This window comes from Ochlerotatus camptorhynchus, unplaced genomic scaffold (genome assembly GCF_037179485.1).
Source record: "Ochlerotatus camptorhynchus isolate MF236.1 unplaced genomic scaffold, CSIRO-AGI_Acam_v1.1 ptg000409l, whole genome shotgun sequence".
NCBI lineage: Eukaryota > Metazoa > Arthropoda > Insecta > Diptera > Culicidae > Ochlerotatus > Ochlerotatus camptorhynchus.
This window is the reverse complement of record NW_027040895.1, coordinates 8,402-143,276: the sequence shown is the minus strand read 5'-3', so window position 1 is coordinate 143,276 and position 134,875 is coordinate 8,402. Positions and strand designations below refer to the sequence as shown.

Below are 134,875 nucleotides of genomic sequence, written 5' to 3'. Positions count from 1 at the left end.
TCCGCCCACATTGCGCTTGGGCCTTTACGCTCTCCATAATTTCGCCGAGGGGTGATTCATCTTTGTTCCGTCGAGCGGTGACCAGGCCCTACGTTGTGTTTTAATGTTTTTTCCGGATCCACGCACGTTTCAAAAACCAACCGAATTTTTGATTTCTTCCACTAACAGAAACATTTCATGTTCCATGCAATGCTTTTATTCCATGCAACGTGACGATCAAAACTGCGACTAACTACTCTAAGGCTGTGAACCATTTGCCAAGTTAAATTTAACTCGTGGTTAAAAGTGACATTTCGAAAGTTATTTTCTATGTTCGAAAATCCCCGTGCTGTCGATCGACCGGTTTTCGAGCCATGGTTGTCAAAATTTAACTTCTTGTCTGTCAGAAATAACCATGCTCGGATAGCAGGGTTAATCGATAACTTTTCATCTGTCAAATTTTAACCAAAAGTTAAAATAATCCACCAAATGGTTCAGAGCCTAAAAAGGTTGTGCTATGATCCAACTCGATTTTTCTACTCCTAAACACTTAAATTTTTTCGCCGAGATTCCAACAGCCGAGTAATTCTGCAATTTATTTTGCTGAGATTCAGTCAAACAATTGCCGAGACTATGCTAACAAATAAAATTTTGCTGAGATATCAGCTAACAAACAGATATTTTGCAGAGATATCAGCAAAAGTGAATGCCGAAGTAATGGCTGTTGGAGATTTTACCGATCTAGATTAAGTGTGTATACTATAGTGCGCGCTTGTGTTGGTGCAAGCGCTACTCGCATCTGTCAACTAACAGGGTTCGGCAACCTGATACCAACTTTATTACACCGTAAAGCGTTGGGCACAACAATCTTTGACATTCGACGCTTACCATTTGTATGGCAAAGTTGCAGATGGCTATGATTTATTAAATTGTTTTCAAACGTGACAGGTGAAAAATTAACCATTCAACCACGGCAACCAGGCTAGCTCATTAAAGAGTATGTGTGGAATTGCATCAGACTGCGGAAAAAAAACCGGTAAAATGAGGGAAAAAATGAACAATAGCTCGATACTACAAAACCAGTCGTTGACTTACGTGTATCCGGGTCACCAGCCCAGCCAGAATATGAATATGCCTCCAAATCTTTGTCGCTTTCGTCACCCAGCTTCAGCTTCCAGTCTGTGGATCCCTTAAGATGCATCGATTTCAGTCGGAGCTCTAAATTTTCTCCCCAATTTAGAGGCAGCCGTTGCAATATCGGGCGCGTGCTGTAACTGCTATGTAAATCACTGCACCTGTGAGGTTTGTCCAAATGCCCCCATAGTTAGGTCCGGGCGATTGTCCTGCATTACTTGCCCGGCAAATAGCAGGAGGCTCACGAAGCTTTACACTAAGTACAACTTACCTGATTAGCGGCGTGCAGAAGAGAGAGGACGATGCTGATTGCTCACATCAGCCGAGTGCAGTGTTTGCAAACGCTCTACTTATTTTGGCCGCTTCAACGTCAATTGACAGTTAGCCGAGGGGTATGTTGCAACGCGTATCCCACATCCCACTCCTTCTCTAAAAAAATTGAACTCGCTCACTTCAGATAGTTTTCGGAGACGTCTAAATAAAGTGGGATGATATAGAAGTCTATGTTCGCAATCCTTTATTGACAGTTATCTGTTTAGTTCAAACTAGGTACTGTTGTGATGATTTGGGTCAGTAGATGCGCGCACTGCCGCCTTCTCCTGCTCTACTAGTCTACACGCTATTTTAAAACTACCCAAATTTGGGTAGAATCCACCCAGATCGGTCAAAACTGAACCTACCCAAAAATGGGTAAACTGTATTGGGAGTTACAAGTTGACAAATGAACAACATCGACATGAATCCGATCGACGTTGTTAATTTGTCAACTTGTCACTCCCAACATAGTTTACCCATTTTTGGGTAGGTTCAGTTTTGACAGATCTGGGTGGATTCTACCCAAATTTGGGTAGTTTTAAAATAGCGTGTAACATAATCCTTGAGAAGGGGCTTTTCTCTCCCTCGGTTGGTGGATCTTGGGTTCCACTGAAATTGGCCTTGTTACTGTAGTTGGAGCTCTCCAATCTTGAACTGTCTTGGTTTGAGACACATGCCGCGTCAGGACTTGACCGTCATCATCAGAGAGTAGAAGATTTCCCTTGGACTGTTCCAAAACAGTAAATTTCTTCGGATCAAATCTACTATCACCTTTGTGCGAGATTGTCTCACAATGATAACGTGATCTCCCGGTAAGACTTGACACTTATGGGCACCCCGGCGAGCATCTTCATGCGTCTTGCCATCCAACTTAGCTTCTTGATTCCGTTGGTCGATCAATTCATCATCAACCTTTACCTAGAGAAAAAAACATAGAAAGGCAATAAAAATCAGGCTATTCTCCTTTGCCCTTTTCTTGCACAAAGCTCAATGGATCATGGCTACAGGTGCTATGAAACAAATAAGCAGCGTCCTTGTTTTGTATGACTCCAATGTCTATGGACACATGTGTACAGTATCAAGATCACCACTAATTTACAAAACAAAATGAGTTACTTTCAATACTCCATTAAAATAACTTCAGAATTATCATGACTCTGAATAGAAGGCTCAAGACATGCCTTGTTTGATTAGGTTGAATAATAACATAACAGTTGTGAGTTACTCACCTTTCCCCGTATCAAAAGTGGAAGTCCACGGTGAATTTTTCGACCATTCATCATCTCTTCTGGAGCGACTTTCGTGACTGAGTGAGTTGCAGAACTGTGCGCTTTGACAGCAGCTTTCAGCTCATCCGAGTAATGGGTTCCATTTGATGCCGCAGTTGCCAAAGTCACGAGTTTGGCTCTGTAAATACAGTGAGGAAGATGTATCCCACAGCACCGACAACACTTCGGAACGCGGTCGTATCCTTCAGAGTCTCACTTGTCGTCTTTTCCTTGCGGTAGCCTTGATCCATCGGAGTTTTCGCTATTTTCGCATCCTGGAGTCCGAATTTCTCTATGAGCTTCTCTATACGCCTTCACGCTCATGCTGTAGACAACTTCTCCCTTATGAAGCTCCAAGCCGAGAAAATATTTCGCATCACCCAGCCAACAGATCTCGAACTCTTTGCGCAGCTCGTTGTACACTTGAGCAATCTCCTCCTCAGATGAACACCCGACGAGCAAATCATCGACGTAGATGATCAAGTATGCCCTTTCGGCATTCCTGACTGCAACATAAAGACATGGATCAGTGATACATGACACAAATGCAATCTTCAGCAGAACGTCCAACGGCTTCCGATGCTAGCACCTTGCCGATTGTTTCAGGCCATATATGCTTCACCTAAACGGCAAACTTTTTCCTCTTGTCCGCGAACCTTGTAACCTGGTGGTTGACACTTGTCCACCTCTTCTTAAATACTACCATAAAGATAGGCAGTCTTGACGTAAAGTTGGTTCTGAACTAACTGCTCCTTGCCAGCGACTTCATATCGGTGCGCAAAATCTTGGGCCACTAGCCGTGCTTTGTGTCGAACGACCGCTCCCGTTTCATCATGCTTGATCTGGTAGACCCAACGACTTCCAATCAAATGCTTCCCGACCGGAAGGTCCACTAGTTCCCATGTGCCATTCTGCAAATGCGACTAGATCATCATTCATCGCCTTTTGCCGAGAATCACGATCAACACTCTTCGTTGCTTCAGCGCAAGTAACTGGTTGCTCCACTAACTGTGTCGTATGCTGAGTAACGATGCGGTAACTACCCGTGGTTCCTACGGGATGACCTATCAGTACAAGATCCGTCTCTTAAACCTTCTTCAACGTGCGGCTCATCTTCCGCTGCTAGTGGATCTTTCAAAAACGAGGAATTCATATCAAAAAAATCCTCGTGTTCACTAGGATCACTGGACGAGATGCCAGATGGTTTTCTATGGAATTCCGTAGACTTATTCAAATCTACGGATTTCTACGGATTTTTTTTAGTCGAAGGTGATATTTTTTATTATTATTATTTATCTTTATTAGGGAGGCTTATGTGATATTTTTTTTTTTTTTTTTTTAGTTTTATGGTGATATTTTACGTTAAATGAAAAATCGATTAATGAACTTTTGAAAAATTACTAGGGACAGCCCTCTGGGGTTGTACGCAATGGTGACGTCGGACTACGTGGTCTTATATAATAAATGTTATTTGCTAACTGCAGCAGGACTTGTGTTTTGTGTAGGAATAGGAATTTGAGCGGGGTTCTCTCTGTTTATACTTTTTAGTATGACTATGATTGCCCTGAAAAGAAGCTTTTGATATGAATTTGAGTTAGGACATGTTCAGAAATTTAACTCTTTTCGAAAATCTTTGTGGCCCAGAAAAGGCATACTGTTGTTGCACCTGTAGTTTTTGGCATACTTTCACTGATTGCTTCCCGGGGATAAATGTTCAGCCATAGCAAGATGTGCGCGTGAGGACTTCCACGGTGCTTAAAACTCAATCGTATGAACCAGCTTGTACACACAGCACGTGATTGGATCATCATTGACCAGAGTTGATCTTAGTAGTGCAGTCAATTCCTGGATAGGATCTGTTAAGTCATTGCCATTGCGTCCTTCTGACAATGTAGGAGATTCAACAAATGGGACCACTTCATCTCATTTGCACTAAGTGTGTGGAGCATCGTAGGCTTTCCCAATTGTCGCATCATGGTAAACAAATTTATCTTCCTTTGTTACCAATACTGTACTGAATTCGGTATTGATTTGAGGAAAGATAGATTTCGCTCAATGTACTGCTTGTCCCCGTGCACTTAAAAGTGTATTGCAAGCCTTCGGAAACTCTAAGGCGTAGAACTTTCATTGTCATATACAACAAATGTTGTGGTTTGCCCACACGCCTGTCTTGACGACGAGTTTCACTGGATGCCATCATGAAATATGTCATTCGAATCCCTGTCTTGAATTTCCGTAGATGGTCAAACATATGGCAGGAAAAGCTATCTCTTCGCCGTACTCGTCATATATTAATGACAGATGAACTCTGTTTTGCGTGGGAGCGATCTCCAGGCATTTGTCCTTATTCCAAAGGAGCGTTTCCTGTTGCCCAAGGAGCAATTCTGTCTCATTATCCACGGCAATGGTTTGCAGCTCAATTTGAGGATCCACTGCAGGGGTTTCAAGACCATCTATGGCGATCTGATCAATTGTGATCCCGTAGCGGTGATACAGTGGTGTCGTAATCTAATAAGAAAGCCACGTTTTAACCGTAGTTTCCTTTATAAAGCCGGACAAGTACGACGACTTATGGATTACGTGCTTTTTGATGAACACGTTGAAGGCCTGATCATCATCGAGCTGACGGAGAAGAGAGCGGCGTCTCTCTTACACAACGCAAACAGTAGAACAACTTTCGAGCAAAAAGAAAATTATCAAATAACTATAATATGACACATGTGATTTCGTTCTAATTCCTCAATTTGGTGTCAATTAAACCATTTCTGATCAGAAATGTTATTACTAGGACATCGTTGCTTGCTATTTTCAGAATTCACACAAGCACACATCAGCAGCTCTTATTATGAGAAAAACTCAAATACATACATTCGTTACGGCCTTCGGTGACAGTGTCGTATGACAGAGCCTATCGTATAACATTGGTACCCACTGTTATATGAAAGCTTGTTTTGCAAGTGTCGGAAGCAAAGGCAGTTGATTATCATAGAAAATGTGTCGACTACGGTCGACCGACACGACTTTTATTCGCCTTCACACGGCACCGTCGAAAATTTTTCTCTTCAAGCAAAGATTTACAGTATATTATGGGAACTTTCTCCGGATTGAAGAGTTTCACGCACAGCCTGACGTTTGCTTACGGGATATTTCATAGGAGAGAAGAGCTACAGAGTCGCCGTCAACGCCAATTCTATCAAAAAGCGGATAAGTGAGCAAGAAAACGGTTGTATTTTACTTTATGCTTCTTTCCCTTCAGAATCAGATTATACTCTAGATTGTAAAATTCTATTCTGAAGGCAGACGTATACTGAAGAAAAAATCCGTAGAAACTGTACCGAATTCCGTAGATTTTGCCTACGGATCCGTATTTCCGCAAAAATTTGTAAAATCCGTAGATCTACGGAGATTTCCGTAGATCTGGCATCTCTGTCACTGGTGCTTCAGCAGGCGTCTGCTTGTCCATTGACGGCTCTTCCCATTGGTTCAATTCCGTGTCACTTTCTTCTCGGAGTACAGCAACCTCCTTCTGGCATTGAGCATCGTCCACCTCCAAAACCTTGGCATCCCTGCTAATCGTTACTTTCTCCGTCGCTAGATCAACAAAACGATACACTTTGTGTTGTTCTGAGTATCCTACGAAGGGTAATTTTCGGGCCTTACTATCGAACTTGCCCCGCCGCACATCGGGTATGTGCGCCCACGCCTTGCACCCATACACTCGCAAATGTTCCAGGTTCGGCTTTCTGGTGTAACTTGAACCAAACTGGACCACAATCTATTCTGGAGGTACGCTGCAGACACAACCGCTTCTCCCCAGAACTTCATCTCGAGCTTCGCTTCCAGCAGCATCGTGGATGCCATTCTGCTGCGGAGTGTAAGCGGTCGTGTATTGATACTTAATCCCCTCACCTACATCAGCTTGAATTACATTGATCGATATTACATATTTTTTTTGCTGTGTAAAACCTTCCGCCTTTTCTGCCGGATTCAATTCTGAACAAGCAGACCACATTGGAAGTATCTCTTCCTTTCATGTCATAAACATGTATCCTCGCAATATTCTGTATCTGAGAAATAAGAACGCTTCTGAATAATGATGAACATGAAATTATGCACGAAATTGACTCAACCAAATTTGAAATCAGATTTGTTTTGTTTGCGCTGATAAATTGCAAAACATTTTTTTCAATCATGGCCATCTTGGGCTTTGCCATAGATCAGTGCACGGTCCCTAACCTCACTTTTTGCTCCCTATCATTTTGCTTCTGAGTAAAAGAGATAGCAACGAATGGGAGCCAAAACAAACCACCCAAAACTGTCAAAACTTACAGGTGAGAGAAGAGTGCGGCAAATCTTCGTGAACTGATCAATAATGGTAATCATCATATGTCAGAAAGGGGTGATTCAAATGTTATGGCGCTCGAACGTAAATACACTGTGCCAAAAAATCATCCTCGTTCGAATGAAACCTCAGACCATTCAAATCGAAACATCGAAATCGCTTTTTCGAATGACAACTGCAACCGGATTACGGTTGATTTGCAATCAGATAATGTTCCTCTCGAATTCAGGATGAACATTGATTCGAGAAGTGAGCGGAACTCAGTTGAAATACGTAAAGCTCTCTGGAGAATGATTGTCATCGCAAACTGAAATGCACAGCCTCATAACGCAAATCATCCAAAACGATGACGTTAGTAATTCTATCGAACGTCATTTGCTGATCTGAGCTGATAATCAAGGTGGAAACATAGTCATCGTTATAAGAGGTGGTATGAACATTGGTAAAGTGTGGAAACCGAAGATTGTCTATTTCGTGGTGGAGAAAGTTTCCCCTACCAACAAACGATTTTTGTATCCATGATGGAATGGTTATTCATGGCTATTCAATATGGAAAAGTTGACAATCGAATGATAAATATAATTTAAGGCATTTGCAAGCCATCCTATTCTTAAATTGTTGTCCTCTGAGCGCTGTATGTCCAATCATTTATCTATATCCAATCAAATATCCTTTATTTGGATGGCAGTCATATGGATGCTCATCAGAATTCAACCATAAGATAATCATCCGAAAGTCTATAGCATTTTGTTAAAGTGCTCAAGCAATGCAATAATCATTCGAAGTTGATTCAAATTGTACGAGAATTTCATCAGTTTTAAATGCAGACTCCAGAGGTTCCCAAAGTAATTCCGGACTTTCTCGATGAGGATTTCACAAGGGGTAATCAACCCCGCACACTGTGTCGAAACACAGCATGGCACACTGTTCGGCACGTTAAGGCATACTTTGACATATAGGGCACAAATAATATAAAATAAAACGGCATCACAGTTGAGTGTTGACGTTTTGCCAATCGTTACTAATCGGTTGATTATTCTGTTAACTAAAAATTAAAGGTTGTGAAAAAATTTTGTCATACTGGTGAAACAACGTATTCCACGTATTCTCTGATTGGTGAATCTCTTCAAACCTAGCTTAACTAGTCTTTTCTAAATCGCAGCAAAAAACCCAGTGGCTCGAGTTTTCATCTAAAACAGCTACTATTCGGGCCTCACGTCAATAGAGTTCATCCACGCTATGGCCGGTTGATAGTCAAGTTGGCTGAAACGGGTTAGCTCTAGTGACGATTCGTTTTCAATTGGAAAATGCCCGACGGTTGCCTTTGATGATAAATTAGGAAGGCCACACAAACAATTTCATCAATATCATACAAATGGATCCCAACTATTCGACGGGGATGGTGGAACACCTATTATGCTGTGAATAATACCATGCATCCTGCGAAGATCGGATTTAATTTGGAACGATGAGCATCGAGCATCTATAGCTCGATGAATATTCACATTCAGTATTGAAAAAAAAATCGCTAAAATTCACTATGACACGCGAACTTTTCCAGCGCTGCTTATATTCTCGCCCAAAGTTCGCCTACTGGAGGTTATATTCCAGAATCCGCGTCTTATTTTTGAACTAAACATTAAGTACTGTCGTGGATATCCAATCTCGAATCGTACAATGTAGTATCAGAGCAGGATCTTCTGCGAGAGTTGAGCCACATTAACAATCTTGATATGGAGGTGGCTAGATTCGTATCCTGGTCTTGCCGAGGATCTTCTGGGATGAAAATTTTCACATTTTCCCCTGCGTTTTCCTCGGATATTCTTCCCAGTCATTTTGTATGGACTTTAAAGGGATGTCCACAGGACTTCATGGGGATGACCATAGAATTTTGAAAGAAGTACTGCAGAGGGATGTCCATAAGTATTAATCCCAAATATATCCAGCTTTCCATGCTCGGAAATGGCGGCGTGTTTGTATGAATAAATGTATCCTTCACTGTGCTTTTTGACACTAACTGGAGGGCGTATATTGTTCCATTTTCTTCTGTTCCTGGGAGAGGGAAAGGGAGGGGTCGAAATCCGAACATCCAGATAGTGTCAAAAAACACAGTGAAGGATACATTTATTCATTCAAACAGGCCGCCATTACCGAGCATGGAAAGCTGGATAAGGTCTTGAATCACGAATCGCCCACGTTTGTATGACTGTGTGGAGCAACTGAGTGAATTGGGCGGAAACTTCTTGAGTTCAATATAGACCTACAGGTGCCGGATTAAGCGCTTCCACTAAAGTATGCGTTGGCCGAGAACACCGTATAGGTTTGATGGCTTCCAATTCCTCTTCCACCTCCCGATCCGCAAACGTCTCTCATGAGAATGAAGACGAACGCTTGCCATGATCCATGAGAGAAATTTAGAATGTAAACACAATCACAAAAGTCATAACTTTCAGTGTTGACAAAATCATGAGATATGGACACCTTGATAGACACACTTTGATTGACCTTGATAGGCACTTTCAGCACAGTACTTGGCACAGCTTTCACTCGGCACGAATTAAGGTGTACAGAGTTGAATACCCCTTGGGATTTCAGCAGTGTCCGAACGCTTCTGTTGGGGATGCCAGCAGTTCCCGGAGGAGATACCCAACAATTTCGATGGAGGTTCCAGATATTACCAACGGATATTCCATATGTTTCCAACGACTGTCATAAATTGATTCCAGACCATCCAGACAACGATTCTAGCAGATTTTAGACGTTCTCGGTAGGGGTGTTTTTTGGCTGGGAGTTCACTAATTGAGCACTAAAAGAGTAGATAATCCAAAGAATTGTGCTTGCTTTACATTTCATTGTTGATGTTCGGAAATGATCTAGCAAGCTGTTTATCTTTAAAAAAACTACACTTTGACAACTTTAGAACCGTCCCAACTAAGGAATGGCATTCTGTGATGGTAACTATCGAATTTTGGCTGTATCCGAAACTACTTCAGGAACGTCTAGTGTACCAGTCGGGAACTTCTGGAACGTCTGGAATGTTCATGGGAACTACTGAAATCCATCTCGGGAATTTCCGTAATCATATCGGGAACCTCTAGAGTATCCGGGGGGAACGTCTGGAATCTTCATTATGAACTGTTGTAATCATAGCTGTGAATGTCAGCATTCATGTCGGGACGGAGATTTTAGACGTTCCCAGTAGTGATTTCAAAGAGAATTTCAGCAGATCCCGATGGATATGTTCGATGTTCTTGACGGGTTCTCCAGACGTTCCCGAAGTGATTCTATGATAATTCCAGTGATTCCCGAAGGAGATACCAGACATTCTTGACGGGGATTCCAAAGTTTCATGACGGAGATTCCATACGTTCCCGGCTTGGATTTCAGTCGTTCCTGACGGGTACTTCAGGTGGCTATTCTCGACGAGAATTTCAACAGCTCCCGACATCCATGCTGTGTCCAGTAATCGAACCCTAGAACGAACCATACGGAAATTGTCAAACATACAGTGTTCCACAAGATTAGATTCTAGGCCAGTGCTCCTCTGGGATCTCCGTCGGGAACGTTTGGAATCCAAATCTATCAATATCTTTAATATGTTTTGAATATACTTGTTTTAAAAAGCTTGTGAATAATGTTAAACTGGCTCAAGCCCAGAGGTCTTATAGATCAACTATGGATGGCCATATTCATGACCCATACGGAATACTTCATGGGTCCCATAGGACATCTTTGGTATGATCTCTAGCTGCATGGACAATCTTCAAACTTCTCATGGGTAGTCCCTAAAAGAATGTGAATTTATATTGAGGGCCCCAAATCTTACAGGTAATCTAAAGAGACTTACTTGGTAGTCCCTAAAAGAATGTGAATTTATATTGAGGGCCCCAAATCTTACAGGTAATCTAAAGAGACAGTATAAGTCTTCTCTAGATACCCTATAGAGCTTCTCTTGGACAGTTTCAGTACACTTGGGGAACATGTACTAGCTTTTCGTGGGGCAAGTGCTGAATGTCCAGTGGTAGAGCTATGGAATTTATCAAGTGTCTTATAAGGTAAATCCATTAGGACCTCTGGAGTTAACCGATAAGACATCTTTTAGAGATGAACTAGCCTAAGGCTAAAAATCTCTTAAATAAAGAATTAAAAAAAAAAAAAAAAGATAAGACATCTTAATCGAGTAATAGTTTCCACCATAAGTCACTTCAAACCTTGCTTCTAGCGGTGAGAAAATGTCTACATTTTATTCTTTTTAGTAAGTGATTTTCACCATACATTCACAAGTCGATTTTCCACCAGCCCCCACGATTGAAGGCTGCTCACCCTCTGGTGGTAAGTGCTGTCAGAAGCAGCATGAAACACTTAATTCCTTTGAACAGATTTCCGACTGGCGTCCTCGTCGAAAAGAATCCTTTCCCGCATACTGCTCAACTAGAGAAGAAATGAGACAATGACAACAGAAAAGCAAAAGCCTACTTTGATCGCCGAGGTCAGTATGAGCATTGAAAATATGTACCACCGTGTGAAGAGCGAAAGCGCGAAACGAAGAATTGCTAAACGAAGTTCAGAGTTTCTTTTATTCCAATTCTAATTGTCCATGAAAAATGATTAAACAAAAAGTAAACAATGAAATCCTTAATCTAAACAAAACAAAATGAAGCAATTTTTAATCGGAATCGTTCCCCATTCGAAACCAAAAAAAAAACAAACAAACCAAATTTCCAATTCTATATGTGTGTGTAAAAGTGCGAAGCATAAAAACATTTCGAAATTCTCATCCAGCTATTAAAATGCAAAAAGGAAACTATTAAGAAAAAAACTATATTCATTAGCTAACGTGATACAATGAAAGTGAACAAACACACAACAACAACAACAAAACAAACAAATTTGAAGCAAATGAAGAGTTACATGAATTAAATAAAAGCAACCAATCTGGATTAAAAAAAAATCAACAAAAAAAAAACCGCCGAAACTGTTTTTTCCTCACATTGCCTCCATACAATAACAGCTGCTTAGCGAGCCACCACGCAGTTTCTCATTCTACGCGCTTTTAGAAACTCGACTAGTGCTATTTATTGCTCGTTTTCTACTATTATTGCTTAGTATCTTTATTGCTAGACTTTAAATAAAACAAATTTAAACAAAACAACAAAAAAAAAACACTTTCACGCTAGTGACTTTTTAGAAGAAAAAAAAATACTGTAAAGTAAAAATTCAGTGAGTAACTGCTTTATTGAGGCCTAAATTGAGGACATGAAAAAAATACAATGGGAAAAAAATGGAACAATCCTCTTTTATTTTGCTGTAGATGTTGATGCTTTTTTGGTCGTTCATTTGAGATCTTGTTTTGTTCGTAGTTGCTTTGCTTTGGTATTAGGATTTGTTTGAGCTGATAAATTCACTAAGGTTAAGTCCGAAAGAAAGAAAATGATGACAATTCCCTGATTCCGCTCATTGAAATACCTTCCACCGCCTTCTACCAACAATCTCATTGCGTACTACGTGGTCAAAACATCTAAGCAAGCGGCAGCGTTATTCAATTGTATAAAGAGGCTGATTAAAATTAAATTGGTACACACAAAAAGACGTGATTCAATACGTTTAAAAAGTCCATTAATAGTTCCTTTACAGTACTTTTATTGAAACTTCAAAGTTACAGCATTATATGGTTACATTTCTCCAGTTCGAACAAAATCACGAACCTTCCTGTTGATGGAGCCCATCATCGCCCGCACAATGGAAATGGACATGGAATCCATTTTACCCGCATTTGCTGGATGTCCTTGACTTGCCCAGTATTTTTCGAGCTTGAGCTTGAGCTTGAGCTTGATTGACCGCCCACGGTTGCTACTCTGTTACTGCCAGATCAGCTGTAATTACACAGAGAACCAATAGACGATGCTTGGGACTAGCAATCATCCTCAATGTGTAAAAACTGGTGATCTTAAATTAGGCAATACCAGCGCCGACCGCGCCCGAACACAGGTCAAGAAAGGAATGGAAAGGATTGTGTTGACATGACACTCGCTTTGATGGAAGCCGAGAACACCTCTGCACTTCCACGAGGAATCACTGGGATGTTGGATAAGAGGGTTGGGTTTGCAGCAGGGTTCGTTTTGGTAAACGATAAGCTGAATTGATGTCCTAACGATCATATAACGCGAAGGAGCTTGGGACTAAACCCACGGTCTTCTGCTCAGTAAGCAAAAACGTTTGCCACTAGGCAGACGAGCACCTTTTTAATCACCGAGCTGCTGTTATTACCATGTAGTCATATTAACAAATAAAACGATTGACAAATCTTGAATGTGGATGGGCCTGAGATTAGACTCATGATGTTCTGCTCAGTAAGCAAAAACGGTTGCTCTAAGGCCACCGAGCCCCTCATATCACATAATACCGTTGCTCAAATTTGTGTATCCATTCAAACCCGGAACCAACTACAACAACGAGTTTCGCAAAATACACGACACACAAGCGATTTTACCATAAATCTCTTTGATATGTAAGGACCTGGGACCGCGTTTTTCTGCTCAGTAAGCAGGCCACTGTAACCGACGATCTTTCAAATCCGAAAACTAAAAACTACGAAAAAGTACTTAGGCCTTCATTAAGTTTCACTTTCGCGCGACGTTCAATGACAGGGTCCTATCCAGGATTACATCTGAAAAATCCAAATCTGGCCAACGCCCACCTAAACCTGTTCTAATCCACCTGAAAAGACTGACGAATGGAAGACTTTGACTACCCAGCCATGCAATAGTCTCATTCCGTGCCTTATGGCAACTTGATGATTCTATTGCGCTCATCTTTTGGCACCACCCAGGGGAGACTTGGTCCTGTACCCAATGCTTAACTTATCTCCATTCCACTCAGCTACTCGCAATTTCTTGTGATATAGTGGGCGGAATATTATTATATGAGACAATTCAATGCAGACGTCTTTCCAAATTTGGCAGATCGACAGGTAATCGGTGAGTTACCACGATAGTTGCTATTCAACAACTCGACAACGTCCCATCGTCAACGCCTGCTATGAGAATTTCCCATTGCAGACGTCAACGAAATGACGTCATCGAGCTATCGATCAACTACCCTGGTTATCGCCTGGTACCTTATAGCACGATGCTAGGAGGTGAACCGGAAGAATCGATGAGCTACCTCTCCCCCTTGACTTCCCGCATAGAAAAGAACCATTTCTAGAATAGTTCAAACTTCACTGAAACCTTACTAACTATATTAACTTTATACAAAATAGTTTTGTTATGGTTTATGGAATGTAATAAACAGAAAAGAAACATTAATTTATACTGTTACAGTTTCTGGTATGTTCCAGCTACATTTTGTTACGGTTGATCAACTTTACGAAACTATATTGAACTGTTTCAAAACATTACGAATAAAAGTTGTATACAACTTGTACAATGCTTACGTGTTTCGCTTATGGTTGCTTTATGTTTTTACAACTGGCACAAACAGAGGAAAATGCTTTTCTTTGGAACGGCGGCCATGAGTTCACGGTGTTTTTTATGCTTTATTATTTTATTTTTAAAACTTTACTCCAAATGGAAAACCTGTTTTATTGTAGAGAAAAATGAATAACGTAAGTAATACCAGCTTAAAGTATAAAGTATTTCTAAAAAAGCATGTATTTCCTATAAAAATATCTAGGGCCTTTGACAATCCCAGCCATCATGGATAAGAAACAGCGGTCTACATGGGTTGGAAATTTTGATTCTTCTGGCTCACATTAACCCAAACAGGAAATCGAAGCAGGTTCAAATAGAATGAAGGTTCGTATTTCAGGGTGTATTTCTTTTAGTGCTCTGTTTATATGAAGAACAATAAAAACAATTCCCAAGTGAAGGGAGAGGAATTCACAAAAAGCAATCTTGTAAACCACATTAAAATTAAAGAACAAACAATATCTGCTGAATTCCACATAAACTACGACAGTATTATAACGTCAATAAGTATGGTCGTTTCTACCCGTTCATAGTATATATTGAAGTTAACAACAATGGTTGGTTCTAAAACGTACTACCTTATTCGAACATTAATGGAAATAGGTTTCACATTTCCAACTTGAACCTTTTCTGATGTGGTTAGGCTATAGTTTCTCTGCAAAAAATGTATGGGAAAAAGTGAGATTTCGTATGGTGAACGTTCTTAACCACCCATTATTCGTATGGTTAGGTCTTCGAAAACCTTAATCAATATGGTCAAAACTTTATCTAGGTATGGTTCGATTAAAGTTGACTGAACCATTCTCATTATGGTTTTCACAGGAAGATAAACCATTTTCAATGTGGTAACCTTATGGTTGTGATTTATGCGGGTTGCCCAGTATTTTTCGATTGGTCGAAATTCCGGGTAATTCGAAAGACTCATTAGCTTAGGGACAAAATTGATCTTGTTGGCAGTATACCACTCCAGGAACCACCTTTTTCAGGCATTCTTCGATGTAAACTTGTGATATCATCGTCGGGAATGTGACGAATGGTTCCGTTTCCAGGCAACAACTGCAAATCGCTTGCCAAATCATGGCCTTCTTCGCAAACTTGTCGACTTTTGACCGGGAAGCTGCTTAAAATCGAGTTTGACGTATGTGTCATCTTCGATCAAAGTGCAGTCGTACAAGAGCCTTGCACGCTTTTTGGCCACGGAATTCTGCTTCGTGTGCCGGTTCGGATGTTTACTGGCTTTGTACGCCTTGTATCCTTCCCTGGCAAGAATGTTCCGCACCGTTTCAAAGTTCGCGATGTACCTTCTGGCCACATCTCGGATCGAAATACCGGAGATGGCTTGAACGTACCTCAACACCTTGCTGTGCAGCTGACGATCCCTGGTTCCAGTTTTTTCGTAGGTCCGCTGATTCCTTTCCACACTCAGGGTTTCCTTGTAAGTTTTGAGCACTCCTTTTCGGCATCTCCAGCACTTTAGCCAACTTGGAACCGGACCACTCCGGATTTTCCAGGTGTTTGTGCACAATATTTTTTCTTCTTTCGAGTTCCATTTGACGTTATTTCTGAACGCGATCGACTACTTTGATCAAACTTGCACCAGTTGTTCTCTATGGAAGTGTAAACAAACCACTGTCAAAGATTTTCGATTTTCAACACTAGAAGCGTGCTAGCGGCGCGCGAGGGGCGTACCAATTTACTTTTAATCAACCTTTAGTAACGGAGGAGTGAAAGAAGACAGTGCTTTCCCTTACTTATTTAATTGATTTTCAGGTAATTTCCTTTTCATTTGGAAAAATCATGATCATTATCAAATTTGTTAATAGTCACTGTTGCTGGATTTAACTGTATAATGCGTATACAAGCAGTTGAAGATTTTCAGAATAATACCAAATCCAGCTGAAGTCTTGAACAAATATCCTGAGAACTTTTTGGGATCTTTGTGATGCAGGGTTGCTGGCTTGGCAGTGGAGAAAAAATACGCGTGCGGTTCACAAGGGTGACACGTGAATGATCTTTAATCAGTTTTAGATTCGTAGAAGAGTGGTAGCAAAGTAGTATGCGTATCAGTGTATTGTGTGTTACATTGAGTGTGGATAACAGGGATCAATGAAATAAAATATAAATGTTGCACTCAAAGAAATTTTGTGGTTTAAATTGACAACGGTGCCACACGGTTGTGAAGCCCGTTACTCTTCCTCAACGTTGTCAGTTGGAAGGCTCCAATGGCTCCTTAACGCCGATGGCAGATCGGTGCCTCTCTAGCTTGATTCGGTCCAACGACTTTGTCGTGAGGTTCGCCTTCATGTGCTCGGTTGGCATGTAGCGAAATTCGATGATTTGCTGATGCTACTGGAGGTCCTTGGTGTAGACGCCGTTTAAGACGTTCCGACTCGACGATCTTTATGCACGATTGAAGGTCTTCCCAAACGATGATCGGATTGGGTGGGGCTTGCTTGATGTCGTTGAGCAACGTCCTTTACCATATGAGCTGTTGACAACCATCCGTCAGCGCGACGAATTCTGCCTCCGTCGAGGACAGTGCGACACACGACTGCTTTCGTGTTCCCCAGTCGACGAGACCACCGCCGAACTTCAGGAGGAGTCCGGAATGTGATTTACTTCGTCGCCTGGTCCAGTCAGCGTCTACAAAGCATTTCGTTTCGCCGGATCCGGAACCCAGGTGCAAACGATGATTCTTCGTGGCCTTGAGGTAGCGGAGAACCCTCTTTGCTTCAGTCCAATCTCGGTTGATCGAGTGGGTGACTTTTCTTCCAAGCAGGGAGACAGCCACGCATATATCTGGCCGTGCGTTCACCGTGACGTAGAGCAAACTTCCTACCAAACTGCGGAACTAAGCGTTTGTATTTAGGCAGTTCGGTCTCCGCATTTTGCTTGAGGTACTCGAGGTCAATTTGTACCTTTGATTGCTTCGCGTCGTCGTGTCCGAATCGTCGTACCATCTAGCTAACTTGAAGACAAGAAAACTTGAACTTGTCTTGTAGCTGACGACGAATTTCCTCAAACTCGGTCTCGGAGTTGCTGATGACGGGTAAATCGTAAACGTACACTAGGATGTAGTTCTGGTTACCGTTGCGATTTCGGCTGTACAGACACATGTTGCTATCGGCTGGCTTGAAACCCATGGACTTTAACACTCCGTCGATCTTCCTGTTCCAGGCTCGGGCGGACTGATTGTGCCCATAAATGCAGCGTTTGAGGCTGCATACCATACCATCGTTCCGGTCGAAGCCAGGCGGTTGTTTCAGATAAACCTCCTCTTCCATGTAACGTGCCAGTGTGGTGTTACTCCCAGCACTGATGAGACCCCCGTCTCCAAGCCTCAGGGTCGGCACACGCTCGTGATTATTCCGCGAACCAAGAAAACACTCAAAGTTCACTTAAGACAAACTCCCACTTTATTCGTTTTGACGACACTCACTTCACGGACGGTCTCCCACTTCCTTAGATGTCTACTCCTACATTGTGTTAGCACTACTCTTCTTTTGTCTTCGGGGCCCCTTCACCTGCCACTGCCGTCGTCGTCGTTCCTCTCCTTCCTCTGGTACCGCATCACCTTCTTGGACCAGGGGTGGACGCCTCTACCTGTCCCGTACGTCCCTCGAGTATGGTGACGGACTCGAGGTTTCAACGAACCACAAGGGTAAGTTGACTTGCCTGGATTGGTGGCGCACACTGTAGCTGAGGGATCAGATTCTCGAACTGCGATTCGGTCACACTACCGGCGTGGTAGTGGTCGACTCCGGAAAAATACGTGGAGTTCACAAATGTTACGGTAAAACCGCGAGGTCCTGGCTGTCCAATGGTATGTGGCAACTTCCTCTACAACTTCTTCAAACTTCCAACTTAGCTCACTTTAGCACTTTAGCTTTAGTTTTCACCTTCAAACTATTAATTTTTAGCTTTGACTTTCGCTATGTGACCGTAGTCTATAATGATCACCAGGCTTATGACTGTGCCTCTTGGTGGACGATGACCCCGAACCGTGACCGTTGAACCGTCGTACGTGCCACGAATTCTCCACGCAATGGCCCGATTACGCCACCCCTATGGACGTCCATTCATGACTGCGCACAGCGTGCTCTGGTGGTGGCTAGTGGCATTGTTCTACAGTTTATAGGGAAGTGTCTCCTACTGGCTGCGTTCGTGAGGATTCTGGGACGTTTTACCTTTTACGAACATTTAAACTTTTTCTTGGAATTTAATAACTTAATATACGAAAACTACACGCCAATCACTTAATCTCACCAATCTTGGACGCAACGCTTACACTTGTTACATCCAGATCGGCGTACAGGTAGGCGCTTCGTATGTCCAGGTGCTTGACTAACTTTTGCTGCTGGTTGGCCAGTACGAGGATGGTCCAAAGGGTCGTTTGATGGACGCCAGGGGTGAACACCTCGTCGTAATCTTGGCCGAACTTCTGGGGGTCCAGGGGTAGCGGGACGAGTTCCCAAGTGCCGGTTTCCTGGGAAGCTGGATCTCCTCCTGCATCACGGTCTGCCAGATCGCCGCCTCTGGGCCTTCGACCGTGTTGGAGTAGCTTTGCGGTTCACCGCTAACATGTTTCGTTATGCCGGTAACGTCGCTGAATCATTGAGGGACACCCTTCGTTGGACGCGTGGATTGCCTCGGTTCTCCGAGGTGTGGCAACTCCATGTCACTGAATCCTGACAAAATTATAGGAACTGATATGAGAGAACTTCATCGTCTTTCTTACCTTTGGTGGAAGCGTCCGTTGAAACGTCCGTTGGATCCTTCTTCACGTCGTCTTCAACGAACTTGCCATCCCGGATAATGTAGATTTTTCGCGTGGTTCTGTCCAGGAAGCAATAAGCTTTATGCTCCGAGGAGTAGCCCACGAATGTTAGCTTTTGTGCTGTGGCGTCCAGTTTCTTCCTTTTTACCTTTGGGATGTGAACCCAAGCACTGCAGCCGAAAATCTTGACCTTCGGGTTCGCACCGGTTCAAAGCTCGAATGGTGTGACTTCGTGGGGCTTCAATGAGTACCAGAATAATGGGTAAAAATCAATTAGTTAAGTCACTTTTCTTCAAAATGGATATGTTTTACCCATTAATGGTTACTTTCAAGTTATCGTGAGTAGCGTTGCTCTAATCGTGTATCGAAAAGCATGCATCGTACCATTTCGATGAGCGAGCGGTTTTTCCGCTCCGCGACGCCGTTTTGCTGGGGCTATACCCGGGCTATAGCCGATACTCCCTCTCACTTGTAGAACGCATGTATAGCTATAGCCGCTTACTGCTGTACTCGCCGCCCTGACCAGAGCGGATAGCCTTCGGCTTTTGTTCAAAGATTGTCTTGGCGTAGGCAACGTACTCCTCGATTTTTGTGGCGACCTCGGACTTCTTTTTCAATAGGTACAGGACGCAAAATCATGGTCATAAAGTACCTGTAACCACCGACCGATGGCACCTCAACCGGGCCGCAAACGTCCGTGTGCACCAGGTCCATTGATGCTTTCGATCTGGAATGAGACTCACTCGAAAAAGGAGTGCGTGGCGTCTTACATTGCAAGCAGCATTCACACTTTTCGTCAATGCTGCACCGGTGGAGCGTCAGACCGTCCACTAGTACGTCCTTCGCCAATTAACTTAAGACCAACAATTGAAAAGGCCTCAACTCCATTTTGTAAACAAACCTTGTAAGGCCATTTTCTCGCGAACCGAAGTCAACACAAATTCTCATCTACTTGATTGTTATTTAGGTTTGCGAATGTAGGTTTCGGTTCGCGAGAAAATGGCCTTACAAGGTTTGTTTACAAAATGGAGCTGAGGCCATTTCAATTGTTGGTCTTGAACTAGTCGATTGCTTTCGGATCCCGGTGGCCAAACCGGTCACCGGTTGCTTTATTTGGTAGAGTCTCTGCTTCAAACGCTTCACATCTTTGGTAGCGTCTTTTTTTTTTTTAACTAGTTCGTTTATTTACTAGGCTCAGTCGTGTGTGACACTTTGCGGAGCCAAAATCAGTAATGTTTGATTTACATTTTAAATAGCAGTATTTCTAGGTTAGTATTGGGTACCAATTACTCGTGGCGGGCTCGAGGTTAATGGGTAACAATTTCAATTGGAAGGATCTAGGTAGGAAACTGGTTTCTGAAGCCTCCTTCAGATACTACTCTCGGACGGTTGACCAAATCCTGACTGGGCAGGGGCAAGTAGCACAGGAACAGGAGGATAATAAGACTGGGACACAATGGCGGGAAATTGTTAGGAAAGGAGGGGATAGTCACATCAAACTCTAACATCAGACAAACAAAGGAATTCGTAGATCGCTTGCATGTAGGGAAGATCACGTGTTCCCAATACATCTCTTACTTCACGGAAGGGTTGTCTACCTCGGGCCACTAGGGTATCCAATAGTCGTGCTCTGGAGGCGTCATTACCCGGGCAATACCAAACTGCGTGATCGATGTCATCATAACCGGTTCTGCACCTACATATATTGCTGTCAACGAGGTTTATTCTATAGAGATGTGCGTCTAGCGAGTAGTGGTTGGACATAAGTCTTGACATCACTCGAATGAATCCCCGACTTACATCCAGACCTTTGAACCACGCTCTCGAAGAAATATTTGGAATAATGGAATGTAACCACCGCCCAAGAGAATTATTTGTCCAATCGTTTTGCCAACTTAAAAGAGAACTCTGACGTACTAATGGGAAAAATTCATCATGTGAAATTCTTCTATCATAAATCTCGCCTTGTTGTGCGCCCACCTTTGCGAGAGAGTCTGCCTTCTCATTGCCTGGGATTGAGCAATGTGAGGGGACCCATACAAAGGTAATCATATATGATCTTTCGACCAGCAAACTCATCTGCTCCCTTACCTTTGAAAGGAAATAAGATGAGTGCCTACCTTGTTTCATCGACCGAATAGCCTCAATCGAACTGAGACTATCCGAGAAGATGAAGTAATGGTCTATGGGCATATCGGAAATCATCCCCAATGCGAAGTTAATTGCTGCTAGCTCAGCAACATAAACGGAACAAGGTTCCTGAAGTTTCCGAAAGGCGGTTGAGTATTCATTGAAGACGCCGAAGCCAGTGGATCCATCAATGCGTGATCCATCAGTGAAAAATCTTCTATTGCAATTGACTTGTTGGTACTTTTCAGCAAAAATGTGGGGAATTGAGATAGGTCGAAGTTGATCTGGAACTCCTTGAATAGCCTGTTTCATGGAGAGATCGTAGTCAATGGGGGAACTGTAGTTAGTAAAGCATACACGAGAGGGGGTATAGCAAGGAAGGCTAATATCCGATGACATATAATTAAGATAGATTCGCACGAATCTAGACTGGATGCTCAATTCGAGCATTTCTTCGAAGATTTCAATCACAAGGTTGTTACTGACACTACATTTAATCAATATTCTTAATGAGAGCTCCCAGAATCGGTTTTGCAGGGGTTTTACGCCCGCTAGGACCTCTAGGCTCATATTGTGTATTGAATGCATACAGCCAAGGGCAATACGTAAACAACGATATTGAATACGTTCCAATTTGATTAGGTGGCTTTTTCTTGCCGAGTGGAAGCAAAAAGAGCCATACTCAAGAACTGAAAGAATAGTCGTTTTATATAGTTTAATGAGGTCTTCCGGGTGAGCACCCCACCATGTCCCGGAAATTGATCGTAGAAAGTTGATCCTTTGTTGACACTTTTGTTTCAAATACGTAATGTGGGTACCCCAAGTGCATTTTGAATCAAACCAGACTCCAAGGTATTTGAAGGTTAAAGATTGGGTAATGTCTCTGCCCAAAATGTTTAGACGTAGTTGGGCTGGAAACCGCTTCCTTGTAAACACTACCAATTCAGTTTTTTGCGGTGAAAACTCGATCCCTAAATTTCTTGCCCAGAGAGACAGATTATTTAGGGAATTTTGCAATGGTCTTTGCAAGATTTCTGCACGTGGACCTCTCATGGAAACCACGGCATCATCTGCAAGCTGTCTAAGCGTGCATTGATTATCTAAGCAGTTATCAATATCTTTGACATAGAAATTATAAAGTAAGGGACTTAAACATGAACCTTGGGGTAAGCCCATGTAGCTAATTCTAGAAGTTGTCAGTTGACCTAGATTGAAGGTCATTTGTTTTTCTGACAGCAAATTATACAAAAAATTATTCAAAATACCGGGTAATCCACTACTGTGCAAATTGTCTGACAGTATGTCTATGGAAACCGAATCAAATGCGCCCTTAATATCCAAAAAGACTGAAGCCAATTGCTCCTTGTGCGCAAAGGCCAGTTGAATATCAGATGAAAGCATCGCTAGACAATCGTTTGTTCCTTTACTCTTCCGGAAACCAAATTGCGTATTTGAAAGTAGATTGTTTGATTCAACCCAATGGTCAAGTCTTAATAGGATCATTTTTTCTAATAATTTCCTCAGGCATGATAACATAGAGATCGGACGGTAAGAATTGTGATCAGACGCTGGTTTCCCAGGCTTTTGAATAGCTATTACTTTAACCTGTCTCCATGCTGGTGGAACTATATTGAATTCCATAAATGAATTATATAGGTTAAGTAATCGTCTTTTAGCGATATCGGGAAGGTTTTTTAGAAGGTCAAATTTGATCATATCGCTTCCCGGAGCAGAGTTATTTGATGAAAGAAGTGCCATTGAAAATTCCAGCATTGTAAATGGTTCATCCAGAGAACCGTTACTTCGGGCTGTATCCCGTAAAGTTGGTTGTGCTGGAACAGAATCTGGACAAACCTTTTTAGCGAAGTCGAATATCCATTGGGAGGAGTATTCTTCACTCTCATTGGAAGATGAGCGGTTTCGCATATAGCGAGCCTTTTTCCAAAGCGTTGTCATCGAGGTTTCTCTAGAAAGTCCCTCGATAAAAGTACGCCAGTAATTTCGTTTCTTTGCTTTTAGTAAGTTTTTAAGCTTTTTTTCAAGCTTTAGATACTTTTCAAAAAGCTCAGATCTTTCATGTCTACGATAATCTTTAAAGGCATCGGATTTCTCAAGATACAACTTTGTGCATTCATCATCCCATCCAGGGGTGGCGGGTCTTCTTTTGAAGGATGCACTTGGAACACGTCGTTTCTGAGCTTCTAATGCGCTTTTGTAGATTAGCTCGGTAAAGAAACGATACTCTTCCAGTGGTGGTAGAGGATCGGTAGAATCAATACCAAGAGTTACCGCCGATACAAATTTTTGCCAATCAATGTTCCTCGTGAGGTCAAAAGGAACTTGAATTGACTGATCTGTTTTTAGACGACCACTTTTGATTGAAATAATAATTGGCAAGTGATCACTACCATGGGGATCATTGATAACCTTCCACAGACAATCTAATGATAGTGAGTTAGAGCACAAAGAAATGTCAAGACGGCTCTCTCGAGCAGGAGGGTTTGCTATACGTGTTGCTTCACCAGTGTTCAAGATAGTCAAGTTGAAATCGTCGCACAAATCATAGAAAATACCCGCTCTATTGTCATCGTATGATTCGCCCCAACCAGTACCGTGTAAGTTCATATCGCCCAGTATTAGAACTGGAGATGGAAGGATATTAACTGAACTCCAAAGCTGACGGCGGTTTATGGAAGTCCTTGGAGGGACATATACAGAAGCTATGCAAAGATCTTTGTTCTTCACATTTATTTGGCAAGCGACAATTTCAATGCCTGAAATTATTGGGATTGAGATTTTATAGAAGGGGTAGCACTTTTTGATCCCCAAAAGTACGCCACCATATGAATCATCTCGGTCCAGGCGGATAATGTTAAAATCGTAGAAGTTTAGTTCATCTTCAGAAGAAAGCCAAGTTTCACAGAGTGCAAATATATCACAATCAGAATTGTGAATCAAATACTTGAACGAGTCTAATTTAGGTATTAAACTACGACAGTTCCATTGTAATAAAGTGATCATATCTTGATCCTCACTCGACGAATTATCCATCGAAAGATATGAATTCACCAATGAGGGGCCATGATGCAGTCAATTGCTTGAAGTAGTTTCCGACTATAGGAACAAGCAGGTCAATAAGCCCTCTAAGTGGCGATTCGTCGGGAAAGCCGAGGGCATTCAAAATATTATCCACAATGTCCTTAAATTTAATCTTTCCTCGCTTGGACGGGAGAGTTTTCTTTGAATTGCGAGTAGACGTGGTGTTTATTTTTGGTAACCTCTTACGATTACCTTTATTAGGTAGCGGCGGGGTGGAAAAGCTGCAGCAAGGATCAGATGGAGCAGCAATTACCGATTTGTTCGGGTTTTTCAATGAATCCCCGCTACCTTCAGATTTTTGCATGCTTTTGAGAGTGGTTTTATTTTTTTTCCGGCGCACTCCCGGGGAGCTAGTCGGCTTCCTTTTACCGGGGGCGTGTACCTCCGGAGACTCACTCTCATCTGCTATGTCAGAGTCCAGTTCATCGGAAGACAAAATCTCAAAAGTGTTTTCATTTTGAGCGGCTGATGCCAACGAAGCAGAGGATCCATTTTGCAACTTAACCATTTCTGCAAACGTCAGCTTGGAGCGTTCTTTTATTGAACGCTTCACATTGTTGGTACGCTTCTTGTACGCGGGGCAGTCCTGCAAAGCATGAAGAGGTTCTTTGCCGCAGTAAGCACATTTAGTTGCTTCCTGTTGGCAAGCACCCTCCATGTGGTCTTGGCTACATTTGCCACAACGGGGCTTGTTGTCACAAAAAGCAGCTGTGTGTCCCAACTTTTTGCAGTTGGTACAATTATATACCCTTGGTACAAAAAGTCGCACCGGGAAAAAAACATTTTCAATTTCTAAAAACTTTGGGAGAACCGATCCAGCGAAAGACACCTGTAGTGAGCCTGAAGGGGAATAAGTCTTTTGACCATCTACCGTGGTCGCTGAATACAATATCCTGCAACCCAGAACGTCCACGGTAGATGTTGCAGCATTTTGAAGGCGCCCCATACCTTCCATGACGTCATCACACGTCAGGCTCACTGCAGAGACCACGCCGTCTATCTCCACATCTCGAGATGGGATGTAGACGTAATACTCTTTGTTATAAGCCTCGTCGTCAGCAATATCATTTGCGATATTATATGTAGGTGCAGTTATACGCAGTTTGTTCCGATTGACCTGATGAAATTCGGTCCCCGGGAAACGACGCGTCAATATTCTTTTAATCCCTAAGAAGTTAAGGGCTTTCTCTTTCTGCCGAAAATAGACAACCCAAGGCGAGGCAGAGGACGCCTGATAATGGCGCTTTCTAAGTTTATCATTGGGAGGCTTACTGCTCCCCTTTGAACCATCCATTAGAAATTAAAAATTGTCGTCAAAAAGTAATTATTATTTGACTTTTTTTTTTTTATTAACGAACCACCCTATGTGGAACGATTCTACTGGGGGAGAGACAGACGATCCACAAGCAAACAGTCAGAGGAATGGGAATACAAAAACAGATACGTGCTGCTATTTACCCTTACCGTTTCTACTGCTATACTGTTGCTGCTCTGCCACAATAGATGCCGGTCGTACACACCGTCCGTGCGGCGGCTCACTGCTTTCTGCTGGTTATTGTTTCCAGTCGTACACACCGTCCGTGTGGTTGTCGTTTGCCGATGTGTATTACACGGCTCTTGCTGCTGACTATGGCTCCGATAAAATCAATTTGATATCTTCGAGCGGGTTAAAGATGGACAGTCCGATCGTAGGCTTCGCCAGGATCGGCTGCTTCCTTATGTAGTGCGCGAGTCACCTGAGGCACAAAAACTGCTTTCAGAAAAAAAAAACTTTTCGCGGTGAAAACACTTTTAAAGCTATGCCATGTGACGAGACAACAGGCCTTGATGTTGCTCATTCGCAAGCAGAACGAGGAATGAACTAGTCGATTGCTTTCGGATCCCGGTGGCCAAACCGGTCACCGGTTGCTTTATTTGGTAGAGTCTCTGCTTCAAACGCTTCACATCTTTGGTAGCGTCTTCACGAAGAATGTTTCAGCCGGTCACGTCGAAGACAACTGTAGCATGCTTTTGAACGAAAGCCGGTTGTTTCCCGTCCACCAGGTTGACAAACTTAGGCTGTGTTCCATTTGGAAAATTTTCACTTAAATTTGACACTTCGAAAATAAATTAAGATGTTCGAAGACCCCTCTGTTGATGATTGGCCGATTTTCGTCTGTCATAATTGATTCCTTGTCTGTCAAAATAAGTCTGCTGGAATCAGCGTTGTCAGATATACCGATTTATCGGTATTTATATCGATTTTCAAACTTGATACCGGTATATAGATAAGGTTCCTCAAAATATCGATTTTTGAGTTTTAATACCGATTTATACCGATTTCTCATTAACAATCAAAATGATTACTGCCTGCCCGCACTGAATTGTCAGAGGAAACTATTGTAAGAGACTTTTATCTTGTTGAAAATTAAAATTTTTGAGCCTGCTCTAAAAAAATATCATCTTCAAAAATATCTTATGCTTGATACTCTTTCGACTAATGCTTCCATTTTCTCGCCGTTTTTGGTTACCAAGGAGTCGAGAAATAGCTGATGGTTCATCCCGGTAATTTCTGGAAATCGGGAAATACTTTTATTCAGTTTTTCCATAGGTCCATAAAATCGTTAATTTTTTAACTTCCTGAAATTTCTTTAATCTTCCCTTTGAAGTTTCTTCCAACTTTCCCTAGGAATTTCCGTCCACCTTACCCAGTAAGTTATTTTCCGATTACTTCCGGAAAGCTATTTCGGCTTCCTTTGGAAGCTTCTTCTAGCTTCGCTCGAAAGTTTCTTCCGTCTTCTCCCGTCTTCTCCCGTCTTCTCCCGGTAGTTTCGAGAACTTTAAAAATAAAGTTAAAAAAAATCGAGAATATCAGAGAACTTAAATGCTGCTATTCATTAATTTAAAAAAATAAAGCGCTAAAGAAGATCCAGGGACTTTTAAATAAGAAAAGAAATTTTACGGTAATTTCATAATAATCTGGAAAGTTTCGAGTACTGCGGGGATGATCAGAGAGCCTCAAAACAGTCCCATTAACTTTAGGAAAATTGCAAGAACTTTTAAGGAGTTCCGAGGAATTATGGGATATTCTGAAGTGCAATTCAGGAATGTTCCGAAAAATTTCAGGGACATTGTGGGGTTTTCAGGGATGTTTTATGAATATGAAAATTGCTGGATCAATAGAGCATGTGAGGAACTTCAGGGAATACTGTGCTAACATCCCCCAGAAATATATTTCTTCCATATATTTTCTATCTTATCCTTGAAGTATCTTTCGACTGTTCCGTAAGCCTGACGTTCGACTTTTTCCAGAAGTTTCTTCCAATCTATCTTAGGAAGTTTCTCCCAGTGTATCCTGGAATTTTCTTCCGTCTTCTCCAGGAAGTTCAATTAAAATTCTACCGGATGTACCCTAATAAAAAATAACCATAAACGAACGATAACCCAAATCATTGAACTATTCCATAAATGGTTTGGATGATACCCAGAACACGTCGTTAAGCAAATTAACCATACAATTTTTATTAGGGTATCTATCGAGTTCTCCCAGAAGTTTCTTTCGTCTTCCTCTGGAAGTTTCTCCATAAGTCACTCTTCGTTAGTTTTTTTTTTTTTTTTTAACTTATTGGAAGGTTTATTTGAGCTTCTCCTGGCTTTCGATTTCCAAACTTTTCTGGCTTCTGGATTTTTAAGGAAATTTCTCAAAAAAAAAAATCCAGATGTTTCTCAATATTTGTCTTGTAAGATCCCCATCAGATGTTTTTCCGACATTTCTTAGAACTTCCTTCAATAGATCTTCTTCATTCTTCCTCTGGAAGTTTTGTCGGTACCATTAAGAGACAAATTCAAATATTTCCAGAAATTTCTTCCGACTTACATGAGAAGTACATCATTCGGTTTTAGTTCAAAAGTTCGAAAAAAATATAAAATTAATTAAAATAGTGTATACCGATAAATACCGATAAGCATGAAAATAATCTGGCAACGCTGGCTGGCATACAAGGTTTATTTGAAAATTTTCCATTTGTCAAATTTAAGTAAAAATTCAACAAACGGAACTTCACTTTCACGTAAGTCCCGGAAAAGCTTCCAATACGCTACGGTGTGCCGTGTAGCACCGGAATCGATGACCCACGGCTTGACAGCTTCACCATCCGATGCTCCTCCTGCAGCTAGCGCGAACAAAACTGTCTCCTTCTTGCTGGTGGCTTTTCCTTGTTGAAGTTCCTTTTCCGAATAAAGGGCTGAACACAATGATAGCGGCATAGGAGAGGAGTAGGCTCTGCCTTTGAACAAGTTCGACGTGCATTTTCTTTGCTATGATTTTTTTTTTTCGGTGAAACGATTTCGGCATATTTTTAAAACAGTATAAGAAACCAATCTGATAGTGATTTCTAAAGTTATTCAAGTTTGGGGTTGTCTTTCCGTGACTCTCAACAAAACCCGTGTAATGAAGTTTTTTCAGAGCTTCAGAGGGCAGCAGCTCCGTAAAAAAAACTCTTCCAGTGAACCCCTGACGTTATTTCATTTGCGATGACGTCACGGAGAAGCGAACCACAAGGACTGATCCTGGGAACTATTTTAGTGATATTTCATATTAAAGCTTGACCTGATCTCGATGATCAAAATGTGAAAATTACAAAAAGATAACAGATACAGGACTACAGGAAAGTCTCCCTGAAGAAAAGGAATCACTAGGAATCGGGATGTTATTCAAGGAGAGGCAACATGTTAATTCTGTTGAATAGTACTAGGTGGAAATCATCCTGATTCAAGCAAGAATGGTGGATCATGAAAGTACCAGTAGCGCCATGCAATTTCATTCTGTTGACATTGCTCATGGATTGATTTCGTGAGTTCGTTCCTACTTATTAACACTTGTGATTATGATGGTCAACAGTGTTCACAAACAACTGCAGAATCTGGTGAGAGCTTACCATTTATTTAATTTAAATATTTGTACAGTAGTCGTTTGATTTAGACACGGTTCGATTTTAGCAACAAAATCACAAAACCGTTCGCTTCAAGGGGTTGGTCACTCTACACAGTGTGCCAAAATCAAACTGGGGCACACCCGGGTGCAGTCATTGACGTTGTTTGGCACCAATGGTTACAATTTTTATGATCTTCAAAGTTACTGGCAACACTGAACTTTTTCTGCGCCTGCGCAGTGTGCATGTGTCAAAATGTGTTATTGATGTTGCCACTCCTAGTCAAATTATTTTCAAAACAACCGTGAATCTCCACCAAGTCACGCCATGGATTCTCAAAATCGTTACACCCGTGACGGCAGTCGCATCCACATTTCCTCCAATACGAAGAACAGCTGACAGTGGTATCTTGACCTGACCGAGGTTTCCGGCCATGGCTACATGGAATCAGCCGCAGCCGTGGGAGCTACATCGCTAATTTGTGTAGCCGTGGTCGACGCTGGAAATCTTGGGCCGGTCACTACAAGCGGTGCTTGAGTTTTAACCGGAAAGTCAACAACCAAACAAAAACTATACCATCCGACCATTCGAACTGCTCGAATATCATGGCGGTGGCTGCTACACCAACCATTCAATCGTCCAACATAATGTTGAAGGACCGTCTTGGCAAAATCTCAAATAGTTCAACAAATTATTTTTACTCTCGCACTTCCAACTAACACAATAAGAAATTATAATTACGAATCATAACATTAACTACACAGAAAAAGGAAAATCCTTTCCTTTTTCAGAAAAAAGCTTCCGCTCTTTCAAAGCTAACGTGTTTTCGGTGTTCTCGTTGCTCCACGCACCGTTCATCTTCTTGGAGGAGGAGAAGCATAGCTTCATAATGAACGGGAGTTTTGTGCATTTTTGATCATCGCGCTGTGGTTGCACTTCATGATGACGTTCATCGCCAGGGCTACGCTCGGGAACTGTATTCCGGCAGGTGTTGGTCTCGGTGTTGATTTCCAGTTTTCCGACGGATGATACTCGGGCGGTGAAAAATTCGGTGCAAATCCATTTCCTCCGCAGCTCCCAGAAGGGTTGGTTGACTAATGATTGACGTTCGTTGTGCGGGGTCGGCCTTCCGCCGAAGATGGAAGGATCGTGTAGAAACGGAGCTCGTCCGTTGCAGGCATCCTTGGAGACGGATGCATCGAGTGTGTAGTCCCAACTGGAGTCCGTGTCGTTTTTGAAAACTTTGAAAAACAAAACAAAACCAAGACCTGTTAAAATACCGGGTTGCCAAACAAGGCATTATTCACATGCAATCAAAAGTCAGTTCAATGACTTCTTGACACTGCCGGTACAGCTGCGGCGGCTGCGGCACACTGAGGTACACTGAGAAAAAAGTTGGCGCAAAACAAGTGTGTAGAGTGACCACCCCTTGGTTCGCTTTTAAAAAGACAATTTACACCGTCTTCAACCAGAGGTTGCACAGACTGAACACTTAACACTAGACAACACACAACACACAACACCAAGTAGACCAGTAGGGAAATTTCTGCGTTGCGAAAAGTTCCACCGGCTGGAGCGGGAATCGAACCCTCACATCGTGGCACTCACAATACGCCTAAACGACGGGTGACGCCGCTAACCGCACGACCACGAAGCCCACACAAGTGATTCCTCATGGAAGTGCAGAGGATGGCGTTGGTATTGCCTAGTTTGAGATCACCAGTTTTTACACATTGAGGATGATTGCTAGTCCCAAGCATCAGGATTTTCCAGTAATCAAAGGATCTCATTTTAGTCCTTGTTACTTTTTATGACTTGATAATAGTGACAAGACTCGGGTAGTGACCACCGCGCTGTTCTACATTTCTATATTGTATATTTCAAATCAAAGATATTGTTTATGTTCATAGATTTCACATAATCCTTTTCCCTTTGTATGCAATCAAAATAATCCCGTTTACGTGGTTTGTTTACGTACAGCATGCAGCGCAAGAGGAATGAATGTGGGTATGAATGCGGCAACGCGGCAGCGGTACAGCGGTTAGCACGATTTTAGTACATTGCGCGTTTGTCGCTGTGCCGGTATGTCGCTATGTCGCTATGTCGCTGGCATTGTGTTCAGCCCTTAACGGGCAAACTTACACCGAAAAAAGTTTTTTTTGTAGCTTCCATTGGAAACGCACATGATTTTCATCCATAATCAAAATTAATGGAATTCATCTGAATTACACATAAAATTTATGCGGTCACATTAATTGTATGTGATTTTTCATATGAATTTCATCGGGCTCATAATATTCATGTGATTTTGTGGTGAGATTTGCTGCTATGTGATCACAGGAAAGCTATGTGAAATTCACATGGATTTCATCCATTAGATATGTGATAAATTTTTTGGGTGTACGGCACTCCTTCTGTTCATGCCCCAGTTTTCGACAATAGTGGCATTCAGTTGACTTCTTCTTCTCCTTATTGCTGTCATGGGCAACCCGCAGCGCCGAGCTCGATCCAGCACCCTGTCGCTTTGGTGCCTCGTCCAGGAGCTTCCTTTTGACTAGCTCCAGCGTGAGGTTGTCGTCCGACCGGCTTTCGAAGGCGGTTGTGAGGGTGTCGTACGAGGAGGGAAGGTTTCTCAAAATCATCGTTACAGTGAGATTCTCCGCGAGTTCCTGTCCGGCGTCTATCAAACGTGAAAACAACTTCTCCACCTCGAATAAATGTTCCACCATGTCGTCGCCGTCGGTAAAGCACTTGTCGCAAAGGCGTTTTAGCAGCGACACCTTTGACGTCAGGCTCGTATTTTGGTGGTGGTTTTGCTGCGCCGTTCAGGCGTCTTTGGCCGTTCATGACGCGCGGGTCAGCCCGTGCTGGTTATCTTCAATTAGTAGGCCGATCGTGGCCTTCGCCTTGGCGACTTCTGCGTTCCACGTCACGTTAGCTTTCCCTTCATGCTTCCCTCCCGGATCCGCGTAGCGCCAGAGCTTTTCTCGAACGAGCAGCAGCTTGACTTTAAAGCGCCACGACGGGTAATTGGTATTCCCCAGCTTTTGCATGGAGAATCGAAAAATATTAAATTAAATAAAGATGAAGAGACAGGTAGGCTAATCCATTTAAACCAATGTACAATCAGAATCAACAGTAACAAACGTAATTTTACTACTAAAATAATCGGGTTCCTCACTTACTGCGGAAAGTCTCTTTTGGCACTTGGACACCGATGGCGACGCTTGGTGACTCACACTGCACCCAATATCGATGCACGCTTGCAAGCGCTTGATGTGAGAAACCATGCGTTACCTTCGTACCCTTCGTACCGCATCGCTTGCTTCGTTTGTTGGTGAAAACGTCACTCAGATTTTCAGTGTTTTGGTTTTCTATCTGCTGCCCACTTTACTGCCGCTCATCGCAAGTTGGTTCCATTTGTGTTTTTGACAAAACTGAGTGTTTCAATGTTCTAAAAAAGTTTGGGGAACCAGCAAACATAAGAAGCAGTGGTACGAAGTAAACATAAAACGCGTTTATCTCGGCTTGCTCATGTGTGCTATGGGACGGGACAGACTTGCCATGAGCGGCAGTTTAGGTAAGCGGTGAATTTGCGAAACCATCTGGATAGAAGTTGTTTCTTCTTCTCAACTATCGATATTGTGCCTAAGGTGTGATTGTGATAAACTGCTACCTGCTTACGTACATTGTGCGTGGGTTGGCAGAAGATTGCGGAACGTGACTTCACATAATTGCTTCTTCTGTTGAGGTGGAAGTTGCTAGGTATTTTGTTGGATAATCTCTTCGCAACGTTTCACCAATGTGTTAAACATTTTATTTTTTTTTTTTTTCGTTTATAGTCTGAGGCGCTTGAGATTTCCAAGTTGATTATACACCCTAGACCCGTGGCAGTGCGAATGCTTAGAAAAATCTTCAGTGGAAGTACTCAAAAACAATCATACGTACCGGACTTCTTTTTACGCAAGATGCCCCAAAGACGTTAGAACCTGCCTGATTTTCAATTTGACAACGTCGGACCTTCCTGAATGGAAATCGCTTCAACAACGGAAAATGTAATCCTCAGAAAACCTACACCACCCATCGGCAGATCTGAGTCAATCAAAAATGTCCACAATGCTCGGTTCTCGCAGTTGCATTTTAGTAAAAATCGCATTCGTTGAGCCAGGTAGATAAGCACCACTCCACATAGGCAGCCTCTTCAGATTGAGAACAAAAAAAAAAGCCCGGTGTGTTCACAAGGGATGGATGCTCTGGTGGTGCAATTGAGCAAAGTGCCTTCGTCGCCACCGACGGCGAACGACGGCGGGGCCCGGCGAAATTGATTGAAAAATATTTATTGTGCGCGTTATACTTCCGTCTTTTCTCAATTTAAAAGCGCGCTTGAGAAGAAAAGCAGAAAAACAAACCTCACCCCTATCTCACTCTTCCATGCGGCTGAACAGAAGCGGAATGGCGGTAGGTACGAACTGCCATCGTTTGGGAATCGATAAATGAATAGAATTCCATTGAAGTAGTAATACCTCTAGCCCGGTTCCGTGGCGAGGCGAGATGAGGCGTTGGCCACCCAGGGGCAGAAAGAGAAATAAATTACGAAACTTAATACAAATCTTCCTTGCGGGAAGAAATCTGCTGGTACGGTACCTATACCGACAAAGACGACGGTAGATAAACCGTCTTATAATCTGTGTCCTCCGATTGAGTCAGTCAGGCAGTAGGGCAAAACGAAGTGTGTTTGCTCATTGCGGACGGAAATGAAAGAGTTCAATTGGGAAAGGGAATCCATTCCAATTCCAATTCCGTTCTTACCGCTCTGCTCTCCCGCCAACACATCGCCCAATCGGATTGCGATCTTTGCTGTGAATTGAGTGTCGCTCCAGCCAGGGGAATATAATGGTCTGATGCATTTGGCGCCACCTTCTTCCTCCCTTGATGGACGGATAAGAGAAGCAGAGTGTGTCAACAGGGCTGTTATGGTGGTTCTCTCCATTCGTCAGTGGGTCTTCGTCGCCATCCACAATGAAAGATTCATTTTCTCGTTATCGACTTGCTGTGAGTGGAATTTTTAATGCAGTAACAGCGAGTGCCACCTACCAGGCGAAAGGAATTAAAGCTTCAAGGAAAAGTAATAAAATTGCTGACCCTTTTCAATGTTGAACTGGTTGGGTGCGAAAATTGGCCGCATGACGCACGGATGGGTCATAAAATTTGCATTTGTAATTACCTAAATAATGTGATGGTGAGCTACTGAAGGACCGAGATTCTTATATCGTCATAAAAAGGAGATTTTTATGGGCAGGGTTGCTTCATGCTTAATTGACATTACATTTGTTAGAGATTTACTGGCTTTCTTTTTAAACATTTAGGGTAAACAGAGGTAAAATCTGCTTTTCAGCTACAGTCAAGAATCCTTATTGCCGGGGTAACGGGGGCGTGAATAAGGAACCGCGAATAAGGATACCCACAGCTTATGGGATTTTCACTAATAGGGGCTGTGGTGGATTATCTCATTTGTTTCAATATATAGAGCTATACTGTCTTGGACAAATATGTTGTACTGGGATAGACCAACAAGCTTGGATCATTGGATTCAGGTTTAATTGGGAACTACGCCGCTAGAGGCGCTTCACTTTTATGTTACTTATGACAGGCGTTATAATATATGGATCTTAGGTCCAACATAGAATATTTCGTGATCTTGGCCATATAGAAAGTTACTGTCTTGAGCAAAGTTGTTCAAGTGACCAAGTCCTTTTGGATGGTGGCCATATTAGTTCAGAACTCTCTCACTACGCAGCGCTAGTGTGCACATGAGCTTGCTATATAAGCTGTATCTCAAAATCCTGGCCATATAGAAGGTTACTGTCTTGAGCAAAGTTGTTCAAGTGATAATGTCCTTTTGTATGTTGTTCATATAAGTTCAGAACTCTCTCACTACGCAGCGCTAGTGTGCATGTAAACTTCCTATATAAACTGTATCTCGAGAACCTGACCATATAGAACGTTGCTGTCTTGAGCAAAGTTGTTCAGGTGACCAAGTCCTTTCGGATGGTGGTCATATTATTTAAGAACTCTCTCACTACGCGGCGCTAGTGTGCACATGAACTTCCTTAATAAATTATGTCTGGAAAGCTTGTCCATATAAGATGTTGCTGAGGACACGAAACGTAATAGGGTTGACGTGTAGAGAGACTGTAAATCGATTTCGGACGCCATTTTAATATCCAAGATGGCGGTCATCGATTCAAGAAAAACTGTCAAATACCCTACTATATGGGTATTTTCGGAAAAGGAACGACGTGTAGAGGCTGGAAATCGATGCCAGACGCCATTTTGAAATCCAAGATGGCGGCCATCGATTAAAGAAAAACATTCAAATACGCTAAAATATGGGTATTTTCGGAAAGGAGATGACGTGTAGAGGCTGGAAATTGATGCCAGGCGCAATTTTGGAATCCAAGATGGCGGCCATCGGTTCAAGAAAATCTGTCAAATACCCTACTATATGGGTATTTTCGGAAAGGGGATGACGTGTAGAGGCCGGAAATCGATGCCAGACACAATTTAAAAAAATCCAAGATGGCGGCCATCGGTTCAAGAAAAAACTGTCACGGTTTTTTTCTAAACCACTCATAAACGTCTTATCAAAATGTATTCAGAGTTGTGACCGGAATATGGACCCTGGAGACTACATGATGGTTCAATAGAAGATCCGGAACATCCGTAAAAGTGGCCAATTCATGAAACTGATCCTAGAGCTCCACGGGTTTTTAGAAATCACTCATAGACACCTAATCAGATGAATTCGGAGTTGTGTTCAGAATATGGACTCTGGAGACTACGGGATGGTCCACCGGAAGGTCGGTAACATCCTCAAAAGTGCTCATTTCATGAAACTGATCTTAGGGCTCCACGATTTTTTAGAAACCACTCATAGACGTCTTATGACAATAAAATCGGAGTTTTGACCAGACATTTTACACTGGGGACCACGGGATAGTCCACTAAAATATCCAGAACATCCGTAAAAGTGGTCAATTCATTAAACTGATCCTAGAGCTCCGTGTTTTTTAGAAACCACTCAGCGACATCTTATCAGAACTTTCGGAGACGAACCAACCCAGGACTGAAAGTCTCCTAACTAAAGATATATAAAAAAATCTTATCAGAATGAATTCGGAGTTGAGTTCAGAGTATGGACTCTGGAGACTACGGGTAGGCCCATCGGAAGATCCGGAACAACGCTAAAAGTGCTCAATTCATGAAATTGATCCTTGAGCTCCACGATTTTTTAGAAAGCACTCATATACAACTTATCACAATCAAATCGAAGTTTTGACCAGACAGTTTATACTGGGGACCACGGGATGGTCTATTAAAAGATCCGGAAGATCATTGAAAGTGATTAATTCATGAAACTGATCCTAGAACTACAAGATTATTTTTTTTTTCAAAACTACTCATAAATTAATATTAATAATATTTCAATAAGATGATGTTTTCAAATGGCTTATTGATTAAATTTTGATGTGATGAATTAAAACTCGTTAATGTATCAGTTCCATGAATTGAGTTCTTTTACGGATGTTTCCGATCTTTCGGAGGACCATCCACTGCACAATGGTCCCAAAGCCGTATTTAGGAAGACAAACATGTTTTCGCCCAAACCGTCAGTTTTAGGTATATAGTGTCTTGGGGAATGTTTCTTAATATTGTTTGGCCGATCTTTTTATGTTGCTGAAATTAGGGTGGTCCACAAAATTGGAGATTTGAAATACAAACTTTTTTTATTATTTTAGATAGACCAATGCAATGTTCTCAAAGCTGTAGAACAATCAATTCGAAGCAATTTTGCTCAAGACACCAAATTTCTATCTCTTATGGTGCATGAGTTATGATTTTATAAGCAAGTAGGTTAGGATGGCCGCCAAAAAACAGATTTCTTCGAATATCTTTTCATAAGTTCATTTCTCGTAAAAACCTTGTTTTGGTTACATTTAGAACTTATGATGACGCATATTTTTGCTGAAGCAACCAGGCTGCTATATTTTTTTTATTATTAGAAAATTAATGGAGATTTTCTTCGAAAAAATGGTTATATTATAATGACAATGTCTCTAAATGGTGTAAACCAATTTTCAAACTTTTGATTTCATTTAAAAGATCGTGTTTTTTCATTATTGGTGGAAAAACGGTGAGGGCGTTTTTTGTTTAAAATATTTTATTTTATTTTTAAAAATCTTTTTTTTTTATCAAAAACTAGCCATAACTTTAAAATAAAGGAGATATCAAATTAGTGACTTCTGCAAAAATATGCGTCATAAAAAGTTCTAAAAGTATTTAGAACAATGTGTTTAAGGAGAGGTTAGGGTGGCCCCTCGGAAATCGGCTTTCTTTAAATATTGTTTATACGTTGATCACCAATAAAAATATTTAAAGAAAGATTTTGGTGATCATGGAGCTCTAGGATCAGTCTCATGAATTGACAACTTTTGCGGATGTTCCAGATCTTTTTGTGGACCATCCTGTAGTCCCCAGAGTCCAAATTCTAGTCAAAACTCCGAATTAATTGTAATAAGACGTCTATGAAAGGTTTAGAAAAAAAAAACATGGAGCTCTAGAGTCAGTTTCATGAATTGACCACTTTTACGGATGTTCCGGATCTTCTATTGAACCATCCTGTGGTCCCCAGGGTCAATATTCAGGTCATAACTCTGAATTCATTCTGATAAGACATATATGAGTGTTTTCGGAAAATTCACGGAGCTCTAGGATCAGTCTCAGGAATTGACCACTTTTACCGATGTTCCGGATCTTCCGGTGGACCATCTTGTAGTCCCCAGAGTCCATATTCCAGTCAAAACTCCGAATTAATTGTGATAAGACGTCTATAAGCGGTTACGAAAAAAACACGGAGCTCTAGGATCAGTTTCATGAATTGAGCACTTTTCAGGATGTTTCGGATCTTCCGGTGAACCATCCCATGGTCTCCAGAGTAAATTTTCCGAACACAACTCCGAATTTATTGTGATAAGACGTTTATGAGTGATTTCAAAAAATCTGCAGAGCTACAGGATCAGTTTTATGAATTGACCACTTTTACGGATGTTCCGGATCTTCCGGTGAACCATCCCGTAGTCCCCAGGGTCCATATTCCGAACACAACTCCGAATACATTCTGATAAGACGTTTATGAGTGGTTTCGAAAAATCCGTGGAGCTCTATGATCAGTTTCATGAATTTACTACTTTTACGGATGTTCCAGATCTTACGATGAACCATCCCGTGGTCCCCAGGGCCCATATTCCAGTCACAACTCCGAATTCATTCTGATAAGATGTCTACACACTTAGATTGTTTTGCCGAGATGGGCACCACCGAGCAGCTCGGCATTTTATTTTGCTGGAAATTCAGCAAAAAATATGTTTGTTAGCTGAGATCTCGGCAAAATTCCCGTTTGTTAGCTGAATCTCGGCAAGTTTTTCACTGAGATCCAGCAAAATAAAATGCCGAGCTGCTCGGTGGTGCCCATTTCGGCGAAAAAATCTAAGTGTGTATGAGTGGTTTCAAAAAAACCGCGGAGCTCTAGGATCAGTTTCATGAATTGACCACTTTTCAGGATGTTCCGGATCTTCCGGTGAACCATCCCGTGGTCCCAAGAGTCCATATTCCGAACACAATTCCGATTATATTGTGATAAGACGTCTATGAGTGGTTTCAAAAAATCTGCGGAGCTACAGGATCAGTTTCATGAATTGAACACTTTTACGGATGTTCCGGATATTCCGGTTAACCATCCCGTAATCCCCAGGGCCCATATTCCGGTCACAACTGCGAATTCTTTCTGATAAGACGTTTATGAGTGGCTTCGAAAAATCAACGGAGCTCCAGGATCAGTTTCATGAATTGGCCACTTTACCGGATATTCCGGATCTTCCACAGGATCAGACTTATGTCCTACCGGAAACTGAATCGTCCCAAAAGGTGGCAAACTTTCTGCTTAACAACTTCTCAAAAGACATCAGGAAGTTATCTCTTCAAATTGCCGTACAATCAGTGTTTGGTCCCAATTACCTCTAATCCCATATGCTACGAGTATTCGTTAATGCCGGATCGACCGTACTACAGGAATCCAGTGGCATCAGTACTATAGGAATCCGGCAAGAACGAATCCGCACTATAGAAATCTTGACTGTATATTCAAGGCAATATGCTGATGAAACAAGAGAAATTGGTTCTCCCTTGGCGTAGTCATCCGGGCATGTCGACAATGAAGAACTTTTTGCGGCAGGGATTATGGTGGCCTGCTATGGACCGTGAAGTAGAAGAATTCGTCAAAAGTTGTCCGGAATGTCAGCTAGTTACTCCGAGCAGCTATCCGCTTCCCATTACAATGACGGAGCTTCCTAACAACCCGTGGGATTTTGTTTCCATGGATTTTTCTTCACCATCCGACGTTCTCAACTGGAAAGCGCTGGTACTCACGGACAATTACTCTAGATTTTTGGTCGCTATCCCGATGGAAAAGACGGATCCTTGCGGTGAAAAAGGCCCTCCGAAGGATTTTCAATACGTACTATGTATCTAAGACACTGAAGGCTGATAACGGGCCCCCGTTCAATAGCTCAGACCTTCAAACTTGGTTGAAGGATACTTGGGGTATCAAGCTGATACATAGTACACCACTTAATCCAACCGAAAATGGTCTCGTTGAACGCAGCAGGCAAGGAATCAATAAAATCACGGATATAGCAAAGCTAGGTAAGCAAAGCTGGAAGGATGCCCGGGTTGATTATGTAGCGTCATACAACTCGTGGCCACATCACGTGACGAATATTTCACCGGCCAAGCTGATGTTCGGAAGAGCTGTTAGGAGCTTGCTACCTAACATGAGAGTGGATTCAAGGCAGATTCTAAATTTCTGCGTAATACCAGGCAGAATATTAAGCGTAGAGCGAAGGATACTGGAATTAATGTGGGAGATACAATGTTGGTTATGCAACAAAAACGGGACAAAGCGGACACGGTATAAAAAAATGCATTTCATAAGGTGGTGCAGATGACAGGAGCCGGGAGGGCAACGGTTATGGATACGACAAATAACAAAGTATATCAAGGACAACATGTGAAAAGGGCATAGAAGCTTTTTGTAAACAAACCTTCTTATGCCCTTTTTTCGCCACCCATATGACACCAACGCAAACCTTTAACATCACCGAGTAGGGGAAACTTTCCCCTTCCCGATGAAATTGCTGGTTTGCGTGGGCGACCCTCGGTTGGCGAGAAAAAAGCCTACAAAGGTTTGTTTATTTATTTATTTATTTCGTCAACCAACGTAGACTAGTACATATTAGAATACAGTTTTGTTTTCTTAAATTTATTTATTTATTTCGTCAACTTTGGACAAAAGGTTAAAAGTATAATTTTTTCTTTAATAAAAATTAAGCAGTGTCAGCTTTTCTATTTTTTATGAGTTATAATGCCTTATGGAGTAAAAATATTGTTTTAGTTTATGCCGAGACATTGTAAAGTCAATGGTTTCGCAGTATTGATTGTAAGAGGCCATCATGCGGTTTAATGGCCCATATTTTGCATAATTTGTACGATGATGTTTTATGGCAAATAAATTTCGATTTCGGAGGGGCCGAGTAGGTGCATGGAAATTTAATTTTGATAAAAGTTCTGTGGAGTCAATGCGTTGCGAAACGATATCGTTTACAAATGAAACCATTGCATATTCACGACGCTCTTTTAATGTTTGTATGTTTATAAGCATGCAGCGTGCTTCATATGATGGAATAGGAAATGATGTCCAACCTAATTTACGAAGAGCGTATAATAGAAATTGTTTTTTGTACGGATTCTAATCTTTCTTCGTGCGTGATTGAAAATGGAGACCATACAATGCTGCAATATTCCAGTATTGACCTCACATAGGCGATATATAGTGTTTTAATTGTGTATGGGTCCTGAAAGTTATAGCAAAAGCGCTTGATAAAGCCTAGCATGTTATTTGCCCTGTGAATAGTTGTGTTGTAATGGTCTATGAAAGTTAGTTTAGAGTCTAAGATAATTCATAAATCCCTAACTCTTTCACATTTTTCTACATTTTGATTTCCTAGTGCAATTGAAATATTTGAAGTTGTTCTTTTCCTGCTAAATGATATTAAGTTACATTTTTTTTTACATTCAATTCTAGTAGACTTTTTTTGCACCATATGAAGAATATGTGTATTTCATTCCGGAATATATTGATGTCTTCTTCATTTCTCATTTCTAAAAAGAGCTTCATGTCGTCGGCATAAATAAGCAATTTAAGTTTTTTGATAATGAAAGAAATGTCGTTTACGTATAGAATAAAAAGAAGAGGTCCCAAATGAGAGCCTTGGGGGACGCCTGAAGGGACTTGAATTGGACTCGATTTCTTTCCGTTGAATTTAATTATTTGTTGACGGTTAGTTAAATATGATTCAAGCCATTTTAGGAGCCCTGACTCAATTCCAATTTTTTGCAATTTAAAAAGTAGCATTGGTATGTCTATGCGGTCAAATGCCTTGCTAAAGTCTGTATAGAGAGCTTCTACGTGGTTTCCATTATCCATTGCATTCAATGAATAGTCTATAAATTCAAGTAAATTTGTCGAGGTCGAGCGACCCTTGAAAAAGCCGTGTTGCATGTCAGTAATTCTATTTTTGATTTGGAGAAATAATTTTTCGTTGACAATTGCCTCGAAAAGTTTAGGAATGCAAGAGATAATGGCTATACCACGATAATTACGTACGTCAGAAAAAAAAGTTTACAAAAAGTTTGTATGCTCTTTTCACATGTGGCGCTTGATATGAGAGAAACGTTAAGTTTTTAAAAAAAATACGTTGAACAAGATGGAAGTGATGAGGATAACTCAATACAACACGAAGACGAAGCTTCGGTAGAGCTGCTTCGGGATGATCAACAGGATATGTCGCAGGTATCGTCGAATGTTCAAGACGCGAATCCTGCACAACCGGTGGAACGACCCGATAGCGAAGAGACGCAATGTCAGGCTGATACAGCGTCCGCAACGTTATCTCAATCATTGTGCTAAGTATACTTAAAGTTTTTAATGGACCACATATTGTTTACATTTTTGCAAGGGGTGGATGTGGTAATCTAGACTAGAGTGTGTGAGTGCAGAGGTACCTCAGTACTTAGAGGACAAGGAATAAAGACAGTTGGGTACACGGAGTACCAGTGAGTGAATAAAAAATATTGAAATATCACACCTAAATTATTTCTTATATCACAGTTACTAGTGTTTTCAAAAAAACCGCGGAGCTCTACAATCATTATCATGGATGAATCCCTTTTACGGATGTTTCGGATCTCTCGGAGAATGATCCCATGACCATCCGGCTCCATTTTTTATGTCACGACCCAATTTTTTTCTTATATCACAGTTCCATGCGTTTTCGAAAAAAAAACGCGGAGTTCTAGGATCAGTTTCATGGATTGACCACTTTTACAAATGTTTCGAATATTCCTTAGTACGCTATCCGGGTCCGTGTTTATGTCATGAAACCAAATTATTTCTTATAGCACAGTTCCTAATATTTTCGAAAAAAACGCGGAGCTCTAGGATTAGTTTCGTGGATTGACCAAATTTTACGGATGTTCCGAATCTTCCGGAGGACCGTTTCGTTGTCTCCAGGATCCATATATAGGAACCATGACTGTATTCTGGATAGATATGAACATTTGTGCCCATTAATCTAATTTATGGATCTTAGGCCACCCATAAACACTCCGTTAAAAAAAAACGTGAAACGACTATTTTCGCTTTTAAATAAAGTATACGACCCTATTTTTAACCTTTTTGCAATCAAAATAATCTATAGACCCTAGGAATTCTAGAAGTACCACAATTTTTTAAATTCATCAAGAAATGGCTAAGTTATGCCAACCGGTGGAAACTAACGATTTTAAGTTGGCTCACACTGGACTAGCCTATCGGTCCCAAGTACATCGATTAACGTACTCCAGTCGAAATTCTAGTACTACATTAGTTTGTTTTGATTCGCTATGAAAGTTTGACAGATAAAAAGAGGGGTTCCTGGATTTTCCTATGTTTCGAGGGGTGCATCGATTAGCTTGGGACCGAAGATAATACCAGAACTGAGCCAAAAAGTTGAGCTCGTTTCTTCGGGACGTTCTGGTCTTAGAGTTACCTCTATGGTTATGCTATTGCAAACTTGCCGTTACACGTTTTTCGGAGGCATCGTATTCGGAGTGTTAACTTTAGATTTTAACTTTAGATTTAAGACATTAATAATGTATAACACAAATAGTAATTTGGCTCTGTAAAGTTTATTCGTTTGAGCCTGTGCAAATAAATTAATTTACCAAAAAAAGTAAAAGGGTCTATGCCTACGGGCACGAATGGAAGAATGGACGTAGGAGCGCTAGTGGATGGAACAAATGTGAAGAGCATTTAGTTCTTTTAATTGATCGACCATCTATTATCTTAACTCTTTCCGATTTTGAATTGTAGGCGTACCAAATTTGTAGTAATTTTTTTCAAAGAGAAAGTTGGTGAAGAGAATCGATCAAAATCACTGGGGTGCTTCTAAGTTTAGTTACAAGATTACAACTCTAGAGAGCATTTTGTGTGGTCGTTGGGGGCGTGTGGTTCTGAATATGGACAAACAGGCACTGATAAATTCTATTCCAACTCTTTACTGTAATAAGCTTGTTGGCCCTGAAAAGGGCCGTTTTGTTACCAGTTGGTGATGATTTGACCAGAACACCACGTAGATCAGATCGGAGATACGTTCGACACCGTCACGGCGAGCCAGACGACGGATGGCGGTTGTCACGAAGAACCTTCCGATGACGCCTTGGCGCCTCCTTTACCAAGACCTTTTCCTCCTTTGTCATGACTAAAGAGCCTGAATTTACAAAGAGGCGACATGTCAAAATTAGAACAATCGATTGTCTGTCAAAGTCATAGGAAAAGTTATTCTAATCGAGCAGAAGACCTGTCAAATGGATAAGATGTTGTCTCTTTATAAATTCAGGCTCTTTAGTCATGACCAGTCATTGTTGCTTGTTGGGTAGAAGAGTGGACTACCTAACCTGCCCCAAGCTTCCTAATGCTGCTATTGCTGCTTCTGCTACCTGCTCACCACGCCGTCCGAAGCGAAAATGAGTTGAGGCTAGCCATTTGCCATTTAAATGATCTTTATTTCTTGTGATTGTGTGGTTTACATGTATGAATTTTTTAAGTGCGTCTTTTCAACTTTAGTACATTTGAGATTTTAATTATTATTTACAGTTCCTAGTCCTATCAGGCCTATTTTAAAGTATGACCACCTTGGTGGGATTGTTTTGATTTGAATTGGAAAAAGGGAGACTACTTATAACTACTATTTACAACTACAACTAACCTACAACTACTATGTACACCTAACCTACTATATACAAATTGCTTATCAAAGCATGTTCTGATAAATTACATTTTTGTGTAAATTTAGTCTTAATTTCGTTAATTTTGGAATCTATTTTGGCAATGCCTGCTTCTTCATGTAAATTTGTTATTCTAGTGTCGAAAGGACGATCAAGAACCATCCTCAGCACTCTATTCTGAGCGACTTGAATTTTGTTCCTGTGAGTCTGTGCACATGATTCCAACACCGGAGCTGCGTAGAGGATCGCAGGTGCTACGATTTGTTTGTAGACGGCCAGTTTGTTCACCCTTGAGAGGCGAGATCTGCGGCAAATCAGCGGATACAGACACCTAACCTAACCAAGGCGGAACACTTGACTACGGTTTTCTCCACATGCGAGCGGAATAGGAGCTTTTCGTCAAACAACATCCCGAGATAGGTTACTTCGGCGGACCACTCAACCCTTGTTCCATCCATGATTATAGTACAAGAGTTTTTAGTTTGGGTGATTGTCGATGGAGGAACATGATTGTTTGTGTTTTGGAAGCATTGATTTTGATTTTCCACGTGGTGGCATTATCAGCAAAGGCGTTAAGGCATCGTTGAAGTTTGTTCGTTATTTCGCGAGGCATCCTTCCTTTGACGGCTATTGCGGTATCATCTGCGAACAGGAAAAACACGCAACCGTCTCCAAGGGGAGGAATGTCGGAAGTGTAAATGCTGTAAAGCAAGGGGCCCAGCAGACTACCTTGCGGGACTCCTGCTGGGATCGGAAACGTGTCTGAGAGACAACCATTCAACGATACCTTAAACGACCTTTGCTGGAGGTAGTTACGGGTGATTTTAACCAGATGTAATGGGAAGTTGAAGTTAGAAAGCTTGTATACAAGCCCATTGTGCCAGACATTATCAAACGCTTTCTCAACGTCTAACAAGGCCATGACTGTGGACTTGGATACAGCTTTGTTACTTCGGATGTTATTCATCACCCGCACTAGCTGGTGATTGGTGGAGTGCCCCTTTCTGAACCCGAACTGTTCCGGTAGGAGAATGTTTTGCTCCTCGACAAACTTGAGCAAACGATTGAGAATAAGTTTCTCGAACAATTTGCTCAGCGCTGAAAGGAGGCTTATTGGTCTGTAACTTGAAGGTAATGTTGGATCCTTACCGGGTTTGCGGATTGGTATGATTTTTGCTACTTTCCAGATGCTTGGAAAGTAGTGCAGTTCCAAACATCTGTTGAAGATAGCGGTTAGAAGAGACTGCACTTTCATGCTGAGTCTCTTCAAGATCAAGTTGAATATACCGTCAAACCTGGGAGCCTTCATGTTCTTGGTGCATTTCAGCGCTGAGCAAATCTGTTGTACTGTAATCATATCCGCCGGAGGCACGACACAAGGGGAGGCATCTAGGTTTTGAACGCATTGCGCAACCTGATCTTCGAGCGGACTTTGGATATTCGAGCCAAGCAAATGCGATGAAGCGACATGCTCGCCGATCGCATTTGCTTTCTCCTGTGGGGTGATTAAAAGCCGATCGTCATCATTTTCGACTCTGAGAGGTGGAATGGGTTTGGGATGAGTTTTCAGGACCTTGGCTACCTTCCAGAATGGTCTGGAGCGGTCGTCCAGATTCTGGACAACACGCCCGAAACTTTCATTTCGGAGTGAGTCCATTCTGGAAGCAATCTGTCTGTTCAGATCAGCCATTTCACGTTTTTTGCCCAGATCTCCAGTCCTCTGGAACTGGCGTCTACGAACATTTCTCAGGCGGATCAAAAGTTGGGTGTGGGAATCAATGACAATAAACTTACCCCTCACAGGAACTCGTCGGACGCATGCCTCGTCAGCCACGGTTATGGCTTGGTGGAGTCCCTCCAACGCTCGGTCGATGTCCTCCACGGTGTCAAGCGGCGGGTTGTCGATGATGTGCCTGTCTACCACGCGTCCAAACTGGGCCCAGTTAACGCGATGGTAGTCCTTGCGCAGGCTTGAAGCAGGAGCCACGTTGCAGCCCAGTTCAGCCACCACCGGTTGGTGGTCGGAGCTGCGTTCGTTCAAGGCTACCGGCTTGGACAAGCCGATATTTGTCAGGAACAGGTCTAGCGTCGATGGGTTGCCCGCCGGTGAGATGAATGTTGGTTCATCCGAAAACCAAACGGAATACAGCCCATGCTGTGAGTGGTCGAACAGGAGACGACCGTTCTGGTTCTGCTGGTAGTTCCGCCAGGCCTCATGACGAGCATTCAGATCTCCTCGAACTACGAAGCGGGAACCGGTACGGGTGATGGTGGACAGGTCCTTCTTAAATTTAACCGCTAGTCCACTGCTGGCGGCACACTGTCGAGGGCAGTAGACGCCGATGAACTGCACGTATCCAGTCGACGACTCCAACTCCACACAAAGGGCCTCGATGATAGAGGTGCGGATATGGGACAGAGTGTGGTATTTTATTCCTTTCTTGACGACGACCGCAACACCACCCCCCCTGGAGCTGGTGCGATCAAGCCGGATAATGTTGTGGTCAGGCAACCAGAAGCTGTCGCCGGACTTTAGATGGGTCTCGGTTAGAAGGCCCACGTCGATGCTGTGCTTGCGGAGGAAGTCGGCAAGCTCAATCTTTTTTGCTCTTACAGAGCAAGCATTCCAGGTGACGATAGTTAGCGGTTTAGACGCCATACTGGATGATGAACTTACCGAGCACTTGGATCTGTTCGGGCTTATTCCGGCACTTACGAAGAGCACCGGACATGTTCACGAAAATTTCCATCAGTTCATCCGCTGAGAACAGATCGGGGTTGTTGTTTTGCGCTGTTGGTTGTCTCCAGAATCCAGGGGGGGATGGAGAGCTTTGGCCAGCAGAATCACCGGAAGTTGCTTGAGCGGGATGCACCCGCAAATTCGCTTGCCTTTGCTGAGGAGCACGAAGAGGCGGGAAATCCTCCGTCCGAAATGCCGGGACTTTGTCCTTCTTGCGTCCTGGTTGGTTGTTAGTTGCCACTTGTTTTCGGATGCGTTTGAAGTCCTCGCGTTTGGAGCGCTGTCTGTCGGAACCTTGATGTGCACCACCACAGTTGGCGCATTTTAACGCCACGGCTCCATCCGCAGGGCAGTTGGAAGTGGCGTGTTCTTGAGCGCAGTTGCTGCAGCGAGGCTTGATGTTGCAGTTTATTTATTTATTTGTCGTCAATCAGTGTAGACCGTTTTACAATTGTTGTCTTAAGTGCTATTTTTACAATTTTTGCGGGTACCGTGTCCAAAATTGAGGCACCGCTGGCACTGCGTTACGTCACGATGGCCGCCACGGTATGGCTCCCATCGTACGATGATGGAGTAGATCGATCGGATGGCTTGCAACGCATTGAGCGTCACCGTCCCTTTCTGGAAGTGCACCAGGAAAAGACAATCCGGGTACGTCTTCACGTTTTCGTCTCTCCTCGTCATCCGAAAGACAGCGATTGGGGCCAGCTTGTACCGGTCCTTGAGTTCTTCTTCGATCGCCTTGGGATCAACATCCGGTAGACCCCTGATGACTACCTTGAAGGGCTTTTCACCGGGGATGTCGTGCGTGAAGTATTCCGCTTTGGAATCCTTCAGGAATTTGACGGCGATTTCATATTCCGTTTTCGTCCGGAGCATCACCTTAGTGCCGATCCTGCTGATGCGAAATCGCCAATCAGCATCTTGAGTGGCACTACCTTCACCACCAGTGGAGGAAGCTTGACTTTCGCCACACTCGGGCAGGCAGAATTCTCGGTTTCGACGGCGTCGCCGAAATCACCGATGTCGCTGGCGTTCGTCGCGGTAACATCGTCGCGTCTGCTCGTACCATAGGACTGTCCTTGGTTCTTCTTCCTCTTTTTTATCCGCTTCACCGGGACTGGGTTGGTATTCCCAACATCGGTGGGAAGAGTAGCGTACCTATTTGACGTAGGTACCGAGCTACCCTCACCACTGTTCTTCTTCTCCGCTTGGTCACGAAGTCTGCTCCGGGAGCGCTGTCTTCCCATCACGCGATGCGACCGACACTACTGACGACGCGACGTGCAGTATATCTGCGAACGTTTGTAACAAACTATAGGTTTATCGAACAACTCGACAGAGCGAGCAAAGACCGAACTGTACTGCTTGACGTTCAAGCAGAGAATATATCTGTTGAGTTGATGAGTTGAGGCTAGACAGCAGCGCTCTTTTTTATCTTTTCAGGTTAAAGCAGAATCATGTGCAACCAAGTGGTACTCGATTATGACGACTGGGTTTGGGAAGAACGTTTTTTTCATGATAAAATTATCACTTCTTATTTGTACATTGGACAATGGATGACATTACCATTTTTTTCAGTAGTTTCTTGTTGAAAATCATCAGTCGGAATTGATATTGAAGCGTAGAAATATTTCTGATCGATTGGTGATAAAATTATTAACAATGATCCAGGGGCAGCTGAGTTATTAACGCTCTAAATCTTTCATAATTTTGTTACATGTTCCATTTTCGGTTTTCACTAAGTGTACCCCCATATAGAAATCACAGACGTAGTCCTCGCAGTCTCGAGACTCACAATTTTACATCACATGTTTGTTTACGTCTCATGTTTTATGTCAAAGATAGATTCCGTCACGTGTAAGATTAGGTATTTCTAAGCGTGTAGATAATTCTTCTCATCTAATTACTAGTAATGTCACAACCTAAAGGATTACATCTTCGGATCAAAACTTTTTTATTTATTGATTTCACTTACCGTTCTCCTTGTCCATGCTTCATTTGGTTTTGCAAAAAGGGTTAACATTACCATTCATGTAATCATCCATCCCAGCTGCATCCCATTTTCTCGGACAGTTACAAATCATCTCCGCTTTTCTGCTTTCTGGTGACCACTGCCTACACATACCTACATCTATGTTTGAAACACAGCATCCCATTCTCCCCGGAAGTTATCCATTCCAATTTCACCATTTGAACCCAATGTCATCGCAGACAGGAAAAACGTGACATCATTACCATTTTTTCCTTCTGTTCTACCAGGCAAAGTTTACCTGCTTTTACCGCTGTGGGCCTACTAGGTTATGCGTCATGAGCAAGGGAAAGTGGTATGAAAAGAGCATAAAAACATACCTTGTGGACGAAAATGAGGTTGAAACCGAGTCTCCTTCCACCGCCCACGTTTTCCCAGCCCGGGAAGATTGCGAATCTGTCTCGGTGTTGAAAAATGCATGTTTGTGGCGATGAAACTTTATAACTTATTCACCTGCTCATCATCGTGTCTTCTCGGTGCCCATCCATCATCTAATTGGTGACAGGTAAGCCGGTAGGAGTGAGGAGCCGCGAGGGGGGGGGGGGAGCATGTTCGTCGCCAACGCCAGGAAACCCAGGTGCGGTGACGGAATGAGATCAGAGTGATGGACGGTCGTCGTTGTCGTTGTTCCTCTCGACGGTGTCATCGTTGAGCGAAAAATTGACGACAATGATGACAAGAATGAAGCCATTTTCGCGGGGGTACGATAAATATGAGGTAAATATTAAATAAGGTTCTTAGTCAAAGTTACGATGATAAGGGTGTGAGGTTTTTCATTCCGACTTATTTAAGGATAAGAGGCCATCAATCTTGTCCTTAACTTATCAAGATTCTTTCTACAATGACGTTAATATTGGCCATTTTTGACGTTAGTTGTCAATGTTAACTTAATCTCCACATCTGTCAGAGTCGGACTTGAGTTCCGTTTCACTGACCACCACTGTACCGCGTCTGCTGCCAACGAACGGAACCACCACAGCTTCTGAGGCGCAACACCGACCAGCATCCGTGCCGGTGTCGATGTCAGCTTTACGATTTTGTGCAAATATGGCCTCTTTTTTTAAGGGCAGGGAAAGTTATGTTTCCCACGTGGATTACCCACCGTAGAGCAAGTGTCGTAATAAAGTTGCTCCCAACCCAAAAAAAAAGGCAAACATCCAACAAAAATAACGTACTAATGTGAAATTCATTCGTTTTAACTGCCGCTTTAAAAAAGAAAGGAAATGTCACCATTGGGGGAGGGAGGCTTTCTTTCACTACAGCATCGAATCGCCCGGCGCACCACCATCATACAATACTTGAAGGCATTATTAATTTATTTGACCCATCTCCTCCGTTCTTTTTTGTTTTGTTTTTTTTTGCTGCTAAATGGTTGCATTTTTTGTTTGGTTTTCAATTTTCTGTCTGCTATAAATTCCATTTATTCGAGAGAGCGCAACTTGAGGGAGAAATGTTTTTTTTTTTTTGCACCGACTGACTACTATTTATACGACAGTTTATTTGTTAATTTACTTCCTATGTTTTTCATGTATCAAAAGAGGTTTCTAATTTTCCTGGTACAACGCGTTTAACTTCGTTTTTACTTTTTTTCTGTTTGTTTGCATCATTTTGTTTTGTCTTCGTCAATTTACAGAGCGAGTGAGTGTTTGTATAAATTTGCTTTCAATGTTCTTTTCTTTTCTTTTTTGTTTTATTTTCTCATTTGTTCATTTCTATAAGTTACATAACTACAATTTTACATTAAAAATGTCTGTGTAGGTGTGTGTGTGTGTTTTTTTTTTTGTTTGTGTGTTTACTACACTTGTTTACTAGCAAAGTTCTAGTGTCAATATTCTCCTGTTTTGCTTTCAGCTTCTTGCCTATATTTGCGATTCGATTATTCTCAAAATTCAAAATAAACGAACACTCAATGTTAGTATGATTCTCTCTTGTTTTGTTACAATTCTTGCTTCAGTTTGCTTTTTTTTTTCAGCTTGTGTTTAGTAATAGTCGGTAATTATGTGTTTACATTATTCCTTAATTTGGGTCGTTTGTCAGCTTCTTGTTTTTTTTTCTTTGTTGACTTGTTATGCCTTTGCTTAATTGTCCAATGTTGTGTAACATGTAAGATTTAGCAGGGTGAGTAATTCGGTATAGAACGCTCTTCTAATTTCCATTTATGTGTGTGTGTATGTTCATAATAGGTTGCTTACATAGATCTGATTTACTTTGCTTTGTTTAAGTATTCTGCTTCTCGCTATATTCAGGTTCAGTTTTGTCAGTTTTGACAAATTTGCTGGTTTGGTTTATCATGTTGTCCCAATCGGAGTTTTGTAACAAAAGCATTATTGATTAGCCGGAAAAGCTCCGTCTTGTGAATACATATGTAATATAGGAGGGAAATGAGAAAATAAATTAACTCAATGAAACAACCATAATGGATTTTGACGCAGTTGGTTTGGCCTTAGTCGAATATCACGTCCCGTCCCATTGTTTAAAGGCGTACCACTTCCCGGATGGAGCTGCACACCCAGTTCTGGCAAAGATGATTCCGTACGTTAAGATATTCAAACGGTGATAAATTTCGGATCTTATCCTCAATGATAATGCCATTCTGTGACAAATAAATTTAAAGCTAAATTTCGATACCAACATACTTAAAATCCGAAGCAAATTAGCGATATTTAAATTTCTAAAGAAATTTTCAATTTCTCATGAAAATCGTCTTCGAGAGACTTTTGAAGCTCTCAGGGTTATTCTGCGTGGTGAGGTGACTCGAGTCACTTGTGTCACCCGATTCCAGCTGGCGAGTGAGGTGAGAAAAGTCACTTGGGATGAACCCGATGAACTTTCACCTTATTCTCACAGTCGTTTTTCGGTGACAAAAGTCGTACTGAAGTGACGATTTTAAGTGACAAGAGTCGTAACCTTCGCTGCAGTCGACTGGATGGAAACCGTTGGAGTTATATAAGCGATGGTTGCGGTTTTCGGTAATTTATTGCTTCTAAATTTGTTTCAATCTACTTTTTTTTTTTTTTTCCAGCCAATAATCAATATGGGTATTTTTGGAATCGGGATGACGTGTAGGGACCGGAAATACCGTATGCGTGATAATGTTTGCACCATCGTACACATAAGGTTCCCATTTCACCTGTGCATACAATGCCTTGGTTTTCTTTGCATGAACGTAACCTATAGCTCATACCGTAGTAGGCTGTGTATAAAAGAAAATGATTTACTTAGTTTGACAGTTGCACCATGACGAAGTGGCAGCGTATTCGTGATTTGTCCCACGCGCAAATGTCGCAAAAAGACATTTCAATCGCCGTGGGAGTGTCCCGGTGGACCGTCAAAAGAGTTTTAGACCGAGAAAAGAAAGGACAACTATCCGCGAAGGTGGCCACAGGTCGTCCGAGGTCAGCTCGGGTTCCGAGGGTTATCGCTGCTATCAAAAGGAAGATTCGGGTGAATCCAGTGCGTTCAATAAGGAAAATGGCAAAGGAACACGGGATCAGTGACTTTACGGCACGGAAGATCGTAAAGGAAGATTGCGGGGCGAAGTCGAGGGCACGGAAAAAACTCACATGATTACCAACCGCATCCGGGAGCTACGAGTCGAACGATGCAAGAAAATCTTGAACTTCCTTAAGCGAAAAAATCCGGTAATCCTGTTCACCGACGAGAGCATGTTTACCGTCGATCCCGTATCAAATTCCAGAACCGCCCGGTATATTCGTCCTCTTCCGGTAAAATACGTGGCCGACGAGCACAAGAACGTGTATCTGACCAAGCATCCTGCTAGCGTTATGGTGTTTGGATTTGTGGCTTCCGATGGCAAAAAAATGGACCCGGTGTTCATTCCAGAAGGCGACAAGGTCAACACGGAGGTCTACATCGGGATTTTAAGTAAGTATGTTCTTCCGTGGATCAAAGAACAGTACGGTCCGAAGCCAAATGTTGTGTTTCAATGTGCCACACCTCGAACCGCACTCAGAAATGGTTACAGGAACATCTTCCGTGCTGGGCGAAGGATATGTGGCCGCCATCCAGCCCCGATCTTAATCCGCTGGATTACTAAATATGGCGCGTCATGAAGGCCAAGGCCTGTTCTAAACGCCACCCGAGTACAGCAAGCCTCAGACAAACATTGGCCCGTACCTGGAGAGAAATGGATCCAGACTACATTATTAGAACCTGCCGTGCATGCCGGAAGCGTGTGGAAGACTCTGAGAAACATCCCCCTTTGAATTAATAAAAAAAAACTCGAAAACAAAATTTTTGAGAATTTTTTTAATTTTGACATTGCTGGTGCAAACATTATCACGCATACGGTAGATGTCTGACGCCTGTTTAAAATTCAAGATGCCGGCTTCCGGTTGGAGAAAAACCTGTAAATTCTGTTATATACCCCTCAATATGGGTATTTTTGGAATTGGGGTGACGTGTAGTGACCGGAAAACCATGTCTGATTCTGACATTCAAGATGGCGGCTTCCGGTTGGTGAACAACTTGGAAATTCTGTCAAATACCCCACTATATAGGTATTTTTGAAGTTAGGTAGACGTGTGAGGACCGGAAATCGATGTCTGAGTCCGTTTAGAAATTCAAGATGGCGGCTTAAGGTTGGGAAAACCTGGAAAATTCTGTCAAATATTCCTCAATATGGGTATTTTGGAATCGTGTTGACATGTAGAGACCGGAAATTCATGTCTGACGCTATGTTGAAATCTACGATGGTGGGTTCCGGTAGAAGAAAAACTTGGAAACACTGTCAAATACACCACAATATGGGTTTTTTGGAATCAAGGTGACGTGTAGAGCCCGGAAAGCAATGTCTGACGCCTTTTTGAAATCCAATATGGGGCTTCCGAATACAGAAAAATAAAAAAAATACGGATGGGTTTTCCATCTTTACACGTCACCCCGATTCCGAAAATACCCATATTTACCCCTTAGTTGGACAGAATTCCCAAGTTTTTCTCGAACAAAAAGCCACTATATTGAATTAAAAATTTCTCTACACAGTATTTTTCATTTTTTCTGTAACTGGAAGCCACCATCTTGAATCTTAAAAAAAAAGGCGAGAGACATCGATTTCCGGTCCCAACACGTCACCAAGATTACTAAAATACTCATAAGGCGGTGTATTTGACAGAATATTCCAGTTTTTATTTAACCGGGAGCCGCCATCTTGGATATCAAAATGGCGCCGGGATTGGATTTTCGGTCGTCACCCCGTTTCCATAAAATACCCATAGTAAGGGGTATTTGACAGAATTTCCAAGTTTTTCTCCAACCGGAAGCCGCCATATTGAATTTCAAAATGGCCTCAAACATCGATGTGCGGTCCTCACACGTCACCCCGACTCTACCAATATTGTGAGGTATTTGACAGAATTTCCTAGTTTTTCTCTAGCCGGAAGCCGCCATCTTGAATTTCAAAACGGCCTCGTATATCGATTTCCGGTCCCTACACGTCATCAAGACTCCAAAAATACCCATATTGTGGGTAATTTGGCAGTATTTTCCAGCTTTTCTCTAACCGGAAGCTGGCATATTGAATTCAAAATGGTGTCAGACATGGGTTTCCAGTCCTTACACTTCACCAAGATTCCGAAATTACCCATATTGAGAGGTATTTGACATAATTTTTAAGTTTTTCTCCAACCGGAAGCCACCATCTTGCATTTAAAAATGGCCGCAGACATCGATTTCCGGCCTGTACACGTCACCCCGACTCCAAAAGTACCAATATTGTGGGATATTTGACAAAATTGTCAAGCTTTTCTCCAACCGGAAGCCGCTATATTGAATTTCAAAAAGACGTGAGAAATCTATTTCCGGTCCCTAAAAGTCAACTTGATTCCAAAAATAGCCATATTGTGAGTAATTTGACAGTATTTCCCAGTTTTTCTCCAACTGGAAACTGGCATATTGAATTTCAAAATGGTGTCAGACATGGGTTTCAAGTCCCTACACGTTACCATCATTCCAAAAATACCCACATTGAGATTTTTTTCATAGAATTTTCAAGTTTTTCTTTAATTGGAAACCGCCATCTTGAATTTCAAAAGGGCGTCAGACATGGTTTTCGGTTCCTACACGTCACCAAGATTCCAAAAATACCCAATATTGTGGGTAATTTGGCAGAATTTCCATGTTTTTCTCGAACCGGAAGCCGCCATATTGAATTTCAAAAAGGCGTCAGACATGGTTTTCCGGTCCCTACAGGTCACCAAGATTAAAAAGTACCCAATATTGTGGGTCATTTGGCAGTATTTCCCAGTTTTTCTCTAACCGGAAGCCGCCATCTTAAATTTCAAAACGGCCCCAGACATCGATGTCCAGTCCGTACACGTCACTCCGATTCCAAAAATACCCATATTAAGGGGTATTTGACAGAATTTTGAAGCCGCCATATTGAATTTCAAAACGGCCTAAGACATCGATTTTCGGTCCTCATACGTTACCCCAACTCTAAAAATACCAATATTGTGAGGTATTTGACAGAATTTCTATGTTTTTCTCTAACCAGAAGCCGCTATCTTAAATTTCAAAATGCCGTCAGACATCGATTTCTGGTACAACACGTCACTAAGATTCCAAAAATACCAATATTGTAGGTAATTTAGCAGTGTTTCCCAATTTTTCACTAACCGGAAGCCGCCATATTGAATTTCAGAAAGACGTCAGACATGGTTTTCCGTTTCCTACACGTCACCCGGATTCCAAAAATACCCCTATTGTCTGGTACTTGACAGAATTTCCAAGTTTTTCTTTAACCGGAAGCCGTTATCTTGAATTTCAAAAAGGTGCCAGAATTGGTTTTCCGGTCCCGGTACTTCCCAGTTTTCCTTTAACCGGAAGCCGCCATATTGAATTCAAAATGGCGTCAGACATGGTTTTCCGGTTCCTACACGTCAACAAGGTTCCAAAAATATCCATTTTGAGGGGTATTTGACAGAATTCCCAAGTTTTTCTTCAACCGGAAGCCGCCATACGGAAATCAAAATAACGTCAGACCTTAGTTTCCGGTCCCTGCACGTCGCCCCGATACCAAAAATACCCATATTGTGGGGTATTTGACAATATTTTCAAAAAACTTTTTTTATGAAGTTCCCAAATAATGAGTTTTTTTACGTCTGTTTCGATTTACGAACCGCCGGTTTGGTTCGAAAATGGAGGAACACGATTGGAAAAAAATCTTCGCTCGCAATCGAAAACAACAAACAGCTAAAACTGAAAAGGCTTAGCACAGACCGAACATTTTCAATTTATTTTAACGATTTAATGATGATTTTAATAAACATGTGAACGCGAATTATTTTTAAGAAAAAATTAAAATATTTTGATTAAATAACGCATGTTCATAGTAAAAAATAAAAACCTGCGATTAAACTGACAAATGAACCGACAAAAACTGCGTAGGCCCTTTTCGAAAAACAAAGCAAACTAACATTTCGGCGAATGAACACCGAGTCACTTTGCAACTCACCTAAGACCTAACCTCTCACGTCACCCGAGTTGACTGTCGGAATAGAGTGAGAAGAGTCATGTGACTGCGAGGTGACAATTGTCGTCTCACCTCATTCGCCACGCAGAATAACCATAGAGGTAACTCTAAGACCACTGGGTCCCGAAGAAAATCATTATTATTTTTGGCTCACTCAGTACCAGAACAACGGTCCCAAGCAGTCCCAAGCTATTTCACTCACCCCTGCATGTTCTGCATGAATCCACACACCCCTGAAGTTATCTGTCAAAATTTCATAGCGAATCAAAACAAACATAGTGTAGTAATAGAATTTCAACTAGAATAGGGTACGTTAATCGTTTGCTTGGGACCAATAGGCTATTAAAGTGGTGAGCCAATTTAAAATCGTTAGTTTCGTATTGATTGTTGGAATAACCAACAATCAATACGAAACTAACGATTTTTAATTGGCTCACTACTTGACTAGCCTATTGGTCCCAAGCAAATCGATTAACGTACCCCATTCTAGTATACATTCCAGTACTACACTACACAGTAACCGCAAAATACCCAATAATGACTACAAAGAAAGCATTTTCGAGGGAGACTGGGACAACCCATTAAATAAGTAAAAATATTACTCATTTATGGGTATTTGTAATTCAAAAATGAATACTTACTACTTGTTTTTATAGTTGTATTGTGTTGGAGTGTTCGACTGTGAGGTTTTACAATAAACAGTTTCAGCCAAGCCGAAACTGTTTATTTATAGTTGTAATTACTCATAAATGGGTAAAATTTTACTAATTTAATGCGTAGTCCCAGTTTCCCTCGAAAATGCTTACTTTGTAGCCATTATTGGGTATTTTGCGGTTACCGTGTATGTTTGTTTTGATTCGCTATGAAAGTTTGACAGATAAAATGAGGGGTTCGTGGATTTTTCTTTGTTTCGAGGGGTGCATCGATTAGCTTGGGACCGAAGATAGTACCAGAGCTGAGCCAAAAAGTTGAGATTGTTTCTACGGGACTTTCTGGTCTTAGGGTTACCTCTATGGAATAACCCTGATTAGCATTGGAAAAAGGCATATTTTTATTAGAAAAACGTCTATAACTCTTGATCGGCAAAAGATATCGACAAGCTGTGTGTAGCAAAAATTTGCGCCCTTAAAAGATCTAAAAGTTATTTGAAGACACCTAGAACAAAACTACTTTTTTTATTTAGAGACACCCTAGCTCAATTCAAGGAAATAGCTCTAAATCGGTCAATTATACAAAGTTGCTTGAAATTACCACACCGAAGAATGTATACCTTAATTTATTCAAACAAAACAGTTAGGTTTTTGATTTCAATGATAATAAGAACCACCCTAGAATTCATTGTCATAAAAATGAGGGCCTAACTATAAGGAACAACTTTGTAGAAGAAATGTTTAGTCTAAAGTTTCAATTTCGGGCTCAAAACATATCCTTCCACGTAAATCTGCATTCTGGACCACTGTGCAATGTTACTCAGGACCTGAGGGAGAGTCGCGAAGTCCAGGTTTTCTTTCTCTCCAGTGTTTACGGTCTTGCTCTTCCTTTTCACATGAAAGTTCAATACACGCAACATTTTTCGAGCGACCGCTGACTCTTCTTTTACCTTTGTGAGCGTTCGTTTCTGAGCTGGCTGATCAAACTTCTGCGTGAACTCATCGTTCCGTGTGATAGTTATGTGTGCATTTATGTTTGCCTGTGATATAAATTTAAACTCGTTTTTACCATAGACGGATTTCACGCCAACTCGTCTTCGGAGTTGGCAGCACCCTCTCAGAACCTTATGAAACTTTGTGGGTGTGGAGACTTAGCAATTTTAAGCAACTTTGAGTACTTATTTTTTTCAAAATTTATCTCGCCTAACATTTGATAAGGGTCAAAGTTTTTTGTCGATTTTTTTTCAAATCGATATAGCTTAAAAATGACAAGCCCTACAAAATAGTGATGTATGGCGAACTTTTAGCAAATAATCTGAAATTTTATAAAAAAATTTAAATAAATTAAAAAATTGGTTTCTACGCTCTAAAAAAATATATTTAAAAATTAAAAGTCATTTTCCCAAAAATGGTACCCCTCAGATTTGCTTGATATTTTTTCTCATGAAAGGCAATATAATTACCTAACTTTTCTTCATACATCGCAAAGTGGGTGCTTTTAAGGAAAAAAAGTTGTTCGAACAACAACTTTTTCATGTTAATTTTTTTTAGCGTGTTTCACTCAAAGTCGAATAGTAATACGCGCACAACCTTATTAAAATCCGTTGAAACTTAATGAGCATAAAGATTTTGACCTTTTGATAATCTGGGCGTGCTTAAAACAAAAATCTAGCCTAACATTTGAAAGGGCCTAATACAGAGGATTTTCCTGCATTTCGAATGGTGTTTTAATAAATGAAAACTCTAGTGTTTTTGTTTAGTGCATAATTTATTTTCCTATAATTCTCCATACATAATTTGAGTTTTTCATTGATTATTAGTCTATCGGAAACAGAGTGAAATTTTTCGGAGTTTCCTTTGAATGTGAAAATCGCTTAGTAGAAATTATGTTTTGAGAAATAGGTACAAAACAATGAAATTTTTGTGTACCAGGTATAGTTTTTACATGACTGAACAGCTCCTTGAGTTCATCGGACATCTTTGTGTATTGATCATTTGATATGAAGCATATATGATTCTAGCGATGGATCTGTATCTGTAAAATTAAAGAAAAGAAAAAAAAATATTACCACACATATTATTATTTACCTAGTGTATCATCAAATTCCTGATGTTCTGATTGCTGATGACTTGTTGATGGTTGCGGCTCTTCAAACTTCCGAGCATGGCTTGATTCTTTTCCATCCGATCGCCTCTTTTTCGGGAGAGGTGTCCTATTGTGCACTAAAATTCCACGACACGATTCACAAATACGCATTGTTACATCCAATTGATGATCAAAGCCCCATGAATGTATTTTCTCTATGAGACTTGATGATAAATTACGTAAATTATTGCGGCTGCAATTGGGATTGTTTATGTTGGCACTACATTGCACCCTTTTAATAATCAATTCAGCAGATTTTTCCATTGTTGTATATATAAACACTTTTTCGTTTCAACAACTATGCAGCACTACACTTTCAACAACTATGCACTACAGCAACTATGAGCATTGTTGTGATATCACCAAACTTAAATATTAGATTATGTCGGTAGAAACAGACTGCGGTGCTTTATAAACTTATATCCTTATATCTTATACCTTATATCTCTCATGTGACTACCTGCGTTGTTATATAACTGCTATATAGCAGGTAACTTAACGATTATTTTAGGCATGCCTTAAATAATCGTTAAGTTACCTGCGCTATTATATGTATTCACTTGAGAGATGAGGTATAAACATATATGCATATTGCTTACTAATGGACACACCTAATACATAAAAATAAATGAATGATTATTTTTCTAATTAAATTAATCACAAATACATGAATTGAAATCTTTTCATGAATAAAACATACTAAGTGATTTTTACTTAGTTTATCTGTTGATTTCTAACAATTTGAGGGTGGTTTTATAGAAGTTGGATAGAGTGTATGCATATATTATAATACAATCCATCACAGGAAAGTGCAAACCATGCTGAGATGGCTGTTCCTCATTAGAACGTTTTGTTCTGAACTCTTATTGGACGATTTGCAGGTAACTTCTCTGTACCCTTTTCAAATGTTAGGCTAGATTTCGCCCAGATTATCGAAAAGTATACCCATAAAGTTTAATCGAATTTTAATAAGGTTGTGCGCGTATTACTATTCGACTTTGAGTGAAACACGCTAAAAAAAAATTAACATGAAAAAGTTGTTGTTCGAACAACTTTTTTTCCTTAAAAGCGCCCACTTTGCGATGTATGAAGAAAAGTTAGGTAATTATATTGCCTTTCATGAGAAAAAATATCAAGCAAATCTGAGGGGTACCATTTTTGGGAAAATGACTTTTAATTTTTAAATATATTTTTTTAGAGTGTAGAAACCGATTTTTTATTTTATTTAAATTTTTTATAAAATTTCAGATTATTTGCTAAAAGTTCGCCATACATCACTTTTTTGTAGGGCTTGTCATTTTTAAGCTATATCGATTTGAAAAAAAAATCGACAAAAAACTTTGACCCTTATCAAATGTTAGGCGAGATAAATTTTGAAAAAAATAAGTACGCAAAGTTGCTTAAAATTGCTAAGTCTCCACACCCACAAAGTTCCATAAGGTTCTGAGAGGGTGCTGCCAACCACTGGATGAGTTGGCGTGAAATCCGTCCATAGAGGTAACTCTAAGACTAGAAGGTCCCGAAATAACGTGCTCAACTTTTTGGCTCAGCTCTGGTACTCTCTTCGGTCCCAAGGTAATCGATTCACCAACATAAGAAAAACCAATAACCCCTCATTTTATCTGTCAAACTTTCATAGCGAATCAAAACAAACAGTGCGTAGTACTGGAATTTCGACTAGAATGGGGTACGTTAATCGTTTGCTTGGGACCAATAGGCTAGTCAAGTAGTGAGCCAATTAATCATTTTGTTCGACCATTTTCCACGGAGATGGCGCTGTTCCGCTGGTAGGAAGTTATAAAAATCCCCATATAGAAATTGAGAAAAGTGGGAATAATTCGCTTTCAGTGCATATTCAGGTCAAACAAAGTGAACGACAACCTAAAGAAATTAATCAGGGACTTTGTCGTTCAGTTTTTTCACGGCAATTATTGTTAAACAAGCTACAAATAATTAAAAATTATTTTTCCCATACAATTTTACCTGCTTTACTACCAGTCCCCAGAGAGCCAAAAAAATTCAAATTTGAGAGAGAAATTCTCTCTCACGAGCTCAATCTCTCAACATGCCATGTATTTTGTTGACACTCGATTTGTGATTTCCCTTTCACAGATTACAAAATAGAGTACCTGACACTACAAAACATGTCTGGTACCTCTATATATGCATTGGCTTTAACATTTGAAGTCCCTCCTTTTTTACATATTCTGCACAAAAGATACCTTATGCCCTGCCCCATACATAAAATTCGGTGGGAAATTCTGTGAGGGGTGAGCTATTTTGTGTGCAGAATGTGTAAAAAAGAAGGGACTTCGAATAATAATCTAAATGCATATATAGAGGTACAAGACATGTTTTGCACTGCAGTGTCCTCTGTGAACAATTAATCATTTTGTTCGGCCATTTTCCACAGAGATGGCGCTGTTCCGCTGGCAGGAAGTGATAAAAATCCCCATATAGAAATTGAGAGAAGTGGGAATAATTCGCTTTCGGTGCATATTCAGGTCAAAAAAAGTGAACGACAACCTTAAGAAATTAATCACGGACTTTGTAGTTCAGTTTTTTCCCGAAAATTATTGTTAAACAAGCTACAATTAAATAAAAATGATTTTTCCCCATACAGTTTTACCTGATTTACTACCAGCTCCCAGAGAGCCAAAAAATTCAAATTTGGGAGAGAAAATTTGCTCTCACGACCTCAATCTCTTGACATGCCATGTATTTTGTTGACACTCGATTTGTGATTTCCCTTTCACAGATTACAAAATAGAGTACCTGACACTACAAAACATGTCTGGTACCTCTATATATGCATTTGCTTTAACATTTGAAGTCCCTCCTTTTGTCCCTCCCCGCCCCATACATAAAATTCGGCGGGAAATTCTGTGAGGGGTGAGCTATTTTGTGTGCGAATGTGTAAAAAAGGAGGGACTTTGAATAATAATCTAAATGCATAGATAGCGGTACCAGACATGTTTTGCACTGCAGTGTCCTCTGTGAACAACTAACGGAAAACAGATTGTGTGCAGTTTCCGATACATGTCACTGCAAATAACAGCAGTGACATCTGATGGAACATGAATGCAGAAGCTTGACAAAATTATCAATTTAAAATCGTTAGTTTCGTATTGATCGTTGTTTTTACGGTTCATTGTTACAGTGAAGTTGAAGAAAATGCTGTGCCGGATGAAATTATGTGAGAGAAATAGTTGGTCAAATCCGGAACTGAATTTCTATCGATGCCCAAAAAGAACCTTTTGTGAGAAGAAAATCGATCGAATCTTGCGGAACGGAAGCAGATCGCTCAGATGGCTTGGGCTCAGATAATGACGAAATTCAACCAACCAGAATATGTAGCGTAAGTAATGTTTTGAACGTGGTTTGTTGAATCTCATTGTGATTTTTATAGGCTCATTTCGTCGAAGAAAATTATAAGATTAATCGGATCGGGAAAATTGAGAGAAAAGCAGATGCGATTCCTACTGTCAACAAATACCCAGCGACAATTATTCCAAGCAAACTGAAGGATCTTCCGCTTTGTTCGTCTCCGGCACTGAGGGATTACACTTATGCCAACTTCATCACATACTGTATGTATTCTGGGGAAAGCGACGATGCAATTTCTGAAAGTGATCCTGGAAATGAAGTGCTACTTGAAGTTAGATCGGAACCTAAGACATCGGAACGTCTCATATCGGAACCTAAGACATCGGTGATTAAAACCACGGAAAAAGCTAAATTAAATCAAGATTTAATGCATTTGTTAAATCAGCTATAATAAAAGAATATCTAAAAACTTAAAACTAATATTATTTCAAAAATATTTCTTGCAAAAAAAACAGTAAATTATTTGTATGGAATAACAATACTTCCCATTGACTGGCGAAAAAGAACGATTGGCAGGAACTTCCAAGAAGACAAATTTAGGAATGTTCTGAAAATCCAAAATAATATCCGAATTGAGTTGAAATATACCACCAACCGTGATGCAGAACGTTTATGCAGAGGTTTTAAAGATGAGATTGCCATTCATCCTAGTAATGATTGTAATTACATGCCGAACATCGTTCAGCAATCCGGAGATTTCTTTTTCAAGTTCAGGCAACAAAAATATCAAAAACAAACCAAAAATGGCAAGAGGTAATTTCCGAACTAAAGTACAATATTCTCACAGAAATAGGTTGAACTATAATAGTATAATAAATTAAAAAATATCAGTGAAAAGCCTAAATGAGAGCAGTAAAAACTAAAGTGCTAGAACGAACCGAACGGTTAGTCGCCGATTTGATTTCCATATTTTGATTGTTTGGAGCGCGTCGCCTTCGTCCGAATTTCAATGCCATTGTTCCGTAGTCTAAATCGTACTGTTGTGTACAAGCGTTACACATTTAGCGTTACTTGGTACCTTGAAGAAAGTGTGAGTAATAATTAATAATGTAATGTACTACTGTGATTCGATTCCATCAAAAGCGAACTGCAAGCTGCTGAAACACAACGACCAATCTTGGGTGGGAAAAAAAACGGAACTAAAAAAGAAAACATATTCGTAATAATTATGTTACATACAATATATGCATTAATTGGTTACTCCAGTCCTAGTAGTTGCTTCACTTTTTTTTGTGTTTAATTCATCATTTCCTGCGTTATTTTTTTTTGTTTGTTTCCTATTTCATTCTTCGACCTAGCACTCACTTTCTAAAACTACACTTGATTTCAGCAATTACGACGACACGGGATTTTTTTTCTAGAATACATAGGTATCATTTTTTGTTTGTTTATATCTGTTTGTTTACGACAAGCTTCTTGCTTTACCTTTTGTTCTTTGTTCGTAAATACAATTGCTTTGTTTAGTGTGTTGTTGATTTCAACGAGAGACGTATTCAGCTTTTTGTTTTTTGAACGGTTGAAATTTTTACAAGGAAAGTTCAATTAATGGATTACCGTAAGCTGTCAGTTGTAATCTCACAAATACCAACAACAATATTAAAAAAAAACAAAATGTATGGAGATTTCAACATTTTTGCAAAAATATTGATTAGAAAAACGAAAAAAGAAAAAAATATGTGGTCGGGCGAAAAATTTGGGTTGTTTGATTTCGAAAAAAAACATACCGGTTTTATACATCATCTGAAAGAGCTTCGATTTCTGAGCATTCATCTCGATTTTTAAATCACGCACAAGAACTCGGCCCCTCGCAGGCTTCAACCCATACAAGATCGAATTGACCCAGGAGCTCAAGCTTAACGATCATAGACAGCGCCATGTGTTCGCTGATTGGGCTTTGGGGCAGTTGGTAACAGACCCCGATTTTGTCCGAAAAATTTTCTTCAGCGGCGAGGACCATTTCTAAATGAACGGGTATGTGAACAAGCAGAATTCGTCGAATTTGGGACAAGGCAAGCCAAGTGGCAATGCATCCCCAGAAAGTCACTGTTTGGTGTGCATTTTGGGCCGGAGGCGTCATCGGCCCACACTTCTTCGAAAACGACGTTGGCGACGCCATCACCGTTCTGGCCTAAAGTGGACGATATGGCTGTGAACGATATGTGGTTCCAACAGGACGGTGCAACGTGCCACACATCGCACAAAACAATCGATATACTGCATGAGCGATTTCCGAGCATGGTTATTTCGCGCAAAGGCGATGTCAACTGACAACATTTGTGCTCCAGAGACATGGAAAATTTAACCTCTAGGATGCACTCCACCAAGCGAAGCTGAGGTGGCCATTTGAACGATGTCATATTCCATACATAATGGTATTGATAGGCCTTTCAATCGAAAAATAAATCAATATCTCACACACAGTTTGTTTTATTCAATTTTAAAGACAGGACACGCTTAATAGAAAACCCTTTATGCATGTATGTATGTAAAGTAACCACTCATTGTTGCAAGGCAAAGCCATTAGACAGTGGACTGTCTACCTTGTATGACTTGATCAAGTACGATACCTGATTGCCAAAAACGGAGGATGGACCGTAAGTAGAGACACTTACGCGTTATCCATGGGAGCAAGAAGAATAAAGTTCCAATGATAAAAATGTTCCAACCCGATACAGAACAAGCCAAGCCATCATACGAGGGGACGTGCTAATAAGTGGGGAGAATAGCCCACCTTCAATTCACGAAATGTTAACAACAGGGAGTTTGCAATTCCACTCTCCCCATCCAAATCGCTTCAATCACGCCCCTGATACTACACACTTAGAAAATATTACCGTACTCGGTTTGATTTCAACCGAGTTTTTATCTGCTGAACGCTCGGTAGTCTTATGACTGTAGCCTGTCTTTTACCAAAACGAAATTTAAAAAAAAACATCGACACGCCTAAGCCTCCGTGCATCCTCAGTGGAACACAACACTTGATCTTGCTGGCCGTCACCACCGAAATCCACTCCTTGTCCTCTTAAATTCGACATTCCTTGGTAACTTGGTACATGATATCAATATACACGATCCGTGGTCGTTTTCACTTGATTCGCCGAAGCCAAAAACGAAAAATTACGCAAAAATGATGGCAAACAGAAAGCTGCATCAGTAAACATAAACACCAACGGTGAAACGTCATTGAGTGCACGGTGTACGCTATGTAAGGTAAGATATTCCGGTAAATGACATTTGCATAGTGACGTCATTCCTATCCTTTGAGAGCCTAGGAGAGCCTTTTGCTGAACAAAATGAAGTGATTTGCTGTGTCTGCAATGTATTTACACTGTACAATTTGAGTTATTCCCCTGCAAACTATTGAAACATAGCAATGACGTCATTAGTCGACATTAGTATTCGTTATAGCTACACTGTTAAAATTGTTTACTTTGTAGCTTTCCGTTTGACAGTTAATATCATTAATATTTATATTAAAAACTATAATAATTACTAATTTGAGCAATTTTTACACCAAATATTACTTCAGATCCAGTTGTACTTCCCCTAGGAAATTGTTCATCAATTCCAATAGCAATCAGACCCAGAATGACATATGCTGGGAGAATCGGAAAGTAGTTCGCCATTGGTTGGTTCGCCAATCAGTCTCAAGTAGAGGTGATAAATGTCATAGACATTATATGGGGAAAAAGTTCACGAAATTTTTCCCCTATATGTTTTCATAGTGACACCTGATGACCACCTCTGAAGTTCCGACAGGAACGCGAAAATCAGAAACCATTTTCAGAAAGAATATTCCAACCAGCACTAATTACCAATTCTGAACACAAATTATGTATCACTTATTTCAAAAATAATCAGTCAACAATTGTGTCTGGAATTGGTCATCAATACCAACTGCAAGCCAGTCTCCAATTGACGAGAGATGATGGCTTCTAGGGCATTCAGACAGTATTTTGTAGTTTTGATGGAAAACGATTCGCCTTGACACCAGTCCCGAAGTGACGTTTCTTCACACACATTTTGACAGTTCCTTATGGGGTTTTGCGTTGGAGTGAGAGAATAAGAAAAAGTCCGCCATGTTTCACACATAGACTGACAGTTACATATGAGATTTCTCCATAGGAGTAAAGAGTTACAGAGCTCTCGTCAACGCCAATAACCCAACAAACAAAAAAAAGGGGCAATTTTGCAATTTCATTAACCACCGATTCTGAGAATTTTACAACACTTTCAATAGCAATCAGTCAGCAATTCTATCGGATGCCAACTACCGATACACTGAAAGAAAACATCCACAATACATCGAATGATTATTGCATTGCTCCAGCCCTTTAATAATATGCTTTCGGATTTCGGATCATTTCCTTATGGTTGAATTTGTGAACAGCTGATGAGCATCCATATGACTGTCATCCAAATAAAGGATGATATTTATTTGAAAATTTGCTGTGCAACTTACAGCGCTCAGAGGACAACCATTTCAAAATAGGATGAATTGGCTGATGCTTTAAATTAGATTTATAATGCGATTGTTTCACATGTCCATGTTGAATAGCCATGAACAGCAATCCCATCACCGACAAACCGTTTGTTGGTAGGGGAAACTTTCTCTGCCTCGAAATTAACAATCTTCGGTTTCCACGGTTTACCAATGTTTGTACTAAAGAGGCTGAATTTATATAGAGACGACATGTCAAAATTGGAACAATCGATTGTCTGTCAAAGTCATAGGAAAAGTCATTCCAATCGAGCAGAAGACCTGTCAAATGGATAAGATGTCGCCTCTTTATAAATTCAGGCTCTTTAGTTCGTACCACCTCTGATTGGCGTTGACGGCGACTCTGTAGCTCTTTACTCCTATGAGAAAATCCATAAGCAAACGTCAGATCGTCAGATTGTGCGTGAAACATGGCGGACTTTGTACTATCCTTTCACTCCACCGAAAATTCCCATAAGAAACTGTCTAAATTTGCTGGAAGAGCAAATTTTTCGACGGTGCCGTCAACGCCAATAGCGATGACTATGTTTCCACCTCATTTGTCAGCTCAGATCTGCAAATGACGTTGGATAGAATGATTCACGTTATCGTTTTGAATGATTTGTGTTATAGAGCTGAACCAATATCATATGCATTTCCATTTGGGATGACAATAATTCTACAAAGAGCATTAGGTATTTCAATTGAGGTCCGTTCGCTTCTCATATCAATTTTCATCATGTATTCGAGAGGAGCATCATTTGATTACAAAACAACCGTCGTTCGATTGCAGCTATCATTCGAAAAAACTATGGCAGCTAAGAGTATGAAGGTATTTCGCCACAAATAAGAATCCGATATCATTCCAGACAGAAATTAGTTCACCAATTCAAATGGCTAGAATTTAAGAATCAGCATTAATTACCAATTTTGGAAAGAGTTTACCACTAGGGTAAAGAACTACTTCGGCCTAATCGCCCATTTTGGGCCTATCGAGCAGAAAACTTCGAATAAATCCATGATTTCAGAGTTAACAAGTCAATTATGCATTTGATACTTTTGTAAATAAGCTACGGAACGAAGTCAACGAGAACGCGTGATATAAAGGTTTCCACCCATTATTCCCAAAAACAAATCCAGCCCGATCCAGAGTTTAAAAAATAACAGACCTCCAATTTTTTCATATTATTAAGAATAACATACGCCCTTTCAAATGCCGTAGAAAAACTTTTTTTTTTTTGTTTGCCCCAACCAGATATATTAACATTAGAAACGTGCATATTTTTAGTATAAAAACGTCAATAACTCTTGACCAGCGAAAAATATTGGCAAGTTTGTGCGGCAAAAATTTGCGCCTTCTTAAGATCTAAAAGTAATTTGAAGACACCTTTGCTGAGAAACTCGAAATAAGAAAACTAGAGCAAAACAACTGTTTTTTTTTAGAGCCACCCTAACTCAATTCAAGAAAATAGCTCTAAATCGGCAAATTTAAGAGATACAAAAAAGTTGCTTTGAACAAAGTTGCTTGAAATTAGCTCAGCTATAACTTTTCCCAAGAATGTATACCTTAATTTATTCAAACAAATAAGTTAGATTTTTGATTTCAATGATAAAAGGAACCACCCTAGAATTCATTATCATAAAAATGAGGGCATAACTATTAGGAACAACTTTGTAGAAGAGACTTTTAGTCTAAAGTTTCAATTTCAGGCTCAAAACATATCATTCCACCTAAATCTGCATTCTGGACCACTGTGCAATGGCGTTTAGAATCCGTAGGCTGAGTTTGGCGTCAAGAAGCAGTGTTAGACTTTTGACACTATCTCAACGATTGGTTTCTCTTTATCAAATCTTTTAGTAGGTGCGGAAAAGTAAATAAATTTGGAAGCCATCAGTAATAATAACATTCCGTTTGGTGCTACGCTGCGCTAGATTAAGAAAGACTAAGTGCGGGTTGTGCTATGTTTGTACCGATGCGTTAGTTCACAAGCTACAACACAAAGTCTATTGGAGCGCATTCTGTGAATATTTACACTCTTCTTCTTCTTATGCGCATTTCAAGCTTATTGCTTAGCACATATTAGCTTATTGCGTGCTCTCAACTTAGTGTTCTAAATGCATTTCCACAGTTATTAATTGAGAGCTTTCGATGCCAATTACCAATGCATGAATTTGTATATTGTGTGGCAAGCACAACGATACTCTATGCCCAGGGAAGTCGAGAAAATTTCCAACCCGAAAGATTCCCTCGACCGGACCGGGAATCGAACCCGCCGTCTCCGGCTTGGTAATACCCTGGGTACTGCGAACTCACTCAATGTGCTTGTCACTTGGGAGCCAGTCAGAACTGTCAAACGGGAGCCAAACATTCAGAAGCAACAAACTCAGTTACTGTTCTTACCTCTCGTCAAGCATTGCAATCTCATAAAAATGATTCATACTTTTTCATAACACATTCTTAATTGTAAGCTCAAAAACAAAAACCAACAGGCTCAATGATGAAAGTATAAAAACCAGCATAGTTTTTATGACTCAGCTGAGTTTTCAATTGCAGTAAAACATACTTTGGCGAAACATGTATGTCAACAAACTTTGAGAGAGTCATGGGGGCTCGAGCACTCCTGGCTCAGAGCTTTTGGCGGGAATCAACTGAGAAAGAACAAAACAATTTCAAAACGCTGTCCAGACTGGAGAGTTATAACATGTTATAACGGTTGTCAAATAATTACAACACAGAAACCACCATCAAGATAGCACTAATTTTCAATCAGTTTTCCATTGGCTTGCAAAATGAAATCGATTTACTCCGCAGTACTCAGGTACACAAGTAATTAATGATTCAAGCCACATAGGGGAAATGGCTCTAATGATTGTGCCCATCGCTAACAAACTGCTATTTATCAATTTTATCTAGATGAACGCGTCATTGGGACGGTGCTACCCAAGCAACACACTTTCATCATAATAAGCTGCTGCAACTTGATTGTGACTAAAATAAATTACATACAAGTACTCAGTGACAGTGTGCTGCTAGGGTAATGGATATTTTTGGTCGCTATTGAAAATTTAGTCGATTGCTGAATTTATGTATGGGCCCAAATTAGGGGTATTTAGGCCGACATTACATCCATTTCCCCTATGTCTTATGATTATGCTCAATCAACTGTTCAGCAGGCAACAATGGTGTTTCTGGCGCGTATAGAATAGAGCACAACTCGCGTAACATTTGAAAAGGGCCTATCCTAGTTGATCGATTCTCCTCATCGACTTTCTCTTTGGTTTACCACGGCAACAAAAACGAATTTCTCGCTATGCTCGCAGCACAGTTCGACAGAAGATTGTTTTAACTAAAGAGCCTAAATTAATAAAGAGGCGACATGTCAAAATTGGAACAATCGATTGTCTGTCAAAGTCATAGGAAAAGTCATTCCAATCGAGCAGAAGACCTGTCAAATGGATAAGAAAGAGAATCGATCAGCAATGATAGGCCCTTTTCTCGTGTGACGCAAGAAAGATCATCACGGCGAATGAGAACCGATGTGCGGTATAAGAGGTGAGGAGAAAGGAAACTAGTGGACTCTTTCATTCTGACGGTGTTCTTATGCAACGGCAGACGTGACGTCACGTCTGTTGCTGCATAAGAAGACGCGAGAACGAAAGAGTCCACCAGCTTCCCTTCTCCTCACCTCTTATACCGCACATCGAATGAGAACGACCCAAATTGGTTTTTAGTTCACTCATAATCGCCAAAAGTGCAGGAACTCAGCGATGAGTAAAATTTGTCTCATGGTTTCCTGTGAAAAACCTAAAAAATCTGGCGGAAAATGAAGAAATTGACGAAAATTTTATTCAGTCTCGGAGTAGTACCAATAGACTGAGTGAATCCAATCTTTACTTTTTTCAAATTCGGGAATTTTTCCCTGGAAAATCCTGGGAAAACATGAGGCAAATTTACTCATCGCTGAGTTCCTGCACTTTTGGCGATTATGAGTGAACTAAACTCAAATTTGGGTCGTTCTCATTCGCCGTGATGTCATACTGCAGAATACAGTGTTGCGCACTAGGATTGGGCGATCTTCAGAGAAAGATCGATCTTGACGGATCGATCTTATGTTTGACTCTAGAATCGATCCACAGATTAAATCCACAGATCGATCTTTTGATTTTGATTTTACTACGCTTGTTTACGTTGGTACCCCAAGAAATTCTTTCCTTTATAAATTTAAATTAAATGTTGTCGTGACGGTAAAGAGCAATGAGCGCAGGAGGGAGGTAGCTCAAACCTTCAAATGTTATTGTATTCGTACATATTAGAATCGCAAATAGTGACGCCATTGTAGGGAGCGATGCTGATGTTGACGTTATGTTCGTTAAATTTACTACGCAGTCTGTGGTGAGAGTAAATCTTTTTTTCGATTTAAATACACTTAAAAAATTAAAAACCTATTTTAATTCGAAAAGATTGAAAGAAGAGATCGATTTTTTCTATCTCTTCGTGGGCCAAGAATCGATCCGAAAAGTCGGAAATCGGAATGAAAAAGATCGATCTTCCAAAGATCGATCCAAGATCGCCCAATCCTATTGCGCACAGAACAGCTGCTTGATCATGCCATAAGATTATCAATCTGGTAAACAATTAATAACTATTTAATTTGGCTGAAAAACGATCTTCCGCAAAGCTGTAGCCAGGCATGGAAAATCATTTACATTCATTTACATTCATTTGCCTCTAACTTTTTTCATCAACAGCATTCCGCCAAATAATGTATAGAGCTTTTGTAGGTTTTGTTATTAGCTACAACTTTTGTTCATAACTCAAATCTGTATCTCTTATGAATCATGAACTAGAGCGGGCAGAACTTTTTACTGTTTTTCAGTGAATGTAAAATACATTCACTGAAAAACAGTAGTGGCTTCTGTTCGCTCTGGTTCGTCATGCATCAGAGATAGGGATTTGACTTGTTAACAAAAGTTGCAGCTAATAACAAAAGCTATGTACATCCTTTTGCGGAATGCTGTTGAAGAAAAAAGTTAAAGGCAAATGAATGTAAATGAATGCACGAAATGAATGCAAATGATTTTCCATGCCTAGTTGTAGCTGAGAAATTTTACGATAAGAATAGCTATAGAACCTTTTAACAGTATAATATGGAAAAAGGCTAGAAGACAATGAATAACAGTTTGGATTTATCATAGTGATTTCCATATAAATTTCAAACGGTTTGTGCCAATTTTGAGATGCTAATCAGGACCCGTTTGAACACTGTGGAGCGAAAATTTCAAATTTTAAAAGTCACTCGTCGATATCGTTGAAGATTTTTACAAAATGCACCTGCCATCCCTGGGCTAAATAACTCCCGTTGTCAGAGTAAAATTGAAAAAGGATGGCTTCTGATGCACATAGGCTTCAAAAAGATGTTCTGATTTATTTCGTTGCTAAGAGCATGTGGTTGGACATCTTTCAGTAGTGAGACATCCGTATAAGACTTTGTTGAAAATACTTCAGATATAATCTCCAGAATTGTTTGGACAGGCTATGCAATATAGTTATCAATAATTTGGATCTCATTAATCATAACGTATCTTCGAACAAAATGATTCATAAAGTTGCTAGTTTTGATTGGATTTTCCATAAGGTTTCGGAGTTGCAGATCGTCAATCGGGTTTTAAACTCGCCTTTTATATTTTTTTCTAAATAGTTTACATTACTTGGTACAACATTGCTGGAGAAAGTATGTAGCTATCTATTACCTGTAATTTTATACGTCCAATCAAAGGAGGCGTCCATATATGACCCCGTCGTCCGGAAAGGTTTAAAGAATCCCAAACTTATCAACATTTTAAGTCCTAAGAAAGCAGTCTATGACCCCAGAGACTAAAAACCAAAATTCGGAGCTAATAAAAAAAATCAAGACTCGGGAAATTCGGAGTAGTTCAATGAGCATTCAGGCTAGTATCATTCGTGCTAATGTTGAAGAAGCACTTTCTAGAACCTGCATCTGCCACAAAAGCCATACTGCCTGACCTGCACTGAAACGTCTGTGAAAAATGCCTTGCAGATTTCTGGATTTTCTACCGTCTTCTTCTTCTTCGCATTTCAAGCTTATTGCTTGTCGAAAATTAGCTTATTATGTGCTCTCAACTTAGTGTTCTAAGATGCATTTCCACAGTTATTAATTGAGAGTTTTCGATGCCTGTACCATTTTTGCATTAGTATAATTGTGTGGCAAGTAGAATCATACTCTATGCTAGACATTTTCCAACCCGAAAAATTCCTAGACCGCACCGGGAGTCGAAGGGAGGCCCCTACCGAAGCTCCGTAAATTCACCCATCATATCTTATGCGAAGGCGCGACCAGTACCTACCAGTAATTTGATCTAATTGAATCCCGTGTCCTTAGTTTAGTACATGTCGTATTACTCCATCACTATTGAGAAATGATGAAGTGTTCGGTTTTGATACAGTTGTCATTTTTTCCTTCATCGCAAGGAATCGATTCTAATTGAAAGGGCCCCGCTAATTACACCCTTCGAAGAGTGAGAGCACCCTCCAAAGGCACGCCCATTTGTCAGTCAAAATTGGATTCCTTAGCAACCAAATAAGGCAATGACGCCGATAATGTCTATGCATCAGAACCCTAGTCTTAACCACTTCAAACTAGGGAACAACGAATGGAAGATTAGGAATCTAGCTAATTCATTTTTGTCCTTGTTTCATGATCATCCTCGATCCAGGCAACCCGAGGACTTATCACTATCAACAAGGCATGAAAGCTATCAACAAGGACTAAGATGTGTTCCTTTGATTACTGGAAAATCCCGTTTCCCCTCTGTAATCAGGACTAGGAATCGGTGGTAGATCTTACATCCCGTAACGTACCGCGAAAAGATGATCTACTCACGTTACTGGTTGCTTAAAGGTGCCTTGTATGTAAGACAAGATGGCGCAAGATGGGTCAGCTAGTGCATTTATTAATTTAATTGCTTGACAAAATCGACAGATTCGAAGCAACTGCAATGATGGTTTGCTTTTTCACACCAGCATTGAAGCTACATTGAGCCTTATGATGATGACAATCAATAAAGTAAATAAATCAAGTAGATTATACCTACCCATCTTGCCCCGTGACCCCACACTGAACGAAAACATTCGCAATACTCAAATGATTATTGCATTGCTCGAGCCGTTTAACAATGTGCTTTCGAATTTCGGATGACTGCCTTATGGTTTAATTTGTCGTCAGCTGATGAGCATCCATATGACTATTATCCAAATAAAGGATGATGTTTATTTGGAAATTGACTGTTAAACATACAGCGCTTAGAGCTATAAATATGACTTATAATTCGATTGTTAATTCTATTCAATAAATAGCCGTTAATAGCCATTCCAGCTCTTATAGCGATGGCTATGTTTTCACCTTGTGTGCCAGCTCAGATCAGCAAATGACGTACAATTGAATTATTGGCATCATCGTTTTGAAAGAGTTGCGTTTAGGGGCCATATGTATTTCAATTTGCATCACGTATTTCAACTGAAGGTCCGTTCACTTTCCCCATCCTGTATTCCCATTTTATTTCAAAACAACCGTTATATGATGTATGGATATAAATGGTCGGAGGATTCATACGAACAGAGGATGATGTTTTGGTACAGTGTGCAAGGCGAATGACCTCCAGAATAATCTGGAAAAGTCCCCACTCTAAGGACAACTTGAGACAAACATGGACCAACAGGGACAACTTGAGATAAATATTCACCTGAATCTCCCACAAATCAGAACGACCTTCCAACACAACCGATCCTAACCTGCGCAGAACGAACGAACGAACGAACGAACGCCGCTCAGAGCTACCCCTAACCCTGAAGAACGAGAAGACGACTGCGCTGGCTGCGTACCCTAATTTCCAATGCATTTCGAAAAAAAGAACAAACAACCCCCGGGGGGCCAACACAACATATTTTTTTCAAACCTTCAAAAAACATCCACTGCGCAGTAATGTAGGTAAAGCTTTCCAAATTTTATTCAAACGAAAAAATGAAAAAAAATAATAATGAAGAAACGTAAAAACATAGACCATTCAAAAGAAATACTGCCTTTAAAGTTCAGTAAACGCTCTCGTTATTATTATTATTATTATAGTAATTCAGTGCTCTTTCTTGATTTCATCTCTCTGGGAGAGTTTTTGCCCTCCTCATCTCATATCTCATCTTTCCGAGAAGCCTATATTGAGAAGAGGTTAGGTTTGGTCGCAGCAAAAACCCTGTCTCTAAATTATGCTGATGCAAATCGATTATTTTGCTTGTTTGTTTGTTGTCCGCTTTTCTATTCTCTCGAACCTGATTCGCGCTGCTGCTGCTGCTGCTGCACATCTATTATACAACATAGTAGTTTTAGTTCTTCTAATTTTTGTTTCTCTTTCAGTTTTACACAGCTACTGCTCAATTCTTCTTCTGCTCTAATGTTTTTTTCCTATTCCTCTTGGCTTGAATTTTCCCTTCTCTCTCTCTCTCTCTATCTTGCTCTGTGTAATATTTTCTTATTTTTGAATACACGCAAAAATATTCGTAGCAATTGGGTAGGTAGTAAAGTCTGTTCGATCGCTCGTTCTCTGTTTCATCCTCTCCCTCGAATTCCGAGTCCGAGCGCGTATTTTTTTTGTATTAATTGTGTTTCTTGTGTGTGTATTGTTTTATGCATTTCTCAGATTGGGTAATTTTTAATGATAGTTGAATAGTTTCTGTTATGTGTGTGTGTGTGTCTGTGGGCGGGTGAGTGTGTTTGCAATTGTTTATGTTTCACACTCCCACCAACAGGCGCAAAACCACTGCCGCCATTGATGCCACCTGGTGCTTCTTCTAAGAGGAGCCATTGACCAGCGTTTCCTTACCACCGGCAACGCTGCCACCGTGATGGTGATGGAGCTCAGCAGTGGCAACACTGTTATTGAGAACGGTGGCGCCGCCAGCGGCTGCCTGGTTCTGATTCTGTTGCTGATTTTGCTTATGCTTACCACCACCGCCACCACCGGCACCGCCACCGCGACCTCCTCGGCCCCGGGGATTCTCCCGCTGACCTTTGGGCGGTGGCTGCTGCTGCTGCTGTTGCTGTTGCTGGCTATTGCTACTGTTCGACACGGCAGCACCGGCAACACTGTTACTGTTGACCGTACTGAGAGGCTGATGATTCTGCTGTTTGCTGTTGACAGCCGCTGCGCTTGTGCTTCCGTTGTCATGATGGTCTGCCGTACTGTTGCCACCGGTACTGTTGGCGGTCGCATTGCTGCCCGACTTGACGCTCATCGATTGGACGTTTCCGTTTGCTGCGGGAGGCAATTTGGGGTGGGATTAGAAGTTATAATCTCTATCGTGGCTCTGCTCCATTAGGACTAATGTGGGGGCGTTAAATCTTACTTAAAGGACATAAAATAGATGACAGTTGGTAGAATTGCAGCTAGTTTTGAACAATTCTTGGTGGTTAGGCTTTGGACAGCATATCAAGAAGACTGGGAACTCTCTTGTTTTCTCACACTAGAAGACAGGCACAAGAGAGTCATCTGCCGCTCAAAGGTAAATACTCCAAACGAATATAATCCCCCTTATTCTGCGAGTCACGTGACTCTCTGTCACCGGTGAGGTGCACCATGATGACTCTCCGTGCAAATCAATAGAGTCACCTCACACGAGGTGACATTTATCACCTCACCTGGGAATAGCAAAGATTCCAGCCTCAGAAGAGAGGCGTGTGTATTTGCTCAGTTCTCCGTGCTTTGCTTCTACTCTTAGACCAGAAGGTCCTGAAGAAACGTGCTCAGCTTTTTTAATTCAGCTCTGGTACTATCTTCGGTCCCAGGCTAATCGATGCACCCCTCGAAACATACGAAAATCCACGAACCCCTCATTTTATCTGTCAAACCTTCATAGCGAATCAAAACAAACATAGTGTAGTGCTAGAATGTCGACTAGAATGGGGTACGTTCATCGATGTACTTGGGACCGATAGGCTAGTCCAGTGTGAGTCAATTTAAAATCTTTAGTTTCCACCGGTTGGTGCCACTGTATCTGTCTCTTAGATTCTAACAATGTTGCCAGTCTTCTCGTTATGGTTTCTTAGCTTTGGGGCTACCCAATTCGTTGAAAAAAAAATGACAAATGGAGCAGAGCCGGAATCATTGGCGGTGGGAAAGGGAGGATGGTAACTTACATTTGTTCGAGTGGCCCGGGTTCTTCGATCTTCGGCGACTTCGGTTGTGGATTCCTTCGTTCGATGAGTGACTATCTGCTGTTACAGAGAGAACTGCAATTAGTAGTGCACGTTTCCATGGTTCGAAAAGTGTGTTGGAGGAACGAACAACAATGTGGCGCACGTGGAAGGAAAGTAGAAGAAGAATGTAATAAAGAAGATAACAGGACGACAAGAGTGCGTATGTGTAAATGGAGGTTAGAAAAAAGAGAATTCTAATGCAAGAAAAAGGTGAAAATGAAGTGAGAAAGAAGTGAAATATATACTGAGAATAGCTAAAAGTGACTTCCATTGCTTTAGAATTTTATAGGCGAAATTGATTCGTGAAAATCGATATACCATCAACTAGAACACCAAAGAGCGGGTCCATAACCATTCGCAAATCGATCTATTTATTTTTTTATTTGGCTTAAATTTTGCAGTTTTTTTGTGGACAATGATTTTCGTTTGGTCTAGGTGCAACCAACAGTGATCGTTGACAGGTAGTTAGGACAGTAATTCACACAGCAGAGCGACTTCGAAAAATTTCCAATCGCATGAATTCATTTCAAAATTCCGAATTCAAATTCGAACAAGTGATGATTCGCAAAGCAAAGAAGTGTAAGCAACAGGCTTTATTTGACGAAGAAGATAACAAAATACAACTCCCCTAGCTAATCTCAACAAATGGCAATGCACCGATCATTCAAACCGAATGCCTTCCCTATCCCCGGGGGGGGGAGATCATTTACGGTACCTACCCCTATCAACGCTGTTCAGCTCGCGGTTGTTCTCCCTCTCCACATGCTCCGCCCAGGGATCATCGTGTAGCGTCGATTGCTGCGTCGACGACGACGACGATGGGGCTTGTTGCGATTGTTGTTGCACGCCACCGCCACCGCCCGTCGACGACTGACCCTGGGATTTGTTCCTATCGGATCGCTTGCTGCTGGTGCCTCGTTTTTCACTGTAACCTCGCCGATTACCTCGGCCACCCTCGGAGTAGTTGTTGCGCTGGTCACGGTCACGATCACGATCACCACCGCCTCCCCCTCCTCCTCCTCCACCGCCGCCACCACCACCACCCCTCGGTGCGTACTCATCATCACCGGTATCGCGACGACCTGCGCCGGAAAGAAAGAGCAATCATAAATAAGAACCCATTTTAGCGGCACTTTGCATTGATTTGAACTCACCAGAATATCGAGGATTGTTTCCCCGTCCACCACGACCGCCACGACCACGCATGCCTCGACCGGACCGCCCACCGCCGTCCACGTCGCTACTGTACGCCCGATCCGACCGACGGTTCATGGAAAAGTTCTGCATCGAACCCATCGTTGCGCCCTGAATTGCCCGCAACTGTTGATCGATTTCCAATTTTTCCTGCCTTAGTTGTTCGACTTCCTGCAACGGCAAACCATGAACATGTCATCACTTCAATTTTCTTTTTTTTTTTGAAAAAAAATCTATGTCTTACCTTTAAATGCACTAGATGATATTCGAGCAGCACTTTGGCGTTGGCGATGCTCTCCACCGTACCGACGAACACGAACGGTACCTGGCCTTCCTCGCGCGGGATGCTCGGCTCCGGCTCGTTGTCCCCTTCGATCTGCAATGAGACAGACTTTGCGAAAAGTTCAAAATAACAACGCCTGCCAATGTTCGCTGACAAACCTTGACGCGCACGACGCCGCTCTTGTCCACAATCTCCTGGATGATGCGTCCGTTCTTGCCGATCACCTTGCCGACGAGATTCCGCGGGACCTGCAGCGATTCCTCGCTGTACTCGAGCATGGCGCGGGCCTTCCTAACCGCTTCGTCAGTCTGCAAGGAAAGTTTCAACGAAATTAGCAAATGCACCCGAAGAACGAGAACGATCAATCAGTTACCTCTCCAGAAATTTTGAACGTGCAGGTATTTTCCTCGAGCTCGATGTTCAGCACACCGTCCAGTTTCCGAGCGGTCTGGATGTTGGCCCCATGTGCACCGATCGCCAGTCCCATCAGATCCTCTCGTACTTTGAACTCGTCCGTGAATCTGGAGCAAGAAGCAAGAATGCTTTTATTAAGTACGGGTCGTTTTCCAAAGGGGCCTCCCATGGCGGGAAATGAATGGGCATGCAACGAAGATGAATTGTGAAAGCGGAATATAGAAGGGTTCGAAAGCGCTACTAAACTATTCTAAGGGTATGTGTTAGTGAAACATAAAACTAGGTATTCAAAACTGCTTGCTTGAAAATTAAAATAAAAAGGATTGATTTGGTTTAGTTAATTGAACAAGAGTTTTGTAAACTTTAAGGATAATCGAGCTTCATAAAGCGTAAACTTACTGCTACATATTCAACACTCGAACAAATATGCGCATTCGCATTTCTGTTCTTTTTTTGTACGGTTTCAAGCTGATTTTTAAAATATAGTGTACTATGGGAACAGAAAGATGGAACTTCATGGAGAGGTCCAGTAAACAGGGCTGGTAGCAATCACTGCTGTTAAAAATAGTGATTTTAGTGACCATTTTGATGAAATAAGTGACCAAATAGTGACTTATAGTTGTACAAATAGTGACTAAAAAGTGACCTAAAAGTAAATGTTAATGGAAACTCTAAGGAATTTCTGAGGAATTTCTGAGGAGCTTCAGAGGAAAATTCCAAGGGCATTCTGAGCATAATTTCATAAAGTTTGTGGGAGAAAACGAATCCGGAGCATAAGTCCTTGAAATTGTTTTGAAAATCCTAAAGGAGGATTACAATTAAATCTGAAAATAACTCCAGGACATCTTCAAAGGAATTCGGAAAATGAATTCAGGAGAGTTTGCCAAACAAATTATGAGAAGAAATCTAAGTAATTTGTGAGGAGAAATGCCAATGAATTCCTAGGAGACTTTCAATGTGAGTAGAATTCCAGGACGGAGTGAGATTGAAAATGAAATCTGAAATGAATTCAATGAATATTCGGAGAATCTTTCGAAAGGGTTTCTTATTGTGGAGAATTCCAAGGAAAACTAAAAGAAAATTGAATTCGGAGGATAGCTTCACCAAAATTTTGAGGAATATTTCAATGGAAATCTCCGTAGAATATGGAATGGACTAATCTGATGTTTTCAGAACTGCTTGAAAGTTCCCAATTTTTTCCTGAAGTTAATGAAACTGCCTTGAAATTCTTTTGTAGTTTGAGAAACTAGCGTGAGACTCACAATATTTATCATCAAATTCTTAAGCTTCCCTGAACTTTTTAGGACTTCCTAAAGTTTCCTGAATTTTTCAATGATCATGGATCTCCTTTAAACATTTAACAATTCACTGAAGTTCTCTAAACTTCTTCAAAATTCATGTAATTTCTCTAATGTTAACGGAACTGCTCTGAGGTTCTTCGTTCTTTTCTGAAATTCTCAAAACTTCTCTAAAGTTTTAGCAGTTCTCATCAATCTTGTTGTATTGCGCTGAATTTAATTGAACCGCCCTAAAAATGTTTAAGCTTCAGTGAGCTTCTGAACGTATGCGAAGACCTCAATTAACTTTATAACGTCTCTGAAGTTATCTGAAAATCTGGGAACTGCATTAAACTTCCCACTAATTTTCTGAAACTAAAGGAACTGGCCTCCCCAATGTTCATAAAAATACTGAAGTTCGCGGATCTCTCCTTAAGCTCCATAGATTTCTATAAAGTATTCGAAATGTTTGTGAAGACCACAGTCCTTCGAAGTTTTTCTAAATTTCTGGAACTTTTATGGTACCGCAATTTTCATGGAAATAGAACGAAATAATTAATATAGTTCTTTGATATTCATTGAAGTTCTCAAGATTTTTTTTTAAAGTTCACTTCCCTTAAATTATCGACACTTATTTGAAACTTCTTTAATAGTCTAGACTTTCCTGGTGGTATCTAAACTGCCTAAACGATTATTGAATTTCTTTAAAGTTCTCTAGACTGCCCGGAATTTTCAGTATTTTTTAAGAACCCACAACTTTACTGAAATTCAATTATTTGCCTTAAAGTTTCGACAATTTCCCTTAAGTATTATAACCCCAATTTTCCCTGAACTTATCAGTGGTTACCTGAAGTTCTCTTAATTTGTTTAATAATCCGGCAATTTGTTTGATATATATTCATAATTCCCGGACGCATTCTTTAAGGTTTCTACAATTTCCTTGAAATGGTTTGAACTGCCCTTTGATTCTATCTGTCTTGATGTTCTCAAAGATTCCCTAAAACTTTCAATTCTATTGAAGATCTCGGTTCTTCTGCTCGGAAATAAATGGAATTTCCGTAAAAATCTTTAAATTTCCCTGAAATTCTCTGGATTTCTGCGAAGTTTATGAAATATTTCTGAATTTTTCATAAATTCTCTAAAAGATTCTGTACTTCCCTGAAATTCTCGGAACATCTTAAGGGTTCTCGATTCTTTTTCAGCACATCATGGAACTAACCTGAATTTTTCTAAATTTACGATCATAGATATTTAAACTGCTCCAAAGTCTGGAGTAAAGCTCCGGAAACTGCTCTTAAGGTCTGAAATTCCCCAAAAAATCTCTAGATCTAGCTTTTCTGAGGTACTTGGAGCTTCTTAAAAAATGCACCATCCCCGTCATGTTTTCTATATTTCTCAAGTTCGCTTGACACCTGTGAAGTTCCCTGAAATTCTAGGAACTTCATAAAAGTTCCCGAAAATTTTCGGATGCTAAAAGAACCACTTTGTGGTTCTTAAAGCTTCCAGTAAGTTCCCCATATTTTTAGCGTATTAACTTCCCTTAAGTTCCCGCAGTTTGTTTATGGAGCTTCACCGAAATTCTCATCATTTCTTTTCATTACTCACTACTTCGCCAAAGTTCCTACGAACTTGCAATAAATCATTTATTTATTTTTTCCTTGATTCTTGCACTTTGAAAATTTTCAATATCTTGAACTTGTAAATGGAATACGAAACTTCAAGGTATTGAATAATTTTAGATCTTGGAATTGCTTAAATTGGGTAAGTTCTTTATAACTTTATCAAGTGAGACATTAAGTAAGTGATAAACTTCAACATTCAATGGATTTGATTGTAAAGCTGTTTCTTTAAAACTGATTGACATGTCTTAAAAACGTTTGGGTAAATTGCTGTTGTTTTTGATACCCAAAAAAAAAAGAATATTTAAAAATTTAGCTTTATTATAAACCTGGAATTTATCCGTTAAAATACTGGGAAAACCTGGAAAAGTCAGATAATTTTATTTAGAAAAATGAATAGACACCTTGTAGATAGAGAAAGACGATTTAACGCCTAAAGCAAAGAATGCTCAATCTAGAAATAAATTCACGGTCAAAAAGTTGAAAATAGTGACTGATTACAAGAATCACTATTTCTTTAGTGACTTGGCCTTAAAAAAAGAGACTTTTTAGTGACAGGCTTGAAAAAAGTAACTAAGTAACTAAAAAGTGACTCGCTATCAGCCCTGAGTAAACTCTAGGGTAGGTCCAAGGGTCAATAAGTCAGAGAGTGCATTTTGTGTGCATGTCCGGGACTTACAAAGGAGGTTCAGTAAGCTAGAGGGTCCGGTTCAGGAACTACAGGTTTAACTTCTTGAGCAGTCATTGCAGAATTCAAAACGATCATTTTTTTCCGAAACAAGTCAAGTTTATTCGAATTCCACAATGTGACCCCACAATTCCACGATAAGTCGGACAGGCTTTGCAGTAAGTTCAGGGAACTTTAAGGATCTATCCTGTGACTACAAAGATGAGTTCGAATTTTGAGATTTCTCGCGTAACATTTGAAAAGGGCCTATCCTCGTTGATCGATTCTCTTCATCGACTTTCTCTTTGGTTTACCACGGCAACATAAACGAATTTCTCTCTAAGCTCGCAGCACAGTTCGACAGAAGATGATGTTAGCTTGCGCCTGAAACAACATACTCAATGAGAAATTAATTTGCAGTCCGATTATTCGCGAAAGAGAAAATCGATGAAGAGTCGATCAATAATGATCGATGAAGAGTCGATCAATAATGATAGACCCTTTTCTCGTGTTGCGTGAGATTTATGGACTTGGCTTTGTAGCTGAGCACAGTGATGCAAAATATCATGACACTCACTTGACACTCGTCAACGCATCAACCGACAATCGCTGACAGAACGTTTTGTCATGCAGTGAGAAGTAGAGCCATGGCAAACAACAGTCACTGCTCACAGGCAAATCGTAACACTCGCTGCTAATTATGTAAAGCACAAAGAAAACAGTGAAGACCTCTGCAGAACGATGATGAGAAAAAGCGAACCGACAGAAGAAAATGAAAACAATGCCTACGCATTCCAAGTTCGTCTCGGCACGCGCGACTGTGTGAGTTACAAACAAAGCAGGCAAAATTAAACGGAAGCTGTTGGGCTCACTCACCAACACACTAACATAAGCAAGCAAACTGCTTCAAAACGAGCACATATGAGTGTCGTGATTGTCGGGAATGACCAGATCGGTGATCGATCACCACCGAAGACGACATTCACCAGTTGATTTTTACTTCTTTCGTCAACTTGAGGGATTGTCAAGGAGAGTGCTTCGACAAACACATTGATAGGAATGTACCAAGCGTTACTCCCATCAGCGGTTTGACGATCGTGATTGTGATAGGTCGCAACTCTGGCTGAGCATTTCCACACCGACTGACAAATCGATCAGTCTCGACCTTCTCCAATTTTCATGAAACTTTGCATAATTGATAACTAGGTATCTCTCAAATCTCATTTCGATTAAAATAGACGTTTTCGTGCTACGGTTCATTGAAACAATATCGAATACGTTATTTGTAAATGGCCGAATTCCAGCACAAATCTGAATAATTGCCGATAGTGAACTGAAATTCGTTTTAACTTTTTGTCCTGGATTTTCTCAGCTCTCCTAACTTGATGTATACTAGATTTGTGACGTACACACTTAGTTTTTTCTACCGAGCTCGGCTATGCAAATCTCCGCAAAAAATAAGTTTCACTGAGATCTCAGCAAAAGTGACATTTGATTGCTGAGTCTCGGATAATGCTTAGCTGAATCTCAGCAAACAAATGAAATGGCCAATGGAGCAATGTGGCTACCCGCTTAAAAACCAAATTATTGAACATATTTTACAATCTGTTACAGGCTTAATGCATGAAGCCTACTTAAACTATCCATATCATTTAAGTCTAACAAAATACTTTTCTCTAGAGCAAATATTCGAAAAATGTTAGAATAGTTAAAAAAAACTAGCTTTCCTAGATTTTAATAAACATTAAAGATTTTCTAAACCAAATATTACTTGAGTCCATTCGGGGCAATATGAGCACCACTGATATTTCAACTTAAATTCTTCAATTTTGCATTATTACTTTCATAAATATGACTGTATCATATGAAATCACGTTTTGAAACAGCTGCTTTGGTAAAAAATTAGTCATTAACAAGACTGAAAAAAAAATATAGTCTTAAATAGGCAGTACTTCAAAATGGACATGTTTTAAATCTTCTTGCATAAGATTGAAAAATTTACTTTTAAATTCAATGTGTATTCATGATGTAAATAGGACTTGAAACCAAGGTTGCAAAGACTCATTTCAGCTAAAATAATGTTTTTCGGAATAATAATACCAAAAGATGGTATTATGGCATGTTTTACTTGTATCTTACAAGAAGAGGTTACAAAGTATGCGTTGGAAACATAAAACCTGTAAATTTTGCTTTCTATGAGTCACAATCAGCGATTTTCTGATCGCTGAGTGAGTGAATGAGTTTGTGAAAAATTGCTGATTGTGACTCTCATGAAGTGAAATAAACAGGTTTAATATGTCAAACACATTCTTTGCAACCTCTTCTTGTATCCTACCAATTCAAAATTTGATCATGGTATCTAATTATTTCAAAATTTAGAAAAACATTGTTTTAGCTGAAATGAGTATTTACAACCTTGCTTGAAACTATCCGCTTTGTTAAACATCATTCGAATTTTCCACTGAGTTTTGTATGATTGGTGATGATTTTCTTAAGCTGGGCAAACTGCCTCAATTTCCCTTACTCGCTAAGTCACTTTAACTTTAACAGCTTCAAGTAACATTTTTCAAGTATTATGTCAATCGACTATTATGCCAAACGGCATTAGACCAAACGGGGTATAGACCCCACTGGACTTGTACTGAAGTGCAAGATCTTGGATTTACCCCGTAGGACCATCATCTTGAGGACTTCTCCACTATGCTTTCTGGATATTATCGAGACATCCTACTTTCAAATACGCAATTTGGTTTCCGAAAGAGTAAAGGAACAAACGATTGTCTACCCGAGCAAAGTCGGTTAACAAAATGAAAGCAAATCGATATTAAAGTTTGCAGTTCCTATCATAATGAAAACTCATTTTGATTTCAATTGTCGCGACAGAAGTCTGATATCATATTGTGCTTTCATTATGCAGTCAAGACTTTTTAAATCAAAGCAACTTAACTTGAAGTTCTGCTGTTAATTTCTTGTTTAACATTTGATTTAAGTTCATCTGTCGTTGAACTAACGATTATTGTTTATTTGTTTTGTTTAACACATTTTAGGTCATTCGTGACTAGCCCGAGGTGACATTTGAGCTCAAATCTTTCAGCGTGAGAAGCATGGATGCTAACCATTTACCACAGGCCCGTATTCAGTCAAACATTATGAATGCAAAATCAGTAATGAAATTGATTTCATTGAAAGCAGAATTGGTTTTCCGTTTGATTCAACAGTGTAAAATTTTGCTCTCATTTTTGCTGTGTTAACCGTTAAGTCAACCAAAATGAGATCAGATGGAGTATTCAAAATAAATTACATCATAACAGCAAATTCTGATTTCAATTTGATCTCTAACTTTGCTCGGGTAGCGATGCTTTCATCTGATATTCAACTGGCCTTTGCGCACAAGGAGCAATTGGCTTCAGTCTTTTTGGATATTAACCTTCCTAATGCATTAGGAAAAAGTTACACATTGTGCATTAGGGTCAAAAAAGACCCAAATTGCAACTCACTCCCAAAAATCCATTTTTGAACCGATTCTTGATCTAGTGGCCTCAAAATAAAGCTGAAGGATCCTTATGATTTTTCATCCAGAAGTAAATAGACATCATGTCATTGACCAAAAAGTGAATATGGCCACATCCGGATACCCAGAATCGGTTCCGGCAGGGCCCCAATAAGGACAATTCCAAAACCTCATGTACTGGTACCGTCCGACGGCTCAAAATTTATGATTTTTCATCCAAAAGTAAATAGACATCATACTTTGGACCAACAGGTGAATATGGCCACATCCGGGTACCCAAAATCGGTTCCGATAGGACACAAAAGGACATTTCCAAAAACCTCATGTACTGGTACCGTCCGACGGCTCAAAATTTATGATTTTTCATCCAGAAGTAAATAGACATCATGTCATGGACCAAAAGGTGAATATGGCCACATCCGGATACCCAGAACCGGTTCCGGTAGGGCTCAAAGAGAACTTTTCCTAAATCACATGTACTGGTATCGTCCGACGGCTCAAAATTGATGATTTTTCATCCAGAAGTAAATAGACATCATACTTTGGACCAACAGGTGAATATGGCCACATCCGGATACCCATAACCGGTTCCAGCAGGGCCCCAAAAAGGACAATTCCAAAACCTCATGTACTGGTACCGTCCGACGGCTCAAAATTTATGATTTTTCATCCAGAAGTAAATCGACATCATGTCATGGACCAAAAGGGGAATATGGTCACATCCAGATACCCAGAACCGGTTCCGGTAGAGCTCAAAAAGGACATTTCCTAAATCACATGTACTGGTATCGTCCGACGGCTCAAAATTTATGATTTTTCATCCAGAAGTAAATAGACATCATGTCATGGACCAAAAGGTGAATATGGCCACATCCGGATACCAAAAACCGGTTCCGGCAGGGCCCCAAAAAGGACAATTCCAAAACCTCATGTACTGGTACTGTCCGACGGCTCAAAATTTATGATTTTTCATCCAGAAGTAAATCGACATCATGTCATGGACCAAAAGGGGAATATGGTCACATCCAGATACCCAGAACCGGTTCCGGTAGAGCTCAAAAAGGACATTTCCTAAATCACATGTACTGGTATCGTCCGACGGCTCAAAATTTATGATTTTTCATCCAGAAGTAAATAGACATCATGTCGTGGACCAAAAGGTGAATATGGCCACATCCGGATACCAAAAACCGGTTCCGGCAGGGCCCCAAAAAGGACAATTCCAAAACCTCATGTACTGGTACCGTCCGACGGCTCAAAATTTATGATTTTTCATCCAGAAGTAAATCGACATCATACCCTAGACCAAAAGGTGAATCTGGCAACATTCGGATACCCAGAACCGGTTCCGGTAGGGCTTAAAGAGGACTTTTCCTAAACCTTATGTCGGACGATACCAGTACATGAGGTTTAGGAAAAGTCCTCTTTGAGCCCTACCAGAACCGATTCTGGGTATCCGGATGTGGCCATATTCACCTTTTGTTCCATGACATGATGTCTATTTACTTCTGGATGAAAAATCATAAATTTTGAGCCGTCGGACGGTACCAGTACATGAGGTTTTGGAATTGTCCTTGTTGGGGCCCTGCCGGAACCGGTTCTGGGTATCCGAATGTTGCCAGATTCACCTTTTGGTTCATGGTATGATGTCTAGTTGCTTCTGGATGAAAAATCATAAATTTTGAGCCGTCGGACGGTACCAGTACATGAGGTTTTTGGAAATGTCCTTTTGTGGCCTATCGGAACCGGTGCCAGGTACCCTAAATGGCCAAATTGGAGAAATCCTGGAAAGGATGCCATTCTATAACCCTTTATCTTTCATTCGAGGCCAATAAATCAAGAATCGGTTCAAAAATGGGTTTTTGGGAGTGAATTTCAGTCTGGGTCTTTTTTGACCCTAATGCACAATGTGTCACTTTTTTTGTAGCGTCACTCCTAGAGGTCGCTAAGAGCATCTTTTGACATCAAAATGTTTGTTTCCGAAAATTAGGGAAAGTCAGGAAATTTCAGGTCTCTATCATATTTCGTTACAAAATTACAGCTTTTTTAAAGTGACGCCGGGTCAAAAAAGACCCTAATGCACTTGGAAGGTGAGCGCATTTGATTTGGTTTCCATAGACATACTGTCAGACAATTTGCACAGTAGTGGATTACCCGGTATTTTGAATAATTTCTTGTATAATTTGCTGTCAGAAAAACAAAATGACCTTCAATCTAGGTCAACTGACAACTTCTCGAATTAGCTACATGGGCTTACCCCAAGATTCATGTTTAAGTCCCTTCCTTTATAATTTCTATGTCAAAGATATTGATAACTGCTTAGATAATCTATGCACGCTTAGACAGCTTGCAGACGATGCCATAGTTTCCATGAGAGGTCCACGTGCGGAAATCTTGCAAAGACCATTGCAAAATTCCCTAAATAATCTGTCTTTCTGGGCAAGAAAATTAGGGATCGAGATTTCACAGCAAAAAAATGAATTGGTAGTGTTTACAAGGAAGCGGTTTCCAGCCCAACTGCGTCTAAATCTTTTGGGCAGAGACATTACCCAATCTTTAACCTTCAAATACCTTGGAGTCTGATTTGATTCAAATTGCACTTGGGGTACCCACATTACGTATTTGAAACAAAAGTGTCAACAAAGGATCAACTTTCTACGATCAATTTCCGGGACATGGTGGGGTACTCACCCGGAAGACCTCATTAAACTATATAAAACGACTATTCCTTCAGTTCTTGAGTATGGCTCTTTTTGCTTCCTACCCACCTAATTAAATTGGAACGCATTCAATATCGTTGTTTACGTATTGCCCTTGGCTGTATGCATTCAACACACAATATGAGCCTAGAGGTCCTAGCGGGCGTAAAACCCCTGCAGAACCGTTTCTGGGAGCTCTCATTAAGAATATTGATTAAATGTAGTGTCAGTAACAACCTTGTGATTGAAAACTTCGAAGAAACGCTCGAATTGAGCATCCAGTCTATCTTAATTATATGTCATCGGATATTAGCCTTCCTTGCTATAACCCATCTCGTGTTTGCTTTACTAACTACAGTTCCCAATTGACTATGATCTCTCCATGAAACAAGCTATTCAAGGAGTTCCAGATCAACTTCGACCTACCTCAATTCCCCGCATTTTTGCTGAAAAGTACCAACAAGTCAATTGCAATAGAAGATTATTCACTGATGGATCGCGCATTGATGGATCCACTGGCTTCGACGTCTTCAATGAATACTCAACCGCCTTTCGGAAACTTCAGGAACCTTGTTCCGTTTATGTTGCTGAACTAGCAGCAATCTACTTCGCATTGGGGATGATTTTCGATATGTCCATAGACCATTACTTCATCTTCTCGGATAGTCTCAGTTCGATTGAGGCTATTCGGTCGATGAAGCAAGGTAGGCACTCATCTTATTTTGCTGGTAGAAAGATCATATATGATAACCTTTGTATGGGTCCCCTCACATTGCTCAATCCCAGGCAATGAGAAGGCGGACTCTCGCGCAAAGCTGGGCGCACAACAAGGCGAGATTTATGATAGAAGAATTTCACATGATGATTTTTTCCCATCAGTACGTCAGAGTTCTCTTCCAAGTTGGCAAAATGATTGGACAAGTAATTCTCTTGGGCGGTGGTTACATTCCATTACTCCAAATGTTACATTTCATTACTCCAAGTGTGGTTCAAAGGTCTGGATGTAGGTCGGGGATTCATTCGAGTGATGTCAAGACTTATGTCCAACCACTACTCGCTAGACGCACATCTCTATAGAGTAAACCTCGTTGACAGCAATATATGTAGGTGTAGAACCGGTTATGATGACATCGATCACGCAGTTTGGTGTTGCCCGGGTAATGACGCCTCCAGAGCACGACTATTGGATACCCTAGTGGCCCGCGGTAGACAACCCTTCCGTGAAGTAAGAGATGCATTGGGAACACGTGATCTTCCCTACATGCAAGCGATCTACGAATTCCTTTGTTTGTCTGATGTTATGGCGGTAAGCTCCAACTCGGATTAACTTTTAATACCGTCCCTGTTTGTATGATCTGAAAAATGTTTGCTCAGGATTATGTTGATTAACTCTGATGTCGACATCAAACCAGCCGGACATTCTTGATCGGGATTTAATCCGAGGATAATACCGGTTGGAGCTTACCACCATTAGAGTTTGATGTGACTATCCCCTCCTTTCCAAACAATTTCCAGCCATTGTGTCCTAGTCTTATTATCCTCCTGTTTTTGTGCTACTTGCCCCTGCCCAGCCAGGATTTGGTCAACCGTTCGAGAGTAGTATCTGAAGGAGGCTTCAGAAACCAGTTTCCTACCTAGCTCCTTCCAATCGAAATTGTTACCCATTAACCTCGAGCCCGCCACGAGTAACTGGTACCCAATACTAACCTAGAACTACTGCTATATAAAATGTAAATTCAAACATTACTGATTTTGGCTCCGCAAAGTGTCACACACGAGACATCGTTTGGACTCGCCCTCGAAAGTCAGGAGCAGCTCTGAATTCACTCTTGAGTCATTTGGACTTAAGTGAATTTCCTTGCCCTTCAGAGAAGTATCTGGACTTCGCACCGAGATATCGAGGTTCTCGGACAAACCCACAGGCTTGCACATCTAATGTTCTCTGAATTTTATATAGATTGAATAAATTCTATCGGAAGATCGATGAACTTCGCTCTGAAGTTTATCTCTGAACTTTCTCTAAGGAATGCCAAATTTCTCTCTGAAGATTGCCGTGCTGCTTGCTTAAGTTAGTTGAACTTCTTTCTTCAGTTCCCTAAAATTCTCGTTCGTGGAATTTCACACTAAAGTTCCTTAAATTTATCTTTGAAGTTCGCTCAACTTATCTGGTTTGTTGAACTGCTCTCTGCTCTGTTTCGTTGAACATATCTTCAAAGCATTTCCAGGCCTAATAGCAAAAACAAATTGAATTTCAGCCTCGATCTTCCATGAAACTTTGCATGCTTGTTTGCTATGGTCAATCTTTCACATTTTTGCTAAGATTCGGCCATTTTGAATCTCACATAAAAAAAAACTTCAAATTGGCGTTTTCGGTATTTTTTAACAAATCATAACTTAAGAACTTCACTTCCAATCGAAATGACGTCTAAGACAAAGTTTTAGGAAAAAATAATTCCTTTTCGGGAAAAATATAGCGGAAATGGCTCTAATGTTGGCCTATGGATCTTCGATTGGGCCCATCGCTAAAAATCTGCTATTTATCAATTTTATCTAGATGAACGCGTCATTGGGACGGTACTAATGAATATTTTTGATCGCTATTGAAAATTTTGTCGATTGCTGAATTAATGGATGGGCCCAAATTAGGGGCATTTAGGCCGACATTACATCTATTTCCCCTACATGATAGAAAATTTTAAGTAATTTTTTGGTTAAAAATCCAAAAAAGTGCTTCAAACTTAAATAATTAAAAAAAATACCCTCTCCAATATTTGTTCAATATTCCTCATTAAAAAGCTTATAAAAAATGTTGTGGAAATTTCAAGTTGCAACACTTTAAAAAAAACCAAATATACTAAAACATCACTTTTTGGACAAATTTTTGAATTTTTGTTTGAAATTTTTTTTGAGAAATTTTGCAAAGAAAACAATTTTGGAAGTCTAGAAAATGGTTTACCTTGCAAAATTTCCCACACAAATTGAACTTCTCTCAAAAATCAAGTTGCCTGAGTGCTCTTCAAGATTCCTTGAGCTTCTCTGCGAAATTTCTTTGACATCTCTTCTATGTATGTCGCATGAACTTCTATCAGAAGTTTCATTATTTTTTCTTAAAAGTTCCATGAACTTCTCTCTGAAGTTTACATAATTCAAGCTGAACGTTGAATTAGGTCCTAATTAGGTCTTCATCGACTTTCTCTTTCGTTAATAACTTGGGTATAGAACCGTTTCTTGTCATGTTTGTCGTATTAGAAGATAGATAATAGCTTCTTTCGTCGACCTGTGAGCTGAAAATAGCTGGGAATGTCTTTACATGTCCGTGAGGATACAAAGAGAAAGTCGAAGAAGAGAATAGGTTAATGTTACTTAGGACCGAATGCAACGTTCAGGTTGAAGCTAGTTCTCTCTGAAGTTCTCTACACTTTGATTTACGGTTTAGCAACTTTGCAGTCAATTTAATTGTTTATAAGAAAGTTTGAACATACTGAGAGATAAGCACATATCATCGGTAAGAGACGTGTGTGAGAAAATTTTCGAACAAATCTAAGGGCACCGGTGGGATTCGAACCCACAATTCCCATTCAGTACAAGGGTGCATTGCCAACTATACAACGGTGGATCTATGGTCTACGGATGTATTTGGCTAATGACATTTGAGTTTCGAATCCGTTCCCCACTCTAGTCTTTTTGCGCAAGCGTTCTCTGATACACAACATTCTATTCGTTGTTCCCTAGTTTGAAGTGGTTAAGACTAGGGTTCTGATGCGTGGTCATTATCGGTTTCATTCCTTAATTTTGTTGCTAAGGAATCCAATTTTGACTGACAAAGCGGCGCGCCTTTGGAGGGTATTCCAGCACTCCGAAGGGCGGGACCTTTCAATTAGAGTCGGATCCTTGCGATAAATGCAAGAATGACAACTGTAAAAATATCGAATACTTCATCATTTCTCAATAGTGATGGAGTAATACGACATGCACTAAACTAAGGACACGGGCTATACTACAATAGATCAAATTACTGGTCGCAGTGGTGTTAGGTCCCGAACAGAGGGGAAAAAAAACGGTGTAAGTGACTTTGATCGAGTCTCTTTATCGACTTTCTCTTTCGTTAAAAATTCAGATTCAAACGCATTCCTTGCTTCGTGTGTCATTCTGGATGCTAGATGAGAACCTCCTTTATCAAACTATGTGGCAGAAATAGCGCAAAATCTGTTTATAAAGCTGTGGCTATCAAAAGAGAAAATCGATTAAGAGATTCGATCAAAGTCACATACACCCCTTTCCTTCTAACCCCCTCAATTATTAAAAACTCACCATGAGCATTCTTCAAGCTTTATTTCTAACCTCCATTTCACACAGTACCCATTTTCAGCCTCGTTTTTGTTTTGGAAACAAATCATTTACTAAGTTGAATTTAGATTCAGATCGCAAATTGCTTATTAGAATAAATTTCGGGATGTGAAAGATTGAACATGAAAATGTATTCGAAAATCTTGGACTTAAGAAAACCTGAGGTGCCGAGAAAGGCATTTGAAATTTTTTGACAATTTTAAAACAAGTCATTTTAAAGATCTTGAATATAGATACTTCTGTAACACCTTAGACAAATTTTCATAACATAACCTAAGCAACTGCTCTTAGAAAAATTCTCATTATTCTGGAACGAGGAAAATTATCCCACTTGGAAAGAAATTTTAGAGATATTGGACATTGAACAATTTTTATCGCATAACAAAAATCTTACTTGAAACATAGATTAGAACCTAAAGAAAGCACGATGTAGTATGTAGTAGTCAAAATACGTTATTCTCAATGGAATTGAGAAGAGAAATGCTAGGAAATTTCAATGAGGATCTATAACCAACTTTTACAAGAATCTTTATGGAATTCCAAGAGGATGATTTTAGATTGCGTATCAAAATTTCAGGGGAAGTTCCTGTACAAAAAATCCTGAAAATTCCTAGACATTTATGTTTAGATTTTCAAGATAATTCTGAGATGCACTCCAAAGAAATTCTTAGCAATATTCGATGGATAAATTTCCAAACCGTAACCTTTTAAGAGAATGTAGAAATTATCTAAATAGGTAATTCGGACATTGAAATTTACTCAAGCTCCGGGTATAAAAATTCAAGATCAGGATTGGGTAAATAGCTTTTAAAATTCGGAGACTTCGAACGGTTGTTAAGATTTCATGTTTACTAAATTATTAAGATCCCGGTCTAATTTTCAATGTTTCTTCATAACACAAATTTGTTACCAAATCATGCATTTTTTTAAGGCAAATTCTTTATTCTCAGCATTAGTCGTAAAAAGTGACTTTAGTGCTGAGAATACTAGGGATTGGAATTCTAAAGGAATTCTGAAGAGAAATCCAAGGGATTTCGTCTAGAAGCTCCAGATTACTGTGAGAAGTATTTCAAGAAAATTGTAAGGAGAACTAAAAGTGAGTTTAAGGTAGTTCTGAGGAGTCTATTATGGCGAATGCGAGGACAATTCCAGGGAAAAGTACGGCAAATTTGAAGGTATTTCAGGGAGCATTTTATGGCAATTTGGAGTATAATTCAAAGTGAATTGACCCTGCGATGGCTGCAACCCAGACGTTGTCGTAACTAAGTTATACACAGCCAAGACGGATCCTATTCGACACCTTTGTGGATCATCACTGAGGCCATCAATATCGCTATCCCGAAGACCATCCTGAACCCCGTCCGAAAACCCCCTACACTGGTGGTGTCCCGAAGCGAAATTTGCGATCAAGGCCAGAAGGAAAGCTTTTCGTGCCGCGAAGCGCCTCCCTAAAGACCACTCCAAGCGAAACTACCCAAGAAACTATTCAAGCGGAACAGTAAGAACAGAAGTTGATTAATGTTTGATTTAAGGTGTACAAAGCTGATTAACAGCAGGCTCAATATATAGTTGATTGGTAGTGCATGAAACTAATTGTATCCCCATATTTCAACCTCAATAAGTTAGCTGATCTAAAGATTGAACAAGCCTTATTTTAGCTTAACACTACTCCACAAATCAGCAATGCACTACAGATATTTTGATAGCCTGATTTGTTAAATGTAGTCAGTGTCACTCGTTGCATTTCCGGCATTTTAGTTCTTCTAAATTTACTGCCTACCTTTCTAATCCCAAGCAGCGGCAGCAGTAGAGACAAGGTAGAGGAGCATTTTAGGAATAGCTCCAGGTAGAAGTGGGCTGAGACGACGTCGGAAGTATTAACATTTGTATTTCTGTGTCTTGACTGCTATATTGCACTGTCCCATAAAAATATATAAGATGTGAAGCGGTCTTCCATTATTTTATTTTTTTTCTATATAAAACTAGAAGGCTGAACAAGGGTTTAAAAATACTTTTATTTAATGCCTTGAAACGCTTATAATCTATATAACTGTTAAGCTTTCGACTGATTATAATCACCAGATTTAGATGTTTAAAAGCTGAACAAATGTTAACAATTATTCAAACTAAGGCTGAATTAAAATCGATTAAACAACACTTGTTAAGCTTCAAATTGTTACCTGGGTAGTACTAATCATCAGGGATGCCAAGAAAGTAGCTGGGAGGAATTTTTAAAGCCGGGTCAACGCCCTCAACGGAAAAAGAAAGGCCAGAGGGATGGCCCGCCGCCTCCCAAGCGGCCTCACACGAGACCCGCTCACCATCGCCAACAGATTGGCAGACTACTTCGCCTCACTCTCAGCTATTGACCGCTACGACAGGAACTTCATGCAAAAGAACTACGCGTCCAAACAGAGCCAACATTGCCATTCCAGAGGAGTCTGTACCTACCCCCATCAACGTGCCCTTTTCGATTCGATGAACTAACCCTTGCACTATCCCGCAGCATCCGCCGGTCCGGATGACAGTCCCCATCCCAAAGCAGGGGCAAGTGGCCTCTACCCCGGAAAGCTTCCATCCGATCTCTCTGACGTGCTGCACTAGTCAAGTCATGGAACGGATGGTCAATCGCCGTCCAATTCGCTTCCTCGAGGACAACGACCATCTCGATCACCGACAGCATGCGTTCAGACCCGGTCACGGCACCGGAACGTACTTTATTGACCTGGGTCCATGTACTTCAAGAGGCAATTGGATCTAGCCAAGGCGTATAACCCCACAGGTAATCAAACAGTAGGCTGACTGCTGGGGTCTGGGTGGCCACATTCTACACTTTATAAAAAAATTCCTTTGCAGAACCTTTCGGGTGATGATCGGGAACCACCGCTCCTCAACCCGGGCGGAAGAAACTGGACTACCACAGGGATCCGTCTTAGCGGCCACCATCTTCTTGGTCGCCATGAATGGAGTATGTGGGGTCCTCCCAAAAGGAATATGCATATTTGTGTGTATGTCGCGTATGTATGCAAGTGTGCATGTCGCGTATGCTTTTGGAAGCCCGTGGAATTCCCGCAGGTTCTGAAACTGAGAGCATGCGCATAAAATGTGCTCGATTGAGGCTGGAGTTCTACAACCGACGCAAGTCCTGTGGAACGGCGTTTCACCGAAATTGTGCAAGATCTTGGTGTGACCGGTCCTCAAACGCGACGCTATCTTCTGATCCCACTGGTTCAACTGTTCTGTCCATTCCCTCGTCGTCCCTTTGATCCGTCTGATGAAGAGGGAGCGGTTTTGGGCCCACTCTGCGTCCCAAGCTTCCCGTACTTTGATCACGATCCAGCGCTTGACATCGTGTAACGGTACTTCGATGGTATAGCGAGGGGCAGATGGTCCTGCCCCAGCCAGAAAGTCAGCTTCAGAGTTGCCTGGTATTGCGCAGTGCCCCGGAACCCAGCAGAATACCGTGTTTGATGGCGCGGACTTCATCGTCGCCAGTACCCAGGGATGAGTCGGGGCCTCGGATATCAGGACTTGTATGACGCTGTGCGAATCCGTGAGGACCAGGATCCGTCGGTTGGATAGCGTTGTAGCAGCGATGAAGATGGCAGCAACTTCAGCAGAGAAGACAGAACATTGCGGCGGTAAGCTGCAGCTGGTTGGTGTGATGTTTCCGGCTAGACCGATACCGACCCCGGCCCGAGAGCGAGATCCGTCCGTGTATCGGTGAGTGTGCGTGGGGTATTGTTCCCCTAACATTTCAGCTACAGCCCAATTCATGGCCACGGAATTGTGCCCGGCTTTGAACCTGCCCTTAATCCTGCTTTCGATTTTCGGTAATGGTGTTTGCCAGCATTTGTCTCCATGCCAGTGGACCCTGGCCACTGGGGGGGAGATCTTCGTTGGCAACCGTGCGGAGGAGTCTGTTCTCCTCGTCGAGGAGGAAGATCCCTTGATTTCCGGATGTCTTCGGGATGAAAGCAGCGGCTTTGGTTGCGATAGCTGCGGTTATACGGAAGCGGAAAGGCAGGATGCCTGCGTCGATGCATGCAGCGTCAGCGGGCGTGGATGGCAGCAGGCCAGAGACAATCCAGACGTAGGTATTGTAGACTGGTGCTAACGTAGCTAAAAGATTATCCGTTGCGATGCAGGTCAACTCGTATAGAAGGCGACTGTCGATAATTGCACTCGCTACGTGAAAACGGATGCTGCGGTTGTTCGATCTATTCTGTCGTAAATGGTCCGGATGAGATTCACTCGGCTGCGGCAATTTTTCTTGACTGCACTGAAATGCTGTTCAAAGATGAGTAATCGGTCAACGAGAACTTCCAGAACTCGGACGGTCTTCTTCGGCGGTATAGACTGGTCGTCGATTTTGATCGGTGGTCCGCTAATAAAATTGCTTTTAAAGACTGATAATTCAAAGCCTACTGAGTGGGCCCACCTGGCGACGGCGGAGACTGCCACTTGGGCTCTCATCCTTGTACGTATTGGCGTGGGTCCGGTGGTGACGATGAGGATGTCGTCGGCGTAGATGGACACAAATATGTTCTTCGGTAGTTGACGGAAGACTCCGTTCATCGCCACGAGGAACAGGGCAACGGCGATAACCGATCCTTGTGGGACACCCATTTCCTCGGGAAAAGCCGGGATTTGGTGTTGCCGACTGCGACTCGGAATGAGCGGTTGGACAAGAAGTTCTGGATGAATTGAACGATGGGTCCGTTAAGACCCCAGTCGATTAGTTGCTTAGAGCCTTCGATATGTCGAGCGATACTATCTCGGTGTGCAGACCACTGTCGTAGGAGTTCTTGAGAACTTCCCCTAGGGTTGCGAAATAGGTGGACGTTCCGAAACCTTGTCGGAAAGCGTGCTGTCGATGACCAAAACAATTTCCAGCTTCGAGGTGTTGCTTCAGTCCTCGATTGACCATACGCTCTGGGACTTTGGCCATGCAACATGTTAGCGCTATTGGACGGTGGCAGAGCAGTAACAGAGAGATCCTACTAAAAGTGGCCAGCCACCGTAAACAGTAGATTATTCTACGGGATCGAACAACTGTGCCTTTCCAACGACTCTCTAACCACGCGACTAGCCCCAACGTATAACTAGGCAATCCTTCAACACCCGCTGAATCGTCATGCGTTGAACTCGGTGTACTGCCGTTTCAATACCAAGTCGCCGAAACGCTGAGGTGCAGAACGTCCAGCTACCTAGAAAAGACCACCGGGAACCACGAGGTATTTCTCCTCAGGGAGAGAAACAGAGCTCTCGGAAACTTGGTCCATCAGGAGCTCCGACCCATATCCAGGGTACACTGGAACGGAGCCAGAGGATGTGCAGAGCCAACAATACGCGCTGACCACGCTAGGAACCAAAACAGGAACTATAATGAACTTATGAACTTTTGATTTATTTCCTGAAACGAACCAGCTTAAGACTGAAAATCTCTTGAATGTTAATCGATCAACCGATCAAAGATAATTCTGAACAGAAACTCCAAGGCAAGATCGACAATAATTTCAAAGGAATTTAATTCCGATGATAACTCATTGCTGAAATACAAGCTAGTTTTAACTTCAAACTAGCTTGAAATTCAGCAAAGAGCTATCCTCCAACTTTGACAGAACTTTGAAGACAGTTTCAAGGGAATTCCTCGGAGACTGCTTAATATTTTGGATGGACTAGAGCAATCCAAGGAGGAGCATTCAAAGAGAATTTTGGGCTAATTTCCAATGAATTGTAGAGAAAGTTTCAAGCGAAATCCGAGCGAATTCCAAGGAGGGTTTCCCAAAAATAAAAAATAAAGAATTTCAAGAGATTAGCTCAAGAGTATTTTGAGAAGAGTTTCAAGGGAATTCTGATGTGAATTCCAACGTAATGCTGGGACAATACTTATTTAACGTTATTTAAACTGCGGAACATTGGACATAGAAAAAACTTTTGATATAAAAAATGGCATTCTCACTGGAATCAGACTTTTTTTTCAAGATTTTGGACTTGACAAATTGAAGAAACTGTAGGACATTGCTAATTTGCTTAGATCTCAGATAAAAATAGCGAAACTATCGGATTAAGAATTGTTATCGACAGAATTCGATTAATAAAGATCGGAGATAAACTAGCCCATGGCTAAAAATCTCCTAAATAAAGTTAAAAAAACAGTTTACTAAAGACATAAGAACGCATATTTTAAGTTTCTTAACAAATTCTAGGTTGTTTTCGATTCCCGGGTCATTTCCGGCCCACCCTCTGAAATGATTGATCCCATTATTGAAGAAGAAAAAAAACACATAACGTAAATAGTGAACGAGTGACGAGTCTCAACAATGTTGCAAAACCAAAACTGTTGCCTTCTATCTACTCCTTAATGATTTTTGAATAAATCAAAATCTAATTTTGATAAATTTCCAGAATTTTTCGTGTGGTTACCTCAACTCCTTTGTCCAGCTTCAGACCCTTTCTAGAAAACCGTTCTTGTCCTTACTACAGCAGCAAACAAAACGCAAAACTAACGAAATCAACAAACAGAAAATCTACCTACTCCGGATCCACATAGATAAAAGCTTGCACAAAAGAGATTAACCAACTAAGTACACTTCTACTTATTTGAGCAACAGGGTTTCAGAGTTAGTATATGAGGAGGGGGGGTGGCAAAAAAATGGTGCTTGGTTCGATGTTTGCTTTTCAGTGTGTAGGATTACCTCTCGTTCATTGATTGTCCAATAAAAGCGGAAATTCTCTGATTGTTAGTAAAATTTCTGGAAATGAAACAAGACGAAGAAAGAAGAAAAAAACAGAGAGCTCGATATTTGGGTTCGTTTGCTATTTTTGGTTTGTTTTAGGAAAAGAAAGTATCTAATGGCGTGGTGGATGGTGGTGTTTGAAATGGGATTTGGATTCGATTCATCACAACTGTTTGCCAAACAAAATGCGGGCTTACTAGCACTGCTGGGACGACGACTGATTGTTAGAGCAAGCAGAATGATGGATGATGATTTGATGATTCGATTTTACAACGGTGTTTGGGGAAATGGTTTTTGTCTTAAAACTCCGATTGAGTCCGAAAAAGAGTGAAAATATGGTGCCAATGGACCGAGACTTACCCTCCGGAATTCTGTAGCTTCGTCGATTCTAGTTGTCTGGCAGCTTCTTCGGTTCGTTTCAATAGCATCACCTGCAACAGAACGAAAGTAGTTTTGGTAACTTTTGGAATCTTCCCACCCTTAGAGACACGCACCTTTTGGCTCAAATTCCGGAAACACATCTCCTGGATCATGTTCGCCCTCCGCTGGGTGGTCTCGCTTCGCGATATCACCAACAGCGTGCCCCGTTCCGGGATGTACCTACACTCGGCGGCACCGATCGCCTTCTGAAACTCCCGATGCACGCCGTCGATTTTGGCACTGCTCAACAAAGCACTGAAGACAATTAAGGATGATCGAAATGAGGAAAAGATGGGGGGTGGGGAACAATGCCAATAAGAATACTCACTACTCCCGGATGTCCTCCGGCACTTCGATCTCGAACCGGAAGAAGGTCTTTTCGTTGATCGGCGGGTTGGTATTCTTCGCTCGCAGTCGATCGGCCGAAACGATTTCCGTGTAGCTGTTGTCCCAGCCGAGGTATTCCACCACGAAGAAGTCGCCCTTCATCATCTGCAAAATGGAATGCGTTAAAATCCGGCGGTAACATTGGGGCAACATGGCAAGCGAACCTTGATGACCGCTCGCCACCAGCCGCATGCTTCGTTCTCGTTGGACCGGGAGTACACCTCGACCTCCATGTGCTCGCAGAATGTGGTCGGGGTATCGGTTGGAGGTAGACGGACTTGACTGAACAGGAACTTGGACTCCTCCTGCCAGCTGAGAATGAATGGAATAAGAGTCGAACGATGGATCCAGTCAGTTAATTCGCTTTGCTTCGTTAGGATATGGGGGACTTACTCATTTTCAAATGCAACTAGGACTCCATCTTCGAACACATCCGTGACAACTCCCTGTGGGGAAAAAAACAATGATGAAATTAAAGATAAATTCAATGAATTATGACGAAACGCAAGTTCAGTGCTGGTATAAAAAATCAAATGCGAGGAATATAGGAAGACGGCATAACAACAGCCAAACTCGGTTTCAATACTCGAGCGGTAAGGCAGCGAATGTGTGGGTGGCAATGGTGAGAACACCAGCGGAGGTACCGGATATCGATCTGTTGCTGATGTTGAGGAAACGGGCCATCCGGCCTAGATTCAACGGAACCTTCTCAGAAAACTCAGCGCTAGCTGGCGTTGCTAAATTGCTGATCATCTCACCATTTACGTTGCAACTCTGACAGAATTAGCGTGACCGCCCTGCTTCCAGGTGCCATCTTTTCGACAAATTTCCAGGCCAGGCATCTTCCTTCGAATCGAGGACAGTCGAAGACCACGTGCTCCGATGATTCCTCCACATTTCCACATTCCGGACAGTAAGGTGACCTTGCGTGTTTGAACCTATGTAGGTACTGTCTGAAGCAACCATGACCAGATAGGAATTGCGTCAGGTGGAAGTTTACCTCTCCGTGCTCGAGAGAATCGGTATCAGCCTGTGTGTCCATCTAACGTTCTCCGCCGTGTCCCATTCCTGCTGCCACTTGGCTATCGACTCCGCTCTCACCATTTTCCGTACTCTTTCTCCTTCCGCATGCAGCACTCTCTGTCCGATAGGGATCACCCCCCAGCAATAGCGCATACTCAATACTGCTTCCGACGAGATGGATATGTACGCACTCACGACTCGCATGACCATGAGCTGGAACGAGGTTATGACGTGTTTCTGCCCACTGCACCGCATTGTAGCTACAGACCAATAGTTTTGTGGTGGGCTATCTGCAGCTTCGCTCCTTCCATCCAGTTTCCAATCCCGTCGATCGCCTTCGGTCGCCAACATTTCCACTTCTTCCAGCGTCGCGCGTAACGTCAAGACGACGACGTCCGCAAAGCCAACGATTTCGACTCCTTTGGGCAGCTTCACAATTAGCACGCCGTTGCACATCCCATTCCAGAGCGTTGGACCAAGAATGGAACCTTGTGGAACACCCGCCGTGATCCTAATCGATTTCTATCGCGCGTCTGTCTCGAAGACCAGCTGAATGCGTTCTTAACGTCTATCGTTATCACAACGCAATACCGATTCTCTCTGCGCTTCTGTTTGGACGATTTCTCGGCTCTATCGAACACTGTTCGAATTGCATCCACCGCTGATCTCCCTCTTTCCGGAATCCGAACTGCATCTTCGACAATCCATGCTCCCTCTTCGTACATTTCATCAGTCTGTTAAGGATAATCCTTTCCAAGGCAGAGTGTATCCAGCAGGCTGAATTACCCGGCGGTTTTCCTGGCTTCAGCAGCAACACTAGCTTCTGTATCTGTCTGGGAAGTGAACCTCGTCCAGGCATTTCTGCAGCACCATCCTGAACATGTCCGGTAACGCCTGGATCGCCACTTTCAACGCCACGTTGAGGATTCCATCCAGCCTAGAGCGCTGATTGAACAAGCGAGCGAAGCGGTTGCGTGACGTCTTTTGCTGCTGAAAAACTTTTCGCGTACATTTTGTTCTCAAGTGATTGGAGTTTTTTGGCTGTGTTATTGTGGATGTAAGGTGGGCAAAATATGGTTGTTTATATTTTCGCTCTTCCGCCCATTTCAAATGTTAGTCTAGAAATCATATCTAGTTATTGGAATCGGCTGGAGCAGGGCTGGCAGCGGTTAGTACCCAAGAAAATAGTGACTTAGTGATCAAATGGTGTTAAGAAAGTGACTTATGGTCAACCAGAAAGTGACAGTGTTTTTGGGATTTTAACCGTCATTTATTCCTGGTTAAATTAAATCGATTTCTTCTTTAATGTAGTCATACTCAAAAAATTAATCACATAGGGGAAATGGATGTAATGTTGGCTCAAATGCCCCTAATTTGGGCCCATACATAAATTCAGCAGTCGACTAAATTTTCAATAGAGACCAAACATATCCATTAGTACCGTCTCAATGACGCGTTCATCTAGATAAAATCGATTGGAAGTCGATTTGGATAAAAATTCACTGCCGCTATGGCACCATAGCGCAAAAGAAAAGGGGAAACTCTTGATTCCCCTTCTGATGAAATTAATTTGAGCAATCAATTTGATTTGCTCACGGATGATGAGAATGATCCATCATCCAGGAAAAATTCTAGTAAACTTTCCCGGCTTAATGCCAAGAAGGAAAAGATTCCCCCTATTGTGATAACCACTTCCGATTTCCATGCTCTTCGCATGGAACTTTTGAACTTCGTGAAAGTTAAATTTTCACTACAAATTGGACGTCGGGGTGAATGCCGTGTATTGGCTGAAACCTTGGACGGATTTAAATGTCTTCTCAAGTATCTTACTGAGAAGCAGCACAAATTTTTTACTTACGACACCAAAACTGAACGTGTGTTCAAGGTTGTCATGAAAGGACTGCCCAGTGGTGAATCCCTGGATCAGATAAAAGATGAACTGGCAAAATTACTTGGAGTTGTGCCACTCCAAGTAATCAAAATGAAAATGAAATCCCGTCCAGGCGATTCGCGCAACGGGATTTCTAATGATTTTTATTTAGTTCACTTCAAGTCTAAATTTCCAAAACCTCACCCAGTGCCGTAAGTGCCAGGGATGGGGTCACGGAACTAAAAATTGCTACATGCCAGCTAAATGCATGAATAGTGGTGATTCCTCTCACGCAAAGGACGACTGTCTTGTGAAGAAAAATCCTAAGAAATTTAAATGTTCAAATTGTGGTGAAAACCACAAATCCAATTTTTGGGAATGTAAGACTCACAAAGCGATCCTACAATCTCGTTCTATGTGACAGGTAGGAAACGCTCCACGTTTCCGACCAGGTACAAATTCCTCTGCTGTTAACAACGGTCAGCGAGGAACAAATTCTACATTCGTACCCGTTAGTACGAATATCACCCCTGCTTCAAATTCTTCATCTATACCTACTCCCCTCGCTGCTAACAATGTTCAGCGAGTAAATGGAGATACCTATGCTGCTATTGCAGCGGGTAGACATCAAAATACTAGCTGATATGCTTAAATCTAACTCCATGTTTGATGCTATTCAAACTGGAGTAAAATTTGCGAACAATATCGTCTTGACTTAGGAAATTCAGGAAAATATTTTAAATTGGAATGCTCGATCTCTTAAAGATAATGAAGACGAGCTATTTAACTTTTTGAGAGTTCATAACGTGCATATTTCCGTTATAACTGAAACGTTCCTTAAACCTGACCATAAGGTTAAGAGGGACGCAAATTATTTCATTTATAGTAATGATCGTCTTGATGAACCCTGTGGTGGCGTTGCCATCATTGTTCATAGACGAATCAAACATAAAATTTTTTCTTCATTTGAAACCAAAGTTTTTGAAACTTTGGGAGTTTCTGTTGAAACAAAATTTGGGCAACTTACGTTTATAGCTGCCTATTTGCCATTCCAATGCGTAGGCCAGCAAAAGAATTTTCTCAAGGGTGACCTTCAGAAACTTACCCGTCCTAGGTCTAAATTCTTCATTATTGGTGATTTTAATGCAAAACACCGCTTATGGAATAATGCTCAAAGAAATTCCAAAGGTAATATTCTGTTTGATGATTGTTCTGCAGCTTATTACACTATTCAATATCCAAACAGCCCAACATGCTTTTCTTCTGCAAGAAATCCCTCAACTATTGATTTGGTCTTAACTGATTCATGTCAACTTTGTAGCCAATTGGTTACCCATGCTGACTTCGGTTCTGATCACCTTCCAGTAACTTTTGAAATATCCCAAGAAATAATTTGTAATCCCAACAGCTCTACTTTCAATTACCATAGAGCTGATTGGGAGCAACATCGAACATTTATGGAATATAACTTTGATCCAAACATTCCTTTGCAAACCAAAGATGCTCTTGAATCTCTGATTAGATCTATAGTTGAAGCAAGAGCTGCCTCAGTACCAAAATGCGAGGTTAAATTTGATTCAATGATAATAGACGACGATCTTCAACTCTTGATCCGTCTTAAAAATGTCCGTAGGAGACAATATCAAAGAACACACGATCCTGCCATGAAAGTCATCTGGCAGGATTTGCAAAAACAAATTAAAAAGCGTTTCTCTGCCCTGAGGAACAAAACTTTTGAAAATAATGTTTCTTAATTAGAGCCGAGTTCCAAACCCTTTTGGAAGCTCACACAAATTTTGAAAAAAAAACCTCAAAAGCCTATTCTAGCGCTTAAAGAAGGTGGTAAAATTTCGATCACAAATTTGGAAAAAGCTCAGAAACTTGCTAAGCAATTCGAGAGTTCCCATAATTTCAGTTTGGGTCTTACTAGTCCTATTGAGAATCAGGTTGCTCGGGATTATCTGAATATTTTCTCTCGGGAAAATATTTTCGATCATTCCTGGGGAACTGATTGGAAAAAATAAGATCTATAACTAAAAAGTTTCATAATATGAAAGCTCCAGGTGATGATGGAATTTTCTATATCGTCATCAAAAAACTCCCAGAGAGTACCTTGTTTTTCTTGGTAAAATTAGTTAACTGATGTTTCCATTTGGCATACTTTCCTGATAAAAAAGGAAAAATGCATAAGTTGTTCCAATTTTGAAGCCGGATAAAAATCCAGCTGAAACTTCTAGCTACAGTCCAATAAGTTTGCTTTCTTCAACAAGTAAACTTTTTGAAAAGATAATTAAAACTCATTTTTTGCAGATGAACAGTTTGGATTTCGCCATGGGCATTCAACTACTCATCAACTCTTAAGAGTTACCAATTTAATTCGTTCAAACAAATCGGAAGGCCACTCAACTGGAGTTGCTCTTCTAGACATAGAAAAAGCATTCGACAGTGTTTGGCATGAAGGTTTGATTGCTAAATTGAAAAAGTTTAATTTTCCACTTTATATTATGAAATTAGTTCAAAATTATTTAACTGACAGAACTCTGCAGGTGAATTATCAAAATTCCAAATCTAATCGACTACCTGTTAGAGCAGGAGTTCCTCAGGGTAGCATTCTTGGGCCTATATTGTATAACATTTTCACTTCGGACCTCCCTGATTTGCCTCAGGGCTGCCACAAATCTTTGTTCGCTGATGACACAGGCATTTCCGCTAAAGGAAGAAATCTTCGTGTTATTTGCTGTAGAGAAGTTTAAATAATTTCTCTTCTTATTTACAAAAATGGAAGATTTCTCCGAAAGCTTCCAAAACTTAGGCACGCCAACACAAACCAACATATCCATCGAGTAAGGGTTGTCTTCCCCTACTCGATGGTAATGTCTATATGTCAGAGAGAGTCATGACTTTCGAGTCATGACTTCATCGAGAGAAGTCATTGTTTACAAAAGCTGTTACGCTCTAATTCCAGCTCTATCTAGATATTAGTCGTAAAAAGTGACTTTAGTGATTAAATTTTGAGAAATAGTGACTTTAGTGAGTTTTTACTGAAAAAAGTGACATTTTAGTGACTGACTGGAAAATAGTGACCAAGCCACTAAAAGGTGACCTGCTACCAACCTTGTGCTTTGGATATTCTCCATGGGTAGGGATACCATCCGTCCTGATTAAACAAAAAATGTGCTGATTTTAAGGTCGTTTGTGAGCGTCCTGAATTATTTTTCAAATTTTAAAATTTGTCCTGATTTTCTTGTTTGCCCCACAATAATTTTATATTTTAAATTATTCAACATGTTGCTTTAGAGAATAAATCGATTGATTTAAAGAAAATGAATTTCTCGGGTAAAAACTCATTCATTTTTGACTAAAATTTGATGAGCGTGTACAGTGTGACAGTTCTCTTTGATTGTTTACAATTCTAGATAGAGCTGGAATTAGGGCGTAACAGCTTTTGTAAACAATGACTTCTGATGAGGATTTCTCGAAAGCCATGGCTCTCCCTAGCAACTCGACATCACCATCGAGTAGGGGAAGACTACCCCTACTCGATGGATATGTTGGTTTGTGTAGGCGTGCCTTGAATTCCTAGAAATCCACGAGAGGAGTCATTGTTTACAAAGGCTGTTACGCCCTAATTCCAGCTCTATCTAGAATTAATTATATGATTTGAGTAGTAGCTATACTGAAGATCCGAGAGATGTCGCCCCTCCAGTGGTAGGAAAGTCATTTTTGCAGTATGGAGAATATCAGAAAATCCACGATTTGTGACTAAACATGCTTTCACAGAAGGAAACAAATAAACGAGTGTTTACCTTATCACCATAGTAATGTACTCGTGCAATTTTTGTGCATCTAAAACTGCCCATAAAGTGGATAATGAATAAAAACTGAAAATTTCCATGCATTTTCAAATGGTTTCCTACCATTCCCATATATTCGAAGTGACTGGCCCTCTGGATGTGGATGATGTCAAAAACAACAAAACATGATTAATTTGAGACCGCTTCTGCTAATACACTGAACGAAAACATCCGCAATACTTCGACCGATTATTGCATTGCTCAAGCCTTTTAAGGCTCTGAACCATTTGGTGGATTATTTTAACTTTTGGTTAAAATTTGACAGATGGAAAGTTATCGATTAACCCTGCTATCAGAGCGTGGTTACTTCTGACAGACAAGAAGTTAAATTTTGACAACTGTGGCTGAGTTTTTCTCGAAAACCGGTCGATCGACAGCACAGGGATTTCGAACATAGAAAATAACTTTCGAAATGTCAATTTTAACCATGAGTTAAATGTAACTCGGCAAATGGTTCACAGCGTAACAATATGCTTTCGAATGATTGAATTCGTCATCAGCTGATGAGCATCCATATGACTGTCATTCAAAAACAGGATGATATTTATTTGAAAATTGGTTGTACATCATACAGCGCTCAGAGGACAACAATTTAAGGGGGTATTCCCAATCTTTTGCCTTTATTCGGCCTGTTTTTCAATTAATTTTTTTTCAAGGAAAATGAATAGTAATGCGCCTAACTCTTTGGGATTCTTGTTTATTGAACATTAAAGTTTACAAATAAATTTTTTTCGACATGAAAAAAGACATTATTGACGTCACAAAATGGCGGCAAACAGACCCCTGTTCGCCGCAAACGCCTGGACGGGCGAAGACTTTTCTCTGGAACGGCTTCATCTGAAACAGATTTCGTGATGAAATTAATAATCTGATAAGATTCTCTGGAGCTTCTCCCGTTGGCAGCAAAAAATCTTGCAAATTAACAAAATGGCGGCCATATGAAAAAACAGGCGATTTTTAGCCCGCTTTTTTGCAACTTTAAGGTGCTTCAAACAATGTTAAATGTTAATATTTTTGGCTGAAAGTGGGAGAAGCTCCAAAGAATTTAATAAGGAACATAATGCGCAAAGATTCAAGTCAATATCTCTTATAGTTTCTGAGAAAAATCTTCGCCCGATAAAAAAAATGTGGTTTCGAGAAAAACGCGTTTAAAGTTTTGACTTTAGTTAAAACCATTTGGGGGTTCTTACCATTAGTCAGCTATGCCTGGACACCGAATTCGCTGATCGGAAAACGGCTTGGGGGGATGAAAGTATATAGTCTAAAGTACAAAAAAACGTGAAAAAAAAAATTTGATTTTTTGAAAAAAAAGATCGGGAATACCCCCTTAAGAATAGGATGTCTTGTGAATGCTTTAAATTGGATTTATAATTCGATTGAATAGACAATCTTCGGTTTCCACGCTTTACCTCCGCCATCTCTGCTAGCGATGACTATGTTTGTAGCTCGTCTGTCAGCTCAGATCAGCAAATAACGTTCAGTAGAATTATTTACATTATCATTTTGGATGATTTTCGTTATGGGGCTCAACCAATACCATATGTATTTCAATTTGGGATGACAAGCATTCTACAGAGAGCATTACATATTTCATCTGAGGTCCGCTCGCTTCTCGTATCAATGTTCATCCTGTATTCGGGAGAAGCATAATCTGATTGCAAAACAACTGTCAAAACAGCTATCATTCGAAAAAGCGAATTCTATGTTTCGATTTGAATGTTCTGAGCAGTGCTGATAAAAATCATTTCTTCTACACTCAACTTAACTGAAAATGAAGACAACCTTAACAGGCATGAATTTGAATTTTGACATAACAACATTCTCCAAGTCAAGGCAACCTCTGAGTATCGAAGTCAACATTATTGTTTTTCTTTATTCGTGACTGCACGGTTAGAAAAAAGTACCCAAAAGTAAGTTCTTTTCACTCATCTCGGCACTATAGTGCAGGAACCCAAAAGTAGGTAAAGCGGGTCAAAGTAGTTTTCATTTACTTGTGTGCAATTCGTATGGAATTTTCCACTAGCTTTCAACGCAAAAGTTAGTTGTACCCAAAAGTAGGTAAATATGATTATACTCAACGTTGCGTTCCCACACTTTACTACCCCTGTTGGGTGGTTTTGCTCCTTCGTTTTTGACAACATTAGAAGGAGAAAAGGAGACAAACTAGTCAAAAGTAGGTGAAAGTGAACTGGCCGTTGGGTAATTTTTTCTTACCGTGTGGAAGTTCATTATCGCTTGTGTTTTTGTCAATATTAATATTCGCCTTCATCTAGGTGGGGATGATTTTGAGGATCAAATGAAAAAATTATTATTTTCGATTTGCACAAATATAGTGCTGAGAAACGTGTCGTGTTGGTTTTTACCCACAAATCGATGGCAAATTATTGCCTCCTGCTGAATTGATGATAATATCGAGGATTTAGACTCTGTGGTCGAAAAATATTCAAAATAATCATTATGCCGAAAATGATTTTGACTATTTTTCTTTTGAGGATCCAGTGGCGTTTCCTTAACCTCAATCTACCTGTGCACCAACTTTCAAAACATAAACAATCATCAAAATATTGCTTGCAATGGATAGATATCGAATAAACTAGAAGATTAAGTGTATTTTTTAACCGATTCGAGTATGAATATGTCATTAAATCTGGTTTTGAAAGTTGGTGCACAGGTAAAAAGTGAGGTTACGGGACGCCACTGTGAGGATCACTTCTGATTTTGACAATTTGGGGTTGGATAATCAAGCAGTGGTGAATATCAACAAACGCGTATTCGTTGATGTATAATGAACTCATTATTTTGTTCATTTCGCTCGTAGGTAACAGCGAAGATTGTAAATACAAACGACCGGTCCAACCGGTGGAAACTAACTTTTTTTTAATTGGCTTACTACTTGACTAGCATATTGGTCCCAAGCAAATCGATTAACGTACCCCATTCTAGTCTAAATTCAAGTACTACACTATGTTTGTTTTGATTCGCTATGAAAGTTTGACAGTTAAAATTAGGGGCACGTGGATTTTTCTATGTTTCGAAGGGTGCATCGATTAACTTGGAACCGAAGAGAGTACCAGAGCTGAGCCAAAAAGTTGAGCACGTTTCTTCTGGACCTTCTGGTCTTAGAGTTACGTCTATGGTTATTCTTTGCTTGCGATGGTAAATGATAAAAACAGACACTAGGTCTGAGGTTTCATTCGAACTGAGGATGATGTTTTGGTACAGTGTAACGGTGTAGATTCTGAGATTTAATTCGTTAAGTTCGTGTGCCGGGATAAAAAATGTCCAAACGGAAGTGCCATTTAACCGATGAACTACGCCGGCTAAATGTTGTGTATGATTCGTACGTGTCAGTGGTCAACAGCGGTACATATTTCCATTATATAGGAATAATATACTCAAATAGATCATAAACCTCCTCAGGTAAATCGGATTTGGAAAAGCATATCCAAACACCCAAACATTATCAAACTGATGGCATCGAGTTCGAAGTCCATGCTGAAAAGTCTACTCCAGCGGCACCGAAAATTTGGGCAGCAGAAGAAGCTCTTGCATTTCACTCGGTAATGCATCACAATGCTGCGCTCGTACTAAGGCAGAAACCATCATCGCTGGAGTTCTTTCGCCGCACTCAATCGACGTTACTTTGAAGAAACTCTCCTGAGCTTCTTTCGTTAGTGTAAGTACAGACGGGAGCAACCACAGAAACATAAAACTATTCCCTATCTTCCATTCAAAGTGTTTTTATGTTACTTCATACGCGAAGTTTGCGATTTTCAGAGTTGGTTGGAAATGCTATCTAACATGAAGCTTTAGTGTGATAGTTTATTAGCTAGAGAACGATCTTAGAAGAGGGTAGGTGGATAGTTCCGTTAGAGTACAGCAGTATGAAAATTGAATAGAAGTTGAAAATGAGCGAATGCGACAGAAGAGGAGCAACACAATATTTGGGAAATGCTGTCGGCAACGTGGGGCTTTAGGTAGTGATGAAGCGTCGCTAGAACTATTCCACAGCCGCAGACAGTAATGAGCAAAGGCGGGCGCACACTTTTTGCCTGTAGATTTGAAGACATACACAGGAGTCGCGGTTTTTTTTACACGTTTTTTTTTACGCAGTTTTTTTTCACGCGGATTTCGGAATTTAGGCGGTTTTTTTTTACGCGGATTTTGGTTTTTTTTACGCGGATTTCAGAATTTACGAGGTTTATCGTTATACACTAGAGTCGCTTTTTACGCGTTTTTTTTTACACGTTTTTTTTACGCGACGCGGATTGCGGAATTTACGCGTTTTTTTTTACGCGTATTCCGGAATTTACGCGGTTTTTTTTTTACGCGGGACGTATCACCCGCGTAAAAAGCGACTCCAGTGTACTTCAAATCTCCGCGTACATCGTACGGGTTAGGCAAAAGGTGTGCGTTTGAATTTGTAGATAGCACTTCCAACCAACCCCTATTCCCTATATCGTTGTGCAGTACTTTGATGCAGCGAAAGGTGGCATTCGAGTAAGGATTTTTGATTTCTATAAAGTTTCTAATGAGAAAGCTGCAACGATCACTGACATAATTGATCATGAGTTCAAAAAGCACAATAGCTTTCAGTGGAGACAACACTACCGTGGACCCCCGGTAATTTGACCGTTTTTAATCTGAACACCTTTTAGTTTGATCCCCGCCAGAGCGTAAAATTATTGACTGCTTAGGCTGAGAGTGAAAGCACTGCACTAATCAATTCATTGCCCTGTTCAAACCGTTGGTACCAAACGAAGACGAGGCAATGAAAGAGCCAACAAAAAAACATTCAGTCACTCACGAACAGGCGACTCACACCGGTTACCTTCGCTCACACAGCATGTAATTCTAGATAGAGCTGGAATTAGGGCGTAACAACCTTTGTAAACAATGACTTCTATCTGTGTTTTCTAGGAACTCAAGGCACACCCACGCAAGCCAACATAACCGTCGGGAAGGGGAAGTCTTCCCCTACCCGTAGGTTTTGTCGATTTGTCATCAAAAGAAGTCACAAAGTTGTAAACAAACAAAAGCTGTTACGCCCTAATTCCAGCTCTATCTAGAATTGAGGCATTTTCCATAGACAATGTACGCTCAGTCATTCAAAACAAGGATTGGGTACCATACCATCACGGAAGAATAAACGTGCTGACTTAGTGCTCGGTTGTGAGTGACTCGTTTACTTCTCAATCATTTAGACTCTCACGAGGCAGTGAATGATGAGGCAGATGGCAGTTCATATTCATATGAAAATGTCTCATTGAACCCGACTGTTTTGCGCACTGATCCCCGCTAATCAGCACGCCGTAACAAAGTAAGAAATGCCCACGTCATTCAGTACATCGAATGAAGAAAAGCGTATCATTCAGATTAACGGGGGTCTACGGTAGTACGAATTTTGGTGGCGTTAACCGACGAGGAAAGGAGAACATCTTCCACTTGCTGAAACAGACATTCAATTCCAACCTTATTTATGTAGGATGCCCTGTTCACGTTCTACACAACGCGCTTCACCAATGAGCTTTTGACATGGACTCGATTGTCGTGAAAATGTACTACTTTTCGATCTACACTGTGAGAACAGCTGAGGCGTTGAAATCGTATTTTTTGTCGCAAGACCAGCCACCAAAAATCCGCGACAAATGTTTCACGATTAATTGAGTGAATGCTACTAGCTAATGTTTTTTGGGAGGGAGCAAAACACCGCAGCAGAGGTACTGCGAACATATTGATGAAGTGCGTGATTCTCTTGAGGAGAGATTTGAAGCTAAATTCATATCTCAATCAACTATGTCAAAGCTCAGAAGGGAAGGTGGGGACCGTTTGGAATTCGATGCTGCTACTCAGGAAGTCTACAGAACAACTACACAGTATTTGGAGAAGTGGACGGAATTTCTTTCTGATCTCATTTGATCTGCATTACATATTTCACAATGCTTAATATTCGATTGATTCCAGGTGTTCCAGAGGCTTGATTTCCAAAATCCAACGATCAAGTATGAAGACGTTGAGAAAACTGTTCAATTCCTCAAGGATAAATTTGTCTGCATCGACTAGAATCTGATTTTTGATCAGTTCGTCAATCTCAAGAAGTGCTTGAGCTCGGTAGAGCCGGAATATTACCGATTGCAATAAGAAGTTGTGTGATTTTTTAATAGCAATCCAAATATCGCTGGCTACTTAGAAATTTTGATGATTACTCAGTACTTTTTGTCGAAACCAGGACACAACGCAAACTATGAGCGCATTGTTTATTTGATTGGATCACAGTGGAGTGATGAGAGGAATCGTCTAACAGTAGAACCGGTTTGGCATCTAACAACTGTCGGGCCTCCCTTTTCTCAGCTGGCTGGATTTGATTCCCGGTCCGGTCTAGGAATTTTTCGGTATGGAAAATTTCTCGACTTCCCTGGGCATAGAGTATGATTGTACGTGCCACATAATTATACTAATGCAAATGGTATAGGCATCGAGAGCTCTCAAATAATAACTGTGGAAGTAATATGCAATAAGCTTGAATGCGAAGAAGTAGAGCTGTTAAATTTAATTTGAATATTTTACTTGTGTCGATTTTTTCAAGTATTTACTTTTGCCTGGTAACTTACCATCTCATACCATAAATCTCTTAAAAAGGTTCTTGCTAAAAATTTCAAAATGTCCTGATTTTGAACCTTCTACAGATGGTATCCCTATCCATAGGTGAAATTGGGGTAAAATGTGCACATGACGGGAAAAATGCGCTACCTAGATACTAGAGAAATTACTACCAATCTTTGAATTTTTAATTAAATGTACTATGCGAATATCTTTGAATTTGAATGAAAGTCAGATGAAATTAAAAATTAAAAATTAATAAATCTCTGAACACTGTCAAGACAAACTACAGTCAAGCTCTCCACAACTGGATGTTCACTAACTCGTTATCGATTTATACAACCATAGTAAAATAAATTTCATGATTGCGATGATGATTTCCTATGCAGGGCTGGTAGCGATCACTGCTTTCAAAAATAGTGATTTTAGTGACCATATTGAAGAAAAAAGTGACCAAATAGTAACTTATAGTTGTTAAAATAGTGACTAAAAAGTGACCTAAGAGAAGAAAAGTAGTCGTAGTAGTAGTCGAAAATTCCAAGGATCTTCATAAAGTTTGTGGTAGAAAACGAATCCAGAGCATAAATCCTTGGAATTTGTATTAAAATACTAAAAAGAGTTTGCCAAACAAATTATGAGAAGAAATCAAAGGAATTTGTGAGGAGAAATGCCAATGAATTCTTAGGAGACTTTCAATACAAGTAGAATGCCAAGAGAAGGAGTAAGATTCAAAAAGAAATCGGAAATGAATTCAATGAATATTTGGAGAACCTTTCCAAAGGGTTCATATTGTGGAGAATTTCAATGTATCTTTCGACGAAAACAAAAAAAATCGAAAAATAGCTTCATCGAAATTTTGAGGAACATTTCAATGGAAATCTCCGTTGAATATGGAATGGACTATTCAGAGGTCCTCAGAATTACTTGAAAGTTCCCAATTTTTTCTTGAATTTAATTAAACTGCCTTGAAGTTCTTTTGTAGTTTGAGAAACTAGCCTGATGCTCACAATACTTCTCATCAAATTCTCAAACTTCCCTTAACTTTTTAGGAATTCCTAAAGTTTCCCCAATTTTTCTAACGATCATGGATCTCCTCTAAAGGTTTAACTATTCGCTGAAGTTCTCTAAACTTCTTTAAAATTTATGTGACTTCTTTAATGTTAACGGAACTGCTCTGAGGTTCTCTGTTCTTTTCTGAAATTCTCAAAAATTCTCTAAGGTTTTGGCAGTTCTCATGCAGCTTGCTGTACTGCGCTGAATTTGATTGAACGGTCCTAAAAATCTGAAAATCTGGGAACTGCTTTAAATCTCCCACTAATAAGATTCTTCCAATTTTTGGATGCTCCCGAATTTTGGTAATGTTCATAAAAAAGTGTGCGGATCTCTTCTTAAGCTTGATAGATTTCTAAGAAGTTCTCGAAATGTTTCTGAAGACCACTGTCCTTCTGTAAAGTTTTCGAAGTTTTTCTAAATTTCTGGAACTTTTGTGCTCCCGCAATTTTCATGGAATTAGAACGATAATTAATATAGTTCTATGAATTTCACTCATTTATTAAAATATCGACACTAATTTAAAACTTCTTCAATAGCCTAGACTGTCCTGGTGTTATTAAAACTGCCTAAACGATTACTGAATTTCTTTAAAGTTCTCTAGCCTGCCCTGAATTTATCAGACGTTTTTGGATTAATCATACAATTCTATGGAACTCCTTGTAAGTCGCTGCATATTTTCTTAAGTTAATGGGATTAATCTGAAGCTACCTGATCGTCCTCGAAGTACTCGAAACTAGAAACTGAATATCATGAAACTATGAAAAAACACCTAAATTTATTAGAAGTTCTCTGAAATTTCTTGAAGATATCGCTGCTTGCTAAAAGTTCTCAAATTTTTCTTTAATTAATGGAACTTTGTTGATGTTTTCTTTTCAACTTAGGTAATTTTTTGCATTTTTTAAGTTCTTCTTCACCTTTAAAATACCCTCACGTTTTCCGAACGTTCCAGAAATTCTCTCGGAGCTTTGCTAAAGTTTTCGGAAATTCCCTGAGTTTCTCGAAACTAAATTATTTGAACTGATTCTCTGATCTTTCTTGATAAGCTCGATGCTCCCCCGAAAGCTCTCAATTCTATTGAAGATCTCGGTTCTGATCGGCAAAAAATTGAATTCCCGTAAACACCTTTAAATTTCCCTGAAATTCTGTGGACTTCTGTGAATTTCCTGACATATTCCTGAAGTTTTCATAAATTTTCTGAAGGTCTCTGTACTTCCCGGAAATTGTCGGAACATCTTAAGGGTTCTCGTTTTTTTTTCAGCACATCATGGAACTATGCTGAATTTGTATAATTTACAATTATACATCATTAAACTGCTCCAAAAGTCTGGACTAAAGTTACGTTAACTGCTCTTAAGTTCTGAAATTCCCCAAAGATCTCTAGATCTAGCTTTTCTAATGTGCTTAGAACTTATTAAAAATTTGCCCAATACCCCTCAAGTTTTCTATATTCTTCAGGTTCGCTTGACACTTGTGAAGTTCTCTGACATTCTAGGAACTTCATACAAGTTCCTGAAAATTTTTGGATTCTAAAAGAACAGCTTTGAGGTTCTTAGGGCTTCCAGTAAGTTCCCCATATTTTCAGCGAGTTAACTTCCCTTATGTTCCCACAATTTATGGAACTTCACTGAAATTCTCAGCATTTCCTTTCATTCATCAGAACTTCTCAAAAGTTCCTACAATTGTTGTGAAGTTAATGGGACTGCCATGAAGATCTCTAATCATGCATAAAGTTTATTACAAACATGAAATAAATCTTCTTCTTTTTTCCATAATTCTGGCACTTTGAGAATTTTTAATATCTATAACTTGTACATGGAATACGAAACTTCAAGACATTGAATATTTTTAGATCTTGGACTTACTCAAATTAAGTAAGTTATTTGAACTTTTTGAAAGTGAGAAATTAAGTACGCGTTAAACTTCAACATTCAATGCATTTCATTGTAAAGCTGTTTCTATAAAACTGATTGCCATGTCTAAAAAACGTTTGGGTTAATTGGTGTTATTTTCGATCTACCAAAAAAACATATTTCTAACGCATTTAAAAAATAGCTTTCTTATTAGGGCCTGTTCATAAACTACGTAGACAGCTTTTTGGGATTCTTGACCCCCCCTCCCCCTGCGTAGACAATTGTCCATACAAAATTTTTTAAATTTAAATGGGCCGTGGATAATTGTCAACCCCGTACGTAGTTTATGGACAGCCCCTTACAAGCCTGGAACTTATCCGTTAAAGTTCTGGAAAAAAAAAACAGAAAAACTCAGGTAATTTTATTTAGAAAATCGAGTAGACACCCTGTAGACAGAGAAAGACGATCAAAGAAACGTCACAAAGCATCAATCTTGAAATAAATTCACGCTAAAAAAGTTGAAAATAGTGACTGATTACAAGAAAAAGTGACTTTAGTGACTTGGTCTTAAAAAAGGAGACTTTTTAGTGACTGGCTTGAAAAAAGTGACCAAGTCACTAAAAAGTGACACGCTACCAGCCCTGTCTATGGGATTGCTGTTCTATAACTCCCTTCAATATCGAGTTGTAGAGAGTTCACTGTATTTAATTGATACAAATTGAGTCATTTCCGGCCCAAAACTCAACGGGAATATTTGTTAGAAAACAGTTAAAATAAACATTATTGATTTTTGCTCTATAAGGGGCATAATACGTCGCGAGCTTTGCGGTGCGGAAAGCATAACCTCCAGGTGTGAATCTATGTAATTCAATAGTGGCAAAACACAGATAACTCCAACATGTATAGCGCCTGGAACGAATTTTGCCCCGCAGTATTGGGAAACAGACGTTTCTGTTAACCGTTCATATTTCACCAATCTAAACAACACATAATCAATGTTTACTCACAGTATCAATTGTAACACCTCGCCAATGCCCTAATCCAACATTTGTGATGACTCGGATTCATGTTGTGGATTAAATCTTGAAATCCACCCCTTCCCACAAAGCAAACAAGAAGTCATTAAATGCTAATAACCCAAAAATATATAAAATTTGAAAACAATCACCGGTGAATGCCATGGAGGAACCCTTGGATCAACTCTTTCAGATGCTATCAAATTAAGCTGTATTGACGATGAGGCAAATCGGAATAATTATCAGGAATGCTTAACCGATATTAGGTGCATATCCTTTAGGGATTTAAAATGCAATGCTATTAGAACATCAATAATTTGTTTTAATGGCATGCTTGTGGAATGCCTATCACTTTGTTTAGAACAATGGATTACAAATTCTACCTCAACCCTCAATTTCTAGTTTGTAAATGCAAATCGTGATCTCTATAAAGCTTTTAAAACCCAATTCCCCTACAAATTTTTTGAATAAAAACAACAACGATAAACTAAGAACCAAACAATAATTATTCACCTATAAATTTAGAGCAAGGTGTTGTCGCCTTTGACGAACTTTGTTTGGCCTCAAGGTGAATGTGGATTTATATTGGCTTATCCTTATCATACTCTTTTTTTCAAAGTCTTTTCATATTTCCTGCTAAGCAGATCATCTCAATTCCATTATAATTGATGATACATCTATTCCAACATTAGCAAAAAAAAATAAAATAAGCATATGGACACCAGACAAAGTGAATACCCTTGACATTTCAACCCATATTAAATTACTGGAAATAGAACTCCCTCTTCTCGGCAAAGGCAAAGAAAAACACATTCTCGACAAAACATTACACCTTTGCCTTTCCATTGCACAATTTGCGCTACGTCACTTTTCCCAGATCCCTAAAAATCTGCCATCGCTTTCACCGGAATTGCCTTCCGAGACATCCTCTCTCTCTCGCTTGGATTAGTTCCCACGAATCCAAGAATCTTTATCGAAGACTTTCCTTCTTCGGCAGCACGGCGCCCCTCCTCTTCCGGAGTGCCCCGGCACACACCTACCTACCGTAGCAGGTCGTTCTTCCCTACATGCAACCCCACCTCCGGGTACCCCCACCGCCGCCGCGCCGCCACCACCACCACCGCACACACCAACAAACACTTGACAACGTCTTGACGACGATCGAAAAAAAAAAATTATTGACAGCTCGTGGGAAGCAGGAAAAAAAAAGGATGGGCCGACGAGACGACGGCACAGCGAGAATCGACCACCACCGCCGCCACTCGGTCCCCGTAGGATCGAAACCGTCCGGCACGAGGTCCCAAAATGTTCCGCTTCGGCACACTCGCACACAGACACTTCCTGCTACTGCTCCGTCGGACAAGAGTTCATTTTCCTCATTCTTTTCTGTGGCACCACACACTTTTCTGCTGCTACTACCGCAGCAGCACACTTTTTTCTCGCCTCTTCTTTTTTCCTCCACGGCGTCCGACGGGCGCTCCGCGAACTCTTGCAGAAAAAATTTTCACTGCCCCGCAAAATGTCACTTTTCGGGCCGAATCGAGTGTCCCACGGTCGCACTTAATCGTTCCTCACTAAACCACTATCCGGCGCACCGGAAGTGCCCAAATTCATCGGTACTTTTCACAATATTCACCTTATAGTTGGCTCCGTTTTCGCCGCATACTTCCACAAAGAGTTCGTCCATTTTGGATTTCTGAATATTCTTTGCTCTTCTCCCCACTGACACTGCTGCTGCTGCTGCTCAGCACTCGGATCTACACTACTGACACCACACGCAAAACTCGCTCGCTGGCTGCTTCACTGTTCGCGGCTGCCTGCACTGGCTCAGGCTCGGCTGCTGCTGCTGCTGCTGCTGCTGTCTTTTTGCTTTTTTTTCTTCGCACGGTGCTTTTTTTCTTCGTTCCGTGAACCGCAAAACGTCGCGGCACACGAATGGATGCAAAACGGAGAGAGAAGAAAATGATGTTTCACGGTTGTCAAAAACTGACAGCAGTACCCGGTGCTGGAAATCCGCATCAAGATCACGGACAGTAAAGTCCGTAGAAGCCGGAATGAGCATTTCGGCAATTGTTGATCTGCACAGTAAACAAAAATGCCTATTTATTTCACTCTTGGAGTCTAAAAAATAAACAATCCTTTAGGATTATCAGCATTACATCTCGCCAAAAGTCATTTTGTGTGTTAGAAGTTAGAACTTAGAAACGTTGAATGTATCTGTATGCTGACTGCCCGCATAAACGCGAACCATATCTTGACCTTACCGAAAACGGTTAAAAATTGTTTATAATCCCTGCTAAACTTTATCTGAAATGGTTATGGAACTTTACATGAACGTTTGTGTGATAACGTTCTAACCTGATGTATTATGGGTTTTTTGAAGTGAACCTTACAAATAATGGGTTGTTAAAAACCATTACCAATTCTTGTTTTCTCGATACATTTTCGGAAAGGAAAGTATATTAGAATCTTTTTACTTATGGTTTGAGAACTTTAATAGTAATGGTTACGGTAGTCAGTAAGGTCCATGGATGGTGTTGTATTGTCGGTCAACTTTACGTGGAATATATCACGAAATGGAAATCATTAATTTACAGGCAACCTACACAGCAAAAAAAATTAATATCGATCAACACGAAACGAAAATCAATTATTTAATTCATGTGTTTCACTTATACATTTTTGCCAAAGCATCAGCCTTATACATTCCATAAGACAAACCACATAAGTCCTATTAGAATGCATAAAAGCTATGTATGACCGCTTATACATTTCATTTGACACATGATCTTTATTTACTTTTTGCAAAGCGTCTGCTTATTAGTTGACTTATACATTTTATGAATAATCAGCAATGGAAATTTGCCAAAAGGTATAAGGAGATTTCTATCCGTGAATGTAATTCAAGCTGATGTATGAAATAAGGATGTAATGATAAAAAATGTATTTTACGAGGTATTTTATTCCGGTTTTGATTGCTACAAACAAGCTTGCAAATGCTTATTACAGCTAACATGCTATTTTTCCAAGGGGTAAGACAGCTCTTAATCATGAACAATTTTAGAGTTGCTTTTGAGGCACCTCGAGTAACTCACATTGCGCAGTGAGCAAAATCACTGTCATTTGCTTTCTCACTTTTCGCATCAAAGCAACATTTGGAGGTGCGAAGCCAAAAAGCTGCTGTCAAACATAACAACAAATAAAAGGAAACATCCGGCTTGAAGTGATAGAAAAACTAAATCCGCCGGACCAAATACTTCCGATTCGAAAAAATTTGTGTACCCCGTACGTCATCTGATACTGGTAGAAGCGATCCCGTTACCATTGATGAACAACCTGCCACTGGATAAAACTGCGATCTGAGCTCTCACTGTAACTGGAAAGTACCCATTAATGGGTGAAAAAGTGCCCATTTCGCGGTAAAGTAGGTAAACTCATAAAATAGGTAAAACGTCTTTACCCACTAATGGGTAAAGAGCTTATACGTCAAATCATGGGGTACTTTTTACCCATTTCCAGAATGCATTGTTTTCCGTAACTGGGTAAAAAGTACCCCTTTTTTAAATATATTGATGGGACTTAATCTGAAATTTGAGAATTAGCAATAAGTTTAAAATCAATCAATAAAATAGAAACTACAGATTACTGAACTTGGTTTTTATTGAACATCATTGCAATAATTTATGAAAACAACGATGAAACCAAACGATTGACTATCTGACGGGTGCTGGTCATTGTGATTCCATAACATATGGGGGCTTATTACGGATGTCACTTCACGGTGAAAACTTGTCACTTGTCGTCACGGTGAAGTGATTACCATTTGATTTGTACGGCAATCACGGCTCTTATTATGAGTATCACTTCCTTATCACCGTGTAGTGACACCCTAATAAGGCCCATGATCTCGATGAAATCAATAATTTTCTGCACTTCTGCTGGCGGACGAATGTTGAAAACAGTGAACACTTTAAATAGAGTGTCCAGCGGGCGGATGGAGTCAATTCCACCGTGGATGAGTTGAGCGTCAACGTAAATGAAGTTATTGTTGCCGTTGAAAATCAGATGGGGCGCCACATCAACGTTAGCATCGACATTCCAGGCAACATACTTCATTAATTGTTCTTGTAAAGGTGTTTCAGCATCCTGCAAAAAGAAATGAACGTCTTTTTAACAAAAGCAAAATCTAGTGTAATGGATTTATTACCGAGATACATCGAATTATCGGAGCCGCTAGTTCTACTTCGAAGTCTGTAGACTCCTCCAAGGAAGATTTTCACATATTTATCACTTTTTTACTAAAACGGAACAAAGGCACTCGACAAGGCACACCAAGTATACCAGCAACGTTACCGAGCAACAAAGATATTTTTCACCCAATATAGGGTAAAAATGTACTCATTTTTGATCCCTGAACAGGTTTCGGAAATGGGTGAAAAAGTACCCATTATTTGAAATTTACATTTACGCATTTTTTGACAGCTCCATACACTACCACAAAATGGGTACTTTTTCACCCATTAATGGGTACTCACCAGTTACAGTGTGGATTACTTCGGCAACGTTCTGCTGTCAGCGGGAACCATCTCACTTCTGGTGCTACTGATGTGCCTTCTAGATAATCGTGATATGGTTCGATACACCACCAAGATTTTTGTGCGGCCGTTGACGGAAGTCTACACTGATAAAATTTCAAAGATTGTTTTTATGTGTCCCACACATGAATTTTTGCAATGTGATCAACAAATGATATCTATGTGTCGGACACATACTTAATATGTGTATACATAATGTGTAACTACACATATCATTCATTTGACTCATAAATTTCATGTGTGCTTCTGGGTGGATTCTGTTTATGTGTGGTTACATGAAAATCATGTGGAATTTTACATGGAAATTCGTCAATAAAAACGTGTGGAATTCTATTAGTGTATATTTCTGCGTGTATATTTCTTTCAGAAAGAAAAATCATATTTTATTTTGTTAGTTTAATGATGTATTTTTTTTCTATTATGTATTATATGCGGAGCATGTTTCTTTCTTCAGTTTCTCGTCAGCAAAGTCCATAACGATGATCGCCAGATCGCCAAGGACCCTTTCCTTTCACTCTTTCTGAACCATATGCAGGATTCGATTTCGTCCAGTTGATCAATGATGGGATTGAAATCCGGACGACGATCGAGGATCGTACACACCGGCTTCGGCAATGGCGGCTACACTGGATACTCTGACCTCTTCTATACCGGTGATTTCACGTTCTCCTCGGTGGACATCTGAAAACGATTCCTCTGGTTATTTTATGAGAACAAATAGCCTGTTTCCACCTACCTTCAGTTAATTCACATCCAACTTTTCGAGACGGAAGAGTACGAACAAAAATCACTTCCAAAACAGTTACAGCAGCTGGTGACGGAGGCCCCTTTGGAATCATTTACAGCATAGTTTGAGCCGTTTTCCGGACAAATTTCTTTTGATTCAAGTGGTACTGGAATTTACATCGTTTAAATAGCAGATCTGAGCAATCTTACTATGTTTACAAACAAAACTGACGTCTAATATGAGATAAATCTTTTCAAAGAGAGTAAAAGGAGTAGACAGAGAGAAAAAAATCGATGAACGTCGATTGAATTTTGAGGTACATTGAGTTACTCGCTGCAAAAAAGCAGCTCAGAGTACAGCAGTCTCACCCCTTGTATTTTTCGGATTTATGAAGCTATGAGATATTTTAATGATAATTCTTATTTACAAGATGCAAGAAGAGAAGGTAAAGTGTGTGTATGACACATAAAACCTGTCAATTTTTATGTGTCATACACACACTTTACCACACTTACTGCTTTCATAAGGTCACAATAGCGATTAGCTGTAACGATGAGGAACGCGATGAGCGAGCAATCAGCGATCATAAAATAGCTAGTTGTGACCTTGTGAAAGCAAAATTGACAAATGTTATATGTCAATATCTGAGTGTGTCCGGCCTTGCTCGGGATTCAACATTTGCTTGAGTTTATGCGCCAATTAAAAAAAATGCTATATTGTACGTAGCCCCCCCCCCCTCTTTTCTAAGGGGCTACCCCCTATGGCCTCCACATGCCAAATTTGGTTCCATTTGCTTGATTAGTTCTCGAGTTATGCAGAAATTTCTGTTTGGAAGCCCCCCTTTAAAGAGCGGGAAGGGGTCTCGAACCATCATAAGAACCTTTCCCTGCCTCAAAAACCCCTGCAAACAAATTTTCACGCCGATCGGTTCAGTAGTTTCCGAGTCTATAAGGGTCAGACAGACAGACAGACAGACAGACATGCTTTTTTATATATATAGAATATACACAAACATTACCATCTCTTCTTGCTTCTTATAAATAAAAATTATCATTATAGTATCATAGAGGTAACTCTAAAGGCCCAAACGCAATGACAGCGGAAGCGGAACGGCAGCGGCAGCGGAAAAGCCCGATCTGAGTAAGCCTACTTGTCGGATTGAAAACTAGTTAGAAAGGTTAGAATCAAGTCGACTTCGGTTAGGCATCATGATGTCATTTGTGACAACTGTCAAACTTTCCGTTTCCGTTCCGCTTCCGTCCACATTGCGTTTGGGCCTTAAGACCACTGGGTCCCGAAGAAAATTATTATTATTTTTGGCTCACTCAGTACCAGAACAACGGTCCCAAGCAGTCCCAAGCTATTTCACTCACCCCTGCATGTTCTGCATGAATCCACACACCCCTGATGTTATCTGTCAAACTTTCATAGCGAATCAAAACAAACATAGTGTAGTACTAGAATTTCGACTAGAATGGGGTACGTCAATCGATTTGCTTGGGACCAATAGGCTAGTCAAGTAGTGAGCCAATTTAAAATCGTTAGTTTCCACCGGTTGGCTGTACTCCACAAGCTACTCCACCATGTCAGCAAGGACCGAATCACCTCTACCTGCCAGTGAACATACGGAATCCTGCGATTATTTGGTGGAGCTCTACTGTAGATGGAACGTGGGTACGATCGAATTAGTATGGGAAGACTCATCATGGATCATGTTGCGTTCATCAATCCTACGTCGGTGTTGGATTGTCCAACCTGAAGTGCAACAAGCTTCGGTAGAAGAATTCGATGTTTCCAAAGTTCCACGTTCTTTGGAGCAATCTGATCGATTTTGGGGTCTCTTGTATGATGAATTGTGTCCCTCAGATGTTCCCAACGTTGATTCTCGGAACTTTCGTAAAATCTCGATTTGGTTGATCTCGTCACAAGGGGTCATCTGTGTATCTTTCGCGAGAGAAGCGATTGGTATTAATGGACACACCGGTCAATCAAACTTGGTCAAAAGGGCTCGGGATGATCTGGAATCACTTTCTTGCAAAACAGTTTTTTCTCACCAAATTGTTTTAAGGCATCTGTTCACTTTTGTTAATTTTACTCGAGGGGGCATCAGATCTGTATATGATAAGGTAGCAATCAGTTAAACATAAATTTACCGTTTGAAGTTTGAAGTCGGTAAAATGTATTTGGCAGCACTAGAATTCGACATATATGACACAACCAAATGACAGATATACGCAAGAGTGAACGAACATGATTTCGGAAAGCTCCGAATACACGCCCCAAGTAACCGATAAGCATTAAAACGTAGCCCTAATTCTGCTTGAAATCCGAATATGAAGCAGCCATTTAATGCATATGAAGTGCTGCATGCTAATATCACAGACAAACAGACATAACACTCGCAAGTTGTTCATCGAACAAGCATTTAACGGTCAATTTAAAAGTATCGTAGTTGGTAGTACCACCACCTGTGGCGCGCATAGTCATTTCCCTTGAGTTTGACGTTTACACACTACCGCCATCTGTTCAGCGTACTACCCACCACAGTGTACTCAACAGATGGCGGTAATGTTTTAGCGACGATGTTTTACAGTGAGAAATATTCAATGTGTTATGTCTGTTTGTCTGTGCTAATATTAATAAAGAGTTGATATAATGCTAAAAAGGCGAAATAGCGGGCCTTTATAATGCTAGTATGGTTGCCCGTTACTAGCACTGCTAATGCTTACTTAGGGCTGTTGTGAGAAACGTCAAAAAATATCGCTTCCATTCCCGCGCGAATTTTTTTCCTATTATTTGCCAATAATCGGGCTGTTTGAGTAAACAAATACCACCCACCGCCCACGATGCCAAAAATAAGTAGACTCGTAAACGGAATCAAAATGATAACTAATGATTTCTTTATGTTCAGATACCTTTTGTATCAAGTTTCATCATTTGTTTTTCATATTTATGATTAAGATACGGATATAGATGCTATGAATTTTACCTGTAATGAGACTCGAACCTGGACATTCTGGAACAACAATCATGTGCCTGTACTCCCTAAGCTATAGATCGTGATGGTAATTGCTTTTTAAATTGGCTTATTTAATCACACGATTGGTGGAGGTCATCCATTTCGTGTTTTCATGGTCTCAGATCTCATCATCAAGAAGCTGTGAAGATTTCATAATTTAATTTTGTGCACACTTTCCTAATGCAAGCACTGAGTTTTATTTTCAAATGCATACATTACGTAGATCTAGAGATTTAAGGATGATAATATACGAGGTGGTTAAACAAATCGCGTGTGAAAAGTCATGCATCAATCATTTACTCAATCATCTTTGTCAAATTTCTATGTTGGTGTTTGTGAACATATTCGAGAGACACAACTCGTTATACCTCACAAATACTGACTACGTGGTTTTCCTGTCAAAATATTATCAAGCATTGCTAATGCTCATATAAAGAGGATTATGTGCATGAAGCATTAGGAGTGTTGATTGAAAGCTTATAGCATTAGCAGTGCTGATTAATGACTTCTCAGTATTAGCAGTACTGTCTAAGCGCTTATTAACACTAGTAATGCTGAAATAAAGCCGATTAAAGGCTACATTTAAATGCTTATGGTTACTTGGGGAATGCGGTTGGTGCCGAGGGGGGCGACACATCTAAATCTAAATTTTAGATGCTCAAAAATCTCAGACTAGCGAATCAATCTTCGAAAAATCTTCTTGTATTTCTCGCATCTACTTGCATCGCGCATCATCTTTTTGCAGGAAATCTTCAGAATCATCGTTAATCGTCTTTCTATCTACTCAGCGTGCGAGCAGCTAGCCACAGCACAACACAATCTTTCCTGCAGCGTAGATAGAGTCGCCCCCCTCGGTTGGTGCTATGAAAATTGAAATACGTCTACGAAACGACCAAAGCACACGACGTGAAGTGAGGGAGATAGGATGTATGATTAAAGTATCTTAATACGTCTACGTAACGACCAAAGCACACGATGTGAAGTGAGGGAGATAGGATGTATGATTAAAATGAATCTATAGGATGAAAGAGTACGGAATGATATGTATAAACGCATTGTCTGTTCATTACTCGTTTCGTCATTCAGCTGCCTAATTTTAGAGCGGACGGACGCTAGGAAAAACGCGAGACAATTTGACTGGAACAATCATAGTGACAAATGGTCGATGCTTGAAACCTTGATCAAGTCACGACAACACGAAAAATCTCACACTAGCGAATCAATCTACGAAAAATCTTCTTTTATTTCTCGCATCTACTATCTATCTACTCAGCGTGCGCGCAGCTAACCACAGCAAAACAAAAACTTTCCTGAATCGTATATAGAGTCATCCCCTTCAATTTAACTAGACAATTTGGAAGAATTTACGGGCAACTTTTCAGCAAGATATGCTGCTTCTTAAGATGGTTAAGTTTTATTTTAAAACACGAAGCAAATTCAATGGAAAGCAAAGAAAAAAAAATCATACCTTCAAAGTGTTTTTTTTTTATGTTACTTCATACGCGAAGTTAACGATTTTCAGAGTTGGTTGGAAATGCTAACATGAAGCTTTTAGTGTGATGATTTATTAGCTAGAGAATGATCTTTAGAAGAGGGTAGGTGGATAGTTCCGTTAGAGTACGGCAGTATGAAAATTGAATAGAAGTTGAAAATGAGCGAAGGGCCATTAAAGCGACAGTTTACAAGATAGACGCACATTTTTGCCTAGCCCGTACGATGTACGCGGGGACTTGAAGTATGTCTCCAAGTCCACAGGCAAAAATGTGCGTCCCTCTTGTTGCTCATAAACTGACTGCGGCTGTGGAATAGTTCTAGCGACGTTTTCATCACTACCTAAAGCCCCACGTTTGCGAGAGCATTTCCAGTCGATGGTGTGTTATAATGCAGTTCTTCTTTACCCAACTACTGTGTTGCTCCTCTCGTCATGACCAACGTGATCATACTGCCGTACTCTAACGGAACTATCCACCTACCCTCTTCTAAAGATCATTCTCTAGCTAATAAATCATCACACTAAAAGCTTCATGTTAGCATTTCCAACCAACTCTGAAAATCATACCGTTATTCAGACTTATTATAATTTTGAACACAGCTTATTCAGATAAAGGTAACCTTAGTTCGAGGGGGACGAAAGTCCCAGATTTATTCTTATTTTATCCAAAAATACCTTTTAGTTTGATGAATTGATTTGAATCCATGCAAATTTATTTTATCCGAAATAATCGTGTTCAAATTTTTAAAATGAATAATATCGTCTTTTTATCGATCACATCTCCAATATATCGGGTCACATCTCTATCTATCGCATGACAGATTATTTATCATTACAACTTACAACTCGCTGCTGGTTTTTCATAAGGGCCAATGTCGAAAACGTAAACAATGACTTCTTCCGCGAATTTCTCGAAGATGAAAACTCGCTCAAGTAAAATATCACAATGATTGTGCAGAGGGAGAGTCCTCCTATCCGAGAGAATTAGTGGCTTACATAGATAGACTTTGAATTAGGGAAATTTAAGAAAGAAGCCATTGTTTACGTTTACAACATTGGCCCTTATGAACGCCCAGTGTCGAGATGTTGAGGTGGATTTCGTCGATGAGGAATGTGGGTGCTTCAAGTTCACGAATCGCAACCTGGATAACGGGATCAGTCAAAATAGGTGCAACCGACGTCTGACCGAGCAGCACCAGGTTTGCTTGGATACTTGCATGGCTGAAAATCATTAAATAATTGAGCATCCTCCGAGTGGGAGGCTGAAATGGTTGTAAAACCATGATTTCGGGAGTACTCGATGAGGCGTTGTCTCGACCTTGCGAGGGAGGTTGTTGGTTGGAACTTGAAAGCGTTATGCCGGAGTTAAGCTTCTTCTGCTGCTGCTGATGGGTTGCGAACCGGGAAGTGCTTAGGGGATTTGCGAGGCGTTGTCGCTGATATTTAGGTAGATTAGTGCGATCGGAATCTATGGGTCATAGAATGGGACGACGGTCATGGACCAGAGATGATGAGTATTAAAACCGGATACCCTTTGCAGTGCAGATTGGCTAACTTGACCCCGGGGGTGGATGCTAGTCCTGTCCTCGATGAGTTCTTTCAGACGTTGGAATTCAATTTAGAGAACTGAGAAGCGCATCTGCTGGATCCTTGTCCGGTCATGTTTCCAGTATCCGTCTGCCACTGTTTGGGGTCCAAGACTACATCAACTAAACGGGACTGCTTTGCTGAACGGAAGATTGGCAGGTAAGGGTGTTTTTTGTTGTTACTCCGGGGAAGAGTGTAGTGGCCTAAAAGAATTAACCGCTCGATTTGCGATTTTTTCAAGATTGACCGAATGTGAAAACCACGCGATCATGAAAATGACAGTAAACATAAACACACTAAAACATATTAGAGTACACGGATAGATAATTCTAATTCTAACTCATCCAATATTGTCGAAGAATAGTGGATGAAATCGGATTATATCGTCAGGCGCGTGTTATTCATTATGAATCAAGTTTATCTAAAAATCTGAATTATTTGGCAAATTTTAGTTAAATCTGTTAAATGAAATGTGGAATGGATTGCTTTCGTCCCCCTCGCCTTAGTTATGAAATTATAAAATTTGCATCATTCTTTGTTTAGTATTATTTTTAAGTGTAGGCATACAGATTGATATATGTACAGTTGTGTTCGATAAAATAGCAGCGCTTGCCGATTTTCATACAAAATGGTCAACTTTGACCATTTTGTTCAATTTTACGATTACAAATTATTAAATTTTTCGAAACACCTGCCGGAAAGTGAGACACTAGGTAAAATTTTTCAAAATAATAGCAGTACTAATAATTTTCATTTTTTGCTTAATTTTGAGATTTTAAATTTTACATTTCTCAAAATTCTTATAATCCCCACCCAATTAAAAATGTACATAATAGTTAAAAATGTTTAAAATATTTGCAGCACGTAAATTTTCAAATAAAAAACTGTTATTATTTTGAACAATTTGACCTGGTGTCTCACTTTCCGGCAGGTGCTTCAAAAAATTTAATATTTTGTAATCGTAAAATTGAACATATTTGTAGTTCTTAGGCGAATGTTTCAGCTCAGTTGATCATAAGTTAAAAAAAATTACATCATGTCAAAGTTGACAATTTTGTATGAAAATCGGCATACGCTACTATTTTATCGATCACAGCTGTACACTCTGAAATATTACTAGTTGTAGATAGTTTAAAATTTGATCATTTTTGTCATTCACGAGCTTTCCAAGTAGCATAGTTTTAAAAGTATATTATCTTTAAGATATGGATAATATCCACATATTTTAAACTAAGCCCGAGTTGTACGAGAGAATTTTACCCAGTGTATTAGTCGTAAAACAAAATCAGTGCCCCTCCGTTCACGTGATAAAGTTTTCATTTAAGGTGTTCCGCTGTGAGATCCTTATTCTCGTAACCACTTCGAAACTTTAAGTGCACAAATATCAACTTCCTCGAAACGTACCACATTGAAACTGTTACTTCACGTTTGCTTTACTGTAGTATACATGAAGTAGCAATTTCAGGTGAAATGGAGCATTAATTTCCGAGAATTGTTAATTGAAAATTCGAAGTGGAAGTGCATGCCTACGTGGCGGTCATTTGTGGACTCTTCAATGAATCCCCTTAAGGATGTCAGCATTTCATCGATCCAGGGAAAAAAAATTGCTAGTAAAGACCTGCGGTCCCGACACTCAAACACATACGCATTTGCAAAAACGGAAACGCATTCAGCACAGACACAGGTGAAAGTGTAACTTACCCCCTGACACTAACGCATAAAAGTAAAACATAAATACTCTTAAATAATACATCGAGCGCTTAAAGCGACGATTTGTTGCAGCATTTCGATAATGACATTGACAATGTCATCAAGAAAATTGCCTAGAAGTATGGTATTCTATTTCGACCGAAAAACGATTTAACTATTGCCAGTAAAATACAGCTATACAAATCAATCATCTCTCCTCATCTTGACTTTTGCCCTTCTATTTTATTTTTGGCCAATGCAACACAAATATCGAGACTACAGCGCTTGCAGAATAAAATAATGCGTTTGATTTTGAGATGTAATAGAATCACTTCCTCAACTTTGACGTTAGACGCCTTACAATGGTTGTCGGTGAAGCAAAGAATTGTATATTTGACTATGGTGTTCATTTTTAAAGTAGTTAACGGTTTGCTGCCTCGATATTTGTGTGATCGAATTGAAAGAGGAAGTGACTTTCATAGATATAATACTAGAAACGCGGTTGAAATAAGAACACCACATTTCTTGACTTGTGCTTCACAAAATTCATTATATTATAAAGGAATAAATGTTTTCAATTCGATGTCTAGACATATCAAACGTTCAGCAACACTTGCAGAATTTAAAATACACTGTTATCCAGTGATTTTTTTATGAATTGACAAATTATGTATCTTGACGAAGTTATCTCTAACGGATTATTTTATATGGATAGCTGTCATAACGACTTTTTAATAATTATTGTAGCACTGCAAAAACTATTTCTGTTCGCCACGAGGGTGATGATGGATTTTTAATATTTGATTTAATAGTAGATTAATTTAAAAAAAAGTAGTCTGCAAAGGTTTGAGCCTCGCGCGCGTATTACGGATATAGAGGACTGGATTTAATATTTGATAAAAAAAAAAAATGCAATTTTGAAGCTTATTTGAAAGATACATTGAGTTAGTGGTAAGTTTTCTGGCAAATGGTAGGGGTTCGTGAGCATTCCTGACATTGCTGAAAATTATGATAGCATCATATTGCGGGGTTGCTAGTGTAATAGGATGCTTTGTTGATTGTTCATTAACTCTTGATTGCTTGTAATACTTATGAATATTTTAGGTGGACAAAAAGGCGAACCAAGAGGTGGACGCCTGAGCTTTTCCACATTTATATTGCTGTGAAGCAACTGTAAACTCTAGAGAGAATTTATATCTGTAACTGAAACCAGTTCGATTTTGTTTGCCAACCTGGTTAAAATGTCATATTTAATTATCTTAAAGATAAATCGTCCAGCTCAAACCTTTGTAGGGTTAAGAGGTGGGACCATCATCATCATCATCATTTCTGTTCATGTGGCTCAATCCACGTCCATGGTATGCATAACCACAATGGTGTGAAGTTTTTTTTCCACCCATTAATGAGTAAAGTATTTCTTGAGTATTTCATTCTGAAAATTTCATTATTCACTCATGTTTTGACAGCTGCATATATAATCTAAAAATGGGTAGAATTTAACTCATTAATGGGTTTTTGTTTCTCGCCGTGCGCAATATATTGCACAAGAATAGAACAAAAATAATGAACTTTCAGTGCATTCGCACGTCTCACCGCGCGTCGATGACTGATATTTCAGTACCGGGAACGAGCGCTCATCTAGCAAACGCTTCAACTCTTGCACTCGAAGCTCCTGAAGCGTTCGTTCAACGCACACATCCAACCATATCAGCTTTGCTAAAGACCAAAATACACTGTTCAACTGAGTTGATTCAACTCCCCACCAATCTGCAGGTCGACGTTCAATTGACTTGCAAGCGAACAGAAAAAGTTGTACATCGACCCAACTATCTGCACGACTCAATTTGGCGTTCAATTGAGCTGAACGCCGAATTGCATCGTCTAAACCGGGCTTAATGCAAACATACTCACCAACACACAGCCAATTATGCTACTCGAGTACCACCCATTGCCCGTAGAGTAGTAGATGCAACATAGCAGCATCACCCCACTGAATGGCAGATCGGCCGTCGCTTGGCGCCTCCATTGCACCACGTGTTTTGTGTCTCGGGTGGGTGATGCTGTAACAAATCACCATCCGTTCTCCATCGCGAACGAGAATGACGCTGAAAATGCGTGAGAAAATGTTTGCTTTTTTGTTGTTTCTTGTTCTTCCATATTATGATTGACGGGTCGTTGACGCACCAAATACCGAGCGGAAAATTGTTGTTACATCAGTGATGAGTAAATTTGACATGGTGACGGCGGGTGGGTTGGTTGAATGCATATAGTATAGGGAAAGAGCTTCATGCAATTTCAAGTGTTTGCGTCCCCGAACGTGGTTTCCTCATTGAACGAACTTAAATCCTTCTGAAGGATACTTTTCTGATGGGTGTTGTGTGTCGATGCATCAAGCATGCACATGACCTCCTTGCAACGAGTGTGAGCTAGCAAAGATAATACCTCTTGCAAGCGCTTGTCCACCTGTCCCCCACGCCGTTCTCGGCCGATGAAGCTCTCTTATCATCCGCCCCGTTCCACCACATAGTAGTGCACTTCAAAGAGAAAACAAGTGCGGTTCTCTTCGTACCTATAGATCGCTTGTGCATGCAATTCTTTGCGCGTTAGCAGGATAGCAGGGATGAGCTTTCCCAGACGAGTGATAACGCGGCAGCTCTCACATAGCATCGCGCGCGAGCATAATCAGTTGCTCCCTCACTCGGTGACGGAGCAGAGGGGCCAAGTCAATCCATCATCCATACAGTCGTTGTCGTTGTCGCCACCCACAGTAGTAGTAGCAACGGCAGCAATCCGAGATAAACATATAAAAAGGCACCTGTCGCGGGTAGTCCAGAGTTAGTCCGTCGGGAGCAAACGTCCAGGGTGGATATTCATTTAAAAAAG

At 40.5% G+C, this 134,875-nt stretch overlaps 1 protein-coding gene across 6 annotated transcripts; it reads right to left on the bottom strand.

Annotated features, from left to right (window-relative positions):
• Positions 1-75,890: 75,890 nt before the first annotated feature.
• Positions 75,891-120,726, bottom strand: Fmr1 (synaptic functional regulator FMR1). 6 transcript variants are annotated; one of them, XM_065233687.1, is made up of 14 exons: positions 120,520-120,726; positions 102,011-102,063; positions 101,782-101,929; positions 101,559-101,722; positions 101,305-101,485; positions 101,171-101,241; positions 100,769-100,825; positions 79,907-80,054; positions 79,692-79,841; positions 79,495-79,641; positions 79,211-79,421; positions 78,776-79,138; positions 77,997-78,074; positions 75,891-77,115 (listed from the first exon to the last, which is right to left on the bottom strand). In XM_065233687.1, the coding sequence occupies exons 1-14, from the start codon at positions 120,568-120,570 to the stop codon at positions 76,652-76,654; spliced, it is 2,286 nt and encodes a 761-aa protein (XP_065089759.1). In that variant the 5' UTR covers positions 120,571-120,726; the 3' UTR covers positions 75,891-76,651. The 6 variants fall into 6 exon arrangements, with proteins under 6 accessions (XP_065089759.1, XP_065089760.1, XP_065089761.1 ...); XM_065233688.1 differs by having other exon boundaries at positions 77,997-78,071; positions 120,520-120,725; XM_065233689.1 differs by having other exon boundaries at positions 79,495-79,626; positions 120,520-120,725.
• Positions 120,727-134,875: the final 14,149 nt, after the last annotated feature.

What these genes read in the sequence shown, in the direction of transcription:
- Fmr1 (XM_065233687.1), bottom strand. Translation starts at nt 120,570, where the DNA reads ATGGACGAACTCTTTGTGGAAGTATGCGGCGAAAACGGAGCCAACTAT. An exon ending in TCCGGAATTTGAGCCAAAAG is followed by an intron (nt 101,242 to 101,304) that starts GTGCGTGTCTCT and finishes GTTCTGTTGCAG; the next exon opens with GTGATGCTATTGAAACGAAC. An exon ending in GCGGCGTCGTGCGCGTCAAG is followed by an intron (nt 79,642 to 79,691) that starts GTTTGTCAGCGA and finishes CTTTTCGCAAAG; the next exon opens with TCTGTCTCATTGCAGATCGA.